Raw genomic sequence first — 129,558 nt, 5'->3', positions numbered from 1 at the left:
ATTTTTAGTAGAGACAGGGTTTCACCATGTTGGTCAGGCTGGTCGCAAACTCCTGACCTCTTGCTCTGCCTGCTGCAGCCTCCCAAAGTGCTGGGATTACAGGTGTGAGCCACCATGCCTGGCTGAGACTCTGTCTTTAAAAAAAAAAAAAAAGAGAGAGAGACAAAGATTGGATGAAACAACAGAGTGGGGAGGACCTGTGAGCTTGGTAGCTTGATGAAGGTAGGGCTTTACTGGGGGCCTTAGAGGGGATCCAATAAAGGTTCTCAATCATAGTAGTGACCTAAAGAAAATAGCATTTTAACATCTTTCATTTCGTAATAGACAGTCACAGTTTACAAGACCCTTTCCATACATTCCTTATGACATCCATGCTACAGCCCAGAGGCAAGTTGTGCACTCTCTCCTCTCACAAATACAAAAACTGAGCATCTAGAGGCCGGCGACCTGCTGAGGGTGATGTGCAATTCAGGGATGACAGGGTCGAGGCTCCCAGCCCAATGCTTATCCCTCACAGGCACGTTGCCTCTCAGTGTGCAGTATAAAACTTTGTACAAGAAATCAAGTTGCATAAGTCAGTGGGATTCCCCAAATGATCACATTGTAGATGATGTATGCTGTGGGCAGAGCAAGGGCTGCTGTTTCTTGGGCAAAACAATCAGTCCCCCTCCCCCGCCAAAATAAATGAATGCCAATGATGTGACTTTATTTTATTTATTTTATTATTATTATCATTTTTTTTTTTGAGACAGAGTCTCACTCTGTCACCCAGGCTGGAGTGCAATGGCATGGTCTCGGCTCACTGCAACCTCTGCCTCCTGGGTTCAAGTGATTCTCCTGCCTCACCCTCCCGAGTAGCTGGGACTACAAGTGCACGCCACCGCACCCGGCTAATTTTTGTATTTTTTTTAAGGAGAGACAGGGTTTCACTATGTTGGCCAGGCTGGTCTTGAACTCCTGACCTCGTGATCCACCTGCCTCAGCCTCCCAAAGTGCTGGGATTACAGGCATGAGCCACCGCGACCGGCAACGTGACTTTATAATTATAGAATGTAGGACTCACCTCCCACTATTGTTATGACTCAATATTCTCTTAGATAATGTTTGGGGCACTAACTTACAGGCAACATTGCCCAGCGGTTAACGTTGTAGCTTTGCAGGCAGACTGACCATATTAAAATTCGATCACACCATTTGCTAAGCCTGTGGACTTGGGCACGCTTCTTTCTCTGCTTTAGTTTCCTCCTCTGTAAAACACGGATGATGCTATAAACACACCCAAGTCCTAGAGTTGTTATATGAATTAGAAAAGATAGGCAAATACAACTCTCACAAGAGAGCCTGGCATCCAGTAAGCGCCACTGAGTGTGTGCTCTTATTGTACAGTGGCTCCAAGTGCTTCTGTCTTGGATTATTTCTGACCAGGTGGCTATGTCTCCTAGTAACTTACCAATCCTGTTGAGTCTTAATAAGCACGTCTTTGATGCCTACGGTGTGACTGAATTTCCAGGCCTCATTACTGGAGACACAATCATCCTATATGCTTTTTTCCATTTGTTTTTAATAAAGTAGTACATGTGTATGGCACCAGATCAAACAGTACAGAACAAGTTACAATGGAAGAGAATGGCCTCCCAGCTTTCCTGAAATCCTCAACTCAGAGACAACTTTTTTTTTTTCTAACGGTTTCTTTATACAGCCCTTTTTGTGGTTACCTTCCTAACTCTAGAAAAACTATTCTTACCTCTGTTTATTTACTTAGAAACATTAGACGTTACCTTTCAACTCCTCGGTATGAAGCTTTAGTTTTCAGCACCCCAGGCCACCACCCTCTTTCCAGGACTTACTACTTATACTGGTGGTAGGTGGAATTTTTAAATTCATCAGCATTCTTTTGTGATTCTCTGTGTGTTCCAGTTTTACAGCAACCCCTACTTGTTACATGAGTACAGTAGAACTGGGAGGCTCATAACTTAGTCTGCAGGACTTTTCACTTAAAGCGTGGCCCTCAGGGTGATATCATCCACCTCATTGTGCCTGGCTCAGGAGTTTAGTCCCTCAGTTGCCTGGTTGTGTAGTTTGGATGTTCGGCACCTCCAAATCTCACGTTGAAATGTAATCTCCGATGTTGGATGTGGGGCCTGGTGGGAGGTGTCTGGGTCATCGGGTGGGTCCCTCTTGAATGGCTTGGTGCCATCCCTATCGTAACGAGTAAGTTCTTGCTCTGGCAGTTCACATGAGAGCTGGATTTTTAAAGGAGCCTGGCACCTTCCGCTCTTTCACTTGCTCCTCCTCTTCCCTTCCTTTGTCACTAAAAGCTTCCTGAGGCCTCACCAGAAGCCGTGAGGATGCTGGTGCCATGCTTGGACCTCCTGTAGAACTGTGAGCCAAATAAACTCTTTCCTATAAATTACGCAGTTTCAGGTATTCCTTTATAGCAATGCAAAACAGACTCACACATCTGGTAAGCCCCAGTTGTTTGCTTCTAGGTAAGATGGGAGGAGTGGGGAGCTGGTGAGGGTTTCCACTGCATTGTCTATTTTCAGGCAAGGTGTCTCCACTGAGTAGGCTTCACATTCAGAGCTCTGGGTAAGGTGGGCAGGTAAGGTTGCAGGCTGCCCAAAGAAGGGACAGAAGAAGGCTGAATCCTTCAGTGCCAACCTGTGAACCAGAGTCGTAGCTCTCTTTGAATATTTTGTTCAGTATCTTTGGGTTTTGTTTTATTTTGCCTAGGGGTAAATGCTCACTGCCTGTTCTCTGGACAGGAATGGAGAAGATGGTGCTAGCAGGGTTGCTGTTCATATGTAGACATTCACGCAGTCACTCTCTTTTCAGCACACTTCTTACTTCTGCCCTGGGTTCAGTTGCTGACTCTGAGCCCAGAAACATTCTAGGGTTCTGTTAGGTAGATTGGCTTCCACCGTCTTTGCGACAACCACAGAAAATTCTAGACTGTTTTCTCTTCGGGCTTCATTAGTCAACTTGCTTCAGTCTGTCTTGCATCTTCTAAATATTTATAGATCTCTCTCTGTTGTTGGAGTGGCAGAAAATGCTAGTTGACCACCCAGTATTCAAATTATCCTGCCTCTTTAATAACAGAATATCATTGGATGTGGTGGGTAAATAATACACCCTAACTTTCCTTGCAGAGAGGGGTGGCCAATGAGATGGAAATGAAAGTCACTGGGAAAGACTCCCAAGACATCTCTTTAAACAAGACAGACTGAAGCAAGTTGACTAATGAAGCCCAAAGCTAGCAGTTGTTTTTGTTTATCTTTGCCTCTTTCTTCTTCTTCCTGTGGGGACAAAGGGCAGTGATGTCTGGAGCTGCAGCAGCCATTTTGGCACAATGTTGGAAAAGCCAAGAGACTCTCAGAGACCGCAGCTCCAGAATTTTTTTATTTTTTCCAAATATTTGCTCCCCTGCAGGAGGATGAGATATTCATGCTTGTTGCCTTGTGACTGTAGGAGGATTATACTTCCCTGCCTTGTTGTCGAGTTTCCCCATGTGGTCTGCTTTGGCCAGTAAAACATGAGTGGGAGAAGCTTGGTGAACCATTGCATGTCTACCAGCTTTTTTGCTGTCTTCCCTTTGGCATTAGAAAGGTATGTCCGGGATGGAGTTTTTCCTTCAGCTTAGATTGGGTTATGAGCAGCTAGCTGGGGGAGTCCAGTAACATATAAAGCGAGTTAGAAATAAAACTTCGTTGTTATAAGCTATATATATATATAAAATACATGTTATACTTTAAGTTCTAGGGTATATTTGCACAGTGTGCAGGTTTGTTACATAGGTATACATGTGCCATGTTGGTTTGCTACACCCATCAACTGGTCATTTACATTAGGTATTTGTCCTAATGCTATCCCTTCCCCAGCCCCCCACCCCCCAACAAGCCCCGGTGTGTGATGTTCCCCTTCCTGTGTCCAAGTGTTCTCATTGTTCAATTCCCACCTATGAGTGAGAACATGTGGTGTTTGGTTTTCTGTCCTTGTGATAGTTTGCTGAGAATGATGGTTTCCAGCTTCATTCGTGTCCCTGAAAAGGACATGAACTCATCCTTTTTTGTGGCTGCATAGTATTCCATGGTGTATATGTGCCACATTTTCTTAATCTAGTCTATCACTGATGGACATTTGGGTTGGTTTCAAGTCTTTGCTATTGTGAATAGTGCTGCAATAAACATATGTGTGCATGTGTCTTTATAGTAGCATGATTTATAATCCTTTGGGTATATACCCAGTAATGGGATCACTGGATCAAATGGTATTTCTAGTTCTAGATCCTTGAGGAATTGCCACACTGTCTTCCACAGTGGTTGAACTAATTTACACTCCCACCATCAGTGTGAAAGCCTTCCTATGTCTCCACATCCTCTCCAAAATCTGTTGTTTCCTGACTTTTTAATGATTGCCATTCTAACTGGCCTGAGATGGTACCTCATTGTGGTTTTGATTTGCATTTCTCTGATGACCAGTGATGATGAGCATTTTTTCATGTGTCTGTTGGCTGCATAAATGTCTTCTTTTGAGAAGTGTCTGTTCATATCCTTTGCCACTTTTTGATGGGGTTGTTTGTTTTTTTCTTGTAAATTTGTTTGAGTTCATTGTAGATTCTGGATATTAGCCCTTTGTCAGATGGGTAGATTGCAAAAATTATCTCCCATTTTGTAAGTTGCCTGTTCACTCTGATGGTAGTTTCTTTTGCTGTGCAGAAGCTCTTTAGTTTAATTAGATCCCATTTGTCTATTTTGGCTTTTGTTGCCATTGCTTTTGGTGTTTTAGACATGAAGTGCTTGCCCATACCTATGTCCTGAATGGTATTGCCTAGGTTATCTTCTAGGGTTTTTATGGTTTTAGGTCTAACATTTAAGGCTTTAATCCATCTCGAATTAATTTTTGTATAAGGTGTAAGGATGGTTTCCAGTTTCAGCTTTCTACATATGGCTAGCCAGTTTTCCCAGCACCATTTATTAAATAGGGAATCTTTTCCCCATTTCTTGAGCTACAGATATTTTGAGTTTGGTTACCACAGTATTATCTAGTGGAAGTTGACTTATACAGTATGTAATAGGATAAATATATGTGTGTAACAGAATATTAAGTGTTCGTGTTTCAAAGCTGAGGGGAAAATGTTAAAAGTGTTCACACACTCTAAAAAGAGATTAGCTAAAACTGCTTCCTTAACCACACTTTGGGGAAACCAGTTCTAAGATTCTTCTCCATTACTCTGACAGGTTGGACTCTCTGGGGAGCAGACCTCAAGATGAAGTTATGAGTGCAAGAGGTGTGTTGGGAAGCGATGGTTGTAAAAGAATCCTGCAGTAGCACCAGGCACATGTCTGTCCAGGGAGAGGAGGACTCTTACTCTCTACCAGCATCTCTCCTAAGTCCCCTTCTGATAGGAGAGGGGGGCAAGGAAGTGCTGGGAAGGGCAGGGCATGGTCCCTGGCTAGGACTCCACCCCCTGGGGCCTGTACCCACGGACCTAGATGAAGACAGGCACTCCTGCCTTCCCGCCCAACGGTTGCATTTCCCAAGATCATCCTGGCCTGCCACGCCCCCATCTTCCTATTAAACTCCCCCACCTTCCCCAAACCCTAGCAGGCAGACACACATGGTGGAAGAAGACAGGAGCGACTGGTCGAGGGGAGCACATCTACACACCATCGACCAGCGGAACGAGGCAGAGTGTGGCTGGAGCAGTCGGAGGGAAGCCTGGGCCGCTCACTCCAGGGGAAAACCATCTCCTTTCTGGCTCCCCCCTCTGCTGGGAGATACTTTCACTCAATAAAACCTTGCACTCATTCTCCAAGCCCACGTGTGATCCGATTCTTCCCGTACACCAAGGCAAGAATCCGGGATACAGAAATCCCTCTGTCCTTGTGATAAGGTAGAGGGTCTAACTGAGCTGGTTAACACAAGCTGCCTATAGACAGCGAAACGAAAAGAGCACACGGTAGCACACATACACTGGGGCTTCAGGAGCTGTAAACATCCACCACCCCTAGACGCTGCCATGGTGCGGGAGCCCCACAGCCTGCCCGCCTAGAGGTTTGAGCAGCGGGACACTGGAGAGCCACACCCTCATCGCACGTCCTGCGAGGGGGACAAGGGAACTTTTCCAGTTTCACTTCTACTTGGCTTGAGCTGGCACTGAAGCACCCTTTTCCCTCCTCACTGAGGAAGCAGAGGAGAAAAGCGGTAGAACTAACAGGCTAACAATGCTCCTCCGAAAATATATCCTATTTTTGGATCCCTAGAGATAGGTGATCATGGCAGCCACGGAGTGCATTCAGGTCTCCTTTCAAGAAAGAACTTGCTCGGTGTTGAAGAACGCAGTTGGCCAACAGCCTCCAGCTGCTCCGTCTTCAGCATCTGCCATGGCATCTGAGCTGCGGTCATGTTCTTCCTGGGAGGTCCCCAGCAGAAGGATCACGTGGAAGCTCCACAAGCTCCACAGATGTTCCAGGAGAGAAATAGGCAGCATTTGGAAGACATATCCTGCCATAACAGAGGGCATTTGCTAGTAGAGACAACAAACAGCAACAGCCAAGTAAACGAACACACAAGCAGAAAGCACTTTCTCCCATTTCCCCTCATTGATCCTGTCCCGGTAGAAGTTGGGGAGGAAGTAGAATAGGGTGAGGCGGGGTGGGGCTGGCGGGCGTACACTTTCTTCCTTAGCCCGCAGGTCCTGTCCCTGGGCCAGGCTTGAACTAGGGGAATGGGAAGCTGTGAAGTGAATGAGAATTAGGAGTTTTTATTTAGACTGGACTTGAATATTTTATTGTATTTTTTTTTTTTTTTTTGAGACAGAGTCTTGCTCTGTCACCCAGGCTGGAGTCCCATGGCGCCATCTTGGCTCACTGCAGCCTCTGCCTCCCAGGTTCAAGCAATCCACCCACCACAGTCTCCTGAGTACCCGGGATTACAGGTGCCTGCCAACAAGCCTAGCTATTTTTTTTTTTTTTTTTTAGTAGAGATGGGGCGTCACCGTGTTGGCCAGGCTGGTCTGGAACTCCTGGCCTCAAGTGATCTGCCCGCCTCGGCCTCCCAAAGTGCTAGGTTGCAGGAGTGAGCCACCACGCCTGGCCTGGACTTGAACTTTTAATTCCTAAAAATGAACTATCAGTTAAAATTTAAAAATGACCAAAAAAGCTATGGGATATGCCGACGTTTTGCTTTGGGGATAAGGAAAAGATACCTGGTTGAGCGGAGTTGAAAACAGTGTAGGGAGAGAAAAACTCATTCCCGGCTCACCCTTTTGAGTCCCACTATCTCAATAATCTGGTGCTATATGTCACACACACAGACACACACACACACACACACACACACACACAGACACACACGGAGGAATCCTGGAAGACTCCATATCAAGGTAGTGATGAAGGTGATCAGTGGGTGATAGGATTATAGGTGTGTGTTTATTTATTTATTTTAATTACTTTTTTTTAGAGACAGGGTCTCTGTCATCCAGGCTGGAGTGCAGTGGTGTGATCATGGCTCACTACAGTGAGCCTTTGCACTCCAGGGCTCAATCCTCCTGCCTCAGTCTCCTGAGTAGCTGGGGCTACAGTCATGTACCAACATACCCAACTAATTTATTTTGTTTTATTTTTTATTTTTTGTTAAGATGGAATCTCACTTTATTGCCTAGGCTGGCCTTAAACTCCTGGTTTCAAGCAATCCTCCTATCTCAGGCTCTCAAAGTGCTGGAATTACAAGTGTGAGCCACTGCACTTGGCCCTATTTTATATTTTAAAAATTTCAATAGTTTTAGCGGTACAAGTGGCTTTGGTTAGACAGATGAATTGTATAGTGATGAAGTCTGGACTTTTAGTGTACCCATCACCCAAATAGTGTACATTGTACCCAATGAGTAGTTTTTCATTCCTCACCCCCACACTGTCCCCACCTCTGAGTCTCCTGATGTCCATTATACCACCCTGCCTTTGCACACTTATAGCTTACCTCCCACTTAGAAGTGAGAACATGTGATGGTTGGTTTTCCCTTCCTGAGTTACATCACTTAGGTCAATGGCCTCCAGTTTCATCTGAGTTGCTGCAAATAACATGATTTCATTCTTGTTTTGGCTGAGTAGTATTCCATCACACACACACACACACACACACACACACACACAAGGACACATTTTCTTTATCCACTCATCCATTGATGGGCACTTAGGTTGGTTCTATATCTTTGCAATTGTGAATTGTGCTCCAATAAACATACATGTGCAAGTGTCATTTTTTCTCCCTTTTATCCTTCTTTTCTTCCCTATGCTTCCATAAGTTCTGAGGAAGAGTCTTTTTTATATAATTATTTCTTTTCCTTTGGGAAGATACCCAGTAGTGGGATGGCTTGATCCAATGGTAGATCTGTTTTTAGTTCTTTGAGAAATCTCCATATTATCTCCATATTGTTTTCCATAGAGATTGTACTAATTTACATTCCCACCAACAATGTATGTGTTTCCTTTTCACTGCATTGGCACCAACAACGGTTATTTTTTGACTTTTTAATAATGGCCATTCTGGCTGGGGTAAGGTGGTATCTCATTGTGGTTTTAACTTGTATTTCCCTGATAATTAGTGATATTGAGCATTTAAAAAATATATTTGTTGGCCATTTGTATATCTTCTTTTAAGAAATATCTCTTCAAGTTGTTTGCCCACTTTTTAATGGGATTATTTGTTTTTTTTCTTGCTGATTTGTTTGAGTTCCTTGTAGATTCTGAATCTTAGTCCTTTGTCAGAGGTATAGTTTGCAAATACTTTCTCCCATTCTGTAGGTTGTCTCTTTACTCTGTTGGTTATTTCTTTTGCTATGCAGAAGCTTTTTAGATTAATTAGGTCCCATTTACTTATTTCTGTTATTTTGTTGCATTTGTTTTTGGGGTGTTGGTCACAAATTCTTTGCCTAGGCCAATGTCCAGAAGAGTTTTTCCTAGGTTTTCTTCTAGAATTTTTATGGTTTCATGTCTTAGATTTATGTCTTTAGTCCATCTTGAATTAATTTTTGTATATGGTGAGAGATAGGAACCCAGTTTCATTCTTTTACACTACATGTGGCTATCCAATTTTCCCAGCACTATTTATTGAATAGGGTTTCCTTTCCCTAGTGTATGTTTTTGTTTGCTTGGCTGAAGATCAGTTGGTTGTAGGTATTTGGTTTTATTTCTGGGTTCTCTGTTCTATTCTACTTTTATACCTGTTCCATGCTGTTTTGATTACAATAGCCTCATAGTATAATTTGAAGTTGGGTAATGTGATGCCTCCAGATTTGCTCTTTTTTTGCTTAGGATTGCTTTGGCTATTTGGACTCTTTTTTGGTCTCGTATAAATTTTAGGATTGGTTTTTCTAATTCTGTGAAAAATGACGTTGGTATTTTCATAAGAGTTGCATTGAATCTGTGGAGTGCTTTGGGTAGTATAGTCATTTTTACAATATTGATTCTTCTAATCCATGAGCATGGTATGTTTCCCCATTTGCTTGTGTCATCTATTATTTCTTTCATTAGTGTTTTGTAATTCTCCTTGTAGGGATCTTTCACCTCCTTGGTTAAGTATATTCCTATGTATTTTATTTTTATTTTTTGCAGCTATTGTAAATGGGATTGAGTTCTTGATTTGATTTTGAGCTTGGCCATCGTTGGTGTATAGCAGTGCTAGTGATTTGTGTACATTGATTTTGTAACCTAACACCTAAATTCACTTATCAAATCTGGGAGATTTTTGAGGATTCCTCAGGATTTTCTAGGTATGAGATCATATCATTGGTAGAGGTAGTTCGAGTTTCTCTTTTCCAGTTTGGATGCCCTTTATTTCTTTCTCTTGCCTGATTGCTCTGACTAGGGCTTCCAGTACTATGTTGAATAGAAATGGTGAAAAGTGGGCATCCTTGTCTTGTTCTCATTTTTAGGGGGAAATGCTTTCGACTTTTCCCCATTCATTTTGATGTTGGCTGTGAGTTTATCATAGATGATTCTTACTATTTTGAGATATATTCATTTGATGCCTAGTTTGTTGAGGGATTTTATCATAAAAGATGCTGGATTTTATTGAATGCTTTTTCTGCATCTATTAAAATTATTACGTTTTTCATTTGTAATTCTGTTTATGTCATGAATCACATTTATTGACTTACGTTTATTTGTTGCTTACATCTACTTTCTAATTTTACTATAATAAACATGTATAATTTTGTTATCAGAAAAGCAAACGTAAAAGTGAGTTTTAATTTAAAAACTTGGGCCTAAGTCTTCGTGCCTCCCAAGCCCATTCCCTTCCTGATATCTGGGGCTTCCCTCCTCAAGCCTGCTCTGCAGGATAAGGGGATACAGTCCACATGCCCGCTGCTGGTTTGGCCCATGAGACCCTCCATGGGCAATGTCTGAGCCTCTGCTGTTGAGTTTTGCTTTACACACTCCTGGCAAGGAAAGGATGGCCAACGTGGCTTGGACATGGGTTGCTGATAATTGGTGATGTCTCATGACTGGTTCTGCCTGGAGGGCTTGCTGTAAGTCCCTGATAGGAGGAACATGGGCCTGCACAACAGCAGAACTTACCTGACACTGAAGAGGACGTTTCAAGAACAGATTATCAAGTCTAGCTCAGGGAGAAATATACTTTAGAGCAGAATGAGGAATGGCGATGCAGCTGAGCTTAGACACTAGCAGAAGGAAATCCATGGTGAAGGCACAGGCAAGGAAAGGGGCTGGGAGAGCATTAGTGGGGGCAGTCAGGGGCAGTGGTCAGGATGCTCAGATGCCAGGGTGAACAACTGCATCAAGATTAAATGCCATGAAGATCGTTAAACTTCCTGTCATATGTCTCCAGGTGGTGCTCCAAATATCCTAAACCAGATGACAGCACCCCTCCACCCTCTGCTGTATAAGCACATCTGCTCTCCTATAATCATTCCCACATAGCAATTTATCATTTTTATTGATTTTTCTTCATTTAATACACGTATAAGTGTGTCTTTTATTTTTAAAAATTTGCATTCCTTTAATTGCTTTGGAGGTTGTGCGTTTTTCTCTCTGTTGATTTACTCTGCCAATAAACATGTAATCCTACCGTAAGCATGTTTTACTTGTGTAATCAACCAAAATAAAAAATTTATAAAGGAATCACTGACTATGAATTAGACATGTAGATAGGCACCAGAGTTGCAGACATGGCCCACGTTCTTGCATTAACTTGCACTGTGGTTGGGGCATTGGATGGGCACATTAAAAGGATTAAAGTAATATAAGGCAGCATTTATTAAGTGTTGAGTGAGCTCTACAGAACCCGAGTGCTGAGGGAGTTTCATGCAGGAAGAGATCAGTAACACAGAGAAGAAGAATAGATCAATTTAGGGCATTCATTTAAAAATTCACCCTTTGCATAAGGGGATGCGTCTTCTGTGGGGAGGAGGGGAGTTCTGATTGGCAGTTTGTTCTCAGGGAGCTTGAAGAAGAGATCTTGGAGAGGAGACTCAGAGAGAACAAATGAAGAAAATGTCAAAATGGAAGGGGTTGGCCCGGCTATGCATACCTTAGTTAGCTTAGGTAGAGTCTACACTTTTACAAGTGGTTTCAATAGGTGTGTTTGGTCTGGGTTCTTTAGGAGGTATTATAGGAGAATGAAGGCAGGGAGGATGCTTCCAGCACCAAAATCCAAAGGGAAATGTATTTTACATGCATAGCATTGTTTTACTCTTTCCATTTGGAGCATATCTTTAAAAACTCATTTCTCTGACAATGGTTCTAAAAGGGGGAAACATCCTTTGCAACAGAATCATTCATTCTCTCATTCATCAACCACTGATTGTGTACTAAGTGTCAGACCTGATCTCCATCCTGCCTGGTATGGCACTTGCTTCTCTCTTGAGACAAGCAACGTGATAAACCAGGACCAAAAAAAGGGCAGTTTAATAAACAGAAGTCTGCCAGGCTTTCAGCGATTCTAAATTTCCTTTTGCAAGTCAGGCTGGAGTTAATGGCTCTTTCCTGCAGCGGCGGAGATGACAGGGCTCTCCCACAGTGCTGAGCAGGCAGTTTGAAAGCCCCACTTCCTGTCTCTGCATGGGCCAGTGTCCACTGGAAGCCGCTGAGAGGAAGCAGGGAAACCTCAGAAACCGGCCCCTGCCTGGCTGCTTCACCCTAGAAAGCCCAGGCAGAGGAGGGAAACGTGAAGTGCTGAAAAAGAATAAAAAAAGGGGACATGAAAAAGAGCAAGAGCAGGAGGCAGGGACGGGAAAGGAGGGAAGCATGGAAAGAGCCAATGTCAAGGAGGAGAAAAGATGGCTAGTGGAAAGGAGCTTCCAGGAATTGGGACACTGTCCTGTCTTATTGCAAAAGATGGAAACCCTGAAGGAGAACAGGAAGGAAAAAGAAAACAAGTCCATCTGAGCTGGCAGGGTCCACTTTCCCGTTCTACAGATGAGGAAATGGAGGCACAGAGAGGAAATGGCATGTCCAAGAGGGCAGATTCTTGAAAGGATCATCTGCACTCTCTCTCCCCTAATACATTCTTACCTCCTCTTTACTCGTGAGTCAGTCCTGAAGGACAAGCTGCCTGAAGTCCCACACAGATGGGCCTGGGGCAAGCATCAAACATCCTGGGGGCCCTGGGTGTGGTTGGCTTTTAAATTCCAGGTCAGGGAAAGGAAGGTCTTTAAGTTGTCTGCTCTAAGATTAGTAATCCCCCTCAGAGCTATGGGTGCGGTGTCTGGGGTAGCTGTTGCATCTCTGGGCAAATACCCTGGAGAATGCAACGTTGGTTGTCGGAGCTGGGGACAGAGTGACAGCATAGTTGCATGCAGAGCTGGAGGCTCCTGCAGCTGTACAGGTAAGGTGCTGAAATTCTCCACCAACCCTTCCTCTTTGCCCCTAGCACCATGAAGATAGCCCTCTTTGAATATGTGGAAGTCTGTTCTCCAAACTTTCTAACATTCTCATGTCAGCCTTAATAGATTCAGCTCAGTTACTACCTCCTCCAGGAAGTCCTCCTTGTCTGCAAATCGGCTGCCCACCATGCCTGCTCACTCATAGTTTTAACTCTGTGTCTTTCCAATATGCCTTAGCCCCCTCTGTCAGGATTCCAGTCAGCTTCCTTCTCCTAGACTAGGAGTTACCTCAGGCCAGGAGGACCAGTCTTGTTCATATCTGTACCCTGCAAACCTGTCAATGCCCAAACCTGCTCAGTGCTTTGGAGTGTGGAACCAGCCGTCAATGCAGGAACGTTACACTCTAAGAGTTCCCAAAGGTAGAGAGATGAGGGATTGGTGCTGGAAGTGGAAGGTTATTCTAAGGGTGGGTGTGGCAGGAAACATGATTATAGTTCAGGGAGTGGAGTGTCCAGGAGTGGGAGGAGAGGAACTGGGAGAAAGAGCAGAGAGTGAAAGTGAGAGCGAGCACAAAGAAAGGGAAAAAGACTCACGGATCAACCAAAGTGCATGCTTCCTTTTCAGCCCTGCCAGGAAGTGCAGGGCGGCTGCTGTGGAAGCATCAAGGCTCAGCCTCAAACATGTCTCCTTCCTTGACTTTTGTCTATCATTCGAAAGCTAGGTCATTTAAAAAGTTCTTTTGTTTTCTTTCCACCGATACTCTGATTTCTGACATTCGCCAAAAAGAGGTCAAGATCCTGGCATACCGCCCTACTAAGATTAAAATAAATATTATCCATTGAAACTGTTATTTTTTCCTGAACTGTTATTCGTAGAGTTAAAGATTCCCATGATCGCGCTGGCTCTAACATCATTTTTGGCTCTTTTGAGATCAAATTTGCAATTTGATGCAAAAATAGCTGTGACGCATATGTGTCTGTATGTGTGTGGTTAGGAGATTTTTTATCATTACATCTTCTTTTGCCCTGCCTTTCTGCCTTTCTGTCCTTTTAATTTGCGGGCTTTTGGCAACCACAGCACGGGTCTGGTTTCCTAGGAGTTGTAGGATCAAACCGCTAGTTGGCTCTTGGCCCTGTGATAGGGCCCTGGGCTAACTTATTGGGAAAATGTTGCTGTAACCCCTGCCCAGAGGTGCCTGTGACATGGGCTGCCATCTTCTCCTCTTCCCTTGGCTTCAGCCCCACCTAGAAATCTGAACAAACATTTTCCTTGACATTTCATAAAGTGTCAGTGGCTCCTCATTTAGCAAAATACATCCCAGGGAAGTTTAAAAGTAAAAAAAGGCCGTAACTTCTTCTTCTTCTCAGGGACCTACAGAAAATATGTGGCACCTCGGCAGCCTGGCCTGCAGCTCTCCCCTCCCCATCGGTGAGTCCTGCTACAGCAGGTCCAGGTGTCTGGACGCCCGGCACGCACGGCTCTCTGCAGACCTCTGGACAGTACCGTGGGAGCCGCACAGTCCCTGCCTGTTCTGTCCGGCAGTTCTTGTTTCCCAGCACCCTCTCTCAGGTGAGAGGTTCCCTCTTCTGCTGGGCTTCTCCTCCCTGCTGTGAACCCCAAATATCTGAGGCAGGTCAATTTAGGAACTTCATTTTGCCGAAGTTGAGGATGTGCCCATGACACAGCCTCAGGAGGTCCTGACGACACGTGCCCGAGGTGATCGGGGCACAGCTTGGTTTTACACATTCACACAGACATCAGTCAATATATGTAAGATAAACATTGGTTTGGTCCAGAAAGGCCGGACAACTCCAAGTGGAGAGGGGGCTCCCAGTTCACAGGTAGGTAAGAGACAAAAGATTGCATTCTTCTGAGTTTCTGATTAGCTTTTCCAAAGGAGGCAATCAGATATGCATTTATCTCAGTGAGCAGAGGGGTCACTTGGAATGGAATGGAAGGCAGTTCTCAGTTTAAGTTTTCCCTTTAGCTTAGTGATTTTGGGGTCCCAAGATTTATTTTCCATTCACTCTGCAGGCAGGGGCTTCTGTGCATCCAGGGAGCCCCTCCTCACAGAAGGAAGCAGGCCATTAATGAGACCCAATCCAGCTCCAACCGCCTGGTAGCAATTAGGACGTCACTTCTCTGAGCAACAGCTTCCTGCCTGTCCATGAGTTATCAAGACATTCCAATTGTTCCTCCACATCATTGGCATGAAGACTTGAGGGGGTCAGATTTTCCAGGGGGCTTGATGGCGAGTTCTCTTCACTGTTCCCTGCCCTGGTCACCCAAGGGACCCTTGGCAGGGAAGAGGCCCCGAGTTGCAGAATCTCTGTTCTTACAAGCCATTGCCACCCTGGAGAGCGGCTTTGCCACTATTCCTAGGATGCCGTTGGCTATTTCAGGAATGGAAGTATTTGACTTTTCCCTTTGCAGTGATTGCTGCAAGGAGAGGAATTGAGAAACTCAAGTCCCTGAGATAAATATTTATCAACTATTACTGAAAGGGAGTATGTCAAAGAAAAAATGTGGAGAAACTTTAGCTTGAACACATAGTTTAAATCCAGCTTGGGTGTACTCCAGTGGGCATGGAAGTATTATTGTTTTGCAGTGCATTCTTCTGTGATCAATACACAGAAGCAAACAGGCCACATGGGCAAACAGTAATTTTCATTTACCAGGGTGAATATGGAAGTCCTCTTGTTCCCATGTCATGTGAAGGAAAGCAAGGACCATCCTTTGCCAAGGGATATGGCTGTGGGGGAACTGAGGAGATGAAAGGACAAGGCAGTCCAAAGCTTCGGAACAACTTTATTTTGAGACGGAGTTCTGCTCTTGTTGTCCAGGCTGCAGTGCAATGGCGTGACCTCGGCTCACCACAACCTCTGCCTCCCAGGTTCAAGTGATTCTCCTGCCTCAGCCTCCCGAGTAGCTGGGATTACAGGCATGCACCACCATGCTTGGCTAATTTTGTATTTTTAATAGAGACGGGATTTCTCCATGTTGATCAGCTGGTCTTGAACTCCCGACCTCAGGTGATCCACCAGCCTCTGCCTCCCAAAGTGCTGGGATTACAGGCATGAGCCACCGCACCCGACCCTTTTTTGGAATAACTTTTCCAGGTTTTCAAACTATTACACTTACCTTTTTATAAGAGACAGGACATAGTCACTGAACAATCGCTCCAGATTTTAAGTCCAGGATGGGATGACAATGGAACAACCATGAAATGAAAGGAAGAATGTGTCACCGATATGTCCACACGTCTCCAAATCTCTCACCTCTGTCAGCTGCAAACAGAGCCTGAAATAAATGTTTCCTCTGTGCACAGCCTCCACAACTTCCTCCCTCCACGTTTCTCACTCAGTCCTCTCCAGCACTTCTCTCCTGGTTCTGCTTGCAAACTTGAAACCGGCTTTGCAAAAATTATAACTGTGGAAATTATGACAGTGAAAGAGATCAGACCTAACCAACTCCATCTTGCTTCTAACCTTTAAGCTGTCCTTGTTCATTTTTGGGCTGAACTAACTTTGGGAAGGAATTCAGTTCATGGTAGAACTCTGAAACAAAATTGATAATAGCCATTTCCTGAAAAGACCCCCTTCTTGCCTGGGGACGAGTCTGCCTTTGTAGACTAACCAATTAACTACAAGATTAGAAATTAATACCTGGTTGATCCTGCCAGTAGCATATGCTTGTCTCAAAGATTAAGCCATGCATGTCTAAGTACGCACGGCAGGTACAGTGAAACTGCGAATGGCTCATTAAATCAGTTATGGTTCCTTTGGTCGCTCGCTCCTCTCCATGCAAAAATCCTCAATAAAATACTGGCAAACCGAATCCAGCAGCACATCAAAAAGCTTATCCACCATGATCAAGTGGGCTTCATCCCTGGGATGCAAGGCTGGTTCAACATACGCAAATCAATAAATGTAATCCAGCATATAAACAGAACCAAAGACAAAAACCACATGATTATCTCAATAGATGCAGAAAAGGCCTTTGACAAAATTCAACATCTCTTCATGCTAAAAACTCTCAATAAATTAGGTATTGATGGGACGTATCTCAAGATAATAAGAGCTATATACGACAAACCCACAGCCAATATCATACTGAATGGGCAAAAACTGGAAGCATTCCCTCTGAAAACTGGCACAAGACAGGGATGCCCTCTCTCACCGCTCCTATTCAACATAGTCCTGGAAGTTCTGGCCAGAGCAATCAGGCAGGAGAAGGAAATAAAGGGTATTCAACTAGGAAAAGAGGAAGTCAAATTGTCACTGTTTGCAGATGACATGATTGTATATCTAGAAAACCCCATTGTCTCAGCCCAAAATCTCCTTAAGCTGATTAGCAACTTCAGCAAAGTCTCAGGGTACAAAATCAATGTACAAAAATCACAAGCATTCTTGTACACCAATAACAGACAAACAGAGAGCCAAATCATGAGTGAACTCCCATTCACAATTGCTTCAAAGAGAATAAAATACCTAGGAATCCAACTTACAAGGGATGTGAAGGACCTCTTCAAGGAGAACTACAAACCACTGCTCAATGAAATAAAAGAGGATACAAACAAATGGAAGAACATTCCATGCTCATGGGTTGGAAGAATCAATATCGTGAAAATGGCCATACTGCCCAAGGTCATTTATAGATTCAATGCCATCCCCATCAAGCTACCAATGACTTTCTTCACAGAATTGGAAAAAACTACTTTAAAGTTCATATGGAACCAAAAAAGAGCCCGCATCGCCAAGTCAATCCTAAGCCAAAAGAACAAAGCTGGAGGCATCACGCTACCTGACTTTAAACTATACTACAAGGCTACAGTAACCAAAACAGCATGGTACTGGTACCACAACAGAGACATAGATCAATGGAACAGAACAGAGCCCTCAGAAATGACGCCGCATAGCTACAACTATCTGATCTTTGACAAACCTGACAAAAATAAGAAATGGGGAAAGGATTCCCTATTTAATAAATGGTGCTGGGAAAACTGGCTAGCCATATGTAGAAAGCTGAAACTGGATCCCTTCCTTACACCTTATACAAAAATTAATTCAAGATGGATTAAAGACTTATATGTTAGACCTAAAACCATTAAAATCCTACAAGAAAACCTAGGCAATACCATTCAGGACATAGGCGTGGGCAAGGACTTCATGTCTAAAACACCAAAAGCAATGGCAACAAAAGCAAAAATTGACAAATGGGATCTCATTAAACTAAAGAGCTTCTGCACAGCAAAAGAAACTATCATCAGAGTGAACAGGCAACCTACAGAATGGGAGAAAATTTTTGCAGCCTACTCATCTGACAAAGGGCTAATATCCAGAATCTACAATGAACTCAAACAAATTTACAAGAAAAAAACAAACAACCCCATTAAAAAGTGGGCAGAGGACATGAACAGACACTTCTCAAAAGAAGACATTTATGCAGCCAAAAAACACATGAAGAAATGCTCATCATCATTGGCCATCAGAGAAATGCAAATCAAAACCACAGTGAGATACCATCTCACACCAGTTAGAATGACCATCATTAAAAAATCAGGAAACAATAGGTGCTGGAGAGGATGTGGAGAAATAGGAACACTTTTACACTGTTGGTGGGACTGTAAACTAGTTCAACCATTGTGGAAGTCAGTGTGGCGATTCCTCAGGGATCTCGAACTAGAAATACCATTTGACCCAGCCATCCCATTACTGGGTATATACCCAAAGGACTATAAATCATGCTGCTATAAAGACACATGCACACGTATGTTTATTGCAGCACTATTCACAATAGCAAAGAGTTGGAACCAACCCAAATGTCCAACAACGATAGACTGGATTAAGAAAATGTGGCACATATACACCATGGAATACTATGCAGCCATAAAAAATGATGAGTTCGTGTCCTTTGTAGGGACATGGATGAAACTGGAAAACATCATTCTCAGTAAACTATCGCAAGGACAAAAAACCAAACACCGCATGTTCTCACTCATAGGTGGGAATTGAACAATGAGAACTCATGGACACAGGAAGGGGAACATCACACTCCGGGGACTGTTGTGGGGTGGGGGGAGGGGGGAGGGACAGCATTAGGAGATACACCTAATGCTAAATGACGAGTTAATGGGTGCAGGAAATCAACATGGCACATGGATACATATGTAACAAACCTGCACATTGTGCACATGTACCCTAAAACCCTAAAGTATAATAAAAAAAAAAAAAGATTAGAAATTAAGGTTTAGGGGTTATGCAGCCTCTTGCTCCAAGAGTCTGAACCTCCCCAAATTGCTCCTGGGGATAACATCACTATTGTAAAACCTAAGACCAGTGCTTGAGATATTTTGTAGACCCTGCTCTGGATGGATCAGCTGACACCATCCAGACTGGTAATTTGGCTCAACCAGCTCTGCCATCCTACCCAGGAACAGAAGAAAAACTCACTTCATCACCCTGTGAGTCCATCTCTAACCTGACCAATCAGCATTCCCTACTTCCCGGGCCCCTACTCGCCAAATGTGCCTTTGGAGGCACATAACAACTTATCTTTAAAAACTCTGGTCCCTGAATGCTCAGGAGAGTGATTTGAGTAATAATAAAACTCCGGTCTTCTGCACAGCCGGCTCTGCATGAATTACTCCTTTTCCATTGCAATTCTCTTGTCTTGATAAATCGGTTCTGTCTAGGCAGCAGGCAAGGCGAACCCTTTGGGTGGTTACAAACTCATCCTCTGTGGAAGAGTAGGAGTTCATGGAGAAATTGGTTACAAATTACAAAATTTTATTGTAAGGTCAACTTGTCGCAGTGTCTATCTGTGCAGTGAAGGGCCTCTGCATGGTTTAGTGATTGCAAGTTGAGCCTCTAGGGTCAGGTTGTCTAGGTTTCCATCCCAGCTCATTCACTTATTATCTGTGTGTTCTTGAGCAAGCTCCTTAATCAATTGAGGCCTTGTCCTTCTGTTTGTATGATGACAAGAATAATAACCTTCACAATAACCTCATCAAAAGGTTGTTGTGAAGATGGATCAGATAATATATATGTAGAGTGCTTATAACAGTGCCTGGCACGTAAAAAATACTCAAAAATCTTAGGTGTTATTAATAATAAACTGACATATATTTCTTGAGCAGGGTGGTGGGTAAATGGGTGTTCTTTTTATTAAGTTTTAAAGTGTGCATAGATCATATAAATTCTTTTTATGCATATGATATATTGCACATGCATGAAAATACATGCATTAAAAGTAAATGAGCATTTATGAGATTTAGTTTAGCAGTCACATGTCCCAGGATTACAAGCCAGCAACAATGGGTTGGAAAACATTCAACCCATGTGCCAAACAATGGAACCGCCCACAGGTTCTGATTCTTGGTTAAAAAAATATGATTATTACGGGAATAATACTGATTCCCTAAGCATTAATATCTGAGCATGTTTCTTTTTTTTCCTGTCTTCTTGGAAGATCAGCAGGTTCTAGATTTAATGGAGTCACTAGGATTGAGCCGCCGGTATATGCCAGTCCTCTCCAGAATGGCCACCTGGTGGTGGGCACTAAGGCAGTCTCAGATGAAGACTGATTGACTTTTGAGTGAACTCCAACTGCCAAAGTCCCTCCCTCACCTTGCAAACTTCAAAGCACAACTTTCAAAGCACCACTTTCTTTCTTGGCTCTCAATTCTCTGCCTAGAAAGAGGGAGGTGTTGGCAAGGATGTTTAGTTTTGGGCATCAGTCAGTGGTACCCAGATCTTGCTGAACAGAAAAGACACAGCTTTGTTTCTCTGATGCAGTTGGTAGTGCTTATTGCTTATTGCTCTCAGGGGCTTCTGCAGCAGTAGAAGGGCCCTCTTCCCCTGCCCTGCCACACTGAGAGGAGCATCCTCGGAGTCATGGTTGGAATCTGTTGTTGTTATGCTAGTCCTCTTCCTCGTGCTAGCTGTTGCATTGCAGGGATATGTGTACCTGTTTATCTTCTCCACTAGGCTCTAAGAAGGCAGGTTTCTTAAAGGAAGGAATCTGATCTTGTTTATCTTGGATTCCCCACAGTGACATTGCTCAATCAATGTTGAGTGTACGAATGAATAAATGGGAACCATCAGGAAAAAGCCGAAAATAAAGTGAAAAGACTGGATCATAAAATCTAAGCAAATATTTTTTTCCTCTTACACTCCATTTCCACATAGGTAAAATATTTTTTAAAATCCTAGTTGACAGAATAGAGATTTTTAAATGCAGTGTAATTTGGCCAGCCATTTGTGAGAATTTATAAATGTTTCAGTAGGTTGAAAACACTATAAAAGCAAGGACTATGTTCATACCCAACAGCTGGCACTTAGTATGAATGCTAAATGAAACATTCTCTTCTCTTTCAAGAGTCAGTCCAACCAGTGGCCCTGACAAGAAGGAAGGCACATTTAACTCAGTTTAATGAACTCTTATGAGCATCTCCTTCTCCAAGTGCTTTGCTAAGGATGGGGTAAAAACATGAATCAGTCTTGGATTCTGTCCTTTAGGAGTTTTCAGTCTTTGGAGGCAGATACATTTGCACCCAACTATTATCCTAGGCAGAGTGTGATAAGTACGATAATAGCAGTAAAAGCTCTAAGTGAGGCAGGAGAGGAGGAGCTCATTAAAGCTTATGGGGCCTGGGAGGCTTTCTTCGGAGTAAACTCCAGGGGGACAGCTAGGCGTCTGGCTGCTGGAATTGGGAGGAGGATCACTTTAAGTGGCTACAACTCTGGGTGCACAGGATGAGAGGGTGAGGGCCAAGATGGGAAATTGTGGCAGCCATCCTCCACAGTGGTGCCCACCGACCCTTGCTTCCTGGTATTCACATTATTGCGTAGTGTCCCCCAACATTGTATCAGGGTTGGCCTGTGTGACCAATTGCATATGGTGGGAATGATGGTGTGTGACTTCTAAGACCAGTTCATAGAAGATGTGGCCACTTCCCTTACTGTCTTTTTTTTTGGCTGAGGGCGGGGCGGGTGCCGAGTTTCACCCTTGTTGCCCAAGCTGGAGTGCAATGGCGCGATCTCTGCTCACTGCAACCTCTGCCTCCCAGGTTCAAGTGATTCTCCTGCCTCAGCCTCCCAAGTAGCTGAGATTACAGGTATGCACCACCACGCCCGGCTAATTTTGTATTTTGAGTGGAGATGGGGTGAGATCAACGAGGCAGTCAATTGGCCAGGCTGGTTTTGAACTCCTGACCTCAGGTGATCCACCTGCCTTGGCCTCCCAAAGTGCTGGGATTACAGGCATGCGCCAACCATGCCTGGCCCTTACTGTCCTTTGGATCAGCTGCTCTGGGGCTAAGTCAATCCTTCAAGTGACTGCAGCCCCAGCCAACATCTGGACTGAAACCCATGAGACACCCTGAGCCAAAACAGCCCAGCTAAGACCTTCCTGCATTTCTGACCCACAGAAGCTGAGAAAAGAAATGTTTTGTTGTTGCTTTAAGCCACTGACTTCTGGGGTCATTTGTTTTGCAGAAATAGATAGCAGATACAGAAAAGCAGGCTGGTGGAACAGTGTGGGAAATGCCTTGATTTTCAGGGAGTTGCACTTTGTTTATGTGCAATGGGGCACTGTTTTTAGAAAGACACAAAGATGATAATACTGGTGATGGGCATAATATGGGTTGTCAAGAGCAGTGACTGAGGTGGGGTTAATTTAAGAGGCCACTGCAGTAGTGTGGCAAGAGGTAATGAGGGAATTGAACTTGGTGGGAATGGGTGAGATCAATGAGGCAGTCAATATGGGCAGTGAGTGTGAAGGAGCTGCGAAGGATGATTCTTTGGTTTCGAGCTTAGGAACATGAGAGAACCAAGATCTCATTTATCCAAAGAGGAAACACAGAAGTGAGCCCCTGTTTGGGGGCAGGGCTGGGTAGGAGGAAAAGAGTGGAGACGTCTATCTCCCCAGGGAGAGAGCCCCCGGCTTCCAGATCCCAGTGGATGGCAGGGCACTCGGCTCATTCACAGACTGGGCTTGTTGAGAAACCTTTCCCTAGAGGGCAGGGCTGCTCTGTTTCACAGCCCATATCCCTCATGGCCAAGTGTTCCTCGAGTGACAGTCTCTGTCATCAATATTTTTAGCATGTGGCCTTTCAGAGACTAAAGAGTGGCATCCATCTCCTGAAACTCCTTCCCCAGCTGACAGTTGGTGACCTGTGGAGGAGGGAGCTTCAGGGAGCCTGATGGGGGAGAGTCTGTTCCAATGCCAATCCACTGGAAGAGATGAAGTCAGACCCAAGTTTGATAGAAAGCCTACTTTCTCCCTTGTATCCAGCTGTGGACACTCACAAAAGTCAATGCAAACCAGAAGCTAACACCCAGTTCATATATCCCAAGTGGAAGGAAGCTTCTCATGGAATTGTCTTACATGATAGTAACATAAATCCTGAAGGTAATACTTGGCCAGGTAGTGTTAGAAAATAACCCGAACAGAGGCATTGCTATTATAGATCCTAGGATAGGCCTGAGCAAAAACTCTCTGGGATTCATAACATGCTTTGCTGCAGTCTGATAGAGGCAGTGAGATCCACTCCAAATGGAGTCTGATTTGGGGCAAAGCAAAAGAGTATGGAAGGAAACTCGAGAAAGGGGGACAGTTTCTCATATGGAGTCTGGCCACAGCTGGGGCTGGAAAAGAGACATGACTGCACTTGCAGAGTGGTGAGAATTTGCTGCCAGAATTTTGAAGTTGTGTGTTTTCATTTTTATGATAATGTAAACTGAGATAAGCATATTCTCTGCTATGCCAATGAGCCCCTCCTCTAGGAGGACTATCTTGCCACCTTATCCATAAATGTGTTTATAAATTATTTTGATGCCAGCTGTTATTTTTTAAAAAGTGGCTTTGGACTCACAAAAAAAGCCAAGATGGATTTAATACATAACAAAGCATTTGTGTCAAGTGAAGGCCAAGTGACATCTTAGCGCCCTGTGTGAGCAAAGGGGTCACGGCATTTCAAACAAGAATGCCGATGAAGCTGCCCAGGATGGCCAAGGCCACCTTGGTGTGTTTGAGGGGAATTGGAGTTTAGAAAAAAAAAAAGAAAAAAAAGGCACCTGACACTCTGAACTAATGTGGTTTCCTGGAATTTTGGGGTTTTGAAGCTTTGCATTTAGTTTGCAGCTTATGGCCTGAAGGAAAAGACAGGTGAATTGCATATCCTGGAATGAGTCAGCTGGAGGAGAGGGCTGGGAAGGGGCTGAGCTGCACATGCTCAGATCTTCTCCCGGGCTTATCGACCCAGTGAGTCAAGTCTTCTTCCAACGGGATAGAGTGTGAGAGAGAGCAGGGAACAGAACCCAGAGTCTCTGTTACATTTCTTGGTACATTTCTGTTGGAGAATGGAAGTTTCTCTGTTGTGGGAGACCTTGAGAGCCCAGGATAGAAATTACCCCTTCGTCATGTATTTTCCTCCCAGAAATAGCATGGCCACCGTCACTGCTAAGCAGGAGTATCAAGAGCACAATTTCTCTCACTTTCTATACCCACGCCTTTCTAGGAGATTGCTCCACCAAAAACGAGTTAAAAAGAAGCAGCACTATTTTGTGGAATACAACCGTCACCATTAGCACCATCAGCACCACCAGCCGGCACCACCATTATCAAAAGCATTCACCTGGTGTCTGCTTTACAAACTGCAAACTGCAGTAGGTATTTGTAATAGAATGTTTGTTTCCTTTCCCCCTTGGGATCTACAGAAAAGCTGGAGAATGTTTTGGTATCAACACACTAGGTTGCATTGCTAATAATGTGATGGCCCCCTGAGAGTCTCTGTTGGCTGGTGTAGTTCAGGTGGACCACTGCAGGATTTTGTTCTTGGAGCCTCAATTCTGGCTGGGCTTGGGGTGTAAAAGGTTTGGGAGCCAGATGACAAGAGGATTTGATGGGTAGAATAATGGGTTCATCCAAAAGATCACCAGGATGGTTATTAAATAGTACAAAGGAGGAATTTACTGGTAATACCAGTTTGCAAACAGAGAAGAGAGTCTCCAGTGTGGACTGAAAGTGCTCTCTCTTTGAAGGGGGAAGGACAGGTTGGGTTTTATGCCTCACAGGGCCGGTACCATACGTATTCAGCAGATTTTTGGGGAAAATCTGTACATATTTATGAGGTGAGCTGATGCCTGCATAATAGATAAACATATATGTAACATACTTTTAATATTAATTTTGGGACTGGGTTTCGACACTAAAATTGGTGGAATTTGGCTCTTTATGTTAAAAGGTGAACTAGAGGACACAAAGACGGTTTGTGTGCACCCTCTATAAACTGGCTGAAACTGGCTTAAGGTCTGCAACTGCTTATCCAAAAAGAATGTTTGTAAGGCCTGGCCTCTGTCCAATCAGAGTTGTAGTGGTCCAGGTTGTAAATCAAAGTTTATAGCTCTTTTTGTTAGAGAGTTCAGCTGTAGGAATTTAGAAATGTGCCATGCCTGCCAGGCCCTGAACCTTTGACCCATAGGTAACTTTATTTCCTTAACCTTAGGATCAGTTTTAGTTGATATGGGGCATCTATTTTGGTATCTCAGATCCTATGGTCAAGAGAAAAGATCTTCCACAAGAGGGTCCTTTGTGGCTGCAAAAACTGCTCTGAGCTAAATCCACTCAAAATCACTGCAGGACGTCACTACTAGAAAATAGGGCAGGGATAGGGATCCCCTTCCCATGCTGCCTGAAAATGCCTGATAGCTTGCCTCCCCGGGCCCTTGAGGCTCCCTTGGAATAGGCACATACAATCCCATCTCTACCAAATGGGGCTTGTCCTAGAGCTCAGTTTTTTCCCCATAGTTTTCCCACCCACTTGCACCAGAAAATCTAATAAAATCATGTGATTAATACAATTCATTTTATCATGCTTCTGAAGATTTAAGAGGGAGCAGTCACATTTTATTCCACACTACGGACCTTCTGACGATTCTTCATTTCACCTTTATCTATTTTGTTTTTTTTTTTTTTTCAAGACAGGGTCTCACTCTGTCACCCAGGCTGGAGAGCAGTGGGGCAATCACGGCTCACTGCAACCTCTGCTTTCTGTGCTCGAGCAATCCTCCCACCTCAGCCTCCCAAGTAGCTGAGATCATAGGAGCACATCACCAAGCCTGGCTAATTTTTTGTGTTTTTGGTAGAGACGGGGTTTCACCACGTTGCCCAGGCTTGTCTCGAACTTCCGAGCTCAAGTGATCTGCCCACCATAGGCTCCCAAAGTGCTGGGATTACACACATGAGCCACCTCGCCTGGTCCCCTTCACCTTTATTATCTTTGTCTTTAACTCTAGTGCTTCCTCCCTGAATCAGTTAGGGATTGCATTTGGCTGCATTAACAGAAACCTGACTGCAGAAGCTTAGCCAAATAGGGTAGTTTTTAAAGAGATATTGTTTACATCATGCAAATTGCACAAACGTTAAGTGCATAGTTCAATGAGTTTTGACAAATGTAGAATAACATAGCTATATAAAACCATTCCATTAAAAAAATATTATCACCGTAGGAAATTGTGTCCTGTCCCTTTCTTGTCAATCCCAACTCCTCCCCGCAAGGCAAGCTTCATTCTGATTTCTCTCACCATAGCTTAGTTTTACATGTTTCTATAATAGAGCATCATATAAATGGAATAATACAGAATGCAATCTTTTGTATGACGCTTCCTTTGGCTCAATGTAATGTTTATGAGATTCATCCATGTTATTGAATGTATCAGTAGTGTTTTCCTTTATATTTCCTAGTGTTCTATTGAATAAATATACTACAATTTGTTTATCCATTTATTTGTTGATGAACATTTGGACTGTTGGCAATTTTTGCCTATTATGCATAAAGCTGTTAAAAAACATTCTTGTACAAGTCTTTCATTTCATATGTTTTTCTTTTTCTGGGGTAAATAACTACAAGTAGAATTGTTGGGTAATAAATAGGCACCCATCTAATATTATAAGCAACTGCACAACAGTTTTTCAATGTGGCTGTACTATTTCACTCTCCCAATAGCAATGTATGTGTTTTCCAGCTACTCCACATGCTCACTGGCATTTCCTGTTGCCAGTTTAAACATTTCAGTCATTCCAGTGGATGTGAAACCTCTCTGGTTGTAATAATTGTATTTCTCTGATGACTAATTATGTCAAGCCCCTTTTCAAATGCTTATCGGCCACTTCTATACTGTCCTCTGTGACATGTCCATTCGATCTTTTTGCTCATTCTTCAAAAACATTGGGTTGTTTGTCTTTTTCTTAGTTTATCTTTTGCTTTTCATTTATAGGAGTACATATCTTCAGAATACAAGCCCTTTGTCAGATAAATGTATTGTGAATAATTTTCTCCTAGTTGGTGGTTTGCCTTTTCATGTTCTTAATATCTTTTGATGAGTGGAAACTTTAACTTTCAAATCAAGTTCAGTAGATCAACTTGTTTTTTTTTGTTTTGTTTTGTTTTTTGTTTTTGACACTGGGTCTCACTTGTTGCCCAGGCTGGAGTGTAGTGGTGCCATCACGGCTCACTGCAACCTCTGCCTCCGGGGCTCAAGGGATCCTCCTGCCTCAGCCTCCCAAGTAGCTGGGACCACAAGCATGCACCACTACCCTTGGCTACTTTTTAATATTTTTGTTGGCCATGTTGCTCAGGCTGGTCTGGAGCTCCTGAGCTCAAGCGATTCACCCACCTCAGCCTACCAAAGTGCTGGGATTACAGGCGTGAGCCACCACGCCCAGCCGAGTAGATCAAGTTTTAATTTTATGGCCAGTAGAGATCTATTTCAAGGCTCTGTATTTTGTTCTATTGCTCTATTTATCTACCTTTATGCCAATTTTCTTCTTTTTTGATTCAGATAGGGTTATAATAATAATTATTTTTTCCAGGGGTAGATGGACCAGGGCTGGTGAAGTTGTTCAAAGGAGTGATCAAGACCCTGGCTCTTTTCATCCTTCTGTTCCATCTCCTTTGGCTCATGGATTTTGCTTTCCAGGTGGCAAGATGGCGCCTCCACCTTTGGTATCCTATTTTAGCTCCTGGCAGAAAGAAAGGAACAGGCTAATGGCCCTGATGAGTCTACCCCCTTTTAACAGGAGAAAATTTAAAAAACAAAAACCATGAAACCCTTTCCCAGAGGCAACAACCAGAATTCCATTTATCTTTCATTGACCAGAACAGACCACATGGTCACTCGTGGTGGCAATGGAGACTGGGGAGATGAATATTTTTAAGGTGGCACATTCCAGAAGAACACTGTGCACTGATTGCATTAATGAACCCATTAATGTGCCAAGGGAAGGTTTACCTATTAGCATGGGCAAATTATAACCCACTCTTGGAGCTGCAGGTGAGCCAACCCCACCTAAACAGTGTGGATGCTACAAGTTGGAGAAGTAAATTGATTCTATTCCATACCCTAACGTCTCTCCAAGATGTATTCTTAAAATAGAAGAGGGAAGACAGAAGGAAACATCCAGAATATATTTTTATTGTCTTTTACTTCTTCAGTGCGCTTTAAATCAGTGCTTCTCAATCTGGCAAGGGCCATGCAGGAGGATGTGAGTTTTATCAGGGAAAACTACACAACCCCCCCATCCACAATGCTACCCCTACTCCTGTGGACCTTCTTTAAGAGAGACTCACTATTATAGATGGAGTTGATACGATTTTAAGAGAGGCCATATATTATTTGCTTTCTGTGTTGAAAAACTTGTGATTTTTCTGTATTGTGCTACTGCCAAAGAGAATAGAAACCTGACTGAGGTGTCAATGTTTACGTAACTGATTTCATGTACTTTCTGTAGTTCTACCATTTCTGACGGTTACAAATTTCTTGTGTGTGTGCAGTTGGGGTGTGTGTCCTCCTCCTTCTGCTCTTATACCACACATTAGCACATCAAAACTCTATGCTTTGTATGATTATATGGCATGTGGTGATGCAGCCTCACAGTGGAAAGCCTTTTCTTGGGCCATTGCAAATGTAATATTTCTTTCAATCAGATAGTGCCATTAAGGATTTCGTTACGGCCATCACATCCTGTGACATCTCTAAACGTGCAGCATTAGGGCCTAAGTGCAGCCCTGCAGGTAGGGTTGCCAGGTTTAACAACTAAAAATTACACACCGGCCAGGCGGGGTGGCTCATGCCTGTAATCCCAGCACTTTGGGAGGCTGAGGCAGGTGGATCATTTGAGGTCAGGAGTTCGAAACCAGCCTGGCCAACATGGTGAAACCCTGTCTCTACTAAAAATACAAAAATTATCTGGGCTTGGTGGCAAATGCCTGTAATCCTAGCTACTTGCGAGGCTGAGGCAGGAGAATCGCTTGAGCCCTGGAGGTGGGGGTTGCAGTGAGCAGAGATCACACCATTGCACTCCAGCCTGGGTGGCAGAGCGAGATTCTGTCTAAAAAACAACACCGTATTTGGGGCATGCTGATACTAAAAAATTATTCGTTGTTTTTCTGAAATTAAAATTTGAATTGGGGGCCCTGTGTTTTACTGGGCAACCCATTTGCAATATCAGCAACAATCTCTTATTCAGACCACTGATTAAATGTGCAAAATTTGAATCTCTGAACAGTACCTATGTCCTTGATATCTTAAATTAATGAATGTCTTAGACACTCAAAGCAGGAAGAAGCATTATGGCAGATGTTTGAGCCCCAGAGATGTCCATGAGCACAGCATAGAGCTCAGAGCCTTCTCTGTTATCTGCTTCACGACAGAGCAAAGGACTGCAGCAGGTTGACTGATATAAAAGTTTTACCATGTCTCACAGCAGGCCTTTGCTCAAGTTTCCAGTAAGGATATTGTATCATTTCTTGCCTGCAGTACTTGTAAATCCACTTACACTGCCTGCTGTTGAGTCATTTGTTCCTTCTTGAGTAGCACGTCATCCGTGTTCCTAGAAGATAGTGAGTTTAGACATAGTAGCCAAGCAACAGCAGAGCAGCCTCAACCAAAACGATTTTCCATTTTGGTGGGATGAATTGAAACACAAGCATCTTCTATCCAGGGCAGATTTGGGGATCATAAAGAATCAATCTGAGCTGGTACCACAATATTGGCTGCTGCATTAGTTTTCTAGAGTTGCCGTAACTAGTCTCACAAGCTGGGAGGCTTTACACAACAGACATGTATTGTCTCATAGTTCTGGATGCTAGAAATCTGGAATCAGGATGTCAGCTCCTGCTGAAGGCTGCAGGGGAGAAGCTGCTCCATGGTTTTCTCTTAGCTTCCGGTGTTGCCAGCAATCCCTGGTGTTCCTTGGCCTGCAGGCGGATCACTCCCATCTCTGCCTCCGTTGTCACATGGCATTTTCCCCGTGTGCCTCACTCTGTGTTCCTTCTCATAAGAACATCAGTCATATTGGATCACAGGCCCACGCTACTCCATTATCATCTCATCTTAACTTAACCAATTACATCTGCAGTGACCCTGTTTGCAAATAAGGTCACATTCTGAGGTTTCAGGAGTTAGAACATAGACAGATCTTTCAGGAACAAAATTCAAGTGATAACAGTTTCGAAGACAGACTAGTCCTGGAGTTTGTAAGGTGAGCCAGGACCAAGGTGCCAGGATTGCCATTTTGTAAGGTCCAGGAACAAAGTGATGTTAACAGAAATAACATGTCTTTGTTGTTTGTTTGTTTGTTTGTTTTTGAGACAGTCTTACTTCATCACCCAGGCTGGAATGCAGTGATACAATCTCGGCTCACTGCCACCGACATCTCCCAGCTTCAAGCGGTTCTCCTGCCTCAGCCTCTTAAGTAGCTGGGATTACAGGTGTGTCCCACCATGCCTGGCTAATTTGTGTGTGTGTGTGTGTGTGTGTCTGTGTGTGTGTGTGTGTGTGTATTATTATTTTTTTTTTCTTTTAGTAGGGACTGGGTTTCACCATGTTGCCCAGGCTGGTCTCGAATTCCTGCCCTCAGGTGATCCATGTGTCTTGGCCTCCCTAAGTGCTGGGACTACAGGCACAAACCAGCACGCCCAGACAGAAGGAATATGTTTCCTTCAAGTCTCACTTGACTGGCTGCTTCCCTAGATAACAACAGAGGATGTCGGTTGCAGTTCTCATTGCTGGGGAGTCTGAACTGGAATAAAACACCCACTATCCCCATCAGGCTTGCACTAGAGCCCAGCTCTAGCTGGAGAGAAAGAAGCTAACCCACACAGACACAGGACTGTAGGCATGGAGCGTCCGAGGGTATTTGGGTCCTGGCTCTGATGTGCCTAAGGCCAACTTCTCTCTGGCCATGATGGTGTGCATGAGCTCACTAATCTTCCTTTTTGCCTTCCATTTTCTCCAAACCTGACTTAGCAAAGGCTGGGCAAAAGAGGCTCTGTGTGAGTTCGAGCAAAGCCTGAGATGCTGGATTTTCCAAGATACAAGAAGGGGCTGGGGGCTGGGCGAACTGGTGGTGGAGGAGGGAAGGATTAATTTCCCAAGGAGGGGAAGGGGCCAGGACACAAGGCCCAGGGGACTTTGAAGAGGGGGTCATGGGTAGGAGGTAGATCAAGTGGAGTGACACAAAGGTCAGGAAAGAGGAAGTGTCCACAGTGTCCTTCGACAGACTTGAGTCTATGGGACTTCCTCCCTGCATGGTACAAGGAAATGAGCAAGTGAGATAATGTTGTAACTTCTGGCCCTTTGACATTGCACTGCCCCGATGTCACAGTTGGAAACTGTACCTGCCCCCATCCTTGTCTGGGGTGTGTTTGGTCTGGGGAGGGCTGGTGAAGCAAGAGGTACCGGGAAAAGGGACAGAAATTGCTTCCTATTGTCTGGGCATTTGGAGGTGAAGGGGTCACAGCTCTGGCAAAGATGGGGTTGAAAGAGCCCGGGCTCCAGGGAGGGGCAGCTCTGCATGGCCTGATTCCTGCACCCCACCTTTGCCCCCTTGCACCTCCTCTCATCTCCCGTTCCAGAACTCTCTGAAGAGGAGGACCCTGTCACATCTGGACAATTCTGCAAGAACTCTGTAGAACTGACTTCACTGTGAACCAGGCATTGTAGAACTCCAGAAGTCAACAGAAACAAAAATGCTCACATTTAATCGCAGTGCTCCCTGGCATACACAGAAGACTCTGAAAACTTCTGAATTTGGGAAATCCTTTGGCACCTTGGGGCACATTGGGAACATAAGCCATCAGTGCTGGTGTGTGTGTGTGTGTGTGTGTGTGCGCGCACGCATGTGTGCATCTTCTACCATGCCTCTTACAAATTTGACCTGGGCCCAGGGCCATGTTCAGTGGTTTTTAAGAACCGAGGCTCCCAGGAGCAGTATTGGGCAGCTAGAGCAGCCCCAATATCTACATCAAACTCTACCTGTTTCCGAACCAAATTTCTTCTAGAATTTTATTCCATAAATCTGAATTATGGTGTCAGACTCCTAGCAAACACTGAAGAAACTCTCTGCCTTGCATTAAATAACTGTGGTCTCCCTGAAAGAGTCCCCCTGGAGGTAACTCCTAGCCCTGGCTCTTTAGAGAACAGATGCTAAATAGGCATTAGGGGATATGATGGATGTGCTAACCTTCAAAAAAAAGGCCTGAGCTGAGTGGTCAGAGATTCACAAAAAGCTGACAGCATCTCTCTGTTCCATTGGAAGCTGAGTGATCTTTTCTGCTCTTTCCTGAGAAAGGCACTTGGGCAGGAAAAAGCTGTATCTCTGTCTTCACTGAGAGGATTTCCAAGTCCAAGGGTGAAGGACCAGAAGAGGGAGACCTGATGGGTCAATGTGGGACATCATCCACTTGAGTGAGAACCAGAGGGATCCCTTCATTGCCCAGAGCAGACACTCCATTTTGGGGGGCATCATTCATTCTTTCCTGTTCTACCTGCATTCCTCTGGCTCCTGCCCAGGGGAGGTGGCCGCTGGCAAGAGAGCTTGGTGGAGGTGGGAGGTGGGAAGTGGGGGGTGGGGGGTGGGGGTTCGTGCGCCAGGACCCAGCGCATAGTCTCCAGCCTGCTGATGGCTGTCTTGGATGCTTCAAAGGGGAGAAGATCCTAGACGTGGGAAACATTTGTGGGCGTTCTGCTGGGGCATCTGTAGTCTCTGAGAAGGCTACCAGTCTCTCCTAAGCTTACACCGTCATAGCCTTGGCACTTGTTGAATGTCTTTACTTAGCTTAGAGCCTCTGGTTCCTGTTAAGAAACTTAGGGCTTGCCACAGTGTTCATTTTCCTTTGCGGGCAACTCCGTTCCTGGCACTTATCATATTACGCACTGTACTCCCCACTTTGAGCTGTGTCAAGGTTCTGAGAATCTATCCCTTGGCTTGGGAGGGGTCATCTCTGTGGCCAGATCATTTCCTGATGGGTCCTGGGGCACCACAACACATAGAAGGCTTGTCCTCTCTCTGGGGTTCACTGCCTTGCTCCTTCTCCAGGTCAATATGTGACCTTGGACCAGTTGCTTGAGTCCCCTGGGCATTCAGAAACAATTGGGTTTCCCTGGCTTTGGAGCCTGGCAGGCTGGCTTTGAGAACTGGGCTTTAACTTGTCACGTGACTACGGCCAAGTTTCTGGGGCTCTCCAAGCTTCACCTCCTCTGTAAAAAGGGCAATAATATAATATCTGTCTTACTGGATTTTGTCCATGTTAGATGAGACACTGGGTGCAAAGCACTTGGTCCTGTGCCTGGCACAATTACTGCACTTAATGTATGATAGTTTTCTTATTATTCTAACAAACAGTATGGCTTTGGGAGTATAGTTCTGCCACATTGCAGTGGCCAGAGTGAAGGTGGTGAGTGCCTTCTGGGGCCCTGGGAGTCAGGGTTATCCGCATGCCCTTTCTTGCTTGCTCCTCAGCGTGGCTGCCTCTATGTCCACACCATGAAGACACAACAGGTAGTTTGAACCTCTGAGGCCCACAGTGGGATGGGGAGGCAGGGACATCACTTATGGGGTCGGAAGTCACCCATTCCCCAGGAAATGTCCCCAGCTGCCTTTTCCATGGCTCCTCTTGAAACCCTGTGGAGGCCACATTCGTGTTGGGGAGGTCTTTCCCATGAGGAAGTGCTCAGATGCCTAGGCATTTTGAAAAGCCCTCCATAGAGTTTCCTTTCATAACACATGAGCATCACCTTGGGCTTCTGGTTTTTTGTTTTGTTTTGTTTTTTTCCAGGACCTTATTTTCAGGTAAGTGGCCCTTTGACCCCTAAAGTTGTCCTTTCCTAGCTACCGAATCCAGCATTCAAAGTGATAAAACAAATATATAGTAATAGTAAAATATCAGCACTTAATGGCCTGATAAGAATGTCACTGCAATGCTGAGTTTGGGCCAACATTTGCTTACTCCTGCCATTGAGCCCGGGCTTCCCTCCAGAGCTGAGCTGCTGCAAGGGATCTGAGTAACTAGGGCTGTGTCAGAGTGGCGATGATAGCCACCGCATGCTAAGGAAGAGATCCCCAAGGACAAGGAGAATCCCACGCGGAGCTACTTGCTTCTTTGTCAGTCTTGTTTTTCTGTATTTCACAACCTTCTAAAACACAACCTCTCAACCGCTATAGTTGGCTTGCATTTTTCAATCACGAGCACAGCTTTACCTGACTCCATGCTTTGATTGACTATACCTGCCAACACCGCAACAACAAGGAAAGGGACACCGGCCTCATACCACTAGATAGTGTGTAGCCTGGGCATGAGGATAATTAAAAACTCTCTAGGGGATTTTAATATGTAACACCATTTGGAAATCATTGATGTAAGACCTTCTTACTCAACATGTGCTCCAAGGAGCAGTTGCATCAACTTATCAGAAATGCAGATCAGGCCGCACTTGGACCTGTAGAATCAGAGTCTGCATTTTATCAGATCCCGATGTTATTTGTATGAACACTAGCTTCTGAGAAGTGTTGCTTTAAGAGACTAAGGGAGTCAATCTACATCACTTTGCAGCTCTGTGTTCCTTAGTCATTGGCTAAAATATCAGCCCCCCTGCAATGAGCCATCCTCCCTTGTACAGTCGTTGATGGCCTGTGAACCTTTAGCCAACTGGAAGTGGGAGGGGACACAGTCCACAAAACACTATCCTGACTTCTGACACCAACTACAAGTTCAAGGGGTTCCCCAAACCACCCTGAGTTGTGAGAATGTGCTGGGAAATCTGACAGAACTCACTGAAAGTTGTTATACTCATGGTTATGATCTCTTATAGGGAGGGAACACAGATTAAAATCAGCCAAAGGAAGAAGTGCACAGCAAAGAGCCCAGGACAGTGCCTGACATGGAGCCCCCACGGCCCTCTCCCGTGGAGTCACGGACAGCGCCACTCTCCTGGCATTGACGTGTAACAACACGCAGGGAGTGTTCCCCACCAGGGAAGTCTCGGTGTCCAGGGTCTTTACTGTGGCTCTGTCACATGAGCACAGCTGAATGCCCCTGTGGCCGATCTGTTCCCAGACTCTCCACCGCTACACATCACTCACAGTCCCTGCTCTAAATCACACACCATGACCCAATGTCCCCAGGCAAATGAAAACACCTCTAGCAGGCACGATGTTCCAAAGCCTTAGAGATCACCTCTCAGAAGCTGAGGGCAGAAGCCAGATCTCTTTTTGGGCAGGGTTAAATTCTCTATTACTGTTTTTGAAAAAACTCCCAAATTGAGTTTTTCCCCTTCACTTACAGCAACATAACAACAATCATCAACGCAGAAGACTTCTGTGAGCAAAGGCGTGGGGGAAAACCCCAAGCAGTAGACACCAGCTGGTGTCCTCCAATTTGATTCTGACGCTGTCTACTGAGAGATAGTGTCAGATCCTCAAGACTAAACCCTCCTTCTCCCAGTCAGAGGGCTGGCCTTTGGACTGCTGACCAATCCACTTCAAGTTGAGGTTCCCACCGCCCCGCTCTTTGGGTTTGATTGATTTGCTAGAGTGGCTCACAGAAACACAGCTACCAGTTTATTGCGAAGCACATTTTAAAGGATAAAAGTAGGCAGATAAAGAGATGCATAGGGCGAGGTGTGGAAAGGTCCCGAGTGCAGGAGCTTCTGTCCCTGTGGAGCTGGGGTGCACCACCCTCTCAGTACATGAGCGAGTTCTCCTTCACCTGCCTGTCAGCCTCTGCATGTTCAGCTCCCCATCCCAGTCCTCTTGGGTTTTTATGGAAGCTTCAAGACACCCACATTCTTTCCCCAGGGTATAGGGCAAGACCTTCTCTGGGGAGGGTTCTAAGACCCACAATCAGAAAGGTGGGGTGGGGGCAAGATTAGAGTCCTGCCTTGAGGGGCAGGTGAAAGGGGTGGGGGGAGTAGGTCAGAAAAATTTTCTTTTTCTTTTTCTTTCTTTTTTTCTGAGATGGAGTTTCACTCTTGTTGCCCAGGCCGGAGTACAATGGCGCAATCTCAGCTCACTGCAAACTTCGCCTCCCAGGTTCAAGTGATTCCTCTGCCTCAGCCTCCTGGGTAGCGGGGATTACAGGCCTGTGCCACCATGTCTGGCTAATTTTGTATTTTTAATAGAGACAGGGCTTCTCCGTGTTGGCAGGCTGGTCTCAAACTCCCAACCTCAGGTGATCCACTCGCCTTGGCCTCCCAAAGTGCTGGGATCACAGGCGTGAGCCACCGCGCCTGGCCAAAAGATTCCATCTTTGAGGCCTTCCTCTGAGGTCTAACACACTCAACATTATAACAAAAGACTGTAATAAGGGCTATGGGAGTTATGAGCCTGGAACTGTGGATGAAAACCTATTACAGATATGCATATATATATATGCATATCTATAATAACTCCACAACTACACACTGCCTTCTTGCTCATTTCTTCTCTCCATGTCTCTGACCCACCCTTGCCCCCTTCCTCCATCCTTTTCTCCATTGCATACCCATCGACTGTGCCCTTTGGAATGCTCACACCATGAACTGCAAACTCTCTTGTGGCTTCAGCCTTTTCTCTGAAAGTTCCTCTCACCTATTGTTTTCTTTGGAACCTGCCATCCCTGCCACCTTCTCAAAAAAGGCCTTTTATTCTCTCCATTCCACAAAGCTCAGGGTCAAAACATGGGGTTTACACTGGAAGCTGAGGTCACATCAGTAGCCAGGATCAGGGTAGCCTTAGCTGCCCAATGCAGCTCCCAGGCCTCCTGTAAAACCTTGACCTTTGAGGTCATGACAGCCCTCTCCCGCTATACTCATAGCTGACCACTGAACACCTGGACACTCCCTCCCCCAAGTTCACAGAGAATGTGGGCATATGTCTTACAGTATTCCCCTGATCCAAACTACTGCCTTCATCTTGAGTGACAGCAGCATCTTTCCGATGTCTTGGCCTGCCTAGCTTTATTTTTGTGTTCTGCCATCATGTTGCCACTTCTGTTGCCATCGTGCCTGTCAGCGCAGTGCAGGCTGTGGTGAAATCCCATGAGCTCAGGCATCACACTGACCGGTTCTGAGTCCTGTTTCAGTTGTCAGCTAGTTGTGCAATGGTGGGAAAGGGACCCACACTTTCCAAGCCTCAATTCACTCATCTATGGCTTGGTGACAATAATGGAGGTTGATTTAAAGTCCTTTGTAAGAATTAAGGGTTGTAATAGATATAAAGTGCTGTATCTGGTATACCTAGAAAACATTCCATAAAAGTTAGTCATTGTTGGTCATGTAATGATGACTCTCTAGGCTAGGATTTCAGCTTCATTGCATGCACATGGTGCACTCACACGGCGTGACCTCTCTCTGTCTCAGTATCCTCATCTGAGGCCCGGGATAATCATAGCTCTTCAAGGGGATGTCATAAAGATTAAATAATATGTGTAAGACTGCCTGCATTTAGCTGCATTCAACAAATATTTCTGTATCCTTCTCCTCATTTCTCCTTACTTTCTTGCTTTTTATCTGCTCTAGGTATAGATTTCAGAGAACTAAGCTTGTTACGATCCTTCATAAAATAACCAGGCTGGTTAGGGCATTTCCAAGAGTCAATACTGTTTAGTGACTATTCTCTGTTTAATCTATTTTGATTGTCCAGGGTCATCTTTTGCTATGTCATAGGTCGTTGGCTTCTTCTAGAGAAGTGACACTATGGACAAGTTCCAAGTGAGTGAGGCAACTGGTCAGGATATTCTGCTGAAAAACTTAGGTCAGTTCTAATTCATGATTGTAATTCAATCACAGCCTGAGAATAGTAGGACTGTGGTTCAAATGCTCTTTTCCCTTTTTTTTTTTCCCAGAGGATAATTTTTTTTTTTTTTTTTTTTTTTTTTGAGACGGAGTCTTGCTCTGTCACTAGGCTGGAGTGCAGTCGCGTGATCTCAGCTCACTGCAACCTCCGCCTCCTGGGTTCAAGCAATTCTCCTGCCTCAGCCTCCCAAGTAGCTGGGACTACAGGCGCATGCCACCACGCCCAGCTAATTTTTGTATTTTCAGTAGAGACGGGGTTTCCCCATGTTGGCCAGGGTGGTCTTGATCTCTTGACCTCATGATCCGCCCACCTCGGCCTCCCAAAGTGCTGGGATTACAGGCATGAGCCACCGCACCCGGCCTCTAGAGGATAATTTTTAAATGTGCTTTTGCATTTGGAAAATGTGATTGGCATTTTTTTCTAATTTTCTAATATGATACGCTGTCGGGTGCTATGGATTACTTAAACCCTCTGGCCACCTAGAAAGATCTTTAAGTGGTTCTCAACAAGCTTCATAAGCAATGTAAATTGTATTATCTCTCAGGATGTGTGAGAACATCTGTTTTTCTTCTAATGCAGTAAACATATAAGGGTCTCTTGGGATATCTTTTAAATAGACTTAATACAACATTCAGGAATGATAACAATATATAACCACAGTCGTAAGGGAATGTGAGCATTTCATATTAATAACATTGGAACTTTATGTTTAATACAGTGTTAAAAGTTGACAAACATGTAGGAGTCAGAAAATTCAATTAAAATTATCACAGTAATATGAATTTAGCCACATCCTGTGTTAGTTATGAAATCCATTTAACACCTCAAACAGTAATATTTTTAGCCAAAATATTTTCAAAAGGAAAACAGGAACTAAACCACTTTCATGCAATATATACTCTGTTAATATGGTCAGGCTAATTTTGCTGGGGGAAGGAACTTAACTTTTGAATATTTGAATGCCCAGTCATTTAATCTGAATAGCCTATTTCCTTGCATGTTGCAAAATTTCTGTCAAAAGGCAGAAAAAGAAATCTCTTCTCCCTTCTCATCCCTAAGAGAATGGGTTGTCTATACCCTGAGAGCATTTTATGGAGGGGACAACCACTTTTCTAATTTTCCTTCCCACTTCTCTGTGGGCACAGATGCTCTTTGGTTGAAAGAGTTGTAATTCAGTCCCAAGATGAGGTGTGGATACTGCATCCCTAACCTAGATCTGGGGACCCCATAGCCACACATATGGGGGAAATGGAGCTTGTCATTCAGTTCTGCAGCCATTGCACAGGGTTCATGGACTCTTCATTGATCCCACCCCATGCTCCTTCTCTCTGCTAGCCGAATACACTTCTCTCTTCTTTATCAGGAGGCCATAGGAGATGGGCATTCATTTTTAATACACATACATCTGCATCAAGTCTAATTTTGCCATGTCTCAATCCAACTGTCAAATGGGTTGTTTGGGGGCTATGGTGCTTATCAAACGTTAACTCAAGAATAGCCAAAATCAGCCAAGCAAGGAGAACTTCAGCAACATTCCCAAATGGCCCCAACCAAGTACTGTAAGACTGAGGATAGCTAAAGCGTCTTCAGAAGGACTTCTCAGGCAGTGGCACCGACATTCATCTGGTTGTTTAAGTCAGAAATCTGAGCACCATTCTTGACTCCTCTTCCTTACTCCCCATCCCTCACTAAGCTTTGTGCTGCTATTTAGTAAACAGACCCTCAATGCACAAACTTCTGTCCAAGGCCATGGCCACCACCCTAGTCTAATCCATCATCTGTTCTCTGGAACAGACGGCAGCTGCTTTCCCTGTCTCCGTGCTGGTCTCTCAATCCATGCCCCACACTGCAGCCAGAGTGCTCTACAATGCAAATCCTTTTGTGAGACTCCTCCTCTTAAAATCTTCAAGTGGCTTCTCTTTGCTCCAAGGATCATTTTGAAACTCCTTAATGGAAGAGGCATGGCCCTTTGTGATGTGGTTCCCCAGCCCCTCCCACATCATCTTTTCAATCAGATTTCCCACTAAATGGAAATTTTTTCAGGTCCTCAACTTTATGGTGACTTTCTCTTGCTCAGGATCTTTGAACATATTGTTTCTTCTTTCCTTTGGTATTTGCCAAGACACCACTTCCTCTGGTAAGATTTTCCTGACATCCTCTATAAAAAAAGATTGAGATAGTTGACTAGCCAAAATGTTTCCCATTCATTCCAAGCTCTATTCAAGGCAATAAAGTGCCCGGCTGACAGATTGCATTCCTCGTCTTTTCTGAAGCTAGCAATGGCCATGCAACAGCATTCTGGCCAATAAGACAGAAGTGGAAGTTGAAGGGTGGGATTTCCAAGAAAGCTCGTTGAAGACATAATACCTCATTTCACTTCTTACTCTTTCTCTTTCCTGCTTCCTAAACTGCGGTGCAGATGGCAGACACTTCAAAGCTGTCTCAGGCAATCAGGTGATGTTAAGGCAGAAACCTGCTTTATGATGGGTAGAACAGGGAGAAAGAAGGCACTTATGTTCTTGTTCACCTTGGACCACACCAGGCCTGGCTTGCCTACCCCTGGAATTCCTTTAATGAGAGGCAAATGAAAGCTTACGTGTTTAAGCCATTGTTATTTTTGTTGTTGTTGTTTATATGCAAAAGAACTTAATCCTAACCAATATTGACACTTGGGTCTATTGCTTGGTACCAAGCCAGTGCATGACACATGGTATATATGCTCAGTAAGTGTTTGTTGAATGAGTGAAGAAATGAAAGAACGTAGAGGATATATAACAGTCCTGCCCAGATGTCATCTGATCCTCTTTAGGATCGGGGCCTGTAAAACTGTATCTGATATAGTTTGAATATTTGTTCCCTACAAATCTCATGTTGAAATTTGATCCCTAATATTGGAAGCAGGGCCTAGTAGGAGGTGTTTTGGTCATGGTGATAAATGGCTTGGTGCCGTTCTCACAGTAACAAGTGAGGTTTTATTCTAGTGGTTCCTGCAAGAACTGATTGTTAAAAGAGCCTGGATCCTTCCATCTCTCTCTCACTCTTGCTTCCTCTCTCTCCTTGTAATCTCTACAAGCTCTTCACCTCCCCTTCTCGTTTTGCCATAAGTGGCAGATTTCTGAGGCCTCACCAGAAGCAGATGTTGGTTCCATGCTTCTTGTACAGCCTGCGGAACCATGAGCCAAATCAACTTCTTTTCTTTTTAATTACCCAGTCTCAGGTATTCCTTTATAGCAACACAAATGGACTAAGACAGTTTCTAATGCTATGGTTCCTTTAGTAGGTCAGTGTAAAACCCTGGATCACTCCTGTAACAAATTACTTGGAACTCTTCTCACCACACATATTTAAAAATAGTTGCCATGTTGAAAATCCGATCAGATCATATTTTATTTCAAATCCAACAACTCATTGCTAAAGAGATACAAGAAGCAGAAAATACAGAGAGACTAATGTGTTGATGATTTTTGTGAGGGACATCAGGTCTGTGTCTAGATTCATTTTTTTGCACGTGGGTGTCCAGTTGTTCCAGCACCATTTGTTGAAAAGACTATCTTTGCTCCACTGTATTGCTTTTTCTCCTTTGTCATAGATACCTTGTCACCTTACCTTAGAGTCACAGATGAATGGTCCTATTACTTAACTACTGAAAATACAGGCCAAAGCAAACAGAGGAGTAAGGGATATATAATAAAGTATTTGTGTACTTGACTTGGCTCTAAAGGAAACTTTGCGTGTCTGTGTAAAAAGAATGGGTGATAGAGTTTCATTCAATATTTCTAATCTTTCTGAAATACAAAGCCAGGACATCCTCTAATCCATACATTCCATTGTTTCGTTAATATAAATTCCTTTGTTAAATCCTTATTAAATAAAGTTATTTATGTCTCTATGAAACTCATTTTAACTCCTAAGTGAAAAATACTACTGAGCTAATTAAACATCAAACATTTTTAATTTTTAAAATTTTTTTAGAGACAGGGTCTTGCTATGTTGCCCAGGCTGGCTTTGAACTCCTGTGCTCAAGCGATCCTCCAAACTCAGCCTCCCGAGTAGCTGGGACTACAGGTGCATGCCACTGTGCTCAGCTAAAAAAATTTTTTGAAATGCTCTTTTAAAATCGATTTTATGGAAGTATAAGTTACATACAATAAAATGTACTCATTTTGAGCGTACAGTTTGACAAGTTCCGACAAATGTGAACAACCATGTAACCATCACCAAAAATAAAGATATGAGACATTTCCATTACCCCAAAAAGTTCCCCTGTGTCCCTCTCCAGTCAATATCCAGCCCTAGCCCCAGCCCCAGGCAACCACTGATCTGCTTTCTGTTGCTATAAATTGTACTTATCTTTTCTAGTGTTTCATACAGATGGAATCATACCTCATTCACTCTTTTGTGTCTGTCTTCTTTTGTTCAGCATAATGTTTTTGAGATTCATCTATGTTGTGTGCCTCAGTAGTTTGTTCTTTTTATTACTGGATAATTCCATTATAAGAATATACCACAATTTATTTATCCATTTACTGCGTGATGGGGATTTTGTTGTTTCCAGCTTTGAACTATTTTGAATCCTAAAAGACTGCCAGTTTTGAATGAGACCCCAGAACAATGAATGTAGGCTCTGTATACAAGTTCAGGCTGCTGGGCAAGCTGCTCTGCCACTTAGGCCTTAAGACCCATCTGATATGATGGTGCTTAAAGTGGCTGTGATGGAAAGGGAGGCTGTTTGGAGCCTCTGGCGGCCCTTTATAGGTGAACCCCAGCATAGCACCTAATGATTTGGAGCAAAGCTGTGTCATTCCCCGAAGATAACTATTCACCTTTTGAGAAACATCTTCTAGCTACTATCAATAATAAACACAGAATGCATCACCATAGGCCACCATGTTGTCTTTTGACCTGAGTTTCCATCGTGAACAAGAGTCATCTGACCCAAGGCAGAAAGTTGGGTGCACACAGCAGTGTTCCGTCATCAAATGGAATATGAGATTGGGCCCAAGTAGGTCCTGCAAGCACAAATAAGTTGCAAGAGCAAGTAGTACAGGCGCTTGGCCTGGCCAGTACGATTGCCAAGTTGACTGCTTCCTCTCAGTCTGCATCTGTGGCTTCATGGGGCGTTTCCTATGACTACTTGATGGAGGAAAAAACAAATTGGAGCATAGTTTATAGTGCTGGTACTACCCAAAGTGGCCAGCTGAGGCAATACAGCTCCACTCTGGGGTGCCTGTGAAGGACAGTGCCAAAGGAAAACCCCCTCAGTGAGCAGACCTTGGAGCAATAGAAGTGGGTGTTCATTTTATCTAGAAGAGAAGATGGGCATAAGTTACAGATTTACACAAAATCACAGAGAGCGGTTAATGGTTTAGTCTGATGGTCAGGAACTTCCAAGAGACACGATTAGAAAACTGGTGACAAGGAGTCCTGGGGAAGAGGTATATGGATACCTCTGAATACACACAAAACGTGAGAATATGTATCCTACATGAATGTTAACCAAAGAGCAGCCACAGCAGAAGAGGATTTTAAAATCAGTTGAATAAGATGATTCATTCTGACAGCATCAACTAGTCTCCTTCCCCAGCCACTGTTGCCCAATGGGCTTACATATATCATGGCCATGGGGGCAGGGCTATGTATGGACACAGCAACATGGATTTCCACTCATCAAGGCCAATTTGGCTCCAGCCATTGCTGAGTGCTCAGCCTGCCAAGATAGAAATCTACGCCAATATGGCACCATTCCCTGGGCTAGAAAACCAATTGGTGGAAGGTTGATTACATTGGACCATTTCCATCATGGAAGGGGCAGTGCTTTGTCTTCCCTGGAATAGACATTTACTCTGGATATGGATGTGCCTTCCCTGACTACTACAATGCTCTGCCAAACCCACCATCCATGGGCTTAATTTTATTTGTTATAAAATTTCAACCACCATTGCTTCTGACCAAGGAAGTAATCTTACAGCAAAGGAAATACAGATATGAGCTTCTGATCATGGGCTTCACTGGCCTCACAGTGAAGCAGGTGGCCAGATTAGAACAGTGGAATGGATTTCAAAGGCTCAGTTACAGCACCAGCTGGGTAGCAACACTTTGCTGGCCTGGGGTTGTGTCCTCCAGGATGCTTTAAGTCAGTGACCAATATATGATGCTATTTCTCCCATTGTCAGGATTCATGGGTCCAAGAATCATGGGGTCAAAATGGGAGTGGCTTTTCTCACTGTCACCCTGGTGTTCGAGTAGTAATTTTTCCTTCCCATTCCTGTAACTTTGGGCTCTGCTATTGCAGAAATCTTAGATCTTATGGGGGGAATGCTTCCATCAGGGAATACAATGGTGGTTCCACTAAACTGACAGCTGAGTTTGCCATCTCCTCATGCCAGTGAATACACAAGCAAGGAAGGGGGTTCCTTTCCCACAGAGGGTGACTGATCCTAATTACCAAGGAGAAATTGGACTGCCACTTCACAATGAAGGTGAGGAGTATGTACTCTATGTGTCTGTGATTAATGTCAATAGAAAGTGACACCAACCTAGTACACAGAGGACTGATCATGGTCCAGGCCCTTCAGGAATGAAGATTTGAGTCACCAAGCAAGGAACTTGGACTCACTGAGGTGGGCATATTCTAAGGAGAATATTTTATCTATGTCAATCTATGTCCATCTATATTCCATCTATGTTCTGCTTGGAATTCCTATTCATGAACATGGGGAATTCCAAGGGGAATATAGAATGAGTAGTGGAAGGTAGTTACAAATGTCAGTCAAAAACCACACAACCAGTTTGAGAAATGAGGAAGGTAGTAGTGTTGAATATTTCTTCTTTATCTTGATATTAATGTATCTGTGCATATATTAACCAGTTTATTTATTTATTATTGTTTTTTAGATGAGCTCTCACCATGTTGCCCAGGCTGGTCTTGAACTCCTGGGCTCAACTGATCCTACCGCTTAGTCCTCCAAGTAGCTGGGACTACAGGCATGCACCACCATACCCAGCTAACCAGTTTTTTTCCTATTCCTCCACTCAATTTCTCTACTATACAACATAATATGTGTTAATGGTAGTTAACTTTGTATCTCAGTATTAAGTTACAAGATATCAAAAAGGGAATGCGACTTAGTTACAAGCAGAATGAATATCACTCAAAGATGAATAAAGAGAAGAGGATTAATGCATTTTCTGTTGTATGAGAGAAAGTTTCATTGTTAGGCGGAAGCATGATTTTGCCTTTTTTTTTTTTTTTTTCCAAAGTCTCATTCTGTGGCCTAGGCTACAGTGCAGTGGTGCGATCTTGGCTCACTGCAACCTCTGCCTCCTGGGTTCAAGTGATTCTCCTGCCTCAGCCTCCAGAGTAGCTGGGATTACAGGTGCGCCAGGCTAATTTTTGTATTTTTAGTAGAGAAGGTGTTTCTCCATGTTGGCCAGGCTGGTCTTGAACTCCTGGCCTCAAGTGATCCACCTGCTTTGACCTTCCAAAGTGGTAGGATTACAGGTGTGAGCCACTGTGCCCAGTCACCATGGTCTTTTTGGGAGGCAACTTTAGCATGGTTAAGAGGTGCGAATGGATGCTAAGCTAACACCAGGTAAGCCCTGGTAGATTTGTATTGTGTCAGTGTGCCTGCCCTGGAGCCATGTTTCCCCAAATTCACTTTTTCTATGTACCTCTGGATTAGTGTGGGCCACTGGAGACATTTCACACGAGATGAGGAAGGTGGGAGTGAAGGAGCAGCATCTTTTTACACTAAGCAGGTCAGGGTGGGCATGTGGCTCTGTCTCACATTGTTGGGAATCTGCCCATCATCTGGTTGGCTTAGGTCAGTGGCTGAGCTCACAGCTGTTCCAGCTTCTGCTGGAAACTCCTTCGGTTTCTCTGACTGCTCTGTGATGTGATTCTCCTGCAGAAAGCCCCAACGTTGAAGTTGGGGCTTCATGTTGGTGAGTGATATTTATGGGTTTTAGCCCATCCTGCGGTTTCTTGCAAATTTCAGTGTCAGCTCAGTCTTGCGGGTTTTGGGTTGTCCTTGCTTCCCACACTTCATGCCTTTCTTGCCCTCCTGACAGGCTGCCCTTTAGATTTTAGGATTCAGCAGCAGCCACAGAAGCAGCAACCTCACTGTTTTTTTTGGTTTTTTTTGTATTTTTTGAGAAGGAGTCTCGCTCTTTCGCCCAGGCCGGATTGCAGTGGCGCTATCTTGGCTCACTGCAACCTCCGCCTCGCGGGTTCACGCTATTCTCCTGCCTCAGCCTCCCAAGTAGCTGGGACTACAGGCGCCTGCAATCACGCCCGGCTAACTTTTTGTATTTTTAGTAGAGACGGGGTTTCACCATGTTAGCCAGGATGGCCTCGATCTCCTGACCTCATGATCCCCAGCCTCGGCCTCCCAAAGTGCTGGGATTACAGGCGTGAGCCACCGCGCCCGGCCGCAACCTCACTGTTAAGGGTTGAATTGTGTCTCCCCAAAAGGTAGGTTAAGGCCCTACCTGCCAGGACTTCAGAATGTAACCTCATTTGGGAATAGCATCATTGCAAATGTAATTAATTAAGATGAGGGCATACTGGCTCAGGATGGGCTCCTAATTCAATACAACTAATGTCCTTATAGGACGGCCACAGGAAGACAGAGACGCCAGGGGAGAATACCATGTGCTGATGGAGGTGGTGGCAGCTGCCAGCCAAGGATTATAACCAGAAGTCGGGAAAAGGCAAGAAGGAATCCTCCCTTAGTGATTTTAGAGGGAGCATAGCCCTGCTGACACCTTGATTTTGGACTTTTATTCCCTAAAACTGTAAAACAATACACTTCTGTTGTTTTAAGCCACTCAGTTTGTGCTACTTTGTTACGGCAGCTCCAGAAAACAAAAACACACTCAGACTGTTTAATCAGCCTCCATAATTGCATAAAGTCTAACCCCTATAATAAATCCCTTAAAAATGTCTGTGTATATATATTTAAAAATATAAAATATCTTCTAGTGGTTCTGCATCTCTGGTCAATCCCTGACTGATACAGAATATGTATTTTCATTTCTAATGATGAAATACCTGAGTGAAATTTCTAGGACGTATGGTAAGTGTATGTTTAGCTTTTTAAGAAACTGCCAACTTGGGGGAATTGCTTGAGGCCAGGAGTTCAAACAGCCTGGGTCACACAGTGATTCCCTGTCTCTACAAAATAAAAAATATTAGCAGCGTGTGGTGGTGTGTGTCTGTAGTCCCAGCTACTCAGGAGGCTGAGGTGGGAGATTCACCTGAGCCCAGATCTTTGAAGTTATAGTGAGCTATGATCATGCACTGCACTCTAGCCTGGGTGACAGAGTGAGAAAGCTGGTCTCTAAAAAACAAACAAACAAACAAACAAAAAAGAAACTGTCAAACTCTTCCCAACATGTTGCCATTTTTACATTTACCATTTTCCATTCTTACCAGCAATGACTGATAGTTCCAGTTGCTCCATACCCTTGCTGACTGTTCCAACAGGTGTATCGTGTTATCTCATTGTAGTTTGAATTTGTATTTCCCTAGTGACTAACGACGTTTAACATCTTTTCATGCATCTATTGACTGTATGTATATCTTCTTTAGCAAAATATCTGTTGTCATTTGAAGAGCAGAAGTTTTACATTTTGATGAAGTCTAATTTATTGATTTTTTTTTCTTGGATGGCTCATGCTTTTTGTATTACCTAAAAAACATTTGCCTTCTTCATGGTCACAAAGACTTTCTCCTATGTTTTCTTTTGGAAGCTTTATATTTTTAGTTTTTATGTTTATGTTTAAGACCCATTTCTAGTTATAATTTGTGTGATTTTTTAGAAGGGTCAAGGTTCATTTTCTTTCCCATAAGAATGTACAGTTGTTCTAGCACCCTTGTTAAAAAGACTTTCCTTTCCCCATTGAATTACTTTGTCAAAAATCAACTGAGCATATATGGGCATCACAAATTTTAATCCCATTAGAACTGAATGTTCCCAAGGCAGGCCACACCCATGACTGACCTCCTTTCCTTGGATTGCCTACAAAACAGATAAAGCTAAGTCTGGAGCAAAGAAATCCATGTCTAACCTGTTTTTTTTTTTTTTTTTTTTTTTTTCGAGATGGAGTCTCACTCTGTCTTCTAGGCTGGAGCGCAGTGGCGTGATCCCAGCTCACTGCAATCTCTGCCTCCTGGGTTCAAGTGATTCTCCTGCCTCAGCCTCCCGAGGAGCTGGGATTGTAGGCGTGCACCACTATGCGCATCTAATTTTTGTATTTTTAGTAGAGATAGGGTTTTGACATTTTGGCCAGGCTGGTCTTGAACTCCTGACCTCAGGTGATCTGTCCGCCTCGGCCTCCCACAGTTTTGTGATTATAGGCGTGAGCCACCGTGCCTGGCCTTAACCTTTGTTTTCTTACACAACACACTACGTGATGTTTTCCATATGCATGGGTCATTTGCTTCATTTTCCTACAAATGCATAAGCAATACACTGTGTGGTGTGAGTTTGTGATGGGAAAAGGAAGAGGTTTTGTGGATACTACATTGGCTTCCTGCTATCTGTCTGTGTGAATGGCTATGGACTTTGTGTTCTATTTGTTCACTTTGCACCAATATGATCAGCTTACAACTTAAGATTCTAGAGAAAGAAGATCGTATCTGTAAAGCACTCTGAGCATGTGTGGAGTTTAATCAATAGCGTATGAGGTTACAGCAAATTCACTATCTTTGTTTCTTCACCTATAGAATGGCATGAGGATTCATCTCAATTTAGTTCAATTCTGTTCAGAAACATGAGCTAGCTGTTCACAGAAGGAAAGCCCACCTGACTGTGGCCAGGGAAGGAGAAACGACACTTTAACCAGGTTGATTTGGTTCTCACAGACACCATTGGCATGTGACATCTGGAACAGACCATGCCTGGTCTCTCCATTCATATCACTTACCATTCAGCTCAATACTGGTCTGAATATTCTTTAGACTAACTGAAATGAAAAGGAACTGTTGTGTCCACTATCCATAATTCCAGCCTGTAGACCTGGGCTGTATCTCTATGCCCTGCCTGGCACTGACCCCACCTCCTGCTCCCTCTCCCTCACCACCAGTCAATCCTCGTCCTAATGAATAGGAGGGAAGAGATGTCACGAGATGGCAACGTGCACCCTGAAGTGAGGATGAAGGCTACGTGAATGTTGTAGGCTGACAGCTGGGCATAGTGGCCCCGTTGCCATGGTGATGGAGGCATGTTGATGCGAAGTGTCTGCACAGCTCCTAGGATTTTTAACAGCAGCTGGGCAGAGCCTCAGCGTCCCTGAATTGTTGTCCCCCTGAGTCACTGCTTGGCCCCAGCTGTCCTGATCTCTGTTGACAAATGGTTGTCCTTCACAGTCAAACTACTAACAGTACTCTAATTAATGAATGTGCTAATTATTCTTGCCTACTCCCAGCACATTTGTCTAACTAACCTGTCACACACAGATCAGTGCAGCATATGCATAATTACGGAGGGCGCTGGGAGCAGGGGATGGGCGGGAGAGGGGTGGGCTCACAGCCCTGTCGCTGTGGGATATTTCTTGTAAAATTATCTTTGCTAACGGTCAGATGTCGTGGGGATATGTTATTTCCCGTGAAGTGTATATGTCTTCCTTTCTTTCCTTCCTAAAAATCTCTCTGCAGGGCTGAGGGGCCATTGCTCAGTGCTTTAGCCTGTGAGGGGATTGCCAGGCACAAATGCAGAAGGACCAGGGAGCCCCAGGTTCTGAAGACGATTCCAGTAGCAGCACGTAGGGTGATTAAAACCCCAGACTTTAAAGCCAGACCGTCCTGGGCTTGAACCCTTGTTCTGCTCCTTGCTGTGTGGGTCTTTGACTTGACCTCATTTTTTTTTTTTTTTTAAAGACAGGATCTCCCTCTCTTGCCCAGGCTGGGATGCAGTGTTGAGATCACAGCTCACTGAAGCCTCCATCTCCACAGCCTCAAGCGACCCTCCTGCCTCGGCCCCGAGTAGCTGGGACTACAGGTCTGTGTCACCACGTCCAGCTAATTTATTTTTTGTAGAGACGGGGGTCTTGCTATGTTGCCCAGGCTGGTCTCCAACTCCTGGACTCAAGCCATCCTCTAGCCTCAGCCTTCCAAAGTGCTGGGACTACAGGCGTGAGCTACCGTGCCAGGCCCTTGACCACATTTTTAAACCCTCTGAACCTCAGTTTCACTTTCTGGGCAATGGGAGGGGGGTAATTTGTCCCTCAGAGGGTTGCACTGAGGAGCAAATGTGAGGCTCTGGGTACAATGCCCAGTACAGACTAGGTCCCCACCACACAGCCGCTCAGCGCCTCCGGATTCCGGGCTGCTCTGGGCTGCGGCCAGGCGGTCTTGTGCGGGAATCCGGGCAGGCAGGGCGGGCTGCGCTCCCCTCCCCGGCTCTCCCGGTGCCCCTTGTCTTTCTGTTTGTTCCGTCTCAGCAGCTCTCTATTGAGATGAATGGCATTTCCAGAGGCTTCACCTCTGATAAGTGTTCCTCTGCAGCTGCAGCCAGAATCTTAATGTGCGCGCTGTAATTTAATGGCCGTCTCAGCTATTAACACGCTCTTCCCGGGTGAAGTGGACTCCCTCCATCCCCGGGCCTCTGCACGTGCTCTGCGCGCTGGTTGGGGGTGACTCCAAGGAGCTCAGAGCGGGGTGCTCGGCACCTCTCGCCAGGCGCCTTTGGACCTTCGAAAGCGCAAATGGCTGGACTTTTCTCCCATGTGTGGGGCCCCAGAAGGTGTGGGTCCCTGGGTTTCCACGGAGCCCGGAAGGTTTCCAGTGGTGGTGGGGGCTGACCACGTTGGTCCCCGTGGGTGCTGTTTTCATGTGCCGCCAGATTGGGATGAGTTTTAAAGACAGAAGCGTGTAGGATAGAGAAACTTCTTTAAAAAATGCAAATTTTAATCTGGGGATTATAAGTATTGGACAGTCAAGTGCAACAGTAAATACACCTCTCACTCCCTCCTCCCAATTTTTCTTTGTGGGATTAATCAGTCCCCCTCTGCCACATGATAATTGTGAGAACTACTACCAGGGTCTTCATTCTTCTGCCATCTGGTTGACCTCTCCAAGAATGGACACCGGGGCAGCCTGGGCCAATGAGGCTGTCCTAAGAGATTAGATGAGAGAAGTCAGTCTTTGACAGGTGATGGAAGCTGTAAAATGTAAAACTCCAGAGTTGGTGAAGATGTCGCCAGGAAACAGGTCTGCAGAGAAAATACGTTTGACATGCTAAGAGAAGCTGAGAGAGATGCGAGAGGAGAGATTGGAAGAAAGACAGAGACAGAGGTAGAGCGAAGAGAAAGAGAGAGAGAGAAAGGGACAGAAGAGAGAGAAAAAAGAGGGGGCCGGGCGCGGTGGCTCACGCCTGTAATCCCAGCACTTTGGGAGGCCTAGGTGGGAGGATCACGAGGTCAGGAGATAGAGACCACCCTGGCTAACATAGTGAAACCCCGTCTCTACTAAAAAATACAAAAAATTAGCCAGGCGTGGTGGCGGGCGCCTGTAATCCCAGCTACTTGAGGAGGCTGAGACAGGAGAATGGCGTGAACCCGGGAGGCGGAGCTTGCAGTGAGCCGGGATTGCTCCACTGCACTCCAGCCTGGGGCCACAGAGCAAGACTCCGTCTCAAAAAAAAAAAAAAAAAAAAGAGGGGAAGGGCGGGAGGGAGAGAGAGAAAGAACTCCATTTAAGAGAGAGAGAGAAAGCTCTCTAGCTCCAAGGCCTAACCACATCTCTGCTCTTTTCAACTTTGGTTGTCAGATTTTTAGACTCTTTGAGTGAATAAATTCTCCTTTCTGCCTAAACTAGTTTGAGCTAAGTTTCTATTGCTTGCCACTGGAATACTTGGTAAGAGGACTGGCCTTCATTTCTGATGCATTGTCACTAAGATGTAAGTGTTAGAAGGGCTAACTCTTTATGGGGTTCAAACTCCTTGGCTACCAAAACCTAAACATCCCCTGAAACTTACCAAACTGCAGGGATGAATTGGATCTCACTAAGGTGAATATACAAATCTTGCAAGTGCTGAGCCCTAACCAATCTTATAATAACTCTGTGGTAGTTAATTTTATGTCAAATTGATTGAGCTAAAAAATGTCCAGGTAGCTGGTAAAATGTTTGTCCTTGGTGTGTTAGTGAGGGTGTTTCTGAAAGAGATCAGCAGTGGAATCAGTGGACTGAGTAAAGAATTCCCACCCTCACCAATGTGGTGGGTGTCATCAATCCACTGAGGGCCTGAATAGAACAAAAAGCGGGCAGAAGGGCTAATTCCCTCTTCTTCTTGAGCAGGGCCATCCATCTTCTCCTGCCCTTGGACACTGGAGCCCCTGGTTCTCCAGCTTTTGGATTCAGACTGGGTCTTGCACCATTGCCCTCCTTGATGATCAGGCCTTTGAATGCAGACTGGTCTCCACCAACAGCTTTTCTGAGTCTCCAGCTTGCAGATGGCAACCATGAAACTTCATGGTGTCCATGAGCATGTGAACCAATTTCTATTATAAATCTGCAGTATATATATATATATATATATACACACACACACACACACACACGCATATGTGTGTATATATATATATACACACACGTATATATGTATATATATACACACACACGTATATATGTATATATATACACACACGTATATATGTATATATATACACACACGTATATATGTATATATATACACACATATATATGTGTATATATACACACGTATATATATGTATATATATACACACGTATATATATGTATATATACACACGTATATATGTATATATATACACACGTATATATATGTATATATATACACACGTATATATGTATATATATACACACGTATATATGAATATATATACACACGTATATATGTGTATATATACACACGTATATATATGTATATATATATACACACAAACATATATACTGCAGATTTATAATATATACAAATATATAATATATATATAAAATATATATATGGAGGTTTATTTATATATTGGTTTGGTTTCTCTGGAGAGCCTTGGCTAATATAAAGTCTATACTCTACAAATTGCCCTAGGTACTCAGGGAGTACTCAAATGTGTCATGACCAGCCCGACTGCCCTGGCTGCTGGCTCCCCACATGCAACTCTGCACACTGCCTCCATCAGCCTTTCTCTGTCAGCGGAACCCAGGGCACTGAAGCTGGCCTCTGGCACCATACGTATGAGGGAACAATATCTTCCCCCACACTGACCTCTTCCATGCCAAGATGCAGCCCTCCCTGCTGCCACTAGTTACAGTGGTCCATGTTCCCTTTTAAAGTGAAGTTTTGATAAAAGCACCTCTTAACCAATGCCAGATAGCTAAGTCTGGGACAAAGATTGCAGGTATTTTGCATTTTCCATGTAACCTCAGAGGGATTGCCATTCACACTGAGCTGAGCTGCAGAATACCAGGCAGCCACCTCACCCACCCAGCAGGTCCACTCTTATACTTTCTCAGAAAGCACAGCCACTCTACTCTTATTAAGTTGAAAAGTATTTCCAGGAAGGCGTTTTTGCAATTGCCTCAGAAAAGCCAGTTGCAGTGTTTAACAATCCTTTGGAAATTTCCCTTAGGGATCATCTGTAACTCCATTTCTGCCTTTTACCGGAATTCTTTGGTTTGGTTTTAATTCTTTGGTTTAATTCATTAATTCCTTTTATTACTTTTCTCTGAAGAAATGGAGATGTCAGCTGTCCCTCCCCACTGCCATTTATTCCTTCCTTCATTCAAACCTTATGTGGCTGCTACTGAGGGCCCTACCATGTGTTAAGTGTTCACTTTTTTTCTTGGAATTCAAAAAAAGAAGGACAGTACTTGGGGCACAGATCTTTTGGTGTTCTATAAATGTTTTTAAAGTTTTATTTTACATTTGTGTGTGTGTGTGTGTGTGTGTGAGAGAGAGAGAGAGAGAGAGAGAGACAGTCTTGCTCTGTTGCCCAGGCTGGAGTGCAGTGGCATAATCATTGGCTCACTGCAGCCTCAAAGTCCTGGGCCCAAGTGATCTTCCCACCTCAGACACAGACACCCAAAGTGCTGTGGTTACAGGTTTATGCCACTCTGTCTGACCTGAAAGTTTTGGGTTTACTTTCCCTTCTTTCTCTTTGCTGAAGTCAGAGATGATGGCAGCTTCTGGATTCTCTGGTGCCTGTGCTGGGCTCATGCTGGTCATGGTCTTGGGTCCAGGATTCATTCTGGAGACTCTCAGGGAAGTTTCCCATGACAAGGAAGTGTAGGAGAGTGTGCTGGCTTTGTGTGCTCCTCTGCCAAGCCTGGCTTCTCCTGGTAGGTCACACTGAACCACAGCCAAGGCATTTTGGTGGTTAGTTAAAAAAAAAAAAAAAAAAAAAGGAAGAAGAAGGCACTGTGTAATTGTGCTGGGTATCTTCAGAAATGTAATGATGAAATAGTGCAAGCTCTCACTTCCCCTTCCTGTACAGGGCAGGTTGTGGAGCCAGAGCCAGAGCAGTCCTCTCTGGAGAGCCTGAAGCAAACATGGATCAAGAAACTGTAGGCAATGTTGTCCTGTTGGCCATTGTCACCCTCATCAGCGTGGTCCAGAACGGTAAGGAAAGCCCTTCACTCAGGGAAGAACAGAAGGGGAGATTTTCTTTGATGGTTGTTTGGAAGTCAGGCTTAAACAATTGTGTCTGTGTGTGCGTATGCACACACACTTTTACCTTATCTTTATTTGCTTCTTTTTATTTGAATGTATAGGGTTGTGTGTATTTCTGTGTAAATTTGGGGTTTTCCTCCTCTTAGTCTTTCACTTTTGTGGTGATGACTAGCCCCGTTTTTAGAGCCAGGGTTGCAACTTGAAGGTTTTGCTAAAACCCTCACCAAAGTGTCTATGATCAGCATTTTAACTATTAATTAATGTGGCCAGGCAAGGGGTGGAAGGTGAGAAGACTAGAAAGGGAACATGATATACATATTTACTCAGATACTGGGCTTTCCTAACATCTGCAATGCAATTGAAGTTACCAGTCATCTGCAGTCTAAAAAGAAAGTGATTTTGGGAGGTACGTGGAAAAAATCATCTTATTATTTTTCCTCTATATTACTTTTTTCTTTTTTTCTTCTGAAGAAACTTTTTTTTTGGTGATACCTTCTTTTTCTCTAGCACGTATAATTTTGGAAGCATTTTTCATATGCATTGTATACTTCGGAAGGAGAGAGAGAGAGAGAGAGGAAAATTGTCTTGTTCAGCGTTTGCATTTTCATTATTTCTGCTATTAGTTAAAAAAAAACAAAAAAACAAAATAAAAAAAAAGCAGGATACCTAGATCTGGAAAAGGGAGGATTGTGAAGAGCTGTCTCCCTAAAGTTCTGAGTTAGGACTGCCTCAGATCACTTTCATAAGTCTCTCCAGTGGCTTTGTGTTTTATATTTATTAAGACAGAGAAAAAAAGAGTAATTACTAAGGGCAGCTGCTGTAGCTTCATGGTGATTACTGAACATTGACACCCTGTCACGCTTTGGAACTTTGAGTATTTAATCACTTTGGGATATTCTATTTTCCCCCATCTTGAGTGTGGACAGATGCTGGTGATGTAGACTTCTGGGCACAGAGCGAGCCTCCCCCTCAGTCCCCACACCAGAAAGGCTCAGCTTCACACACTCCAAGCATGTTTTCTATAAGAACTACACTTTGTGGCTTTGTGACCCAAACATTTTTATACTAAATTACACACAACAAATTTGTAGCTCAGAGAGGGAACAAATGGCTTATTTAGGCCACCATTTTCTTGAGCCATTATGGTTTCACACAGGGCTCCCTTGGCCCTGTAAATTGGCAAGGATTCCATTATTCAATCTGCATACATGCACAGAGACCCTGCTCTGGGCCAGATAGTATTCTGGGTACAGGCGGATAGAGCAGGAAACAAAACAGCTACAGTGATGGACAGGTCGGCCTGCAGCAATGCCTGCAGTCTCTGTGAGGGTAGCTGTATGGGTGGGCAGGTGGCCAGCACTTACTCAGCTCTGGAAGGATCTCCCCTCTGGCCTCTCCCCTGACACCCATCAATAAAACTGAGGAGCATCAGTGGACAGGGGACCTTGTGCCCCCTCCCCTGCCTGTGCAGTTAGGGCTGAACCCAGCTACGAAGTTTGAGCTCACTCTCTCCGGCTGCCTCTCAATTCAGAGCTGAGCTGGGGGAAGCTTCAGAGCTCTCTGTTTCAAGGACAGTTTCTCCTCACCTCTCCTAAAGGAGGTGCACCAGGGAACTGGCCCTGCTGTGCCTGGGGCTTTGTCCTGAGCTTTGCCGTCAGGACAGGTCTAGCAAACCCTGTTCAGATTGAGGTGGGTGGTGAGATTTCGAATTCTTTTTGACAGATAGGATTAAGTCTTCTTCTGTGGGACAAGTGGGAGATAGAGGTAAGATTAAAGATGGCCAGATGTCTGAGTCCCGACAGCCACGATCTGGAGATCTAGACTTTTTAGAGACCACAGGGAACAGTGGCCTCACTAACAGAGTTCCCCGAAGTGATGAGTGTGCTGGGGGCTTCTTGGTTGAGGAGATACTAGCATGGACCAGCTGGGAGGTAATTTTTTGGGCTGGAGTGTGATGGCCTGCACATCACTGCCTCTGTCCCTCCATTGTCACAGCTGCCCCTTGGGAGCCAGCTGAGGCAATTTGTGGTCAGAGTGACTTTGCACAGTTGTCCTGCCTGTGTTCAGGAAGGGAGTTTCTGTGGTCCCTTTGAAACCACAGAAGAGCCCCTCGTATACCTCTCAATGGAGGGGGCAAAACATTCAAATAACTCAGGAGATAACACCACTATTTGTTTTTAACTGTGAGTTTTTAGGCAATCACAAAGATCCAGATGTATGTTCAAGCCTCTCTTTGCAATTCTAATTAACCTCAATGTTGCAACTATAGACCTACCTTACAGAGTTCAAAAAAATATGCAAAAACCCTGCCTTTCTTCTTCCTCATACCCCAAAATGCCATTCTGAACACTTCCTGTTAGTTAAAAAAAGATTTCCATGGTGTTAACCAGGCACTGTACACAGTCTGTGTCCCAAGACAATGAGGTACAGTTCCACACGCGCCCATGACTGGGTTGGGCTCTGCACCCTCTCTATACTTTGACAGCCTGATTTTCTGTGATTGGGCAGAGCTGGCCCACCTGGTGCAATGTCCTCCTCTGCCTTTCAAACATGCTTTAGTCAGCAAGATCTTCAAATTTATAACCCTTTCCAGCTTGATCCAGCAGAATGCAGATTTGGAAAAACAGAACGAGTTTAAAATACATCACTCTAAGAAACCTGGAACAGAACTATCAAAACTTGGTTTCCCAGAGAATATAGCAAATGGGCTCATTGGCCAATACTATGACACTGGCTTTTGCGAAAAGAAAGGCTTTATTGCAAGGCCGGCCAGCAAGGAGGCAGGAGTTGGGCTCAAATCTGTCTCCCCAATTTGGGGCTTAGGGCAAATTTTAATTCCATAGATGCATTTCTTACGAGTAGCCGGCAGAGAGCCTCCAACTTCTCCTGCCTAGGTACCAGCAGCTTGGACGTGATGCAAACCTGGGAAGCACATGCTGTATTTGGAGAAAGTGATCGGGAAGAAATGTGAGCTGAGGGGAGGGACTCAGTGCCCCTGAGCTACACTTAGTGATGGCAGAGGAAGGATGTCCTCCTGCAGGAGGCTGTTACGCATCTGCTCTGGTTGTAGGCGGAGCTGGCAGGCATTAGCAGCGTCCTCTTTCCCCCAAGAGAGGCAGCCTCCTCCAAGTTTTGGCGACATTATGGCCCTGCAATCATAAGGGTTTGTGAGCACAGTGCTAAGGAGGGAAATGGAGCTGCTGTTACTAGTTCCACCCCAACATACACACACACTCACAAGAAACCTCACAAGCACCATACTGGAAGACTTTGCCATCCAACCTGAGATTTGACAGGCTCTAGAAGCAGAATCATAGACTCATGAAGTTCCCTCAAAGCAGGAATCTTCCTTACAGTAACCCCCAACCGCCGCCCCCGGCCTCCACTGGCTGCTTCTTCCTGAACACTGCAGTGTTTGGAAAACTCACAACCTTCCAAGCTTGCCTTTCCTATTGTTGCATGGATTGAAAGCTTACGTTGTGTGAAGAATGGCGCTTCCTGCTGTGCTTAGTATTATCTCATATAATCTTTGCACCATTTAATCCTTGCACTCACCCACTCATGCAACTGCCTTTGCAGAGACTGGAAGGGTCGCTGTAAGCTGACCTTTCCTTCACTGTACCTATTTTGTTCCCTGCTTTATTCCCCTGCACCCAGGACACTGCCTGGCACAAAGACAGGTCTTTATAAGTGTATGCAAGTGAATAAAGAAATATATATTATTATTATTATTTTTGAGACAGTTTCACTCTGTCACCCAGGCTGGAGTGCAGTAGCGCAATCTCAGCTGACCGCAAACTCTGCCTCCCAGGCTCAAGTGATTCTCATGTCTCAGCCTCCTGAGTAGCTAGGACTACAAGCATGTGCCACCACGCCCAGTTAATTTTTGTATTTTTAGTAAAGATAGGGTTTCACCATGTTGGCCAGGTTGGCCTCCAACTCTTGACCTCAAGTGATCCTCCTGCCTCAGCCTCCCAAAGTGCTGGGATTACAGGCATGAACCCAGCGTAGAAATACATACTATTATTCATTCCTGTTTTACAGATAAGCAAAGTGAGTCATGGAGAATTTGGACCATTGGTTGAAAGTCCCAAGGTCAGGAGTCGTGAAGCTGGGATTAAAACCTAATCATCTGACTTTAGAGAGTAGACACTTGCTCCATGCATATTGCCTCCAATTCATTCATTCATTCATTCATTCAAGCACTCACTGTTCAAGAATTTCTTTCTTATGTTGAGCTGAAATCTGCAGCCCTATGCCTTTTATCCAGCAGTCCTGGTGCTGTTCCCTTAAATCACTTAGACTATGCCTGCTCTTTCTGTGTTTACAGTGTCAGCTGTAACATCTCCCTCTTCAGCCTATCGTTTCTGGAGTCCCTTGCCACTGGGTCTCCTCTCCCCTCCTGTGTTCTTTCTAAGAACACCTATGCAGATAGTTGTCTTCTGTACAGGGAAGCTGTTCCTGAGGTCTGGACATCAACTCTGTTAGAATAATCTATGTATGAGTTATTTTTTTGAGAACTATGTGTCATTGCTGACTCATATTAACTCTGTGGTTAACTAAAATCTCAAGATCTCTTTATGTTTGTTGAGAAACTTATTTAACTTCTCTGGCCCTCAGTTTCCTTCACTGAGCAGTGGAGTGATGGATAACCTCCACCTGTGGTTGCTGAAGGTCTTGCACAAGATGATATAGTTAAAGTAGCTAGCAGTGCCCACGTACAGCAGAGGCCTCACAACGGTTTGCAGCCATCTCTCTATCTGTGTCTTTGTCTCTCTCTCACACTGGTTTTGGCTTACTGTTAGCAGCTAGCCGAGATAAGTGTGTTTATGGTCTTTGCATGCATTGTTTCTGTAGCATACTGGAGGATTACAAGAGGTTGGGGAGTGAGGGGGCAGTGAGGAGTAGACAAAGGCAGCCAACTCTTCCAAGTTTGGCTTAGAAGGAAGGAGAGGTAAACCCTAGTTGAATGTTGGACTGAAGCAGGTTTGTTTTTGTTTTGTTTAAAGGGTAGGGAAGATCTGTGGGTGTTTCCAGGATAAAGAAAAGGAGAGAATATGATATTAAAGATTCTGGAAGTGGGAGAAGGAGCAATGAAATACAGACTTGAAGTCAGTGGCATGGACAGGGTGAAGATCTCTGGTAGAGGATGCAGCCTTAGAGAAAAGGAAGGGGCTCGGTTCTCTGAGCAAGGAGGGAAAGAAGAGAGGCAGATGCAGAGAAGTATAGCACATCGTGCTGCTGGTTGCAGAAATAACCTCTGACTTTTAATACAGTCATCCCTCGGTATCCCTGGGGGATTGGTTCTAGGAACTCCCTCGGATGCCAAAATTCATGGATGCTCAAGTCCCTGATATAAAACGGCACAGTATTTGCATTTAACCTACACACATCCTCCATATACTTTTTTTTTTTTTTTTTTTTTTTTGAGATGGAGTCTTGCTCTGTCACCCAGGCTGGAGTGCAGTGGCTCGATCTTGGCTCACCGCAAGCTCCACCTCCCGGGTTCATGCCATTCTCCTGCCTCAGCCTCCCAAGTAGCTGGAGCTACAGGTGCCTGCCACCACGCCCGGCTAATTTTTTTTTGTATTTTTTAGTAGAGACGGGGTTTCACCATGTTAGCCAGGATGATCTCGACACATCCTCCATATACTTTAAGTAATCTCTAGATTACTTGTTTTGTCTTTTCTTTTTTTTCCTTTTTGAGATGGAGTTTCACTCTTGTCACCCAGGCTGGAGTGTAATGGTGCAATCTCGGTTTACTGCAACCTCCGCCTCCTGGGTTCAAGTGATTCTCCTGCCTCAGCCTCCTGTGTAGCTAGGATTACAGGCCCCTCCCCACCCCCCCCCACAACTGGCTAATTTTTGTATTTTTAGAAGAGATGGGGTGTCACCATGTTGGCCTGGCTGGTCTTGAACTCCTGACCTCAGGTGATCTACCTGCCTTGGCCTCCCAGAGTGATGGGATTATAGGCATGAGCCACTGTGTGTGGCCTAGATTACTTATAATACCTGATAGAATGTAAATGCTATGTAAACAGTTGTTATATTGTATTGTTAAAAGATAGTAACAAGAAAAAAAATCTATACGTGTTCAGTTCAGACAAATGTTTTTTTTTTTTTTTTAATATTTTAGGTCAGTGGTTGGTTGACTCTAGGAATGCAGAACCTGCAGATACAGAAGGTTGATTATGTGTTCAGAGGTAGGGAATACCATCTTGGGTTCCAGAAAGAAAATGATCAGCATTTTCTGTCATACTCTGGTAAAAACAGATCTTTCGAATGGACAGGTGTATTAAACCCTGTGGAGCTGGCTGGGCCCAGTGGCTCACGCCTGTAATCCCAGCACTTTGGGAGGCTGAGGTGGGTGGATCACGAGGTCAGGAGTTCGAGACCAGCCTGGCCAATATGGTGAAACCCTGTCTCTACTAAAAATACAAAAATTAGCTGGGCATGATGATGCGTGCCTGTAGTCCCAGCTACTCGGGAGGCTGAGGCAGAAGAATCGCTTGAACCCTGGAGGTGGAGGCTGCAGTGAGCTGAGATCACACCACTGCACTCCAGCCTGGGCGACAGAGTGAGACTCCGTATCTAAAACAAAAAAAAAAAACCTGTGGAGCTAATGAAATCCTGCAGGGAGCTTCACGGTGACAGCAAGAGGAGAAACACATCCCCATATGCCCCGCAGAGTTTGAAGTCCCGGCTGCACCTCTCCCAAGCGGCGGGGTGACTCTGGAAAGTTGCAGCATTCTTACCTACAGAGTGGGAACAGTACTACCCATTGCGCAGAGTGGGTGCAAAGCTCAGTGATGGAATACATGGCAAGTGCCCACCACATTGCCTGGGATGAGGTGGGCCCTTCCTTTGTGCAAGAGAGCCCTATAGATACACCCAAAGTGAGCACATTCCTACAGAAGGAGTGTTATTTGTGTCGAAAAGAAAAACATGAAAGGCTTTTATTCCTATACACAATAAAGCACCTCTTTAATGTCTTTTTGAGGAGGATAATATGAAATTGATGAAAAGGAACCCTGTGGTTGGATCCCTGACAATCACATGTATCCCTTTTTTCACTCTTGAAAAAGGAGTAAAGGAATAAAATAGAAGGGGAGAGGGGGCAGAGAGACCTTCACCGCCCCCCCGCCATCATCCAATCTATAGTCAAACCCTCCAGACTGTGTCTCCTTGGCATCTCTGACACCCCCACCACCACCGCCCCAGTCGACTCCTATCTTATCCCCCGATCCTGGATCTGATTCTGCCAAGTGCCTGCCACACTAAAGACAGGGTGGCTTTCTGATGACAACATTCCTCTGCTTAAACCTGTCAGTAATTCCTTGTTGCTCTCAGACAGAACTAAGTTCTGAATTTCTTCACACGGCTCTCAGCAAGGTCACAGTCACCCTGCTAGGCTCCAGGGGCAAATCTCAATGGTCATCTTCTTGAAGCCCTGGCTCAGTTATTCCTTTCTCATTGAGGCTCATGAACCCACCTTCTTGCATGCATCAAATGGCCCCTTACCATGCTCTTCTTTCGCCCATAGCTCAGCACACCGTATCGTTTTAATTTATGTATTTTGCTTACTGTGGATGATCTGTCTCCTCCTCTGCTGTCCTCACCAGAGCATCAGTTCCTCAAACCAAGGCTCTTTGTTTTGTTCTTGGATGCAAGCTAAATGTCTGGCATGTGGCAAGTGGTCATAGATACATGTCATTGAAAGAACGATTCATCACCTCCCTCTTGGCCTCATCTGTGGTTCTACCAAATCGCATTCCCTCCCCAGTGCCCTCCATTCCCCCTCCTTGGCTGGACATTGTGAACTACAGACAGTTCTTTACCCTGGACCTTTGCATATTCTGTTTTCTTAGCATATAGCGGCCCCTCTCCCTCCCTCTGCTTGGCTAATTTCTACTTGTTCTTCAGATTTTATCTTAGATGTCATTCCCTCAAGGAATCCTTCCGTGATCCAACATGGAATTAAGTTGCTTCCTTTGACCCTGAAAGCACCATGTACTCAATCTCCTCTTGGCATGACTCGCTCTGCTGTGTGGAACGTCTGCTTTCCTTGTTCGTCTCTTCCTTTAGACTGTAAGATCCTGGAAAGTGGGGGCCGTGCCTTGCTCACGACTGTGTTTCCAACACCAAACACAGTGTTCAGTAGAGAGCAGCTGCTGAGTACATTTCTGCTAAATGACAGTTGATGGAGGACATTTAGGGCTGTTTGGAGGTCAAGTCAAGGAGGCATTTAACATTCTAGTAAAACAAGGAAGTAACAGGCTTCTGAACATGCCCACAATGAACCAGATGCAAACCTTTTCCCTTGGCAGGATTCTTTGCCCATAAAGTGGAGCACGAAAGCAGGACCCAGAATGGGAGGAGCTTCCAGAGGACGGGAACACTTGCCTTTGAGCGGGTCTACACTGCCAAGTGAGTCCAAACCCTGATGTTGCTAACAAGTGGGGGCATGGGCAGGGGGGCCTCCTTCTAGGAGTGATGACCACCCTTAATACCACATGTCTGTCTGAGCCAAGTTTCTGAGTGCCAGGGAGGTGAGGGAGGTTGGACTTCTCCAGAGAGGCTTTGTGGACACGCTTTATCACCTTAGGTAGTGCTAGTGTCAAAAGAAAGGGAGTGGGGATATGGGGCACATTGATGGAGGGAGGTATGATCTCTGCAGCTTCAGAAAGATCTGAGAGAGTCACTCGGTTAGAGAAGTTGACCTATTTCCTGTGGGGTTAGATGAGGGGTGCTACTGTGAACACCAGCCATGACTCACCAGTCACCTTCAGAAGCCACAGGCAGGACACGCTGGCGACAGCCTTCAACTCACCTGCCCCTGGCTCCCCTGCGGGTGGAAGTCTGGAGGTGACACCAGTGCATTTTCTAACACTGGCTCCTTGAGCAACTAGAACAAGAACAGAAAGAATGGGGACATTAGCAGGTGCTTTCCCCCTCTCTCATTCTTTTCTTTGAATAAAAAGGCTGTTTGAAAACACCTGAGCGGCTCTAAAGCTGGGTGCAATCGATTCGGGATGCAAATCCGAATGAATGTTATTCAAATACTCCTCTTTCCTTTATGCAGAGTGTATTTCAAGGCTCAGCCAGTGGCAGGCATGTTGGGGACTATGGGCTAGGACTAGGGGCCTGTCACAGAGGAAGGCCTCATGCTAGAGAGCTAAGGGAGGAGCTGGCCTTCAGTTCCATCCCAGGAGCAACTTTGATGTTCCCAGAGATCCTTCCAAAGGGGGAGTCATGGTCACCCAAGAAAAATGCATTCAGAATGCCAAGAATGGTGCAAACTCAGGACAAAGATTCACACTGCAGGGTCGGAGTCCCTGGGCTCGCTGCTGGCACCATGGAGGGAGGGTCCCCTTCAGGGGTACCGTTGGTTTCCTGTGAATTAAACTGGCTTCAAGGGATCTCGACTGAACAGGCCTACATCACACTCACTGATACAGTTTCTCTTCAGTCCTTCTCCTCATCTAGATATTTTTAATGGTTTCAGTGAGGTGTAGGCATGAGGGGATTGGAGGGGGCATCTCTTCCGTTGCAGCTTTTCATTGGCTGCTTTGCTCCCTCAGCTCCGAAATTGCTGGGCCACTCGAACGCATTAGTGTGGTAGTCACAGGCTGATTGCCTGGGCCCTTGCCCTCTTTGGGCATTTTCCCTTTCAGACAGCCCCTGAGTACTCACAGCGCTGCTACAGCGGGCCACCTAGATCTCCCTCTTTCTCCATGCTCCCACCTGCTCTGGGCTCCACTCCCTTCTCCCAAGCGCTTCTGTCCAGGCCTATTCCAGCAGTCTGAGCTTAAGGAAATCCTTTGCTAAACTGATTATAAAGAGGTTTCTATTTTAACATCTAGGCCTTCCATGTATTAATTCTCAGAGTCAATTTAAGATGTTTAAAGGTGTGATTTAAGACATTTAAAAACCATTTGGAGGAGAGTACAGAAATTATGTCAGTTGCTGTCAGCCTCTTTGCACTATCTGTAGAGAAAGATACTAGAGTCCCGCCTCGGACACATCCACATGCAAGAGGTGCAAAGAAGGTGACTTTGATGAGGCAAGGTCAAAACTTCTCCCCAGATGAAATCCAAAGAAAGCATTCCTACTATGCTATATCAGTTTGGAAAGAGAAACTTCTGCCAAATGACTGCATTCTCACTGGTCACATTGTATTCCTATGGACTCCTCAGCTCAACCAATTTGGAGAAGTTATGGTGCAATTTCACCGTTTCTGGTTAGAAGTTAAGTTTCCATTTTGCTGGCAATGAAGAAGAAATGGAGCAGGCCAGGCTGTGTAGTTTCTGCCATGTGCCCCCAGGAGTGAACAGCTCTGTTTCTAAGAAGCCATGGTGCTTAGACCTGGCTTGCTAGTTGCCAGCCCCCAAATTGCAGAAGTGCCCTTGGTTGGTGGCTGTGCTGTGTCACTTGGGAAGGTCGTTTGGAAGTTCCACAGTCATTGTGGGGCTCCAGAGATAAAAACCGTAAGAGGAGAGTGGAAGGTGATTTTTGCTGCTTGGGCATCCCCACTGTGTGGGTGCTGCAGCCCAGCTCTCAAAACCCATGGGTCTGTACACTCAACCTCCATGAGAGGGAAGGAGAAGGATGAGGAAGGGGAGAGATAGCCACGGAAAGGTAGGAACTAAGCAGGCAGGGTGGAGAGTTTTCTGTAAGATACAAATTGTCTGGACACTGCTGCGGTTCTGTTATAAAGACCACTTCCTCCCTGGGCCAGCAACATATCTGTGTGCCTGTCTGGGTTGTAAAAAGGGTCAAAGATCAATGCAGCAGGCAGCTACATGCTGGCAAAAGCCAGAGGCAGCTGGTCTGTTTGCCTGTGCCAGGAAACCACTGGGAATGGGGTTGCGTGTTATTCTAGGAGAAAGTCGTCCCAGCAGCAGCTTCTCCAGGGGCATCCAAGAGCACTGGAAAGGGTTAAAAGATGACCCATGAGGCTGCAGGAAGAAAAGAACATGCATTTAATCTTGCTATCTGAAAAGTAAGAACTGAAGCTTTACTCATTTTTAATATACACATGGACAGTAGTATGTGTATATAGTTTATATGCAAATATACTTGTTATAAGGTTGCATGCTCAAAATTTTTGGTTGATGGGGTGTGGGATCATAAATGTTCAGGGACCATGGCTATCAAGGAAAAATAGCATGAAGGATAAATGATACTGGTGGATTAAAAAGACAGATGCATGTATTTTTAGCATAAAACACAACTGCTGACTGATACAGATAGCTCAAGATTCAGGGGCAGCTGCTGAGCAGATACCCCAGCCAGTGTGGCTCATTAGCTCAGACTTGGCCTTAATTAATGGGCTGTCCCTCCACTCATCTCCCATGAGGGTAGAGCTGAGTCAGGGTTTGAGAGCTAAAAGGAATTGGACCTGGACTCTGTTCACGTGTATATTTTAATTCTAATTAATTCTTTCTTTTGAAAGACAGAGTCACACTCTGTTGCCCAGGCTGGAGTGCAGTGGCACGATCTTGGCTCACTGCAACCTCGGCCTCCCAGGTTCAAGTGATTCTCCTGCTTCAGCCTCCTGGGTAGCTGGGATTACAGGCACATTCCCCCATGCCTGGCTAATTTTTGTATTTTTAGTAGAGACAGTGTTTCACCATGTTGGTCAGGCTGGTGTCGAACTCCTGACCTCAGGTGATCCACCCGCCTTGGCCTTCCAAAGTGTTGGAATTACAGGCATGAGCCACTGTGCCTGGCCTGTTCACGTGTATAAAACACAGTTTAATGTCCTATTCCCAGCCAATGAGCATGGCTAGAGCAGCCTCGGTCAAAGTTTGGTTTTCGGAGAAAAATCCTTGTTAGCTGACCTAAGATTCCCGTTTGTGAGTGTAAGTAAGCACAGGTTGCAGAGAGGAGAAGGGTCTCTGGAGAGGTGTAATTTTCTAAATGGATTGCAAGTTCATGGACTTTTAACAGGTGTTACAGGGGATAACAAGTTCTTTATAGACAGACTTTTGAGGACGTTTAAGGGTACTCTGATTCTTGGTGTTCTAAGAGGGGAATGTATTATTTAACTGCAGACACCCCTACCACCCGCTTTTTGCAGAGTGTATCAAAACATGTTTTTGGAATGTCACCCTCATGTCTCTTCTCCCTGCATCTTTTATCTCTTGGTGTCCATTCTAGACTCACTTTCTTTCTTTCTTTCTTTCTTTTCTTTTCTTTCTTTTTTTTTTTTTTTGAGATGGAGCTTCACTCTGTCACCAGGCTGGAGTGCAGTGGTGCAATCTTGGCTAACTGCAACCTCTCCCTTCCGGGCTTAAGCAATTCTTGTGCCTCAGCCTCCTGAATAGCTGGGATTACAGGCATGCACCACCATGTCCGGCTAATTTTTGTATCTTCAGTAGAGACAGGGTTTCACTATGTTGGCCAGCCTGGTCTCAAACTCCTTACTTCAGGTGATCTGCCCGCCTCAGCCGCCCAGAGTGCTGGGATTACAGGCATGAGCCATTGGTGCCTGGCCTAGACTCATTTTCAAGTGGCATAGACTTGTAAAATTATTTAAAGGTGATAGGTCTACAACGATCCTGTCAATTAGTATTGACACTGTTATTAATAAACTGTTATTAATTATATTTACTTACTTTAAATTAATCCAAACTAATTAACAGAACACTAAAGAGTTTCTATGTTTTATTCCCAGAGGTGGAGAAAAATGAAAGGAAATAGAGCAACAAATTCTTTTCTCCATAAAAACATGAATAGTGCAGCACATCAAGTTGAACATAGCACAGCGAATTGTTGCAAGATCTGCTGAATAGCTCCTATTTAGACGTCAAGGAATGGGTCTCAAAATGGGTTCGTCAGAAAAAATGGCACAAAATTTCTCAAAAGAAAATTCAGAGTAATAATAATTTGTCAATAAGAAAGACACTTCCACTGGGGGTTAAGAAGGAAGACATTGGAACAATGATAGCCACCACTTATTGAATGCTTACTGTGAGCCAGGTGGCACTTCACCTTGTTTCATTCTCACAACAGTCTAGGGAAGTAATTACTAATGTCTCCATCTACCTCTTGTAGATGAGCAAATTGAGGCTCAGTGAGGCTAGGAAATGCACCCACACTCACATAGCCCATAAGAGGCAGCCATGGCATTGGGCCCAGACTGTGTGAACTTCAGAGACTGCATGAGCAGCCACTGGACAGCTGTCATGGCTAAAGCCACTTGAATTCAGCCCAGCAGCAGCCCCCTCTCCAGGAGGGGCACATAAGCTTGCAGCTTTGGGTAGAAGCTGCACTTGAAGTCCTGGATGGTGACAGGCACTGGCTTGAGCCAGAGCCAGGAACAAGGCTCTGAGAATATTCTGGAAATCCACAGGAGGAGCCCATTTTCTTACAGCTGGGAGAATTTCATTCAACTCCAGGCTGACCATATTTTATTAGGAACCAAGGTGAGTTGAACTAATAGTCAGGAATGGTTGAATACGGACCCAATGTCAAATCACTAGACAGTTCCCATTTCTAATGAGCAGATCCCTTAGACAATTAAGAATTTTTTTTCCTTTTGCATAATCCAGACAAAATCGCTACTTAAAAACAAACCAAAAACCCGAAACATGAGAAAGAGAAGGAAGCAGGGGAAATCTTTGGTATTAATAGGTTTTTAAACAATAAGAGCACCAGATATTTTACCCCATCAGACACAGAATGTTATTCAAATAACCAAACAAGGAATTTTTTCTTCTAAGTTTCTTGAACTGGAAAATGAATCATATTTTCTCAGTCCTGAGGCTGCAATTTTGTGCCTGTAGTAATATATAAGAATAAATGTGATGCCAGTGCCCAGTAGCTGCTGCAATTGTTACTTGGGGACCTGTTTATTCACTAAGCACTTCACCCCAATGGTAAATTTGTAGGGGCCTCCTGCCCTTTGGAGCTCCTACCGTGTCCATTAGATCAGTGGAAATTCTGGGATTCAGAGCACTTTGCAAGGTCAGCAGGGGTCTGTCTACTCTTTCTGTCCTGTTCCTGGTTTTTGGTTGTGCCTGGATTCCAGAGTAGGTTTCTCATCTGTTACCGTCATAAACTTCTCCAGAAAAGGATCTTTTGACCATCAGAGGAGCATGGAGATTCCAGTGGCGAGGCACAGATAACCCGATCTCTCTGGGTTCTCTGCAGGGCACAGATGAAGGGCTGGCCATTCCTGAGTTCTCAGTGGTACCACTGAAGCATGAGACCCTAAGAGTTTGCATGAGCAGTTTGGAAATTGCATCTTTGTTTTTACCTATATAATCACAAGAAACCCGTGGTTCTCAAACGTCAGCAGGCATCAGCATCACATGGAGGGCTTGTTAAAACAGATTTCTGGGCCCCAACATAGAGTTTTAAATTCTGAAGGCCTGAGGTGGGCGTGAACATTTGCATTTCTAACATGTTGTTGGTGCTGCTGCCGCCGCTGGTCCCGAGAGCACGCCTGGAGAACTGCCACCTTCGACCATGGACCGTGAGAATTCACATGGACCTCAGAATTATAATCAGTCTCTCAGTTTTACAGATAAGGAAACTAAATCCAGAGAGATTGTTTTGCCAATGGTGAACAGCTGGTTAAAGTCAGGACGGAGACTTTAATCCTAGTCAAGTGACCTTTCCACTGTATTTATTTCCCTCCCTTTTTGTGCCTCTCAAGTCTAGTTATGCTGTTTTTCATGGATGGGCATATTTATTGCCCTGATCTGGACTGCAGACTTCTCAGGAGGACACCTATAATTTAATTTAGTATAGTTGAAGAGTTAACAGACATGGCTTTGGAGACAGACTGATTATGGTGTGAATCCTGGCTTTGCCACTCCCTAGCTGGATGACCCTGAGCAAGTTATTCAGCTTCTCCAAGCCTCAGTTCCTTATTGGAAACGACAGCAATTGTGGTAGGCAGAATAATGGCCCCCTCGCCAATCATGCCTACATCCTAATCCTAGGAACCTGTGAATATGTTACGTTACATGGCAAGGGGAAATTCAGGCAGCTAGCCACTTGGCCTTAAAATAAAGAGATTATCCTGGATGATCTGGGTAGGACCTGATGTAACCACAAGGGTCTTTTTAATGTGGAAGAAGGAGGCAGAAGAGTAGATGTCAGAGTCATTCAAAATAAGAAAGATTTGATGGGTCATCCCTGACTTTCAGGTTGGAAGGAGGTTCTGAGTCAAGGAATACAGGTGACCTCTAGAAGCTGGAGAAGGCAAGGAAATGATTTCTCCCCTAGAAGCTCCAGAAGGATTGCAGCCCTGCTAATATCTTGACTTTATAGCCCATTGAGATTTATTCTGGATTTCTGACATCCTGAACCACAGTAAAGGGGTATTTTTTTGTTTTTTGAGACAGAGTCTTGCTCTGTTGCCTGGGCTGGAGTGCAGTGGCACGACCTTGGCTCGCTGCAACCTCTGCCTCCCAGGTTCAAGTGATTCTCCTGCCTCAGCCTCCTGAGTAGCTGGGATTACAGGTGCCTGCCACCATGCCTGGCTATTTTTTGTATTTTTAGTAGAGACAGCGTTTCACCATGTTGGCCAGGCTGGTCTTGAACTCCTGACCTTGTGATCTGCCTGCCTCAGCCTCCCAAAGTGCTGGGATTACAAGGCGTGTTGTTTTAAGCCACTCAGTTTGTGGCCACTTGTTACAGCAGCAAGAGGAAACTCATACAGTTATCATGTGAACTCACAGGAATATGGCGAGTTAAAAAGAGAGGAAGGGTGCAAAACATCCATGGTAGAGTGAGAACTCTCCAGGGAGTGAGGACTGTGCCCAGCACACAGTGATCACCCTCGCAGTAAGCTAACTTTCTGAGCACCAGCTTTTTTGAATTGACTTTGGTGTCTTTAACACTTGAAGACCACCCTTCTTTTCTCAGCCTGGCTTGCAGACCTGGGCTGATTTGTGGATCTGATAGAAAAGTTTCCTTAGTTGGGCTCTTCTCCCCCACCACCCCCACGCCAGTGTGGCCACATCCTCTGTCTGCATTGCTCACTCTTCAATTCCAAGAAGCACAGGGGCACTGCCAGGAACAGGAACCCTGCCAAAGGAATACATCAAGAAACCAAGTCTCCCTTACGCATCACCGTAGGAACACAGTAAATGGATTATGAACATGTGTTTGCTTTATACCATTGTTTGTTTCCCAGGTGGCAGCTGGCTGCCCCATCTTATTGGGTAGATGTAAGTGGAATTATGAATGGGATTTATGTTTCATGCACGATGGTGATTATTAACTTCAACTTTCAGGTAATTTTCGGACCACACTGCACTAACTTGGTCTCTGATTGTTTTCCTCCTTGTTTGTTTATTCTGCAGCCAGAACTGTGTAGATGCGTACCCCACTTTCCTCGCTGTGCTCTGGTCTGCGGGGCTACTTTGCAGCCAAGGTAACTCAGACTTCCCTTTGTTCATTCTCCTTCTATAAAGTGCATCTCAAGGAGGTTCAAAGGGCAGGCTTTTTGTTGAAAGGACTTTGCCTGACCTCTGGCTCCCATCTGTGAAGCCCTGGAGAGGTGAGAGCCCTTGGGAGGCTGGGTTTCAGGCATGCTCTGCACCCGTGCAGAGCGTGTGTGATAATGCATTGCTAATGCTTGCTCCCTGGTGGCTAGTTGAGAGCTGCCGTGCTGACAAGGGTGGTTTAAGGCTAAATGTGACTCAGAATCCTTAAGCAGTGTTAGTTCAGATACAAGGGCATTATAAATGAGAGTGCCTGAGGGATCTATTCTGGGACCGCTGTCACTTGGCTCTTCTGCTAATAAGCTTCCAGTGCGGTGGCCCTCCTTCAGGCATGTTTCCACTGAGCCACGGGCGGGATGCCACATCCCTGGCCCTCCCACGGTTATCAGCAGCCCACAGGCTTGACTTGAGCAAGTTGGAAAGACAGATCAACTTCCAGAGTTGATTTAACATTGAGTGGAAATCAGTCATACTTTTGGTCCCCTTTCGGGGCCATGCCTGGCACTGTGCCTGGTGGCAGATTGGCATGAACTGGCCAGCTTCTGTGGCCCTGGAGGGCACAGGCAGAAAGGCCACACTCAGTCCCGTGATGAACTGTTTAAGACTTATTAGTGTCTCCCCGCTCTATAAAGTAGATAGAGTGGATCTTATGTCCCTTATTACCTTTCAGGATACTTTGATTCACGGAGATAAAGTAACTTGCTTACAGCTACTCAGCTGGTGAATAACACAGACAGAATGAGTGCCTGGGTCTTTTGGCTTAAAATTCTGGATTTTTCACAAAGATCCTCTTACTTTATTTATTTACATAATAAATATACATTGAAGAGCTACTCTGTGCCAAGCCCTGTACCTAGATATACAGTGATAAATAAAGGAGATGGTGGTGAGGCACAGGCCAGCTGGCAAGATGGACCACAGAAGTCAGTGAATGAAGACAATGACAAGGGTGGGAAGCGCCATGCGGGAAAAGAACTAAGTTCAGTGATAGAGAGCAGAGGTGAGGCGGCAGCAGAAACCACGTAAGGGACACCACGTGGCACTCCTTCTGTGCTGAGAAGGCTGTCAGTAAGCTTACCGTTTATTTCCTATTCTCTATCCTGAGTTAAATAGGAAACATGTCTTGCATTACTCAAAAAATCAAGTCAAACTATGCTCTTACTAGGAGTTATGGTTCTTTTTATGTCTTAGTGATACTTGATCTAGATGAATGCGGACTTGCTATAGCTAGATAAATACAATGGGTGTTTGAAGGTGTTTCGTAGCCCTGGAAATACGTATTTCCTGTCAAAACAAGCTTTGTCATTGCCAGCAGACAAAAGCATCAGTAAACCTTGGTTGATAATCATCATTTCTTATGAATAAAGTAGACTGTAGACTTTTTTTTTTAGCAGAAAGGAAACCCAAAGATAATTCTAGTGCAAATCCCTCACTTTATAGAGCAGAAGCTCAAGTCCCAGAGGAACAAGTGGCTTGCACGAATATCAGAATTTTAGAGCCTGGATTTGTACCCTTCTGGTGCCAGCAGCCCACTTCCCTGCAGGAGGCACTCACCTTCCTTGCACAGGGGTATGAGTGTGGCCATTTTCCGCCCATAATCTCTGTTAGCTCATGTTCAATTGGGTTCCCATTGAAAGAACAATGGACCAGTAAGTTGGAGCAGAATCATTCAGATGGTACAACATAGGAAAAACTTTGCCCAAGGCAAATCGTGATTGTGACAGTTTTGTGATTTTTAGAGAATAGCATGGGCCGGGCACAGTGGCTCATGCCTGTAATCCCAGCACTTTGGGAGGCTGAGGCAGGTGGGTCACTTGAGGTCGGGAGCTCGAGACCAGCCTGACCAACATGGAGAAACCCTGTCTCTACTAAAAATACAAAATTAACTGGGCGTGGTGGTGCATGCCTGTAATGCCAGCTACTCGGGAGGCCGAGGCAGGAGAATCACTTAAACTCGGGAGGTGGAGGTTGCGGTGAGCCAAGACAGCACCATTGCACTCTAGCCTGGGCAACAAGAGTGAAACTCTGTCTCAAAAAAAGAAGAGAAAGCTGAAGCTCACAGTTTCTCTTTTGCTTTGATTTTCTTATCTGCCAGATAACAATAGTATTTTGGAAGGCAGGAGGAATTGTGGACAGAAATGGGTTTTGGGGAGTGGTTGATTGGAGGCAAATCCAAGGACACTCATTGCTGGTGTGTGACTCCAGGCTGTTACTCAGCTTTTCCAAGCCTCAGTTTCCTTGTTGTAAAACAGGACCATGGTCTAGCTAGTAGCATTCCTATGGTGAGTGAAATAATATGTATGAAGCTCCTGACACAGTGCTTGGCATATATCAGATTGAGCCATGTAAAACTGCCAATATCTGACTATTTATGACCTACAAAAATAGCATTTCATATGATTCCGCCTAACATCTGAAGTGCAGTAAATGTTATTATTGATAATGCGAGTGGTGGTGACAAAGTTTTGAAATCAGAAAGACCTGGATTCAACTTCCACCCCTTCACTGGCCTGACTTATTTTCATTCATTTGACAAATATTATTTTGAACACCCCTATGTGCCAGGCACTATGCCAGGCTCAGAGATGATCTAGGAAAAAGACAGATGTCCTCATGGCTCTTGTGGCTTGAGCCTAAATTTCCTCGTCTGTCAAATGGTGACAGTGACACACTCCTAACCAGCGAGCTGGGAGGATTGGAGACTCACGTTCTCAAAACGCCAGGAGCACTGTGGCAGGTGAAAAGTATTCCCTCAATGGCGGAAGTGTTTAAATTGTTTTTATATCTGTGGCTCCAGATAACACTAGTTCCAGCTGAGTTAACTCCCAGCTCCAAGGCTTCATATGAACAGCTCCACTAGTTCATAGAGTTATTGGGGTGCTGCTCCTGGCAGTTTCCCAAAAAGCTAGAATGCAGAGGGCATCTCCTTCCCAAAAGGCTAGAACACAGAGGGAATCTCCTTCCCTAGAGATCTTTTCTAAACGGTAGCTGTTGGTTCAAGAAAGGTTAAACATTGTGCTGTGGGGAGGCTCAGGGGTGAAGGGTGTACTTTTAAGAGAACCAGTTTCAGAGCTGGGTTTGGGGTTTAAGCCCTACCCTCTGCCCCTTTTACCAGCTGACAGCCTTATGCAAGCCTGGTTGACCACCTGAACCCAGGTTTCCACATCTGGAAATAGAAATGTGGGTACTAGTTATGTTGAAAGGACTCACGTTAGATGATAGATATGCAAATACCTTGGAAACCAGGAGTGTCCAATCTTTTGGGTTCCCTGAGCCACACTGGAAGAAGAGTTGTCTTGGGCCACACATAAAATACACTAACCCTATCGATAGCTGATGAACTAAAGAAAAAAAGTTGCAAAAAAATCTCATATTTTTAAGAAAGTTTATGAATTTGTGTTGGGCTGTATTCAAAGCCATCCTGGGCCACGTGCGACCCGCAGGCTCCGGGTTGGACAAGTTTGTTGTAAACAATGCCATGATGCTGGCATAAGGTCATTACCAGTATTAGGAAGGTTCTCAGGTTTCCTCTAGCCCTTGGCTCTTTTTCTGAAGTGCATGTGTCCTCTGCTAGATTTTGTGACCAATGTTGATTGCCTAATTGGGCTAACAGCATGTTTTGGTGGCTATGAAACTGACACAGGTGTTTTCATTTCTCCACTTAGTTCCTGCTGCCTTTGCTGGACTGATGTACTTATTTGTGAGGCAAAAGTACTTTGTCGGTTACCTAGGAGAGAGAACGCAGAGGTAGGTAACTGGAACTACTAAAGAACTGTGGAGTGATTCCTGATTTTTGAGCAGGAAGAGTGATAATTCAAAACAATATTTGACTAGATTCACGGCTCTATAGCATCCCCTTGGGTGGGAGGGGGAAGGCTGACTAGGACCTCTCATCCTTCTCTCCCTGAGCTTTGAAGGCTCTGAAAATATAGCTGGGGGGACTTGCCCAGTTTTCTCATTAAGCAATTCCTCCGCATAGTGCTGACTTTCAAAGGGTGCTTCAGTGCTGTTTGCTGCACGTGCCTTGCAGCCCCACACCCTGCACTCCCGCCCTGCAGAGTCTGGTGCTGTAATGACTTTTTATGTCTGGGTTCCCAGGCCTCCTGAGAGTGAAACGTTTCATTGTTTGTCTACAGAAATGAGAACTAAATCTTGCACCTCGTGATAAGTTGTCCTGAGGAACATATCTTCCAGGGACCAGCAGAAAGAATGTTGGGAAAATAAGATGCAGTAAGATGCAGATATGACAGCAGGGTGCGGCGGCTCACGCCTATAATCCCAGCACTTTGGGAGGCTGGGATGGGTGGATCACCTGAGGTCAGGAGTTCGAGACCAGGCTGGCCAACATGGTGAAACCCCGTCTCTACTAAAAAATATACTAAACATTAGCCAGGCATGGTGGTGGGTGCCTGTAATCCCAGCTACTCGGTAGGCTGAGGCTGTAGAATCGCTTGAACCCAGGAGGCAGAGGTTGCAGTGAGCCAAGATTGCACCACTGCACTCCAGCCTGGGCAACAAAAGCAAAACTCCATCCAAAAAAAAAAAAAAAAAAAAGATGCAGACATGAGACTGTGAAACTGACTAGCGTCACCATTGCGTCGTTTATAGATGTTGCCAGACAGAAAGCCCCAAAGCAGCACAGTACCTTCCTGACACCTGGATTAGGAAATCTAGATTTTAGTAAAACACATGATAATACTTACAGAAGAAACGTTGATGTTAGAGTATGCCATCAGTTCCTTAGAGATTGCAATTCCTAATGCACTAGTAGGGGTTCCGGTGCCAGGAACACATTCTGTGAGGCTGCTGCCCCAGGTGCTGACCCCAGCCTTCCACACCATTTTCCTTCCTTATGTTCACAGCCGCTCTGTCTTTTACAATAGCACCCGTCTCTAGTGGCTAATGGGCTCTATGATTAGATAGCATCCTTCAGTAGTGATAAAGGCAGTGACATCCTAGGGAGGTCAGCGGGTGAAAGCGCTATATCTGGAAAACCTGAGAGCCTGTGAAGCTCAAGGACTTGATGGGGTTAGACTGTGAGCCGGGCTGCAGCTGGAAAAAGAATGACTGTTCTTTCGGCAGATCCTTCCCTGTGCCATCTCTTTTTTCATGCCTCTCTAGTGGCATTCTTATTTATCCTCTAAAACCACAATTCCATTATCTCTGCTATTCTTATCAACACTGCCCTAAATGATATTCTTTATTCTCTTTTGCCCTGGAAAACCTCTATCATGCCTTTTCCCATGTGATTACCTCATTAAGAGTGGGGGTGAAATGTCTAGCAATGAAATAAGAGGGTCTTCTCTTTTGCCTGGCTCCCCATGCAGCCCTATCTTACCCCCTGCAAAGTCCCAGGGATGTGGCCCACTCACTGCTCCTCTCTTCATCTGTCACCACTTGCTTGAGATCCTACAGCTGCTTTAATTCCGAGACCATCTGCAGAACATGACAAAATTTGTCCACCTACCCACATGTCCTTTTAACTTTAAAGGTTTTACTAACTGATTCCTATTAGGGAATGAACAGAGGTGACAAAAATAAACAATAGGAGATTGATTTATAAGAAATCTTTAAAATAGTAGATTTCTTTGGACCTCATTGAAATATAAATGGCCTGACTTCTTGTGTGCCTCCCTGGTCTCCCTCTTTAGGTGATAAGAAGGAGATCCTGCCAGCCCCATAACCCACCATCTGCGTGGGTTCTAGATCCCCTTCTCCTCCCCTCTGGCTGTGGTAGGCATTACTGATGAATCATGGTGCTCTTTCTTACAGAGACCAAACCTGGCCTCAGAATCCTTCTTAACACAGACACTGCTTAACACAACCACTCTGAGCAATTGTCATCAATAGAAGTAACAGATACTAGAAGAAATGTCTAAGCCTAATCTAGACCAAAATACGGCCTGATATAGGTGCAAGCCAGAGGGGCTTTATGGTTAAATGCAAGGATATTTTCAATCCTGCCATCTAGAAGCTACTTGCTGAGATCCTCTTCAGTTGGGCCCATCTCCTCCCCAGGCCCCCCTTCTGTTCCTGGGCTGTCACACTTGGACTCTGCAGACACCTAATGCCCTTGGGACCTTCTTTAGTTCTTGACCTCACCAACCGAGGAGGAATTGCTCGATGAGATCCTTCCCCCGGAATTTCTCTCTTGAACCCCAATGGTCCCTTGTCCCTTTCCAGAAGTTGCTCCAGCCCTGTCTGCTTCGGAAGTTCAGTGTTATCCTTTCTCCAGTGGGTTGGGAAGACATTCCATAATGTATGCCCCAGTCTGAGCTTCTTCCTTCAGGCTTCAGGCTGCCCTGCAAGGATTTTTTTTTTTTTTTTTTTGAGATGGAGTCTTGCTCTGTCGCCCAGGCTGGAGTGCAGTGGCACAATCTTGGCTCACTGCAAGCTCCGCCTCCCGGGTTCACGCCATTCTCCTGCCTCAGCCTCTCCGAGTAGCTGGGACTACAGGCATCCGCCGCCACGCCCGGCTAATTTTGTGTATTTTTAGTAGAGACGGGGTTTCACTGTGGTCTCGATCTCCTGACCTCGTGATCCGCCCGCCTCGGCCTCCCAAAGTGCTGGGATTACAAGCGTGAGCCACCGCGCCCGGCCCCTGCAAGGATTTTGCAGCTCCCTTTTTAATGCCCTCTAGAAGTTTCTGGCTCTTATTTTCAGCCCTTCATCCTACTCTCTGACCCCTTCCTCTATGCTGTTTAGTTCACCTGTAACAGTTACTATCCAGCAGTTAAGGATGAATCTTGGTTTCGTTTCTTTTCTCTTCTTTTCTTTTTTCTCTTCTCTTTTCCCCTTCCCTTCCCCTCCCTCCCTTCACCTCACCTCATCTCACCTCACCTTACATAGTCTTGCTCTGTCGCCCAAACTGGAGTGCAGTGGCCTGATCTTGGCTCACTGCAACCTCCACCTCTTCCCAGGTTCAAGTGATTCTTATACCTCAGCCTCTTGAGTAGCTGAGACTATAGGCATGCACCACCACACCCATCTAATTTTTTGTATTTTTAGTAGAGATAGGTTTTCGCTATGTTGGCCAGGCTGTTCTCGAACTGCTGAACTCAAGCAATCTGCCAGCCTCAGCCTCCCAAAGTGCTGGGAGTATAGGCATAAGCCACCATGATCCCCAGCCTGAATCTTGGTTTCTTTCCCATTCGTTTAAGCTGTTACCTGGGCCAAAACTCAATGGCACCTGGCACCAACTGGCAACTGACTCTTGGCCCTTTATCACCTACCTTCCCCAGTGGGCACTAGGTTGCTCCCTCTTCCGATCCCTCAGAGTCCTGTCCTCTGTTGGGGCTTCCAGTGATCCTCTTGGCAATTTGAAGTTCTCAGCTCAATGGTGGGTGGGCAATGACTGCCAACTCTTGAGGCCAATGAACTCAGGTTACCCCACTCCTCCTTCTCCTTTGTTGCTCACTCACTCCTTATTCACTCAACATTCATTCAGTAGATATTTGCTACCTGCTCTGTGCCAGGTACCAGGTCAGTTGCTGAAGGAATAACAGTGAACATAACAGAGTCTTTGTCCCCAAGGAGACCCAAGGTGTCTCCTAGAGCCAGGGACACATTGCAAGACCAAATATATTCAACTTAACAAAATAATCATAGACCTAGTTCTCAAAAAGCAAGAAGACTGATTCGTCGTTGTCATTTCTTCTCCTCAGCATCAGTGTTTTAGAGTCTGTGGGCCCCTCCAAGTGTGGAGTATGGTGTTACTTCACTAGAGTTTGAGAAGAAGCATTCTTCTTTTGGAAGGCCGGGGAGCATAGATGGATATCAAGGCTGCTGTTTCTCAAAGCGAAACCCACCAAACAACAGTATTAGAATCATCTGTGGTGCTTATTAAAGATACAGATTCCTGGGCCCCATCCCAGACTTATGAATCAGAATCTCTGCCAGAGGAAGCCTGAGAATTTGCATTCTCAGATGATTCTGCATTCTCAGATAACGCATTCTTTAGATAATTCTTACACACACTGGAGTTTGGGAATCGCTGAAGGCTGTTCGCTTCTCTTTTCTGAGAAATGATTCATTCATTTCAGAAATATTTGTGGAGGTCCTGATTTATTGGAGATTCGTGGGTGGGCAGAGGAGAAATATCTTGTCCTCACAGAGCTTACAATTTTTATTTTCTTTAGAGGTCACCAGGCTTAAAGTGACACTTCCCTAAATTCTGAAAAGAACAGATTTTTAAAACAAGAAGGGACTGTAATGTTTTCTGTTCCTACCTCGTATTTTATGCACATTAAGAACCTGGGGTGGGAAGTGGAGGAGGAGTGGTGACTGGCGGGGGGCGACAGAGAGCTGAGCTGGGGTGGTCTCGAACTCCTGAACTCAAGCAATCTGCCAGCCTCGGTCTCCCAAAGTGCTGGGATTATAGGCATGAGCCACCCACGATGCCTGGGTGGAACTCAGGGCTCTGGGTGCCTGGCCGCCCCCATCTCCCACACAATGGCACCTCATCCTAGAAGTGGTTAGCACCTTTGAGATGGGAATTATTTAGCAGGATGCTTTTGTGTTTTCGTGTAAGTTTTATGCTGCCTGTGGAGGGCACAGCTGTTTCAAAACTAATAACCAAATCCTGGTCTCCGAAGTCTGAAGGTGTCCTTTGCCCTGCAGTGCAAAGCACGGGACTCTGGCCTCACACAGGCAGGTCTGAACTCCTATGTTGCCTCTTGCTGGCTGTGGGACCTGAGGCAAATCAGTGCAACCTCTCTTTTCTGTTTGCCTAGATGGAAAATAGGTTTACAATACGCCCCCGTAGGATGGCTGTGAGAATTAAAGGAAGTCATGGGTATACAATACCTGGCCCCGACAGATGCTTAATAATTTAATTCTGACCTTCCTCCCTCATTGAGGATTATGTACCAATGAAACATTAAAACAATGTTTTTATGTTTAGAAACAATGAAAGATTAGTGAGTCTTCTGTGGTTGGTATAAAAAAAAAATAGAAACATGAAAGAGATGTCTTCCTTGTTCAAGGGCTAATGACCCTGGTGTGCCCTGTCTAGGCCCCCAAGGTCTTCCTTCCCTGCTCACAGCATTTCAGGTTCTCCGCAGCTTTGCTTGAGCCTGGGTCAGGTTCGGCATCTGCCCACCAGGCTCACTTGCCACAGCTGTGGCCCCATCTCCAAACTTCAGAGACTTAAAGGTGCAGCTAATGACATGCCCAGCCTGGGGTCACGTTCCCTGAGCCCTGCAGACAAGGGAGCAGGAGGCTGAGCTCTTATCTGCCACACCCTGTGCACAGCCTGGGAAGAGTTAAAGCACCCTAGTCCTATGCTGCGAGGGTCACATGCCCTGAGACCTTGGAAAAATCCTACCTGAATTGAAGAGCATCACTATTTCATCAGGAGGTGATGCCATTTCATTTTTCACTTCGGTTTTATCTTGAGTGTAAAACAGCTTCGCAAATCACTTTTTCTTGTTTCTGTAATGAGCATATGGTGGCCTCATTCATGTGATAAATCTGAGCCACCACGATATTTGACTTTTCACAATTTAATTTATCTGAACCCTCTATTCTCTGGCTAAAAAATATCCGTTACTTGGACTTCTTTATTTTATTTTCACTTCCCTTACCAGCACTAGCAGGGGACTCTGTACTCATCTGCTGGTGCTGCCATAACAAAGCACTGCAGCCTGGGGGGCTCAAACCACAGAATTTATTCTCTCACAGTCCTAGAGGCTAGAAGTCCAAGATCAAAGTGTGGGCAGGGTAGGTTTCTCCTGCAGCCTCTCTCCTTGGCTTGTAGAGGGCCACCTTCTCCCTGTGTCTTCACATCATCACCTCACTGAGTGTGTCTGTGTCCAAATCTCCTCTTCTTATAAGACCCCAGTCATACTGGATGAGGGTCCACCCATATGAGTTCATTTTACCTTTATTATCTCTTTAAACACCCTGTCTCCAAATACAGTCCCATTCTGAGGAACTGAGGGTAAGGATTCAACATATGAATTTTGGAAGGGACCTAATTCAGCCCACAACATCCTCTTTTGGGATATTTCTTTTCCCCCATAAGGAGCTAGTTAGGATGTCTTATCTCATGAACGTGACTGTGAACAGGAAAACAGAGAGAGAATGAAGCTGGCCAAGGAATAGGGCTGGTGTCAGCTAGCAGTGCTTTTCCAATGTGAGTGGGTCCCACAGGGAGCTTGTTAAAATGCAGATTCTGATTTATTAGGTTCCAGAGGGACCTGAAATTTCCCATTTCTGACAAGTTTCCAGTGTGGGGGCTGATGCTGCTGGTCCATGGACCATACTTTGAGTAGCAAGGAGCTTGATACATAATGGCTGAGTGACTTTCAGACTCCTGCTGTAGAAAAATTATGAGTTGTCTGGGCACGGTGGCTCACGCCTGTAATCCCAGCACTTTGGGAGGCCGAAGTGGGCAGATCACCTGAGGTCAGGAGTTCGAGACCAGCCTGGCCAACATGGTGAAACCCCGTCTCTACCAAAAACACAAAAATTAGCCAGGCATGGTGGCAGGTGCCTGCAATCCCAGCTGCTCAGGAGGCTGAGGCAGGAGAATCACTTGAACCCGGGAGACAGAGGTTGCAGTGATCTGAGATCGTACCACTGCACTCCAGCTGGGCAATAGAGCTTGACTCAGTCTCAAAAAAAAAGAAAAGAAAAGAAAAAGAAAAATTATGAGTTATATTGTCAGCATATGGGGTGCCTTTCAAATTGACAAGATTTCTAATATTAAACCTGTGGATGCCAAATGCTGCTCTCTGATTATGGCAGGAAACGGCACTTGGCAGCATGAAGTTAGCTGTTGGGCTGAGCTGGCTCATCTCGTTGTGCCGTCCTGATTGCCTAAAGACGCCTTCCCGGGATCTTTACTAACAACCCTCCTGAGTCATTTGGACTTTCCCAACCTGTTAGCATCACTCAGATGGGCCAGCCATGGCGGCAGTCAGAAGAGGGCTCTGCAGAGGGAGGGCAGAAGCAGGGTGGCCTCTGCATGCCATTAGGAGGTCACATCTCACTGGGGGATGCAGTTTAGGATTTAGTGCCTTGGAGAGAAGGATAGAGTGTATTAAAACATGTCTCCGCTGGGCGTGGTGGTTTACGCCTATAATCCCAGCACTTTGGGAGGCGGAGATGGGTGGATTGCCTGAGCTCAGGAGTTCAAGACCAGCCTGGCTAACATGAAACCTCATCTCTACTACAATACAAAAAGTTAGCTGGGAGTGATGGCGTGTGCCTGTAGTTGCAGCTACTTGGGAGGCTGAGGCATGAGAATCACTTAAGCCCAGAAGGCAGACGTTGCAGTGAGCCGAGATTGTACCACTGCACTCCAGCTTAGGCTACAGAGTGAGACTCTATCTCGAAAACAAAGAAACAAACAACAACAAAAAACAAGTCTCTCCCTCCACTCAAAAATGCAAGGGCCTGTCTCCCATTGCTGGGTGCCTAGGTCTCATGAATGTAAACATGAATTATTCCGGGCAGCCTCAGGAGAATAGAATGAGCCCTCAGATGCCGAAGCACCTTTCAGATTCCACCGGTTTTATCGGCTCATTTAAACTTCACTTTTAACACAGTCCTGCATTACACACGTGTCTGTCCTTAGGGGCAGCTGCAGAGAGGGTCTTAATGGTCCTAATGCTCAGTGGGGATGCCCAGTGATCAACAGAACCTGCCACCTTCAGGCCATCAAGGAGCTCTGGAGTTAAGGAAATCATGAGAGCACAGAGAGGCGGGTACAGCAGAGCCCTCGCAGTAATGGGTTTTGAGGTCTAGGCTCTTGTCACTTGGGTTTGAAATAAGTTCAATGACTAGTAATAGCTGAGACACTTCTATCCTTCATATGAAGTAAATGGGAAAATGGAGCATTGCCGAGTCCAGGGAGCTATAATTTAAACTCCATGTATCTAAAAGGGGTAACATTTTTGTGTGTGTGAAATTGGTGTCATTTGCACTGCATCTACAGTTTTCTTTTTCCTTCTCTTCCAGCACCCCTGGCTACATATTTGGGAAACGCATCATACTCTTCCTGTTCCTCATGTCCGTTGCTGGCATATTCAACTATTACCTCATCTTCTTTTTCGGGAGTGACTTTGAAAACTACATAAAGACGATCACCACCACCATCTCCCCTCTACTTCTCATTCCCTAACCCTCTGCTGAATATGGGGTTGGTGTTCTCATCTAATCAATACCTACAAGTCATCATAATTCAACTCTTGAAAGGATTCTGCTCTTCTTTAGATGGCTGTAAATCTATTGGCCATCTGGGCTTCACAGCTTGAGTTAACCTTGCTTTTCCGGGAACAAAATGATTTCATGTCAGCTCCGCCCCTTGAACATGACCGTGGCCCCAAATTTGCTACTCCCATGCATTTTGTTTGTTTCTTCACTTATCCTGTTCTCTGAAGATATTTTGTGACCAGGTTTGTGTTTTCTTAAAATAAAATGCAGAGACATATTTTAAGCTGATAGTTGAGGGGTTTTGTTAATGGCTTTTGGGGGATGTCTCTATACCCACAAACAACTAGTTTGTTTTCCTCAAACTAAATGATAATATTAAAAATACACATCCTGGCCAGGTGTGGTGGCTCATACCTGTAATCCCAGCACTTTGGGAGGCCGAGGTGGGTGGATCACTTGAGGTCGGGAATTCAAGACCAGCCTGGCCAATATGGTGAAACCCTGTCTGTACTAAAAATACAAAAATTAGCCAGGTATGGTGGCGGGTGCCTATAATCCCAGCTATTTGGGAGGTTGCGGCAGGAGAATTGCTTGAACCCGGGAGGTAGAGTTTGCAGTGAGCCAAGATCATGCCACTGCACTCCAGCTTGGGCAACAGAGTGAGACTCCATCTGAAATTTAAAAAAATATACATCTGGCTTCTGGAAAAATTCCTTGAAGATCTTTTATGACATCCATTCCTCTTCACACAGCCATGTGAATTAGGTTGGTATCTTCATATGCTAGCATCGTGCCCAGCATTTCCATGTTATACAGTTTAAAATGTTCTGTAATTCCCTGCGGGAGCCTAAGATAATGCCAGGCCCATCATAGGTGCCCCCAAATATTGGCAAACCAATGAATAAATGAATGAATGAGTTTATGAATCTCTAGCTGGCTGTATTTAATGAAGTATGTGTGTTGAGCCGTTTCCCACAGTGTGGACAGATTTGTCCCACAATATGGGCCTCTTCCCAAAGGCCCTACTACCTAATGCCATCACACTGGGGATTCGATTTCAACATGTGAATTTGGGGAGAGTGCAAACACTCAGACCATAGCACCATCTCAGTAAATGTCCCACTGGTCACTCAGTTCATAGTGACCGTGATCCAGCCACTGTCATGACAGGTGCCACTTGGCAGAAACAGCACAACTTGGAAGATGGTGGGGTGTAGTCAAGATTCCAGGACCACCAACAGAGAAGCCAGCTCTTATAGGGGAGCCATTCATCAGGATTGAACTCTCAATCGAGGTGGACAGTAATAGGTGGGTCTCCGTTATTCCCCAGGTGAGTATCATGACGGTCACAATCCTAGGAAGGATGTGAAGCCTCCCCCAGCTCTCCTGGAGTTGCCTGCTTGGGCAGCAGAGATGATGGAATGTGGAGTCTGGTGTGGTCTGAGGCCTGAATCCATGTGCCTCATGTGTGATGATCAGGCAAGAGGATCTCTCAATTCAAGGGAGAGGGCCTGAATGAGCCTTGCTTTCCAGGCCTGTCTGATGGTCCAGGCTGAAGCCCCTCCTGGCTTGCACTGCCAGACCTCATCCAGCAGGAGCTCCTTGGCATTGACTGCTTCATGATAGTTGCTTCTGCTCTGAGCTGTCTCTAGAGAGCAGTGCTCTACCATCAAAGCTGGGCTTTTCTTTTCTTCTTGGTGATAGGGAAGACATGGGACATTGCAGGATGGAAGTGGCCCCCAGGCCTCCTCATGCCTGGGCTTGGTTTGGAGGGTGGTCAGGTGATCAATAATCCCGATTTGCCTGGCATTGAGGAGTTTTCCTGGGATGTGGTCCTTTCGGTTTTTTAAAAATTATTTTTATTGATACACGTATTTGTAGGTATTTGTGGGTTGCATGTGATACTTTATTACATGTGTGGATTGTGTAATGATGAAGTCAGAGCATTTAGGGTCTTCATCACCTTGATTATCGTTTCTATGTGTTGGGAACATTTCAAGTTCTCAGTTCCAGCTGTTTTGAAATAGACAGTCCAATGTTGTTAGCCATAGTCACCCGACCCTGCTGTCAGACATTGGAACTTACTCCTATTGAACTGTGTATTTGTACCCATTCACCAAACTCTCTTTGGGCTTTCAGTTTTACAACTGGGATGATCCTGGGAAAACTAAGGTAATCAGACACCCATATGTGAGCTAGGTTATAATATGCCCAGTGGATCCTGTGGACATCTTGGCTTTCAGAGGTTGTGCTGTCCAAGCTGACTGTGGGGCTTCCAGAGGGTGGGGAGAGGAAATGATGCAATGGCCCATCAGAGGCACTACTTGGTGGGGCCTGGGGCCAGAGTGCATGTCTAAGGCATTAAGGGGAGGGGAGAGCAGCCTTCATAATTACGAAGAGGAGTCTCAGGTGCACAGCTTCTGATGAGGGACCCCTCCTCTAATTGAAGGCAGCGTTGTGTAATGCTCAAACTCCCTATCTTCAGAGTGCCTGCTGTATCCCACCCTCAGTTCTGTGACTTCTCCCTAAGCCTCAATTTTGCATGTGTTACATTAAGATAATAATAGTGCCAAACTCATGGGGTTGTGAGGAATAATGAGGTAAAGCAACTGAAAAGGTTTAGCACAATATAACTGCTCAATAAAAGCCCTTATTATTATTTTATTACACTAGTTTTCAATTCCTGCATAGCAAATTATTGCAAATGTAGGGACTCAAAACAATATAAATTTATTATCTGACAGTTTTTCTGGGTCAGAGGTCTTACCAGGCTGTAATCAGAGGGCAACCAAAGCTGTGATTTCAGCTGAAGCTCAGGATTCTCTTCCAAGCTCACTGGTTGTTGGCAGAATTCAGTTCTTTCCAGTTGGAAGACTAAAGCCTACAATCTTCAGTCTCTAGAAGCCTTTTCTCTGGCACAGGTTTCTCTACAACATGGCCATTTATGTCTTTAAGGCCAATAGGAGAGCGTGATTAGCATATGTTTTTTTAAGTGACCTTTAGACCCTTTTTAAAAGGCTTATCTGATTAGGCCAGGCCCAAGTGAGCTTTAAGTCAAGTGATTAGAGACCTTAATTACATCTGCAAAGTCCCTTCATGTTTACCGTATAACATAACTTAGTGAAAGGAGTGAAATTGCAACCAGGTTCTGCCTACACTCCAGGGAAAGGGATTCTGTAGGAGTGTGGGTCATGGGGAGTTTATTTTGGGATTCTGCCTACCTCATTGAGTCAAAAGAAGCTGAATGGATATGATGCTGAGGTTCTTGGGCAGCAGCAGTGTGTGTGTGTGAGTGAATTCATACGTATGACCACCTGGGAAGAAAGGAGGCTGTGGTTTCCTCCACCTCCTGGAAGGCAGAGAAATTTCTTTTTTTTTTTTTTTTTTGAGACAGGGTCTGGCTCTGTCACCCAGGCTGGAGTGCAGTGGCTTGATCTCTGCTCACTGGCTCACTGCAGCCTCTGCCTCCCAGGTTCAAGCAATTCTTGTGCCTCAACCCCAAGTAACTGGGATTACAGACACACACTGCCACGCCCGGCTAATTTTTGTATTTTTAGTAGAGAGGAGGTTTTGCCATGTTGGCCAGGCTGGTCTTGAACTCCTGACCTCAAGTGATCTGCCCACCTCAGCCTCCCAAAGTGCTGGGATTACAGACGTGAGCCACCATTAACCATTTTTCTATCTCCTGTGAGAAAGGGCACAGTGAAAGAACAGATGAAGCTGAGACATATAAGTGAACTCCTCCCTCCTCTCCATTTAGACTAAAATAGGATTATTCATACTGAGATTCTCCCTGATTGCAAAGAGATAATCTGTGCAACTGGGTTTTTACAATTATCCTTACCCTATGCTTTCCTCATCTGTCTTCCTCGTAGTCAGCTCAGGCTGCTATAACAAAACACCATAACTGGGGGCTTTTGAACAACAAAACTTTACTTCTCACAGTTCTAGAGGCTGGAAATCCAAGATCAAGTTTCTGGCAGATTCAGTGTCTAATGAGGTCCTGCTTTCCAGTTTATAGACAGTGCCTTATTGCTGCTGCCTTACATGGTGGAAGGAGAGGACAAGGAGCTCCTTAGGCTTTTCTCTTTCTTTCTTTCTTTCTTTCTTTCTTTCTTTCTTTCTTTCTTTCTTTCTTTCTTTCTTTCTTTCTTTCTTTCTTTCTTTCTTTCTTTCTTTCTTTCTTTCTTTCTTTCTTTCTCTTTCTTTCTTTCTCTTTCTTTCTTTCTTTTTTTTTATAAGGGCACTATCTTAGTCCATTTTGTGTTGCTAAAAGGAACATCTGAGGTTGAGCAATTTATTTTATTTTAAAAAGTGGCCAGGCATGGAGGCTTATCCTGTAACCCTAATCCTTTAGGAGGCCAAAACAGCAGGATTGCTTAAGGCCAGGAGTTCAAGACCAGCCTAGGCAAGATAGTGAGACCCCATCTACCCCATGTCTACTAAAATTTTAAAAAATTAGCTGTGTGTTGTGACATGTGCTTGTAGTCCCAGCCACTCGAGAGGCTGAGGTGAGAGGAGTTCAAGGCTGCAGTGAGTTATGGTTGAGCCACTGCACTCCAACCTGGGTAACGGGGCAAGACCTTGTCTCTATTTTAAAAAAAAATCTTTATGTGGCTCACTATTCTGGGTGGCTGGAAAGTTCAAGATTGGGCATCTGCATCTGGTGACAGCCTCGTGTCGCTTCCACTCATGGGGGAAGACTACGGGGAGCTGGTGCATGTAGATATCACGTGGTGATGGCAGAAGCAAGAGAGAGGGGAGAGATGCCAGGCTCTTTTTAACAACCAGCACTGGGGAAACTAATAGAGTGAGAACTCACTCACTCCTGAGGGAGGACATTAATCTATTGATGAGCGACTTGCCTCCATGACCCAAACACCTCCAATGAGACCCCACCTCCAACACTGCCACACTAGGGATTAACTTTCAACTTGAGATTTAGAGGGGGCAAACTTACAAACTATCGCAGGCACTAATACCACTCATGAGGGCTCCACCTTCACGGCCTAATCACATCCTAAAGGCCTTACCTCTTAATCCCGTCACATTGGGGATTCGATTTCAACTTGAATTTTGGGGGGACACCAACATTCAGGCCATAGCATCATCTCAGTAACTGTCCCATTGGTGGTCACTCAGGCCCCAAACAAAGGAACCCTCCTCCATTCCCTTCCTCTCTCCCACCCACAGTCAATCATGCCCAAGCTCCATCAGCTCCACCTTTAACGGCCAACCCAGCTCTGCCACATCTCACCATCTCCACTGCTATCCCTGTCACCTGGGCCCACCATTCTCTCTCCTGGACAGTCTCCATAGCCACCTCTGTCAGATTTTTTTTTTTTTTTTTGAGACAGGTTGCTGCTCTGTTGCCCAGACTGGAGTGCAGTGGCATGATCACATCTCACTGCGGCCTTTATCACCTGGGCTCAAGCAATCCTCCCATCTCAGCCTCCCAAGTAGCTGGGACTACAGGCACCACCACACCTGGCTAATTTTTTGTTGTTGTTGTTTAATTTTTAGTACAGATGAAGCCTCGCTATGTTGCCCAGGCTGCTCTTGAACTCCTGGGCTCAAGTGATCCTCTGGCCTTGGCCTCCCAAAGTGCTGGGATTACAGGCATGAGCCACCGTGCCCAGCCCATCAGATGTTAATGCTACGCGCATTTGCTTAAAATCCCCCAGATAATTCTCGCTGCTCTTGGAATAATTCCCACGCACCTCAGCGTGGCCGTGCAGGCTCTGTGCCATCAGATATGTCCCTGCCCCTCTCTTCCGACTCCTCCTTTCGCTTGCTCGTTCACTCAGTTCTAGCCACATTGCCCTGGGAGCTGCTCCCACCACGGGGCTTCCTAATGCACTGATCTCTCTCATGCAGTGGGGCTTCTCCCTCCTTTTACTCAGTGTCTACCAGCACCCACCTCCTCCAGAGCCCTCCCTGACAACCACACCTACACCTAGGCCCTCCCTCCTCCACGCTCCCTCCTCCACCCCAGCCTCCTACCCACATGTCACTTCTTTATACTTGCTGCCACCTGAAATTAGATCATTTATTTACCCCTTTACTTGTTCAGTTTGCCTTGTCCGTTAGAATATAAGCTTCCAAAGGGCAGGAGCTTTGCCTATATTGTTAGGCCGGGCATACAATGAGCACTCAAAAAAATATTTGATGAGTGTATGAAAGAACAGACTGGGTTATGTAATTGTGCCTACTTACCTATATGACCATGTGGTGGGGTTTATGGTGGGTGTGGTGGTGATGGCTATAGGGCTATAAGCAAATTTGGGACAGGGAGTCTAAGAAATGTTCTCAAATTTTAGTGAGCAAAGCATCCTCTACAGAACCTGTCTTAAAACATGAAAGTTCCTTAGTGCTACCCCAAGAGGTACGATTTGGTGGGTCAAGGATAGGGCCTGGAAATTCACATTCTTATTAAGATTTTCTTCATCCAGGGTTGGTAGATCACCTTTTCAGAAGATTTTTGCTCTATAGCTGTACTACCCAATGCAGCAGTTCGTAGTCAGTGTGGCTCCTGAGCCCTTGAAGTGTATCTTCTCTGAACTGAGTTGTGCTGTAAATGTAAAATGCACACTGGAGTTTGAAGAGTTAATACAAAGAAAAAGGAATGCAAAACATCTCATTAATAATGCTTTACACTGATTACGTATTGAAATGGTAATCTTGTAGATATAGTGGGTTAAATAAAATATACTGTTAGGCTTAATTTCACATCTTTCTGTATATTTTTAATGTGGCTACTAGAAAAATTTAAATAACATATTCAGCTCACATTATACTCCTATTGAACAGAGATGATCTATAAGTTCCATGGAAGATGGCAAGTCTTCACAGCTGAAATAAAGGCTGGATCTCATTCTATGGGATCATCTTTAGCAATGATTTCTTGCAGACGATATTGAAAAATGTGGCAATGAAAGTCACCACAAGCATCAAACCAGTCCTGCCTAAATCTGGAAGATAGTTATCTGAGGCTTGTTACCATATGATCATGAGAGCGTTTCACCATGGATTTCTGATCACAGATGTGGCACATTATTAAAATATCACTTTTACAGTCACCCTAGAGGCTAGGGTTATCTGAATATGGAGAAAGAAACAGCTTGTGGAGCTGTTGTATAAATGAAATTACTAGAAAGTAATGCACTCAATTGCATATTGGCTCGGGGGTTATTCTTATTAAAATGTTTAGAGAGGACTTTCTGTTCATTTCTGCAGAATTGCTCTTCAAATTAAAAATTTGCTTGACACACTCATAGACCACAGTCCCAAGAGAAGTTTATCCTTTTTTCTTCTTATCCTTGCTAAGCACTTAGATGCTCTGCTGATAGGTAGCATATATTGTCTATATGAAGCTTATGTGTTAACACTGACTGCAGTCCTGCAAGTTAGCACACTCTTACTTGGCCTAAAAGAAATCAGCACAGGCTTTAAGAAAATCATATGATCTACCTAAAGGAACACAACTCTGTCTCTCTTTTGACAATTGTTGTAAACAAATTTTAATGGAAATTTGCCTTAATTGTGAAGAAGTTGCTGCTAAAATGGACTTGCTATTAATGGACTGGAACCCATTGCATAAACAGAATGAAATATAAGCCTTCTCAAGATTCACATTTATAAAAAGCCATTCAGCCAATCAACAAGAGGGCAAAAGAACAAACATTTGATGCGTAATTACCTAGTTTAGTGCATATGCATTTGGGTCCTCAATGTCAGCACTATGGCAACCAGAACATGGCCACAACAACTGTCTGGAAATGTCTATTCTTACCTGGACCCAGCAGGCCATGCCGCACTGATTATATGATCTCCCTCTCTCCTTGTTATGGTCTGAATGCTTGCATCCCTCAAAAATTCATGTGTTGAAATCCTAACTCCCAAGGTGATGATATTAGAAGGTTGGCCTTTTGAGAGGTAATTAGGTCATGAAGACAGCATCCTCATGAATGGGATTAGTATCCTTATAAAATAGGCCCAAGGGAGCTCATTCACTTTGTCCACCATGTGAGAACACAGCGAGAGGGCACCATCCATGCACCAGGAAATGGGCCTTTTCCAGACAATCTGTCGGTGCCTGGATCTTGGACTTCACAGCCTCTAGAACTGTGAGAAATAAACTTCTGTTTTTTATAAGCCACCAAATCTATGGTATTTTGTTATAGAAACCGTAATGGACTAAAACACTCCCTAATTATATTTAAACTTATCAGTGCACTGGGCAGTGACATATTAAAAGAATGCTGGCCAATGTAATTGACACCATAAGGCTGGATGATTCTTGTAATTTTCAGCCTCAGAAAAAGGCTGGGGAGAGGAATCAGGGCAAAGGAGGTGGTGTGTGTGTGGGTGTGTGTGTGTGTGTGTGTGTGTGTGTGTTACAGTGGATGCCTGCTGAGAGAGAAAGAGCTATAATAACATTCTGTGATTCAGCTGACACATCCTTTCTGCGTCCCCTTCAATCACCTGGGTTAATGGGGACCTCACTAGTGTCTGAACCTCATCTCATTTTAACCTTTTGTTTCAAAGCCTCTCTTTTCATGACTTCCCCACCTTCATTTTTCCCATATGGTGGGGTTATCATTAAGACATTAAATGAGAGTGGACAGGCAGGCAAAGGAAGTGGGTTGCAGGGGAGTTGAGCGTTGCCTGTGTACTTTTCTAGACTGTTCCATTTCACATCAGTAAAAGATTCCCAATTGATATTATCATGAAACAAAGCAAATGAAATGCTGAGCACGGAGCCCAGTCTTGATGAAATGCTGAAAGAAAAGAAAGGAAAAAGAAAGTAGCCATTATTTTTACCCTTCCTCCCACTCCCATGTTTACTACTCTTATTTCTCTTTTGTATTGTTGTGTTGGAAGCACAGCATCAGAAAAGCTCCCAGTATTGAGAGATAACTCAGTGTTTAGTTCACTTAAACCTGAGAAAGGAGAAGAGGATGCCACCGTGAGGTCCAGGACATAAAGAGGAAAAAAACAGACAAAAAATCAATATGAAATGAAAATGTGAAAGAGGCGCTGTCAAGCAGATGAGTGATATAGATTACAATGTTGAGAGCTGTTTGTGTCCAGAGCTGTGTGCTGCACCTGGTGGGATAAACACTGGTCTAACAGAGGATCCTTGTTTCAAGGAGGCTACCTTTTATTTGAGGGGACAAAATTGTTTTTGAAAGATGCTCAGTGGCTCAAGCTACAGCATGGTGGACTAGCAGAATGGACTCCAGAGCCTCAGAGGAGGCAGTGACTGCTGCCAGAAATAGTCAAGGATAGAAAGGAAGGACTTCACTGAGGCCTGGGAGAAGGTTATGGAATGGGACGGAGAGCAGTGATGGGGAGTACAAGGGGGTGTCTGGGGGAATTGTGCCCCATGGTGAGAGCTAGAGGGTTCACAAAGACTTAACCCAACACATCTCTCTCACCCTGGAGATTGGGCCCGTTCAATCTAACTGGATGGCTATAATTCAAAAGGTTTAGGTATTATGACAAACATGGATATATTAGGTGATAGAAATGCAAAATGCATATGGCTTCTTGATACAAAACACAAGACTTGAAAGCAGCATCTTTGGCTGGGTACTACAGCCACCCTCCTCTGTCGCTGAGGGAGGCTTTGGTGGAAAGGGCTGAGAGCCTCTAGACTGTGAACAAAAGTAGGTACAGAAGAACAGTTGGAGATAATAAGTAAACCATCTTGACAGGAGTGAAGAATTTCCTGAAAGGAAGGTCCCTGAGTTAGATTGTTGGATGCTTTCAGTAGTGAGTTGTTGAAAGTGGTACGTGTGTGTGTGTGTGTGTGTGTGCAGTATGTGTGTGTGTGTGAGAGAGAGACACAGAGAGAGAGAGGGGAAGATAACTTGTGCAAAGCAGGGTTTTAATAGAAATAATTTGGCAGTTTCCTAGAGGATAGTTTGACGATAAAAACCAGCCAGGCTAGAAACAGGAAACCAGCTGGAGACAATTGGTAGGGGACAATTTCAACAGTCTAAATGCAAGATGGCACCCAGACAAAGATGGCAGCTGACAGGATGGGAAAATAAAATGGAAGGTGTAACGTTATGAATGAACAGCAAACAGGAAGCGGGATTGGTTGGCAGGGATCAGGGAAAGGAGAGAGAATAAGAGAGAATGCTTGGTTTTGAGCCTGGGTGCTGAGGAGACTCACAGTACAAATAAATCCCAATTGCACTCCTACCGGGCGTATGGATAGGTGCTGGGCATCAGTGGTGATGAGAGAGACAATGTCCCTGTCTTTGCAGAACGTTCATTGTGCAGGAGGACAGGAAGCAGTCAGAGAGGCAGCAGAAACACCAGAGCAAAGTAGGTCACAGAAACCCAAGAGTGAACAGTTTCGATTTATAGTTCTAAATAAATCATCATGGAAAATGAAAGTTAAAGGACATTGGAAAGCCATTTATAATAAAAAAGAAGAATACCTAAACTCATAATAATAACCTTGACCATGCATTTGTTACTTTCTTACTGTAAGCCGGAAGTGCACTGTGTGCTTTGCATGCTATATTAGTCAGGGTTCTTTGGTGAAATAGCACTGATAGAATTGATTGATTGCTTGACTAATTGTTTATGAGAATTGGCTCACACAATTAAGGAGGCTGAGAAGGCTCAAGATCTGCTGCCTGCAACCTGGAGAACCAAGAAAGCGGTGGTGTAGATCAGTGTAAGTCTGAAGGCCTGAGAACCTGTGTGGGAGGGGACATCGGCATGGTACAAGTACCAGACAGGGTCTGGAGGCCCAAGAACCAGTAGTGCTGATGTCCAAAGGCAGAGGAAGATGGACGTCCCAGCTCAAGCAGAGAAGGAGAGAACTTACCCTTCTTCTTCCTTTTTTTTCCTCAACGAATTGAAGGATGCCTGTCCACATTGGTGAGGGCTGAGCTTCTATATTCAGTCTACTGATTAAAATACTGAATCTTCTGAAAACCCCCTCACAAGCACATTAAGAAGCAATATTTAACCATCTGTTTGGGTATCCCGTAGCCTTGTCAGGTTGACACATAAAATCAACCATCACATATGCCTTATCTCATTTAATTCTCTAATAACCCAATTAAGTAGGTAATATTAACTTCCTTGTTTTACTGGTGAAGACATTTGCCCAAGGTCAAAGAGCTGGGAAGTAGCATATCTGGGATCCAAATTCAGTCTATCTTATCTTAAAGCTGTCGTGAACTGACTTTAGCAAATAGGTCCATGCACAACTCTTGCATTCTTTTGGGTATTTGATAGCACTGAGATGTTTAAGATGAATGAGAGTTAGATATGTCCTTAGATCTTGTTATCAAAAAAGAAATTCTCAGAAGAAATTCTGCCAAATACAGACTGTTTTTGAAACAAACATTCCTTTAAGAAGCAGGCCCAGGAGAGTTCATGAAACTGTGAAACTGTGAGCTTGATGGATTCTACCTCCTGATGAAAGTTCCCTTGAGGCAGAAGCAACAATATTCCAGAGGTAGGACTCTGATACCCTGAAGTCAGCATTAGGCAACCAGAAATCCTTCTAACCAGTAGCTGGTGGCAGAACTGTCTATGGATGGATCCACAGTGCAGACCCTATGGGCATGGCCACAGGCCTCACTAGATTCCTACTGCCTATTCAGCACAGGTGCAGAGCACTCTGACAATATTTCTGACAACATTTTACACAGTCACCAGACTTGAATACCTTGAATTTTACCATTGAGAGCCTTTTTTTTTTTTTTTTTTTTGAGACAGAGTTTCGCTCTTGTTGCCCAGGCTGGAGTGCAACGGCGTGATCTTGGCTCACTGCAATCTCCACCTCCCGGGTTCAAGTGATTCTCCTGTCTCAGCCTCCCAAGTAGCTGGGATTACAGGCATGCACCACCACACCAGGCTAATTTTGTATTTTTAGTAGAGATGGGGTTTCTCCATGTTCAGGCTGGTCTCAAACTCCCGACTACAGGTGATCTGCCCACCTCAGCCTCCCAAAATGCTGGGATTACAGGTGTGAGCCACCACGCTGGGTCAAAAGCCTATTTCTGGTATTCATACTGACTAGCAAATCTCTTATATCAATCAAAATCCATTTGTGATGCTCACTATGCTAATTTTCAAAGCCTCAGGTGATGACTGAGATCTGAAGAGCTGAAGTCTTTCTGATGGAATACCAGCTGGCCACCTGTGGAGGTGAAGTTTCCATTAGAGCAACTTCATGCCTCTGGAGTTGAGGCTTCTACTAATACAAACTCATGATTCAATTCTCAGTGTTGAGGTATTTTAAAGTAAGTTATGGACATTGTAAAGTAAATCCATACTTTAAATGGTTACTCCGTAAAACCTGTAATAGAGATTGTCCCTTTTAATTGATGCAGATAAACTATAAAATACACATATTATTCTTTTTGACCAGGGAATCTTAAATTCATAGCACAAGCGGGAAAATAATGGCTCAGAATGACCAGCCTTCCTTATGGGCAAGGTATGTTGCCAAGCGTTTAGATACATCTGTTCATTTAATCTTCAGAACAAACCCATAAGCCGGGCACCACTATCTCATGCTCATTTTAAAAAGAAGGAAAGTGAGTCTTTAGAGAGAGCAAGTAATTCACTACAGATCATATAGATAGGAACTGATAGGTAAGGGATCGGGGTAGGGACCTCAGGGGTGGGGAGGCTTGAAAACTCTGAAATTAACCTCACAATGGTATGTATGTGGACATCCATGCTGTGCATGTTGTTTGGCTGGGTGGTTGTGGTAAGATTCCTATGACTTTCACCAGATTCTTGAGCGCTTTCAACACCACTGTCTAAACAGGCTCCGTCAGAATCGAGATGCCTTGCCTGACAGTTGCCTGTCATAAGTCATCCTTATAATGGGGCCCAAGACAGGATGTTTCATTTCCTCTTCTGCAGACAGACGTATTGAACTGGGTCTTTTAATCTAAAAACACAGCAACATTGTCCTAATTTATGGAAAACATGTCAGGTTAGAAAAATCATAATAAATCAATTGATCCTGTGTATTTATCATTTATTTTTCTGAATTTTTCAATTTAGAACAGGGCCGAAAGAGAACAGGATGGCTCCACCCTGTGAAAAATAAAAGTAAAGGTCTTTTTCTTGTTAGTTTGTTTAAGAAACACAACTTTAAGGCATTTTCCTGATAACTCTCTTATAAGCCTTTAAGACTTGCAGGTAATTTCTAACTCTAGGGTTCTTTGCTATTTGAAAAAATAACCTACTCCCATATGGTCAGCACCAAAGGAAAAATGATCACGTTTCTTTTCTCTGGCATGGTTTTGACAGAAAAGGTAATTGAAGTATCTTACTGGTGCTAAAGCAACCTGACTTAAAACAAAGGTAAAGTGAGTACAGAAAGTGGACATTTTTTTTGAAATATTTTGTCCTTCCATCTTCCTTCTGAGGTATCTTGAGTGTTAATGAAATAGTTTTCTTTTTGTACCAATTCTTGGTACAAAGGGAGTAGTTATTTTTGGGTATAACTACAAAATATATAGTTTCTCTTTTCCCTTCTCTACTCAAGTGATACACATTTATCTTAAAAATTGCCTGAAATTTCTATAGGAAAGGTTATCTAAATTTTGCAATGTGTTGAAACATATTTCACCCGCCCATGCCCAGAAATCCACCACTTTGGTGTCTGGCCCATACTTTAACAATTAGGCTAAAACAAACAAATGCCTGCGTGCACTTTCAGACCTGTCTGCCCCTTATATAAAGAGTTCCTGTGAGTACTGAGGCTTTGCTCAATATAATGTGAGGGTTTTGTTATATCATGCTGAAATTGATGAAATTCCCACTATAATGCTTGGGTATAGAGAGTTGAGAAGTTTTTTTGGGTAACTATATCAGAACTCAGGGAGAAATTGGTGTGGAAATTGATTTTTCCAAAGCCTCAACATTTCAAATGCAAAACCTCTTTCATCTGGTTACTTCTGGGGAAATAACAGTTGGGAGCTAATGAACGGGAAGAGATATCAAGAAGCATAAGCTCCACGTCGGCCCTCATTCCACTTCCAGCACTAGTCCTGGTGAATGCTTAATCATGAAGTGGAGCATCTCGGAAAAACTTCCTCTTAGGGTTACGGGTTGCCAGTGTGCTATGGGGTCCCCTCCTGGAGGTTGTCATGGTCATATACTAATTTATTCCCATCTTCTTGCCTGATCCCTGAATCCTTAGAACCCGTGTGTGAACTGCAGCAAAGAGAGGTAATTCAGGCCAGAGATCAGTTAACAGGCACTGTAATATGAATGGCCCTCTCTTTCTTCAAACACCTAGTGCATTTACACTCCATACTATGACTGCCTGCTTTTGTTTCTCCACTAGTCCCCCCAACAAAATTGCAAATTCCACGAAAGGACACAGTTTGTCTTGCATTTCTCTTTTGTATTTTCGGCAACAAGGAGAGTGCTGTGTATACAGTGAACAATGAATATCAATGGATTAATACCATCTTTTGATGTTGCAGAAGCTTTCATGGATGATGCATTTTTTCCCCCAGTAGATAGAAAGCTTTATGAAGATAGAAGCTAGGTATTAATCATTTTTCCATCTTGCACAACATTCAGTTTCATTTATTGCTCAGAGTAGATGTTCAGTAATTGTCGCTGAAGAAACTGGATTACCCCCTGGACAGACTGAATTATCCTTGCAGATAATTCAGCAGATTGTCAATAAGTGGACCAAGTTGTGTGATGGCCTCATTAGAACAATTTATAATATTAGAAAATGGGGATAGGCTGGTATTTAGATTTTCTTTTTGGCATGGGAGAAGAATTTACTTGGCACGGTGTGATCACTCTCTCATCTTAGAAACACTTTCTTTACTTGGCTTCTTGCTTTCTTTCTATGCCATCCTCTGGTGCTAGCTCCTTTCTGCTATGGTTTGACCCCACTAAAACTATGTTGAAATTTGATCCCTAATGTGGCAATGTTGGGAAGGCGGACTAGTGAAAGGCATGTGGATCGTTCATAAATATCTTGGTGCCATTCACTTGTTCACTCTGTAATGAGTGAGTTCTCACTCTCAGTAGACTTCATTAGTTTTCATGAGAGTGGGGTGTTAAAAAGTGAGGACACCTTTGGGTTTTGTTCCTTCACACACATCTGCTTCTCTTTTGATGCTCTGCCATGCTGTGACACAGCATGAAAGTCCTCGCTAGAAACTGAGCCGATGCAGGCACCAAGCTTCTTGTGCTTTCCAGCCTGTAGAACTATGGGCTAAACACACCCCTTTCCTTTAGATGTTATCCAGCCTCAGGTATTCTGTTACGGCAACACTAAAGAGACTAAGATAGAAAATTGGTACCAAGGAGTAGGATGTCGCTACACAGATATCTGAAAATATGAAGTAGCTTTGCAGCTGGGTCATGGGCAGAGGCTGGAAGAGTTTGAAGGAGCAGCTAGAAAAAGACTATATTGCTATGAATTAAGCATTAAGGATGATTCTGGCGAGGGCTCAAAAAAACACAAAAAGATGAAGGAAAGTTTGGAAATTGTTAGAGATTTGTTAAGAGGTGGTAGCCAGAATGCTGATAGAAATATGGATAGTAAAGGTCATTCTTATGAACTCTTAGATGGAAATGAGGAACTTATTGGGAGCTGGAGTAAAAGACATCCTTGTTATGCCACAGCAAAAAACTTGGCTACACTGTGTCCATGTCCTAGGGCTCTGTGGAAAGCTGAACTTAAGAGTGATAGAATAGCATATCTGGTGGAAGAAATTTCTAAGCAGCAAAGTGCATGGGCTGCTGAGTGCTTACTTCTAACTGCTTACAGTGAATTACTAGAAAAAGGGAAGCAGAGCAGAAAAAAAAGTGGAAAATTCATAGCCTGGCCATCTGGTAGAGAATGAAAGCGCCCAAGGGTGAGGTGAGGCAGAGAAACCCCTTGCTAGAGAGATCAGCAAGGATAAACAGAAGCCAGGTGCTAAACAAAAAAATGGGAAAAAGCAATGGGAAAAAGGTCCCCAAGGCATTTCAAAGATCTTTAAGGTCACCTCTTCCATCACAGACCCAGAGGTCGAAGTCTAGGAGGACAGGTTGGTTTAGGGCAACAAGCCCAGGATGCCACGTCTCTGTGCTGCCTGGGTACACTGCTCCCCACATCCTGGGTGCTCCAGCATTGGCTCATGTGGCCCCAGGTTTGACTCATGCCACTGCTCTGTAGAGAGCAAGCCCTGAGCCTTAGCAGCTTCCATGTGGTACTAATTCTACAGATATACAGAATGCAAGAGCAGTGGAGACGTGGCAGCTTCCGCCTAGATTTCAGAGGATGTATCAGAAAGCCTGGGAGCCCAGACAGAAAATAAATTGACACAGGGGCAGAACCACCACGGGGAGTGCCTACCAAGCCTGGTAGAGCCATAGAGGCAGGGCTGCCCTCAAGACCCCAGAATTGTAGAGCTACTAGCAGCGTGTAGTGCCTGCCTGGGAAAGCTACAGGTGCCTGATTTCAACCCCTGGAGCAGTCACATGGGCCCTGCCCAGCAAAACCATGGGGATGAGGCTGCTCAAGGTCTTGGGAGCCTACCCCTTGCACGGTGTGCCTAGGAGGCAGCACCTGGAGCTTTAAGATTTAATGTTTGGTCTACTGGGCTTTGAACTTGTGTGGGACTTGTCATTCTTTTAGTTTGGCTGATTTTTTTCCCCTTTGGAATGGGAATGTTTATCTTGGAAGTAAAAAACTTGTTTTTGATTTTACAGGCTCACAGTTGGAAGGAGCTTGCCTTGAGTCTCGATGAGACTTTGGACTTTAGACATTCGAGTGGATGCTGGAACAAGTTAAGACTTTTGGAGACTATTGGGAAGGGATAATTGTATTTTACAATGTGAGGAGGGCATGAGTTTTGTGGGGCCAGAGGTGGAATAATATGGTTTGGATATGGTTTGTTTATCCCCACCAGATCTCATATTGAAATTTGATCTCCACTGTGGCTGTGTTGGGAGTTGGGGTCTGGTGGGAGGTGTTTGGGTCATGGGGGGTGGATCCCTCATGAATGGCTTAGTACTGTTCTCAAGGTAGTGATTGAATGTCCACTCTTGGATTAGTTCTCTTGGGAATAGATTGTTTCCCTTGAGGGTGGGTTGTTACAAAATGAGGACACCTGTAAGTTTTGCCCCTTTCCTTTGACCTTCTACTATTTTATGAGGAGTAGATGTTAGCACCATGCTTCTTGAATTTCCCAGCCTGTAGAACCATGAGCTAAATAAATCTCTTCTTTAAGAAATAAATTTATAAACAGAATATCCAGCTTCAGGTATTCTGTTATAGCAACACAAAATAGACTAAGACACTCTCCAACCTCCTAATTATGGAGAGCTCAGGCTTGCTGCACAAGTCTCTTGCACATCTCCAGATACCTGAGTGATCTCCCTCACATTTGATAATTTCTAAAATTTGTCTTCTCCAAAGGAGACCCCTTTCTTAACCTCCAGACTAAAATATCGCATTGCCCTCATCCCTACTTAATGTGTCCAAAACAAAACCTCTGATTCTCCATCCACACAATCACTTTCTCCCTTAGTGGGCCCATCTCAGTAAGTGGTAACTCTGTTCTAATTGCTCAGGATGAAACCCTGGCATCAACATTGACTCCTCTTCTCTCATACTGTACATTCCATTCTTAGCAAATCCTGTCAGTTTTACCTTCAAAAAATTATTTTTAAGATCTGACCATTCTCACCATCCCCGCTGCCCCAACGCCATTCTAAGCTTCCACCATCACTGCAGCATAAAGCTCCATGAGGGCAGAGGGCTTTGTCTGTTTTGCTCATTGCTATGTCCTCAGCTCTCAGCACATAGTAGGTGCTCAGTTGCTATTTAATAAGTAACCTCTCACCTAGATTATTGCAGTAATCCCCTAGCTCGGGGTTTCTTGGCCTCAGCACATTTGACATTTGGGGCCAGATAATTCTTTGTTGTGGTGGGCTGTCCTGTGCATTCTAAGATGTTCAGCAGCATCCCTGGGCTCTACTCACTACATGCCAATAGGATCCTCCACTCCTGTGGTGCAACAACCAAAATGTCCCCAGACATTGACAAATGTCCACTAAGGGGCAGAACCACCACCATGGCTGATCTTCTCCTTTCCATGCTCCTGCTCACACTATCTCTGTGCTGGTGTAGAGCAAGGCTCTACGCAGGTAAGTCAATCTGTGGCTTGCCATCGACTCAGAGCAAAATCCTTACAGTGCCTGTAAGACCTCTCCCTTCTCTCACCTCATCCCTCCCCACTGCTCCTCTGTCTCAGGCCCACTCCCTGCTCATCCTCTGCACACATCAGGAAGCCCCAGTGCTTCCACACTTGCTGTCCCTTCTGCCAGAAACACCTTACTTCTGGACACCCACACGGAACTTCTCAGGCCAGCTCTCCTTGCCACCCTCCTCCTGTAACACATCCTCCTCCTCCTCCTCCCCTCTGCACTCCACAATCCCCCACCTTGCTTCTGTTTCTCCATAGCACTGACCACCTCTTAACAGACAAATGAGCCTAAGATGGTGCCTTGCAGGGCACAGACTCACAAAACGTCTGTCAAGTGTGTGATAAATGGACAGTGGGTGTATACGGAAGGCTTCACTGGCCTCCATCCTCTGTCTTTGGCTATCTCTCAATTCTTATCAAGTCACAGTTGGGCCTATTTCCTCCTGACAGTTAATGTATGAACACAACTCAACAAATGGTATAAAACAAACCAACATAAACAACAAAAAGCCTCACACGGACCTCCCAGAAACCAGCTTGGATGCAGTCCCCTTTGTGTATCAGGCTTGGGGCTCTGTTTGGGGTTTGCAGCAGAGCCTAGTGATCAGGGCTTAGAGTTTGAAGTTGAATTGCCTGGGTGCAAACCCTGACTTCCTCACTTATCCCCATGTGCCCATGGGAAGTTACATTTCCCATTTGGGCTTCGTGTTCTCATCTGTAAAATGGGATAATAATATGGCAGAATTCTCAGGGCTACTGTGAGGATTGAGAGAATTATACTGGAAAAGTGCTTAGGCCTGCAGTAAGGCCTGGGTCTGTCTGTTATTAGTATTATTACTAGCCATGTATATATGCTGTCTTCATGAGGATTTGGTGCCTGGTGATATGATGAAGGTTTGAAAGTTCCTGCAACACATTCATTCCTCATTTATTGAAAGCCTACTATGTGCCACACTCTGTTTCAGGGACTGGGAATATGGGTTAAGAAGGACAAATAGGAGCTTACATTCTTTTTTGAGGATACAGGCAATATACAAATAAGCAAAAAATTATCAGGTCATGGTAAGTGCTGTGGTAAAAATGGGTGATGTGATGGAGCGGAAAAGGGAAGGGGGTTGTTTTAGGTTTCGTGGTCAGTAAAAGCTGTTCCAAAAGGCCACTTTTCAGCCGTGACCTGAGTGACAAGAGGGCAACAGCCAGGCAAACACCTGCAGCAAGAATTTTCCAGGCCCAGTACTCAGTGAATGCGGAACCCTATGTGGGGATGGAGCTCAGCGTGTTTGAGAAGCAGAAAGGGGGCCGTGTCTGTGGGGCAGGATGAGAGTGGTGGGAGAACACGGTCAGAGGGCTTGAATCCTGTGCATCGTGGGCTGAGGGAAGGGGTTGGGACATTTTTGAATATGCAGGGGAATCACTGGAAGGTTTACAGCTGGAGAATGGCATTTCACAAGGATGTCTCTGGCTTCTGGGTGGGACAAAGACTACGGAGAGGCAAGCATAAAAATAGGGCTGCCTGGCTGGGCACAGTGGCTCACACCTGTAATCCCAGCACTTTGGGAGGCTGAGACAGGTGGATCACCTGAGGTCAGGACTTCAACACTAGCCTGGCCAACATGGTGAAACCCCGTCTCTACTAAAAATACAAAAATTAGCCGGGTGTGCTGGTGGGTGCGTGTAATGCCAGCTACTGGGGAGGCTGAGGCAGGAGAATCGCTTGAAACTGGGAGGTAGAGGTTGCAGTGAGTCGAGATCGTGCCACTGCACTCCAGCCTGGGTGACAAGAGTGAAATTCCATCTCAAAAAAAAAAAAAAAACAAAACAGGGCCACCAGTGGGAGACAATGACAAGTAACCCCGTGAGAATGGGGGTGATTGTGGCAGAGGTTCTGCCATGATGTGCTTATTGGGTACAACTCTCAGTCCCATTATTAACGTGGGCATCACAGCACCAGCCAGGGCGAGGGGCCAAGTGACCAGCCAGTCCTCCCGACCCAGGAAGGGATCGACTAATCCCTTTAGCATCCTTGCCATTTTTTTTTTTTTTCTCACTATGGAGGTTTTCATGTAGACTTGTGATGTGATTAGTGCAGGAGGAAAGGGTGAAGCGAGATCCCCTTAACTTCTAGAATTTTCTCCCACGATTCCTAGAACTATCAAGAAAATAAGCAAAAATCGTGTTGAATCTGAAGAGAGAAGAGCAGCGTCAGTACAAAGCCTGACCGAGCATCTATGCTGACCACAACTGTGTTTATGCCAGCTTTATGACAGTGATAGGAACTGCATGTGAATGATGTTTAAGACTCTTGAACAATAGCACATAGAGAGTTTTTCCTAGGGTGAAAAACAGAAAGGTCCCCTGTGCTCACATTCTGTAACTCCTATTATGAATAAAATAGTGTGTTTCACATTTAATAAACAGTTGCTGGGTTGGATGGATTTCCTTTTTGTATCCAGTGGACTGAAGGTCAAAAGGTATATTTTTGTGTTTTTTTTCTGCTCTAATTTACACCGCTATTTACAGACCTGCCATTTCCAAGCTTAGAATACTTCCCATAATGCAGGAAAGAGGCCAGATGAAGTGGCTAGAGGTCTCCTGCCTCCTGGACATTCAGAAGAGGCAAACTGCCCCTAACAGAAAGACTTGAGTCCCTGAAACAGTGGCCTTTAACCAGCCCATGCCACTGTCTCCCCTTTTGTCCATACAAGGTCACTTGCTGGACAGCCCGGCTTAGCGTTGTCAGATCAGACACGGGACACCCAGTTAATCTGAATTTCAGGTACAAGATAGTTTATTTAGTATAAAAATGTCCCTGATATTGCACAGGCAGATGTTCGTGCTTATCTGAAATTCGAGTTTAACTGGGCACCCTGCATTTTTATTTGCTAAGATGACAACCACTGCCCTGGTCGGGGGTAGGGGTGAGGCATTCCCAGCAGCAGGAGCCGCTTACACCACACATTTGCTGCCTCCCAGGCTTGCCCATGTCTGGTCTCCTGCTCTTCTCTAGCAAGTGGGACTTACTGACACATAACAAGAGGGGGTTGTCACTGGTATGAGCAGCCCTCTCTCCTTGCCTACTTTTTTAGTGTCTCATTGAGACTCCCATGTCCATGTTAGGACATTCTCTCCTTCCCCTGCTTTATAGTAGAAACCATCCAGCCATCATCACCTATCCACTCATCCACTCACCTGTCTACCCATCTACCCACCCACCCATCCATCACTCACCAATCCATCCACTCACCCATCCATCCACCCATCCATCCACCCACCCATCCATCAACTCATCTGTCCATCCACTCATCCATCCATCTATCCATAAGCATTCACAGAACACCTTTTAAGTACCAGACACCATGCAGCAAATCCATAATCTCCCTGAGAACATGTCATATGAAAGATTCACGTTCTGACTTGGAGCCAATTTATTGGGAGCCCTCCAGACCACAGAAAGCAGCTATCATGATGAACAGAGTAGCTCTGACCCAGTATCCCCGGACAAGCCCAACATTAGCCAAGATACCTCAGATGCCACCAGTTGCCCTGCGACCGAGCTGACTTATGAGATGTGGTACAGGGAAGCTGAAGCTAGACAGCACTGTCCTCATGTATCAGTTAGGGAAGGCTAATTGTGGGAACAAATAGACCTCGACAACATGTATAATCACAGTGGATGTCTTTTTCTTGTTCAGATCACAATCCTGGCAGGGGAAGAGATTGGTGGGGCAGTTCTCCTCAGCACATCCACCCAGGGACTCAGACTGTGGAGGTTCTGCTGTCTTCATCAGGTCACTTCCAAGGTCACTCCAGGGTCATCACCAGAAGAGGATGAGAGCTTGGTGGCATGCATGGCAGACTTTGAAGGACAGACCTGGAAGTGGCACGCATCCCTTCATCACTGGCTGTGCTACATTGGCTGGCCATGTGGTCACTACTAGTTGCGAGGAAGATTAGACAACGCAGGCCCAGGAAGAAGGTAGGGACGTGGATTTGTTTAACTTCTCTGAGCTTCAGTTTCCTCATTTGTGAAATACCCCACTGATTGCCTCTTAAAGCCAACTGGTAAAATCTCTGCCTGAACCCACTCCTGGTAAGTCTGACAAAGTCCCCAAGTGTTCTTTTCCTAGGATCAGGTCTTCCCTCCACCCCAGCAGACACTCTGAGGATAAAGGAAAACGAATTCCTCTTCCATTTTTCCATCTGTCCTGCTTCTTGATTCTTACCCTTCTCGCACTGGCTGCTGAACACGAAGCCACTTCATTTCATGGAAGTTCATTTACTGGCTGGTTGCTTTGGATCTTGGATGCCTTTCTCCATGAAAGCAACTCTAAGCAGGGTGACTCCATCCCCAGAAGTCCAGCCCCCATCTTGTGGCCCCAGGTGCCTTCAAGGGTGGGCTGGAGGGAGGTGCTGGCCCCTGGGCAGTTCCCATGGCAGCCTGTGAGCAGGCTCCAGCAGCAGGGAGTAAGGGCGGGGCTCAAGGACCCCAGCGAAGGATGCTCTGTGAGTGGCTGGTTCCCATGGCAACTGAGGAGCAGCCTCCACAACAGCTAGGAACCCAGTCGTCCCAGCTAGAAGCTGTTGGGAAGCTCAGCGTCTGGAAGCCTGGAGTCACCTGTGGCTGCAGGCTGGAGCTGAACATCTTTCAAGCTGGGATATTTCCATTACCAGCATGCCCTAAATAGCTCTATTTCCGTTTCCTCAAAACATTTCTTGCGCATCTGCATGCCAAACTCTGTCATGGGTACTGGGACCCCAGCAATAAGAAGTCACTGACCCTCTCCTGGCAGGGTTCCCAGCCTAGAGGGTGAGCTAAGCACGCATCTACGACACGGAGGGATAAAGCCCATCTCACCCCGACAGGGAAGCTGTGGGCAGGAAAGCCTTGAGTGAGTGGCCCAGCAGCCACAGCGAGGACGAGGATGATGAGTAGGGAGTGGGCGGAAGGGGGAGGTTTGGGCCAAGCAGTGACCACAGCACATGCAGAGGCACAGAGAGAAACTGCAAAACAGGTTTGTGATGGGGCGATCACCCTAAGGACCTCGGGTTATGTCTTGGGGGAGGTGGGCCCTCAAGCCTTCTCAGAGATGAGCATTGGAGGAAGATGAGTCCAATGGACCCATGAATATTTTTTAAAAATTTAACTAGCCTTATATTTCTTGGATTCATAAAAAGGGAAGGAAAACTCAGGCATATTTCTTTAATACTTGGCAAATCCAGCCCACTAGCAAGTCCTGTCTACATCCTCCAAATGGTCAGGGCTGTGTTCTGGCCTGGAGGCTAAAGCTGGGATCCTCTGAAAAGGGGGGAGCTTTACATTTATTCTCAAAGTGTACGACAAAGGACATTCCCTTCTTCATCCCCTTGTACCGTGCATCCTTCCCTGAGACAGGAATCCCCATCCTACAGCTGTCTTGGTCTACAAGGCCTGTTCTTCCTCCTTCCTCCACGCAGCCTGGCACCCACATTTTAAGCCTCAGGCCTGCCTTAACATCCAGGTGTCCATATTCCCATAAGAGGCCACACACTGTTCTTGTTTTAGCACTGAGAGTCTCACGTTCTGGGGTAAAATCTCAGGACAAAGAGGAAAGACTCAGCCCGGACCTATAGGCCCCAGGACGCTGAGTGGCAGCGGGGATGAGGAAGGCAAGCCTGGCTTTGGTGCCAGGCCTGCCCAGCCAAAGCTTGATTTCTCTACTAGGCTGTGACACCTTGATGTTAACTTACATTTTTTTGAACCTCAGTCTCTTCTTTACCTGTTGCAAGGGACAAGGAACACCTAATGCATGTTGAACACTTTCACATAGGAAGTGCTCAATAAATGATAGTTAGTACTTTCTAGAGAAGGGGCTTCCAACAGTTGCAATGTCATAGTAAAACCTATATCAAGCTTTTACATCGAATGTCAAGGGCCCAGAGGAGGAGCATATATCTGCCGTGGGTGGCCAGGGAAGCCTGACTTTGTCACCAGTTGCTTACAAGACTCCCTGGTGTGCTTCTTACACATCCACTGTGGACTGTGATTGAAAATTGGAGGAAAAGGAGGTACAGGAGAGAAAATTCTGAGCAGCAGGAGAATTTGGGCAGTCAGGTAACAGAGACACCCAGTGTGGGGAAAGTACACCCCATTTCTGAACTCCGGTGCAGTTCATGTAGGGGAGGAACCTGTAGGTGAAATCTGCAAGAGTCCTGCTGCAGAAAGCTGGGTTTCCCAGTAGGAGGGTACAGGCATTCTAGAATTCTCAGAAAGTTCTGGAACATTCTAGTCTATTCTGGAATGCACTCCCTGTGGGTGAAGCCAGAAGGTAGAGAGAAATACACAGGAATTCCATTTGTGAGGGCAGGATTGGGGCTGCTGACCTGTTTGTGAAGTGCCCCTCTGAGGAGGACCACAGCAGCTTTGGAATTAAGTTCTCCAGAGATCTCCAGAGAGATCTGTGCCTCTTAAGGAGGCCAGGACTGCAGAGAGTGGAGCAAACTTCCCCTAAGAGAGCAGCCAGGCCTCATCTCTACTGTGATTCTTTGCTGGAAAGTCTGAAGAATATTAAATGTGGAAAATCAGTATCTTCTTGTCCTTCTCTGTAGCTGATGTCTCCCTTGGTTGTGCCGAAGTTGTGGGAAGGCGCATTTCTTTCTTGTTCAGGAATTGCAGCTCCTTGATGCCCTAGTTGTGTCAGGGCCTCCATGAAGCAAGTCCTGTGCTGTGAGTGCTCCCATTTGACAGTGATGCCAAAGAAAGGATGTGATGAGCACGTCCTCTCCTCTCAAGAATACTCCGTCCCTGGGACCAACGGCTGTGATAATGGTGCTGGGGAACACAGGGCTGGAAAATACAGTTGTGCATTCAGGGAGCAGCTTGGTCTGGTGCCATTGTCACATCTACCAAGACAAAATGGTGGAGAATTAAATAGCAGCCACATGTCCCTTCCCAGAGGCGTGTGAGGAGGCAGCTTGTCAACAAGGGTAGGTCTGACTCTGCTGTCCTCTGGAGACTAGAACAAATGTTCTATCTTCATTTCTCAATTGCAGACAAAAATATGCTTTTCTTATCAACCAAGAACCTGGAATGTGCCCTCTGATGATTATAGGCAGAATCCACATTCCAGAGCATGGGAACCAGGCCCATGCTCCGAATGTGGTGTCCAGGCTGGCCATCGAGCCATTTTCTAGCCGTCACCTCCACAAGGGGCTAATATCATCACCTGGGCCACATGTACCCTCTTTCACTGCTGCTCTATGCTTCGGGGACTGCTGGTTAGTGACAATGATCTGCTGGCATTTAAAATCTGAGCTCCGTAATGCTGAAATCTCCTTAGCAGTGGCATCTCATCAGAGCTTCATCTCACCAACACGGCCCTGGCTGCAGGTGGAGAGTGGCTGTGCATGCTTTGCATGTTTCTATGTACACTTCAGGGCCTTAGCAAATATAATAACTTCCTAAGTAGGACCCCAAAAATTCAGGCTCAAAAAGGTGTGGGCTTGTGTTACAATGGGTGGATGGAAAGACCAGGTAAATCTGCTGCAGAGAGCAGGAATCAACAACCCCCCTTATTTACACCCATTTGATCTTATGGTTTTGTTTTTTTTTTTTTTTGAGACGGAGTCTCCCTCTGTCGCCCAGGCTGGAGTGCAGTGGCGCAATCTCGGCTCACTGCAAGCTCTGCCTCCCGGGTTCACGCCATTCTCCTGCCTCAGCCTCCTGAGTAGCTGAGACTAGAGGCGCCCGCCACCACGCCCAGCTAATTTTTTTTTTTTGCATTCTTTTGTTTAGTAGAGACAGGGTTTCACCATGATCCGCCCACCTCGGCCTCCCAAAGTGCTGAGATTACAGGCGTGAGCCACCACACCCAGCCTGATCTTATGTTATTGTAGCTGTGTTATCACTGGGCTTTATTATGTTTCAAAAAAAAGATGTCATTTCCACCAAGTGCAGAAACAGCAAAGTGTACCTGCATTTTGCAGATGCAGTTGGTGTGGTAATGAGAGTGAGAGGAGATCTGGACGCAGGCAGGTCATGGTTTGAGCCAAGGAGGAGGCCCTGGGAAAAGCTCTGTCTGTTCAGATGCTCTGACCCCCATACCACACCCGTTTCCGGTCATCCAACCAAAGCATCCATGTACGGGGGACCAGGCTGCCTCCAGTGCATATGTGCAGAACCCTGGGGTCAGGCGGGTGGGGTGCCAAGCCTCCAAGAAGGGTGGGGAGCCCTTGGGACACGTGCTGGATGCCCTAGCTCCCAAGGGCCTGCTGGGGAGCAGGCAGGCTTCTGGATCTCATTAAGGCACAGCTGCCCCACAGCTGCCTGGACACCATATGCAGAGCATGGGCCTGGTTCCCATCACTTGAGTGTGGACTCTGCCTATAATCATCAGAGGGCACATTCCAGGTTTGCAGTTTAAGAGAAAAGTATACTTTTGTCCTCAATTGAGGAGCCATTCTGTTCAAAGTGTTTAAATGGTTTCCAAGGCTTAGCAACATTCCTCCTGTCTGCATCTGACCACGCAGCTTTGATTTTCAACGTAGACCAGCAGGATTCTTGGAGGGAACACACCTCCCAACCCCCCATCTGAATCTGCCTGAGAGCTAACAAGTGCCAACGTGGCCAGATGAATGTGTGCTGCGCTATTTGTGATGGAGGTCCCCAGAGAGCCTTTGCACTCTAGATCTTTATTGGAACACCCAATAAATATTGGACTCAGGCTCCCCATTGTTTTAGTGCAGGGCTTAAATGCAGTCTCCTTCAGGCTGTCAATGTACCTTTGACCAAATTGCAGCTTGCATTCCCACACCAAATGTGGCTTCGCAGAACCCCAGTTCACTCTAACAGAACCAGCTGGGACCAGAGAGGGTCCTGGTTTGCTCTTTGTGTGCACAGCTGATTTCTCAAAGCACTAACTCACTTTTCTCTGCACATAAAGATAACACTGGGGACACCTGTCATCAGGGATGGGGGCATCAGCTGCGCCCAGCCAGGCACCCACTCACCCACGTGAGACTTTCAAAGCCAGCTGGCTAAGGCTTGGGAGGTACCCCCAGGGAAAAAGGGCAGCTTGTCATTGAGTGAAGTGAACCGGCTTTAATGTTTTTATAGGTTATAGCCTGCCTAGGCAGTAGCAACCAGCTATTTGATAACCAAGGGGGTGACCAGATTTCTACTGGCCAGATAACCAGAAAACTAAGGCTTCTGCATTACACCGCTTCATAGGAGAAAATAAGCATTTTAGCTACAGGGAGGCCCTGTTGTTTTTGAAAACTGGAGGAGGTCCTCCTGCTGGCCATGGGCTCGGCTGGCCGTGGGCTAAGCTGACTCACAGTCAGAGAGCAGCCTTTGTGGCTGAGCTCAGCGGAACTCAGTGGACACCCGCACGGTGGCCCAGGGCCAGTGATAAACAAGTCAGGGCTGCTCCTGGTGCTCAGGAATCTGGGGTCAATTAGGGATCAATGGTGCCAGAGGATTTAAAACAATTGCAACCAGCCAGGCAGGCTCAGGCTATATCAACAGTGAAATGCAGAATGTGCAGATACAATTGTACTATCCCTAAATTAAATTAATGTTCTACCCCTCGGCAAGGCATTTTTCTTAATAAGTGGGATTGCTCCTGGCCAAGCTTTAACCACTAGGAATGGCAATGACCGATGACCTAATTGATCACTTAACCTTGGCCGAGGACACCAAAACCCTAGTCATTAGGGGACCCATCTGTGAACTTCTGATGAACAATGAAGTCAAACCTAATCTGATTTCACCCACACCTTACATTTTTAAGCTGCAGATTTCCACAGTTCTTTGACTGACAAGAACATGAGGTCTATTTGATAACCAAGGGCAATGACAGGATTTCTTTTGGTCAGATAACCAGAAAACTTAAGGCTTCTGTATTACATCGCTTCATAAGAGAAAATAGGCATTTTAGCTCATCATTTCCTCTTGTCATTTCTCATTGTTGTGCCTACCTGGCACAATGTTAACTCTATAGAAAGGTTGATTTTTTAAAATTTTTGTGGGTACATAGTAGGTGTATATATTTGTGGGTTAGATGAGATATTTTGATACAGGCATGTCATATGTAACAATCACAGCAGGGTAAATAGGGTATCCATCACCTCAAGCAGTTATCCTTTGTGTTTCAAACAATCCAATTATATTCTTTTAATTATTTTAAAATGTACAATTAAATTATGTTTTACTATAGTCACCCTGTTGTGCTAGCAAATGCTAGGTCTTATTTCTTCTTTCTTTGTACCCATGAAAAGTTGAATTTTTAACTGCAGGTATCAGTGACCGCTGAGGATCCAGCAGAGAAGGCAGTTTGACTCAAAGAGGTGAAGAAAATAAGTGGGGTCTTTTGATCATCAGGAATCAGAAGCAACCGGAGGCAGGGACACAGAAACCCAGGCAGGGCCACTCAGGAGAATGACAGAACTCTTCCGGGCCTCCATTCACGACAAGCTGGTATGCACACCGTTTGGTTGGCTTCCTGGGTCAGAATGGGTCCTTCTTGTCCCTTCTACCATCTTTGACAGAACTGCCTTTGGTCCCCAGGCTCCAGCAATGTGGTCCGAATGGGGGCTGTCATCCCCTTCTGTGTCTCCACCTCCCTGGCCATAGTCCCCTTGAGGGAGGACACCAACCCAGTCACGGCTGATCAGGGTCTCTCCCTGAGATTTATTTGTGCTGCTGCTGGTGGGGAAGAAATGTTTCTTTTTTGGCTGGGTGCGGTGGCTCATGCCTGTAATCCCAGCACTTTGGGAGGCTGAAGCAGGTGGATCACCTGAGGTCAGGAGTTCGAGACCAGCCTAACCAACATGGTGAAACCCCATTTCTAGTAAATACAAAAGATTAGCCAGTCATGGTGGCACATGTCTGTAATCCCAGTTACTTGGGAGGCTGAGGCAGCTGAGGCAGGAGAATTGCTTGAACCCGGGAGGCGGAGGTTGCAGTGAGCTGCCATTGCACCATTGTACTCCAGCCTGGGCAACAAGAGTGAAACTCCGTCAAAAAAAAAAAGAAAGAAAGAAAGAAAGAAAGAAAGAAAGAAAGAAAGAAAGAAAAGAAATGTTCCTTTTTGGAGGAGGAAGAAGAACCTCGAAGCTGCTGGTGGTCAGACTGTGTGACTGCTGGGGAAAAGGGTCCACAACCCTTTGGTGAGAATGAAGCCAAAATACAGTGAGAAGCATATGGCAGACAAGCTGGAATGTTTGGTCCAAACAGTGGCTCCCAAGGCTAGAGTATCCCCATCAGCATGAACCAATGAACCAATGCGCTTGCTTCTCTTCTTGTCCAAGTTCATGCAGCGTTTCTTGATGTGACACTTGGTAACCGTTTCTTAGCATTCTATATATCATGTTACTATTATTTCTGCTGCACAATTTTGGGTACATTTTGGCAGCTAAGTACTCATTCAGTTCAGCAGCTCTCCACACGTGAGGTTGGCTTGGGAAGCAAGCTTGGAAGACCAGGACGAAGGGTAGGCATAGACTTTGAGACAAGCTTCTTAGACTATCATAGGGGTTTGCTTCTTACCATCAGAATTCAGCACTGACTCATTTATAAACCAGGAGCAAAAGAAGTGTTATTTTGATTTGCACTTGTTGAAACATTGATTATTTACCAGGAAAGGCTATAGGCAGCAAAGAGAGATCAACCTGAGATGACTTCATCATCTTTGTGACTACAGAGTTTGTCGTCTTTTGGGGGGTTGGCAACCATTAACTTCCATTTCCAAGGAACAGTAGGATTTACACCAGATCAAATATCCCTGTTCTTTCCTATCTATCTACGAACCTAAATTCAATTCAACACATACATAACACCTGAGCATGTACCATGCTGGAGACCTAAAGGCAGGTCCTGGTCTTACAGACAGACCCGTTGGTATTCCTAATTGATTTCATCCTATTAGTTGAAAACCCTTCAGCAGACCCCACAAGTGCACTCAGAATACAGTTGTTGCTAGAAGTAGCTCTCAAGGCCCTATGTGATCTTCCGCACCACGCCTGATCGCCCTCACCTCCCCTGGTGCCCAGTGGGAGCTCTGTGCCCTCTCCCTCCCCACACTGTCGTCCTCTGTGAGGATAGAGTCACACCCAGAAGCTTCTTTCCTCAGCCCCACTCCAATTATCTATACCTTACTCACCCATGAGGGTCCCATTCCAGTCGCTCTTTCTTAAAACCTTCCCCAAATCCAGCTCTTATACATCTTTCTGGCAGAATTTCCGTAACATTTGTTTTTGAACCCTCTCAGAAGGGGACTTCTGTGATTATTTTAAACTGTAACCTTGCTGGGCACAATGTCTACTCCCGTAACCCCAACACTTTGGAAGGCCAAAGTGGGTGGATTGCTTAAAGCCAGGAGTTGGAGACCTGCCTGGGCAACAAAGCAAAGCCCTATCTCTACAAAGAATAATAATAAATTACTGGTCTTGATGGTGTACGCCTATAGTCCCAGCTACTTGGGAGGCTGAGGCAAGAGGATCACTTGAGCTCAGGACTCTGAGGCTGCAGTGACTGAGTTATGATTGAGCTGTGATTGTGCCACTGCACTCCAGCTTGGGTGACAGAGTGAGACCCTGCCCCTAAAATAAATAAATCAATAAATAAGATAAACTTTAAAACAACACTGTAGGCTCATCATGTATCTGGTTGTTCCTATCCAGACTCCTGGAGCCTGGCAGTGGCCGTGTCATGTGTAGGGTGTCCCCCAAGTGGCAGGAAGGGCTGTTCAGGGAGCAGGGGTAGAATGCTGAGGATGGCAGGGGCAGAGAGGAAGGGGAGGTGGCCTCCATCTCTGCTGTAATCAGCTTCCTGGGTTCTGTTTACTGTAGGCAGCACCGCCCCTTCATCCTGCATTGTTCTACTTTCTTTTTTCTCTGCTATCTTTCCATTCCCATGGGCTTTAATAAATACATACCTTGAGACGTGACAGAATCTATTTCCCCAGTGGGCATCTAGGAGGTGTCAGGATGTGGTTTAGCATCTGACTTAGTGGTGGGACCCAAAGGCATTCCCTGCAAACACAAGCCTCCTCCCTGGTCTCAAGGATCTCAGTCTCTGAGTGATGTTGCTGACGGGGCATCAGGGTTTTAAAATGGTGATATCAACTCTCTTTTTTCATAGCTACATTTCCCAACTCTGGCTTCATTCCCTAGTTCTGACACCGAGTAGCTGTAGAACTCTGAGCAGACTATATAACCTCTCTGAGCCTTTGTTTCTTGGTGACAATAACAGTCTCTTCTTTGGCTGTTACCAGGATTAAAAGCTTCAGTGTACGTAAAGTTCCTAGCCCAGTGCCTGGAGCTTAACGGGCACACAAAAAATGTGCCAGCTGCCTGCACAGGGAAATTCTGCCCAAGGGAAGCTTTAATTACAGTTGCTTTCTCTTTCTCCCAATTCAAGGATTTGCTTCCAAGACAATTAACAGACCACAGAATTCTGCTACCTATCAGCCACTGGTCGCCAACAGACTCCCAATGTTGGCACAAACACTGTCTCTCGAAGCTGGGACACTTAGACAGGTGCCAGCTTGTGGCTCCACGGCTCCCGGTGCATCCGGATCTGTGACAGTTATACAAGACGTGTGCTTAAATATTTACCATGCTCAGAGCCACCCCAGCACGGTGGGGCTCAGAAGAAAATCCAAGAAGCAAGACGGCTCTGGCATCACCCGCTCCTAGCTTGGTGGAGCATATGTCTTGATGGGAGGTATCGTCAACAGACTGGGCGACCTGTTGCTTTAAAAGATGAACAATAACGATCTCCTCTCAGACTCAGGAACAAATACTAGGCATATCAGATTGCTTGTGAGACTTAGGCAATTAGAATGGTTCTGTGATATCATTCCCCTGAGGGTCCAGGAGCTCCCCTAAGTTCCCAGTGTGGGTGCACAGTGTGAAACGCTGGAGGAGGGGAGAAGCAGCAAACATGTTTCGGCACCAGCTACGCGTCTGACATGAGCTTTTGTTATCTCATTCACGCTGCAGGAACATTATCTCCATTATCATTATGATTGTTTCTACTTTATAGATAAGGAAACTGGCTCAGAGAAGGTGAGTAATGGACCGAAGGTCACACAGCTGTGAGACGCAGGGCCAGGATTTGGCTCCAGCTACTAGGCTCTAGCAGCATGGGCATGGCCCAGTGGAAAGACTAACACAAGATGAACATCCCAGCCTCCTTCCAAAAGGCTCTCCAAGGAGATGGGTCCCACAAAGGTGCAACAGTCTCCAAAATTCCCTGACCTCACTGGACAGCCAGAGGTTGGGAATTCCTTCCCATAAGTCAGCCCTGATCCTGGTGCCCCCCTGTACATTTCTCCCACTGACAACTGCTCAGGGAGGTTCCTCGCCACGGATGTAAACAGGACAGGGTCAGACCCCAAGCGCCAAGTAGGTAGCCAAGGGGGACAGAGGCCCTGTCTAAGGTACCTGAAACACACTATGGAGGGGCTAGTGGAGAGATTCTACTCCCCATTTGGATCTTACGCAGGAGCAAGGAGGTAAGAACAGCGACCACACACACTAGATTTCACAGTCAAGAAGGACTGAAACCTCTGATCTGCTGACCAGCTTCACCAGGAGGGGTACCCTGGGAGTCCCAGGCAGCCACTGGCAGCACCCCTGCTGTGGAACCCAGGGTCCCTACAGCTGAAAGGGGAGTTTTCTGGGACCACCCCCGGAGCCCGGGAGGGCTGCATGTGTCAGGGGCCCACAGACAGGTGAAGAAACCCTTTAAGCCTCTTTCCTCGAGTGAAGGCCGACCTCCCCCACTCCCCAGCATTAGACATTCTGGTTTTGCCGGAGCTGCTGATAGTGGCGGGAGTAGGGGGAGAGTCCACATTTCGAATGAGCTTCCCTTCCTGGTGGTCTTGGTGCAGGTCTGTGGATGTATTTTGAAAACCGCGGCTTTCCCTCCAACACAGCTTCCCTTGCTGTCTCCTTGGACTGCAGCAGTGTTTCTTACAGCCATGTGGCATCTCAGGGCATTCTCTGGAAGATGAGGCTACACCGAAGTCAAGAGGCATCTTTGCTGGGCTCACTGTTGAGCTGTGGAGGGCCTGCAAGGCCCCAGAGGAGGACGTTCCTTAGACTCTGTGCAGGGAAACTTCTCTCGACTAGGAATACACCTGTCTTCTCCGCCCAAAGCCCAAAGTGGGTGGCCTGGGCTTGCAAAGAGACGAGCAGGCTCAGGGCAGCATGGCTCCCTGCAGCTCTATGGCCCCGAATGGGGTAAGGGACTCCCTGGAGACCTGAGTAATTTGAGCACTGGGAAAACACAGTCCTCTATTTCTAGTTTTCCTGTCCAGAGCACCCCAGGGCTGTGTGCCTGGCCTTGTGGGGACCGTGACCCTGACCCTGGCTCTCCCTAAGGTGACCACTCACCCTAGAAACACCCTAGAAACTCACCCTGGGAGATTTGCTAGACAGCAACAGTTTAGCTAATCTTCACATCTTTGAAGGTACAAAAGTCCCATGTGGGGCCTCGGGTCAGAGAACTGCCACAAACAGCCAGTGAGTTCATTAATCCTTCCCCAGCTTCTCGGTTTGGCTGCATTCATTCATGTATCCATTCAACACATAGCACTGAGCAACTACTGTGTTTGAATTTTGGGGGAATCTTTGGGTAGCTTCAGCTACTAGGACAAAGAACACCGTCCCCTGAGATATGCATGCCTGGAGGATGAATCCTGTGCGTCTACACAACATTTCTGAATGTTCTGAAAAGGAAAAATAATAATAAACAAATGTGTGAAGTAGTGATTAAGATATTCACAATATTTCCCTTTAAAACAGGAAAGTCTGACGGCTAAAGAGGAGAAACGACTTTTGCTGTCCCCCCCACTCCCGCTTCAGTTTAGACTCCTGATTGCTTTCTTTCAGGGTTATAACCGCGATCTCAGTGACTAATAGAAAACTCCATTAGGCTCTGTCTTTATGAAGGAAATTAATGACTTTGTAAATTTAGTGCTTCGTAAACATAGAAGGGGGAGCACTTCCCTCAGGCTTGACGATTCCCTGGCAGGGAGGGAGGCTGGGTAGGAAAGGAAACGCTTCCAACCTGCTGAGAGGCCTCCTCACCCAAGCATTCTCTGCTGCTCCTTAGAAAGCCAGGCCCCACAAGGCTTGGGTGCTCCAAGATCCTGAAAAAGAAGTCAACGCAAAGGCACGAGAGCTGGGAGCCAGGGAGAAAGAGATGCGTCCGCCGACTTGAAAAAAAATACCAACTGGTGAAATTTTCAAATATAAATGCAGATTTTAATTACAAATGTGTGTCCTTGGCAAGTCCAGCTTTTGTCCTGGATTAGAGAAATCTGTTGTTTAGACAGGCCAAACCCACAGACGAATTATTTTCTTTGTTCTTTTAAGCTTTTTAGGCCCGGCCAATGACATAAAATCTTTCAGGGGGAAAGACACCAAACTCTCAGGACACACATTCAGAAGGCAGCATAGGGAAGGAGAGGCTATAGGATCGGGGTCTTGGGTTTCCTTGCTGGAATGAATGAGGCAAGTTATTTCTACTTGAAGGAGGGGAGGTGGGTGGAAGAGGAATGGGAAGGGCTCATTTTATAGAATAATGGCATTTCCAGGGGCTTCTGCAAGAAGTTTTCCTGGTCCACTGATGCTTTCTGCTTCAAAACTGCCCTTCTTCAGAGACCAGCCGCGTCTGCTCAGCCCCTCTCTCCTTGAGAATACCACAGCAACAATTTAGCAAATCTCCAAAGACTGATGTCTTTGAAAGTACATCAGTCCCATCTGGGGCCTCAGAACTGCCATGAACAGACCCAATGAATTCATTAATTCTTCCCCAGCCTCTTGGTTTGGCTTCATTAATTCATTCAACAGACAGCACTAAGCATCTACTGTGTCTGGATTTTGGGGGCAATCTTTGAGTTTCAGAATTGAGGCCTCCGAGAAGTCTCTCAATACTTGTAATAACAAGAGCAGCCACATATATATTACTTAGGGGATAGATGAGTCCTTCCTCTCTCTCTCTCTCTCCTTCCTTCCTTCCTTCTTCCTTCCTTCCTCCTTCCTTCCTTCCTTCCGTCTTCCTTTCCTTTTTCTCTTTCTCTCTTTCTTTCTTTTTTTTTTTTTTTTTTTTGAGACAGGGTGTTGCTCTGTCTTCTAGGCTGGATTGCAGTGGCACGATTTTGGCTCACTGCAGCCTCCACCTCCTGGGCTCAAGCAATTCCCCTGCCTCAACCTCCAGAGTAGCTGGAACTACAGGTGCACACCACCATGCCTGGCTAATTTTTGTATTTTTGGTAAAGACGGGGTTTCACCACGTTGGCCAGGCTGGTCTCAAACTCCTGACCTCAAGTGATCAGCCTGCCTTGGCCCCACAAAGTGCTGGGATTCCAGGCATGGGCCACCACGCCTGGTGATAGATGAATTTTTGAGTGACCCTGCCATGACTTTCTCCTCGTACCTCGATAGGTTTTGAAAGTGCCAGCCAGACTAGTGAAATGGTATTGCTGGTTTGCAATACTCTTGATGGAAAAAAGTTTAAATTTGTACCTCCCTCCTTTTTTTTTCAATCAGCCACCTAAGTTCTCTAAGAAATTAATATACACTTTCTGAAATTAGAAAATAAAAAAAGAAGGCTTTGTGTATTACATGCAAAAGAGAAAAGTCTAGAAGATACTAGTCAGACGTGTCTGAATCAAATTAATCAAAATTAAAGGAAAGAGTAAAGAAGTAGTGTAGGAAAATATCACCACTTGGGAAGCCTGGCAGAGAATTTTAAAATCCTCTTTTCCTACAAAAGATTACAGGTAACACACATTCATGAGTCCTTTGGCCGAATGCAAGGTCACAGAGAGAATGTATCTGACACCTGTTTTATTTGTGTTCTGCTCTATTCCAAAAAGGACTTAAGGTAGTTTGAAGAGGAGGAGACATAATATAAAAGTTAAATATGTACTAAATGCCTGAGCAAAAAGGAAAGGAAAGAAAAGAGTGGCAACATAAAATGGAGGCTGGAACAAGGTGAGGAAAATTAAAAGCACACCGTGCAGGTTGATATGGTTCCTTCCTGCGGGCCGTGAGTTTGGCTCTAGGAGTTAACTGGGAAAGGGAAACAGATGAATATTAAACATAAAAGCAGATCAATTGCTTAGGAGACCACTATTTTTGGAATCCAGGAATGGTAGGCCTTTCTCCTGCAGGCCTTTCCCCACCATCTGTATAATGTACTAAGCCACAACCTTAATAGCATAATAGCATCCTGTATCTGATGTGGCCTCAAGCGGTTCAGAATTTGGAACTGTGGATCTGCTTAGGACTTCAGTTTCCTTGTTTCATAATCTGCTCCCGAATACCCCATATCTGGGCATATTCTTATTTGATTCAGGTCTGCTGTGGTCCAGATCTTTAAGACTCTGCCCTGCAAACAGACAGTATAGAAAATATCATCAGTGGCCATGTTATTTAACCTCCACGTTATCACCCATATCTTCATGAGTGTGAGGCTCCAAATGGTACTGATAAGAAAAGTTAGTAAGAGGCAAGCTCACCTGCAGTGTGGGGTAACAGACACCACATCTCTGCAAGCCCCAGCCTTCAGCCCTTCAGGTGGAGGGGCAGACTCCATCTGATCTCAGAAAATTTGAGAACCATCCAGGCACAGTGGCTCTCACCTTTAATCCCAGCACTTTGGGAGGCCGAGGCTGGTGGATCACTTGAGGTCAGGAGTTTGAGACGAGCCTGGCCAACACGGCGAAACCCCGTCTCTACTAAAAATACAAAAATTATCCAGGCATGTTGGCACGTGCCTGTAGTCACAGCTACTCGGGAGGCTGAGGCAGGAGAATCGCTTGAATCCTGGAAGTGGAAGCTGCAGTGAGCCGAAATCATACCACTGCACTCCAGCCTGGGTGACAGAATCAGACTCTGTCTCAAAAAAAAAAAAAAAAAATTTGAGAACCTTCCCAGGGCCCATCTACAGTTGCCTCTTGACTAATGCAGGCTTTAGGGGTGCCAATCCCCACACAGTTTAAAATCTATATACAACTTTTGACTCCCCCAAACAGAACTACTAATAGCATACTGTTGACTGGAAGCCTTATTGATAACATAAATAGTCGATTCACACATATTTTGTATGTTAATGTATTACATACTATATTCTTACAATAAAGTTAGCTAAAGAAAAGAAAATGTTATTTAAAAAATCATAAGGAAGAGAAAATATGTCGACTACTCATTAAGTGGAAGTGGATCGCCATAAAGGCCTTCAGCCTTGTGGTCTTCTGAGTAGGCTGAGGAGGAGGAGGAAGAGGAGGGGTTGGTCCCGCTGTCTCAGGGGTGGCAGAGGCAGAAGAAGGTCCACCTCTAAGTGGACACGCACAGTTCAAATCTGTGTTGTTCAAGGTCAACTGTACACGCCACCGAGACCAGAATGGGTGATTTGATATTTGTCAATGGCAACAACTCAATATTCTATCCTTTAGATGTTTTCTCACTCTGGTCACATTTAATGTGTTTAATTGATGCTGTGTGGAAGCTCCTTCACGTTAGAGGATAAATAAGCCATTCCCTTTGATAGGAGCTTGGGGCTTTCCCTGCGAGGAGGGCACTTTGGGAGCAGCCTTCTCATTAGAGGGCAATTAGCCGGGCTTCCGCACCCGGTGCCCTGCGCGGGGCTCCTGAGAAGGCAGGTCGGACGCGCCATCTAGTGGCAGCTCTCAGGACGTCCACACGCCTGCTCCTGCGGGCTCCCGCGCCCTGGGGTGGCAGGCACCGGCATGCTAGAGGTTAACGAGGAGGTTCCCTCCTTCCAGCGTGGATGAGCCTTTCCGTGAGGGTGACTGGAAAGGCGCCTGGGCTGGTGACGGTGTCAAGTGTAGGCAAGAAATACGGCTGATCAAGAGGCGACTTGACCTCCCTCGCACAAGACTGAGTCCCTTTGCGGCAGGGGCCCTCCCTGCCGCGAACCCTACTTGGAACCTTGCCCCATGCGATGTCTCTCTCATTCTAGGCCACGGAAGCCCTGGGTCACCCTTTCAGCCTGGTTCTCTCCTGTGGTGCTGGCGTGTTTCTCCTGTCTGTTGGGGTCAGCTGCGTCCAACCTCGGCTCCTGCAGGATTGCCCGGGCAACCCAGAGGAGATGGGCGGGCGTGGAGGTCCTCCCTGGGTGACCCTTCCCACCATTTCAACGTCATTAGGAATTCAACAGGCTTTTGCAAGAAGGCCCGGGTACCCATCCGCCCATTTATAGTAGGATTTCCAGGACAAAATGTATTCCACTCTCTAAACAACAAGCAACATGTATACAACCCATTCATAAGGTAAAGATTCCCTTGCCTACACCTAGCTTCTCCTGCCCAAGCATGGCCTTGTCGTTCTCTTCCCCAGGTCAAGTTCAGGACCTAGCAGCTGGGAATGCACATTTTCTAAGTTAAGAGTGGAAGAATCCCAGCTTGGCTTAGATGGAGTCACATATAGGATTCAGATTTGCCTTGGCAGGTCTGATGGACCTTGGTGAGGGTCCACCAGCAGCTGTGCACAGCAGCTGCCCAGGGCCGTGCGGCAGGCACGGCACTCCCCTTCCAGGAAGGATTCCAGGCCCAGCTACAAGGAGCATGGCTACTGACAGCTGCCCACTCACAGCTCATCAGACTAAGCCTCAGCTTTCAAAAAGGACTGTGCCCTCCTTGGGCTGGCCCAGGCCTGCATCAGAGCAAGGCAGTGGCCCAAAGGCCTGGCATTTCTACCCACCATGGGATTCCTCTCCTTGGTGGTCTGTGCTCCAGAGCTGTCTGTGGGGCTGGCTCACTTCTCCCCCGGCCCCTCCACAGGAGTTACTCAGCCATAGCCCCCTCTGCACATATAACTCTAACTGGGAGCCTTTCCCGGAGGACGCAACCTAACTGGTTGGCTCATCCTATAGAAGCCAGTGTCCTTGACTTTTTCAGGTCATGAACCTCTTTCGAGAGGATGCTGATAACTGTGAGCGTCTTCCCAGGATTTGCACATGTCCAGTGTTAGAGTGCAGGTCCCCCAAGGCCATCCCATGGGCCTTCGCAGGGAGTTGGGTTGAGGACCTCTGACTGAAGGAGGTGGGGAGGAGGCGGAGTTGGGGAATGAGGAAGATGGGCCGGGGGGATAGTAACAGGGCTTCCGGCACTGGAGAGGAGGGTTAATTCTCATTTCTGACTCACAGCGCAGCCTCCCATGAGTTCATGGATTCTGTGGGAAAAAACAAAAGCCAATGCCCTTAAGTGCTATGTCAGGCCCTGCAGGCAGGTGGCCAGCCGTGGCCCCATATGACTCTGGCAAAATGAGGGCTTCAGAGAACAGAGCCGCCTCTGCCTGGGGAGTGCCAGTGGCATCAGCAGCAGGGGCGGTGCCCAGTCACCCATCTGGCAGAGGCTGGCTGGGCACCGTCTCCTCTGGATAACATGGTGCCCACCAAGCCCTGGAAGCAAGGCCTCCCAGCACCTTTGCAAGCAGCAGATATCACCTAGCAATGTCCAGCTGGATGGAAAGAAGACACAACAGCTGGAAAGTGGCATTTGCTGACCTCCTCCAGAAAGTCTCTTTCCAAAATAATTGGCAAGGGTTTCAGGTGTTAGATGTTCTTCACTGACAGGTGGAGAAGGAGCTAACAAAACAAGATTGTGCAGGAATGAGAAGTCATATTTAGGACGTACAACAGCAGACACACAACACACACATACACACACACACCCCGGGGGCTGTTTTCAGCACTCACATATATTAACTGATTTAATCCACATACAGCCTCATGCACCAGCTCCTATTATTATCTGATTTTACTCTCAAAAAAACTGATGCACAGAGAGGTTTAGCAACCTGCTAAAGTCACATAGCTGAAAAGTGGCAGAGCTGGGATCTGAGCCAGGAAGCAAGGCACAAGGTCTGTGCTCTTCATCTCCTTCTGTGCTGGCTCTATGCTTGCTAGAGGCCATGAACTTGGACCTTGGGGTGGGAGGGCTCTGGATTCATTCCCAGCCCCCCTCTTACTGGTTGTGTAATTTCAGGTCAGTTTCATTCCTCTCTTTGACTCAGTTTCCTCAACTGAGTGTAAAACGATAATGATCCTACCTCATAAAGATGTGTGAGGCTTAAATGAGCTAATTATGTAAAGGATTTTTGCTGGCACACAGAAAAATGCTCAGTCTGACATTGAATATATATGAAATTTTTGGATCTGTGCCACCCACAGAACTCAGAGTAGGTTCTTTAAATAAACTTCTGCCCCAGACTCCCAGGCCAGCCCAGCCACTGAAGGCACCAAGACAGGAGCCCTGTGTCCACTCCAGCCTTGAGGCTCAGGAAGGCAGGCAAGAGCATTTCCCAGTGGATTCCTGGCTGGGCCCAGCCTGGGGCCTCTCAGTGCTCCTGGTAGCCTTGCACTTTCTATCTTCAAGGGAAGCTTGAGTGCTGGAAGCCTGCCCGCCCCTGCACATTCCTACCAGCGCCTGAAATCAATGATGCCCTTGTTCTCCTTGGAGGCGTTGGATGTGTGGGAGAAGGTTGAGGGCACACTGTCATCCCGCCAAGCTGTCTGGAAAGCTGGAGGGAGCATGAAAGGCTGGGGAGCACCCAGTCCTGCATAGGTACCTCCTGCTTCAAATCAGCCAGATCCAGGGACTCACACCGTGGCATCCATGCGAGGAGCACTATAAGAGGATACCCTTCTAGTGGGTTTCAAAGCACCTGATTAATACAAATGTAATCAACATGAAGCTTTTCTACTACATATTCTTTGTGTAAAGCCATATGAACTCACATTCAGAAATACTAAAGATCAGGTCTAGAAAAATTTTCCTACAGGCAGAAAGAAGAGAGAGTCCAGTTCTAAACACAGGGAAGGGTTGAAGAAGCATAGTGGGTGAAGGAGAGCCCATGTGGGTGGGAGAGGATGAGGGCACAGGTGGACATTGTTTTAAAATTTGGTAGTGGCCAATTGGAAGCACAATGTAATTTCACTTACAATTTGCCTTCCATCAAATAGGGTCCCCAAATACTCAAAGGCCTTAAATGCAGGCTTTTCTTTAATGATCTCAAAGTTTTAACTTGTGCTAGGCATGGTGGCTCATGCCTGTAATCCCAGCACTTTGGGAGACTGAGGCGGGCGGATCACCTGAGGCCAGGGGTTCGAGACCAGCCTGGCCAACATGATGAAACCCTGTCTCTTCCGAAAATACAAAAACTAGCCAGGCGTGGTGGATCAAGCCTGTAATTCTAACTACTCGGGAGGCTGAGGCAGGAGAATAGCTTGAATCTGGGAGGCGGAGGTTGTGGTGAGCCAGATGGCACCACTGCAATTCAGCCTGGGCCGCGAAGTGAGACTCCATCTCAAAAAAAAAAATTTTTTTTTTTAAACTTTCACTTCTCATTTCAGAATTCATGAATCTTGTCCCCTTAATGTTTTTCTGTCATGGCACAGTATTAAGAGTTTGTCTTCAGAGTATGGTCTCATCATCCAGATCAACTCTAGAAGCCACAGATTCCTCCATTCACATCTTAGCTGGAGGCATGGCTACTTCTAAGGACTAAAAATAGTCACGTTGTCCTGACTTCCTTTTCCTCTTGGCAGAATCAGAGCCTGAGTCATGTATGATCTTTCACGGAAGAACATGCCTTCGCACTACAAGTGGTATTTTTTCTCTCAAAAAATAAATTTGTATAAATATATTTTTTCTAACAAATGCTATTTATAAATGCACCAGGAAAATTTATTTTCAAAAACTGCCTTAAAGATAATACTTTAAAATTGTATTCTTGTTTGTTTTTACTCAATAAATATTAAGTGCTTATCATATGCCAGGCACTAGTCTAGTTGCTTTTCTGGACCTTTGATTTTAGAACAAGTATTTTTTTTTTTCTTTTCCTGAGAGCTGAGGTCTCCCTATATTGTCCAGGCTGGACTTGGACTCCTGGGCTCAAGTGATCCTCCTGCCTCAGCCTCCCAAGTAGCTGCGACCACAGGTGCACACCACTGCACCTAGCTAGAACAAACACATCTTTTAAAAGAGCAAACTAGTTTCAGAGTGTTAAGGTGGAAAGTGGCTGGCTAGAGGAGTGGGGCTGGGAGTGTTTTGCAGAGACAGACTCACTGGGGAGGCCTTTCAGAGCAGATCAGAGTTGAGCCGTGAATGCCCAGGCAGGGCCAGTCACATAAATGTAGAGTAGTAAAGTAGTTTAGGTAGCAGTGCAGCAAGTGCAAAGGCACTGGGGTAGGGATACGCTGAGTGAGCTCAAGGAATAGAGGGCGGCTGTGGCTGGGGCACAGTGAGGAAATATCATTAAAGAAGTTAGCAGGCCAAGTAAGGTGGGGCTCTGGGTGCCAGGATGAGCTGAAAGGTTTCATTGTAAATGCCCTGCAGAGCTTTTAAAGGTTTTTAAGCTAGGAAGTAACTTGCTCTGATTTGTGGTTTATATAGCTCCTTTGCTGTCAAGGATTTGCTGCAAAATAGTATGGGGAAAATGGAAAAGTGAGGAGGGGTGTAGCTGAAACGAGACTGGCCATGAGTTGATAAGTATTACAGCTGGGTATCTGGGTATATTTTGTGTATGCTTGAAAATTCTTAGAATAAAAGTTTCAAAAGAACTCCTTTTTTTTTTTTTTTTTTTTTGATATTGAGTCTCGCTCTACTGCCCAGGCTGGAGTGCAGTGGTGCGATCTCAGCTCACTGCAGTCTTCACCTCCCAGGTTCAAGGAATACGCCTGCCTCAGCCTCCCAAGTAGCTGGGATTACAGGCACTCACCACCACACCTGACTAATTTTTGTTTTTTGTATTTTTAGTAGAGATGGGATTTCACCATGTAGGCCAGGCTGGTTTTGAACTCTTGACCTCAAGCGATCCTCCTTCCACAGCCTCCCAAAGTGCTGAGATTACAGGCGTGATCCACCATGACTGGCTTCAGAAGAACTTTTTATACAGTAAAGGAAACAAATGGAAACAGAACACTTTAAACTGCACACAAACAAAATAAAATAATAGCCGAACACTCTCTTTGGCTGCTCTGTGGAGAACATTTCACGGAAGGATGGGTGGGAGGAGGACATTCAGCTAGAGGGATTTTGCAATAGTTCAGGCAACACATGGCAGGAGCTTGGTCTGGGGGTAGCAGAGTCCACGAAGTAGGTGTGGGATGGTTTGGAGATGAAGCCAGTTGGACTTGCTGATGGACTGCGTGTTGGGGTGATGGAATCCGGGGGTGGGAGAGGGGATTGACACAAGTGACCGAAGGCAAGTTATCATCTCCAAATGTGCCTTTTGCCACTAGATGGGACTGTCATCTACTGAACTGCATTAACCAGCTTGATTAGCTGGAGAAAAGGTGTTAATCATGTTTTTCATTTTTTGATGCTTTGACATCTTGGGTGTTGAACATGGAAATGTCACATGATGGGAGGACTCTTGAGTCATCCCTCCAAGGAGAACTGCATGACCTAAAATATTCTTATTGAACTTTGCATGAGTGAGAAATAAACTTTCAGTGGCTTAATTTAAGCTTCTGAGGTGTGGGGGTTATAGGTTGCAGCAATTGGCCTATTCTGACTGATACAACTGCCTGCTCCAAGTGGACAGAAATCTCATGGATAATTGAAATAATAAATAATTCCCAAGCGATAGTTTAGCCAGTTAATGAGAAGCAAATTACTCCTTCTGCCCACTGTATGATAAGGGTTGTTAATGAATATCAAAATGACCAGAAGACTGGGAACAAAAGGGGGGAGGAGAAATGAAGGGCCTTGAAAAATGTGTTTACTCACCAGCCAAGCCCTGAGAACATCACTTAGCCAATCTGTAGAGGGAGCTGAGAATAAGAAAATAAAATTTAACATAGTGAGTCCTGAATCAGTTATTCATTCATTCTTTTTTTTGAGACAGAGTCTTGCTCTGTCACCCAGGCTGGAGTGCAGTGGCATGATGTCAGCTCACTGCAACCTTTGCCTCCTGGGTTCAAGCAATTCTCTTGCCTCAGCCTCCCTAGTAGCTGGGATTACAGGCACATGCCACCAAGCCCGGCTAGTTTTTGTATTTTTAGTAGAGAAGAGATTTCTCCATGTTGGCCAGTCTGGTCTCAAACTTCTGACCTCAGGTGATCCACCCGCTTCAGCCTCCCAAAGTGTTGGGATTACAGGCGTGAGCCACTGCACCCAGCCTCATTCAATCCATAAGCATGTAGTGAACACCTACTGTGTGCCAGGCACTGTGCTAGATGCTGGATATACTGTGGAAAATAAATTTTACATGGTACCTGTCCTGAAAGAAATTATAATCTAGTTGTGGAGATAGAGACAAAAATGAATGAATAAAACAGTAAGTGAAACAACTGTAAGTTGGATCGGGGGCTATGAAGGAGTCAGACTAAGGCTTGAGACAGCACAACCAAGGGAGACTGACTTTAAGGGGGAGCAGGGAACTAAGGGAAGAGAAAGTGCAGGCTACAGGCAGAGGCAGGGTAGAGACCAGGAGTGGGAGAGTGAGTGGCAGGTGGAGAAGGGAGCATGAGGCATTCTGGGCAGCGGGACAGCATGTGCAAAGGCCTTGAGGCTCTAAGGCTGTACACATTTGAGCAGCTGATTTAAAGACCAGTAGGACAGAAGGAGGAGGTGAGGGAAAGTGGCATAAAATTAGGTGGAGAAAAAGACAGAGGCGGATCACACACGGCCTGGGGCACAGTGAGAATGTTGACTTTTATTCTCGTTTCAGTCTCCCTGCTTCCTGGCCTTTCTGTTTAAAAGCACCGATCTTCACCTTTTCCCAAAGGCTCTGGAAGTTTTACAGACAGCATCTTTCTAGCCTCGCCCTGGGTCTCTTTTATTTATTTATTTATTTATTTATTTATTTTATTTATTTTTTGAGACGGAGTCTCGCTTTGTCACCCAGGCTGGAGTGCAGTGGCGCAATCTCGGCTCACTGCAAGCTCCGCCTCCCGGGTTCCCGCCATTCTCCCGCCTCAGCCTCTCTGAGTAGCTGGGACTACAGGCGCCCGCCACCACGCCCGGCTAATTTTTTTGTATTTTTAGTAGAGATGGGGTTTCACCGGGGTCTCGATCTCCTGACCTCGTGATCCGCCCGCCTCGGCCTCCCAAAGTGCTGGGATTACAAGCGTGAGCCACCGCGCCCGGCCCGCCCTGGGTCTCTTTCTAGTCATTTGACTGAGGCTGAACAAAGCCCAGATGGGAGTTTCATTCCCTTCACCTCCCCCAACTCCTGGCGGAGAGAGGCTGGCCTCAGACACAGGACACAGCTTCCTGACCCTGCAGGCAGGAGCCTGGCTTGTTGGTGAGTGGGCCTCCTCATTGCTGCTGGAGTTTTCCATCCTCGTTCCACAACAAGCCAAGTCAGCAAGTTGCTGCCAGGAACCTTCACACCTTGTGCTTTGGGATCTGAGGGGAAACACACATACACCGGCACCACCCTCCCTGAGCCCCGGAAGGAAGCCAGCATCAGTGGAGAGCAACCTACTGAGGAAAATGATGGAGTAATTCCCCGGGCACACTTCAGGCGTGGTGCCAGGTAACAGGCCCTGCCAGGGGGTGACAGAGGCGGTACCGTGGCGTGTCTGGGGCCTGCCCTGAGACACCAGCTGGCAGCAGCCACACTGTCCTTAGCAGCACTCGCAGCAGTCCAACACTTTAGTTGTCACGCAAGACACGCTGTTTCTGACAGGCCGCCGCAGCCGCATAACAAGGGCAGATGCAGAGGGCACCGTCCTGCGGCGCTTTTTTGAAAGCACGCCATTTTTCTTCCCTACCCAATTAACTTTCCAGAGACCCATCCCGAAGGACTGGATTCATCACTAGAACAAACAAGATGAGGATTTGTAGAGCCGGCTGCCGCGCCGCCGAGGCTCCTAGCGGGTCATTTGCGTGGCTTGCCTGACCTCAGCAGAAATCCACAGCTCAGGGCCCAGAGCTGTGTGAGCACCTGCAATTGAAGAATTCACAATCACAAGTCATGGGTCTAAATTGGCAGGCTTTCAAGAAAGTCCCACCAATCTTCAAGCATACAGCCGCCAAGGGCCACGTAAAATGTTTGCAGTTTTAATATACAGTTTCATTTGCTTGAATATCATCAGCTTGGGTGCAGATAATCAAAGAATGGCTCAGGGTGGAGAATTTAA

At 45.5% G+C, this 129,558-nt stretch overlaps 1 protein-coding gene across 1 annotated transcript; it reads left to right on the top strand.

Annotated features, from left to right (window-relative positions):
- The first annotated feature begins 31,618 nt into the window (after positions 1 to 31,618).
- On the top strand, positions 31,619 to 83,517 carry ALOX5AP (arachidonate 5-lipoxygenase activating protein). Its single transcript, XM_032150535.2, has 6 exons — positions 31,619 to 31,993; positions 54,432 to 54,556; positions 62,935 to 63,034; positions 70,930 to 71,000; positions 74,736 to 74,817; positions 83,035 to 83,517. The coding sequence occupies exons 1-6, from the start codon at positions 31,878 to 31,880 to the stop codon at positions 83,195 to 83,197; spliced, it is 657 nt and encodes a 218-aa protein (XP_032006426.1). The 5' UTR covers positions 31,619 to 31,877; the 3' UTR covers positions 83,198 to 83,517.
- The last annotated feature ends 46,041 nt before the right edge of the window (positions 83,518 to 129,558 follow it).

This window comes from Hylobates moloch, unplaced genomic scaffold, assembly GCF_009828535.3.
Source record: "Hylobates moloch isolate HMO894 unplaced genomic scaffold, HMol_V3 SCAFFOLD_4, whole genome shotgun sequence".
In the NCBI taxonomy this organism is placed as follows: domain Eukaryota; kingdom Metazoa; phylum Chordata; class Mammalia; order Primates; family Hylobatidae; genus Hylobates; species Hylobates moloch.
This window is presented reverse-complemented; position numbering and strand designations above follow the sequence as displayed.

Bases quoted from the DNA above. Each gene is read 5' to 3' on its own strand.
- ALOX5AP (XM_032150535.2), top strand. From the start codon at position 31,878: ATGCTCACATTTAATCGCAGTGCTCCCTGGCATACACAGAAGACTCTG. The intron at 63,035-70,929 runs GTGAGTCCAAAC...TTTATTCTGCAG, and splicing joins GAGCGGGTCTACACTGCCAA to CCAGAACTGTGTAGATGCGT. The intron at 71,001-74,735 runs GTAACTCAGACT...TTCTCCACTTAG, and splicing joins GGGGCTACTTTGCAGCCAAG to TTCCTGCTGCCTTTGCTGGA.